General features: G+C 42.6%; 5 protein-coding genes and 1 long non-coding RNA gene across 12 annotated transcripts; 3 read left to right on the top strand and 3 right to left on the bottom strand.

Moving 5' to 3' along the window:
• Nucleotides 1-27,489: 27,489 nt before the first annotated feature.
• TAF4 (TATA-box binding protein associated factor 4) lies at nt 27,490-68,058 on the bottom strand. Its single transcript, XM_030010062.2, has 16 exons — nt 67,704-68,058; nt 64,656-65,744; nt 46,309-46,475; nt 45,667-45,786; nt 43,777-43,896; nt 42,906-43,028; nt 41,767-41,856; nt 40,429-40,680; nt 38,804-38,948; nt 38,321-38,435; nt 37,530-37,699; nt 36,233-36,363; nt 35,464-35,589; nt 33,158-33,214; nt 32,957-33,076; nt 27,490-29,017 (listed from the first exon to the last, which is right to left on the bottom strand). Exons 1-16 carry the CDS (start codon nt 68,017-68,019, stop codon nt 28,850-28,852), a joined length of 3,309 nt encoding a protein of 1,102 aa, XP_029865922.1. The 5' UTR covers nt 68,020-68,058; the 3' UTR covers nt 27,490-28,849.
• Nucleotides 68,059-71,850: 3,792 nt separating this feature from the next.
• LOC115340003 lies at nt 71,851-84,064 on the bottom strand. Its single transcript, XR_003922887.1, has 3 exons — nt 83,612-84,064; nt 82,356-82,470; nt 71,851-72,154 (listed from the first exon to the last, which is right to left on the bottom strand). It is a non-coding gene; the product is annotated as an uncharacterized LOC115340003 (long non-coding RNA).
• Nucleotides 84,065-84,503: 439 nt separating this feature from the next.
• On the top strand, nt 84,504-97,306 carry LSM14B (LSM family member 14B). 6 transcript variants are annotated; one of them, XM_030009668.2, is made up of 10 exons: nt 84,504-84,819; nt 89,437-89,600; nt 89,958-90,093; nt 90,577-90,693; nt 92,496-92,666; nt 92,791-92,871; nt 93,915-94,076; nt 94,256-94,409; nt 95,418-95,637; nt 95,972-97,306. In XM_030009668.2, exons 1-9 carry the CDS (start codon nt 84,699-84,701, stop codon nt 95,587-95,589), a joined length of 1,278 nt encoding a protein of 425 aa, XP_029865528.1. In that variant the 5' UTR covers nt 84,504-84,698; the 3' UTR covers nt 95,590-95,637; nt 95,972-97,306. The 6 variants fall into 6 exon arrangements, with proteins under 6 accessions (XP_029865528.1, XP_040978478.1, XP_029865529.1 ...); XM_041122544.1 differs by having other exon boundaries at nt 84,505-84,819; nt 89,958-90,021; nt 95,418-95,597; XM_030009669.2 differs by having other exon boundaries at nt 84,506-84,819; nt 92,794-92,871; nt 95,418-95,597.
• A 2,761-nt stretch (nt 97,307-100,067) lies between these two features.
• On the bottom strand, nt 100,068-106,719 carry PSMA7 (proteasome 20S subunit alpha 7). The gene is made up of 7 exons (XM_030009486.2): nt 106,490-106,719; nt 104,808-104,934; nt 103,249-103,373; nt 101,810-101,932; nt 101,289-101,408; nt 100,671-100,733; nt 100,068-100,406 (listed from the first exon to the last, which is right to left on the bottom strand). The coding sequence occupies exons 1-7, from the start codon at nt 106,583-106,585 to the stop codon at nt 100,314-100,316; spliced, it is 747 nt and encodes a 248-aa protein (XP_029865346.1). The 5' UTR covers nt 106,586-106,719; the 3' UTR covers nt 100,068-100,313.
• Nucleotides 106,720-107,128: 409 nt separating this feature from the next.
• Nucleotides 107,129-125,724, top strand: SS18L1 (SS18L1 subunit of BAF chromatin remodeling complex). 2 transcript variants are annotated; one of them, XM_030009483.2, is made up of 11 exons: nt 107,132-107,353; nt 111,080-111,156; nt 112,471-112,555; nt 113,390-113,534; nt 117,234-117,431; nt 118,414-118,578; nt 119,496-119,597; nt 120,016-120,108; nt 121,422-121,541; nt 123,079-123,206; nt 123,410-125,724. In XM_030009483.2, the coding sequence occupies exons 1-11, from the start codon at nt 107,285-107,287 to the stop codon at nt 123,434-123,436; spliced, it is 1,209 nt and encodes a 402-aa protein (XP_029865343.1). In that variant the 5' UTR covers nt 107,132-107,284; the 3' UTR covers nt 123,437-125,724. The 2 variants fall into 2 exon arrangements, with proteins under 2 accessions (XP_029865344.1, XP_029865343.1); XM_030009484.2 differs by lacking the exon at nt 117,234-117,431 and having other exon boundaries at nt 107,129-107,353.
• An 867-nt stretch (nt 125,725-126,591) lies between these two features.
• Nucleotides 126,592-134,122, top strand: MTG2 (mitochondrial ribosome associated GTPase 2). The gene is made up of 6 exons (XM_030010171.2): nt 126,592-126,878; nt 128,577-128,724; nt 129,357-129,472; nt 130,112-130,330; nt 131,824-131,962; nt 132,380-134,122. Exons 1-6 carry the CDS (start codon nt 126,639-126,641, stop codon nt 132,772-132,774), a joined length of 1,257 nt encoding a protein of 418 aa, XP_029866031.1. The 5' UTR covers nt 126,592-126,638; the 3' UTR covers nt 132,775-134,122.
• The last annotated feature ends 2,499 nt before the right edge of the window (nt 134,123-136,621 follow it).

The following is a 136,621-nucleotide window of genomic DNA, read 5'->3' as shown; positions in this document are numbered from 1 at the left end:
ACAAACACATATTAACAGACCCCAGACAGGGCTTGCTTCTCAAGTTGGGATTTAAAGTCCGCACGGAGACGGCAAGTCGGAAGCAGTCCTTCCCCAGGAATGTGCTGCAGACCTCGAAATAGTCATTGCCGCCTGTGTCTTTTTTTTGTCGTGGGTTTATATAGCTCTTCTCAGAGTGAGTTCTGGCCTAGGCAGGGTGATGCCGAGGCACCCGAGGAACACACTCGGTGGCCGATAATGTAATCTCGCTGCCCAAGAAATGCAGTTTCTTGGTGAAGACAAAGCAGCCAGCGCGGGCTGGGTAATCCTGCACAGACAGCACGCGGCTGCCCGCTCCCAGGATGGCCTAATGCTGCTACTTGCAGACAGAAGGTATTTCGGACTGATTGCATTATAATTTAATCCATCCTTCAGCAATTTTAGCTCTCAAGATTGTTGTTATTTTACACCTCAGCAGAAGTTCATGAGGAACAAAATGAGGTTGCAATCCTCTAGGGGAAGTTGGCAAGAGTCACAAATCCATCTTTGTGGAAACAGATTTAAGCTTAGGTCCAAATAATTAGTTCTTTACCCAGGCCTTAAGCGAAGGAGACAGTGAGTTCATCTGCAGAGGCTGCAGAATAACTTCCTGGAAAGCTGCGTTACGCTCACATTTCTTTTGCACACTCATTTATAAAGCGGAGGTTCGGAGCGGGGCTGGACTCGGCTCATGGGCAGGAGCCACAGCACGGTGCGGGCAGGATGACCCAGCGCTCCTGCCTGCATTGCCAGAAGAAGCTTTCGCATGGGGACCGGAGAGACCTCCTGGCTCTACATTGAAGCTCATTTGGATAAAAAGCTTTTTTTCCTCACCTTCTGCCTTCTCTGGGCAGCCTCGTGCTGCCGTAGCACGGCGGGATGCGTGGTGCCATGGGCTCATCGGAAAAAAGTCCAGCAGGGTGGGAAGAGGGAGGCTGCATGCACAGGGAGCTGGGGAGGTCCGACTGCTTTCCCGGCAGCAGATCTCTACCTGTGGAAACTCAGTGATGAACTGACAACATCTTCGGCACCTCTCATCGGAGACACAGCTAAGACAATTCTTGTCGGTGCAAACAGCATGAAAGCCTTGGGAGATGGAAAGTGGAGTGATCCCTGTCCTCCCAGGAGTTGTTCCCTGCTTGCCCCCGGTGTCTGGATAACCTCTTTGTGGAGGAGTCCACAATGCAGAGTTGCTGTGGACCAGTGAAATTTGGAGCTTTAACTGGGCTTTAGCTTATTGCCACAGCATCCTCGTTCCAGACGTAGCCAAAGCAAAGGCAGGGCTGAAGGATCCTCCATGCATCAGCCTTAGTAACGGGTATGTGCTCAGAAAACATCATTTTTCATCATTGTTCTCCTCCACCACAACAGTGACCGAAGCGCTTCGGGGCAGGAGAGTGCAGTGAAATGGTACCAGGGAAGGAAAAGATGAAGGAAACCATCTCCTGAAGGCACACAAAAGGGAGGAAATCAGCCCGAAGAACAGAAAGTTAGCTACATAAATTTCTCAAGCTCATGAGGCAGGATAAAGCTCAAACCTCCCCTAGGCAAAGAGTAAAAGGATAAAAACAGTCCCATTACACTGAGCCACTTAAAGCCATTTGAAAGATAACGGCGGTTCCTACCCATCAGAGGGCTGCCGCACGGGTGGGAATTCCCCTTTGCATTTACTGAACCTTATTCCAGGAGCACGTGCTGCAGGATTGCAGCTCGTGGGGTTTTTACCCCTGACCCTACACATATTTTTCCCTCTGCCCAAGAGTCTCCCTCGGCCTCACGGGCAGTTCCTGCGCAAGAGGAAGAGCTGGACCTGTGCAAAACTCCTGCCGTGCTGCACACACCTCGGAGAGCCCCTCGCGTTGGCTCGGCTTTAAGAGCAGCCCTTTGGTCTCGAGCATCAAGCCCTGCATCATTGTGGAGGAGACGTGGGCTGAATTTGTCTCTCCCCACCCCGAATCCCAGGGAAGACCCCAGCCCCCCTATAACTGGGGAGCTGCTGACCCCCCCCCCGGGCATCACTGGGACAGGGGGTTGTTAGCACCCATGGGGACACTGGCCAAGTGGACCGGGCCACCCGACAGCCTCCGATATCCCTTTTGCAGAGCTCTGCAGCCTTCCCGGCCCCCAGCTGAGCCCTTCCCCTCCATCAACACAGCAGAAAAATCATGAGACTCCAGAAGTCCCTGCTGGCTTCCCACCTTTCCTCAAATCCAAGCGGGACACGTCCCACCTGCACCCATCATGCTGCTCCCCCCCCCAGACCTCCTCTCAGAGGCTTTCCGAAAGGGTGGAAGTTAAATCCTTCAACCCTCACACAAGCTTTAATTTCCCCCTTGCGAACATAAAACCACCGTGCTCACCACGTGGGCTGCCGTGCTGGTCAGGGAGTCTGCGGTGAGACGCAGAGACCTGGCAAACTCAGCTCATTCATCGTCCCTCCTGCTCCCCATCCGACGGCCCAAACCCATCGGGAGGCATTAGGAAACGCCAAGCCTCCGCTCTTCCAGCCAGGAGGAAGGGGAGCAGCGGCCACGTGTTTCGGAGGCCGCGGGGACACCACGGGGACGTATTTCTCACGCTGCCGCTGCCGAAACTGCGCTCGGGAGGAGTGATGGCTCTGTCAGCTTCCCTCTGCCTGCAACCGGCTGTGCTTTCTCTTATTTATTCCCCGCTTTGAGCTGCGGCATGTGGCTGCAGAAGCATTTGGAAGTTTGTGTAAAGGTTTTATTGCTTCATTTTTAACCTCTGCACAAACGTCTACATCATTAGCTTGGGTGGTTTTTTTTTTTTTTTCCCCTGTATCACCCTCCCCTCTGCACTTTTCTCCTCCTGGCCATCTTTGTGTTCCTGCCACCTGTCAGTGGAGCGGGATGGGGAGCTGGCGGGGGGAGATTTATTACAGCTGAGGCTGTTTTGCTGAAGGAGGGAGTTAGTCCAGATTTTTTCAGTGCCACATGCAAAGATGTGCATGCACAAGGTCTGGTTGTCCACCGCTCGATTCACTCCCACGTCTTGACCCCTCGATTGCAAACAAAGCCACCCTCTCCCACAGCCATCGCATGCACACCAGTCCCCAAAACCTGCCCGTGGAGTGATACCTGGCCCACACAGCCCCATTTCACCACGAAAGCCCCAAAGCCTGCCCTGGAAAACCAAAGCTGGAGGCCAAGGGCATGCGATTGTCCTCAACCCACCGGGACATGAGCTGGAGAGCAAACTTGTGATGGACCATAATTAAGTCCCAGAGCTAGCGAATTTACTCATACAGTGCATTACCACTTAATTACGATGCCCTGCTTTAAACTCCCACCAATGTGAGGCTGGCCACCCCATGCCACTTGGCTAATGACCATGATAATCCCTACGGAGAGGTGAGCCTACCCTGGAGCGGGACTGTCCCACCATCAAGGTGTCAAGAGCAGCACTGGGGTCCTCACCCTGAGGAGGAGCTGTGGGAGATGCAGCCCTATCTTGGCAGCGAGGACCACTGCATCGCCTTCATGCATTTCGCATCTAACCCCATCGCAGCAAAGCGTGCAATCACACCTAGGGCAACCAAGGGGTTAAGAAAACGCAGGTGCTGCAAAATTTATCATGGCCTGGCATTCCCATCTGATCTCTGTGCTTGCCCACAGGCGAGAAAGAGGCAGCACAGATTTTCTTTTTGAAGATGCTCTTCTGCAGCCCTGGGTACACACACTTGTTATTTCACCCTCATCCCAACCAGGCTTGGCCCCCACTTTTCTGTAATGAAAATGTCCCATGTCCTTGTCAGCAGGTCTAAGCCCGCAGCTGGGCACACAGCACGTAAGGACGCGACAGCTCACCCAAACCTCAGCACAGAAAGGTCCCGTCCCCTCGCACGCCAGCACTGGCTTGGCATTCCAATAAGCTCTTGACACCTTGGACTTCAGAGGCCGGTTTGCTGCCATCGATGGCAAAACTCACCTCCCAGGAACAGCATGTTCAGTGTTTCAGATAATCTCAAACCATATTTTCAAGGTGGAGGGTGAGATATGCAGAGCAAAAGTCTTCCAAAATAAGAATCCTGCCTCTGCAAATATTAATGATTCAGGCATCGTATAGGGGATTATCCACCGTCATGGCGTGTAGAGGGAAGATGGATTTCAAGATGATAATAGGAATGACACACGTTGCTTTTTCTCCCTTTCTGCTGACACACAATTTAGCAGTCACTGCAGAATTTTCTTCCCATTTAAAATTTCCATTTAATAGCCAAGAAGCTCATGTTAATTCAGATGATCTTTTCCGCAGCGCGGTAAGGAAGGGTGCTTCTTTTCCATAAGTTTTTTTTGAGTCTCTGTGGTTGCGTCTAATCAAAAAAAGCCCTCCCGTGGCTTTGCAAAGACCATGGAGTACACGTCCTTTACCACACTATCAAATGCCACTTGACGCAAGGTTGGGCAGACTCAACGGTGTTTAAAAATGAGACTCTCCTAGAAGCATCTCCTCCCAAGAGGTGTCCACAAAGCTTTCTCAATCCATTTGCGGGACCGAAGGGGTTTTTAAGTGAGCGTCCGCCTGCCTGCCATCCCGTACCTGCGGCAGGGACCCCGTGGAGATGGCACGGCCGGGACGCTGGGACACAGGGCTGCGGGGCTGGAGCACCAAGGGGTGCCCCCAGCTCAGGGTGGATGTGGTCCCCCAGCCTCCGCTGCAAACTTCTCCCTCGGTGGATTGGGCAATGCAGTGTATATTTTAGATGCGCTTCTTGGTTTTATTCCAATTTTTACGTTTGCCCTTACCCCTGACTGTGCCTCAACCCAAAGCCGTGCAGACCATTGGACGTGGGCTAACCCTGGCCACGCAGCGGCTGGCCCTACCAAGGGGAGACGAGAGTAGCACTACGTCCTCCCCAATAACCCACATCTCCCCCACGCGCCGGTGAAAGCGCCGTCTTGGCAGCTCGTGCCAGCTGGGAAATTGCAGCTTGCTTTATTTATATATTTTTCCAACGAAGTGTAGCTTGCGGTAAGGCTAACCCACCGAGTTAACTTCCTCCTCAGTTAAACAAACAGCAAAATCATTACAAAATTATCTCCTGTGCATTGGAGTTGCATATATTCACTTATCCTATAGAGCAGAAACACGGGGCATTGCTTAATTAAAGATGTGGGTGTAGAGGCTCCAGGAGCATAGATTTAGCATGCAAATCTCTGGGCTGTAAGCATACAGCCAGGATACATACAGAGCATATTAATGTTTTGTGCGTCGAGCCCCGCTGTTTAAAAAGCAGTGGCTAGACCTAGTCTGAAGGAAAGAGCACTGGCGCTGATTAATCCTGGGCTCTCTGCTCTTGCTGAACTTTATTTATTTACCTAAAAGCATCCTGTGGACAGAGCTAAAGAAGCGAGGGCATCTTCACACCGACCTTGGTGAACGCTAACCCCCCATCAGAAACCTCCTCCCTCATTCCTCCCCCCCGCCCCGAAATAACTATATAAACCCAGCGTTTTCAACTTCTTTTTTTGTACAACATAATTCAGGTTATTGCCAAGAACTGCAAATTGTTTACCAGCCTCGTGCAAACAAAGACTCCCGATCAGCCACAGAAGCACAGCCCTGGGGCTTTCCAGCAAGCCTGAATTCTTTAATTACTTAACAAAAGCTCAGTCTTACCTTTTTTTTTTTTCCCTTTCCTTCGGCTGTTACCTTGGAAAACCACAATCCTGGATGCCTTCCATACCGCACGCTGCTAAAAACCTCGTTTAGCGATGATTTTGCCAAAGTACTTCCCAAGCTGAGGTGGAAGCGGGACCGAAGCCGTGCTGCAGCGGAGAGAGCTGCATGGCACGAGTAAACCGATGTCGGCATAAACTTGCCTGCTGGTAAAAGCTTCTCCCGAACACACGCGTGTGCTCGTGCACACACGTGCCTGAGAATGAGCATCTCCTACAGCTGCAGACCCAGCCTGGCAGCTGCCCCGTGAGCTGCCCGGGGCATTTCTCTCTATTTTTATACCTTGATCTTTGCTCTTATCTGGTTTTGACCACCAGGACCCCGAAAAAGTGTTTCAGAGGAAAGCAGACAAGTGATTTTTCACCAGTGTAAGTGGAAAGGAGAGCGGGCACTGGGCATGCACGGGGCAGCTCTCGCAGGCAGGATGAGCAGTCCTGCAAAAATCCAGCTCTCCTTCAACAGCGAAAGGAGTGAGAAAGGCATCTCCATCCTTCAGTTCCCACCTAACATCTACACTCCACTGCCACTGTAGTTAGGGAAAAGCAAGGCAGTTGGAAGGTACAGTTTACTAAAATTTTTAAAGATGGCTTGTTTTTTCCATTTCGGAAAAGCCTCTAGCCCCTTTCATTGAAAAAAAATAATCTGCGTGTTTTTAAAAAATCATTTTTTAATAAAGAGGCAAAATTTGCATTGCATTAACTGAGTAGCAGTTCAAGGTGCAGAATAATTCACTGTCAATCTTGGGAAGGCATCTGTGGAGGGTAAATAAGCCTCGTGCACAGCCGGTTCGGTGTAAGCTGTCATTGCAGCCAATGCATCAGTCAGGAGAAAAACATAACGTTGGCGGATCTCTGAATACATAAATAAAACATGCTTACCACTTGCCATCAGCAAAAAAATTTTAAAAAACATAAAAAGGCTGCCTTTCTATCTCCCCCCTCACCCCCCCTTATCTATACCACTTTGCTTTGTAGCATAAATTCTGTTTTCAACATCTCTGTTTTCAGACATCCAAATGGGCTCTAAGGAAAGGGCGGGGGGGGGACGGAAAACAAACCCAAAAGTTTGGCAAAGCTGAGAAAATGCCAACTCAGCGCAGAGAGACTGCTCCAGCCTCATCCCGCCCCAGCCCTTCTAGCGATACCCAGGGTTTGGAAAAAGCAGGAGAGGCACGGCGGGCTGAGACCTCGGCACGCCGCGAGGGTCGCGGTTTTCCAGCCTGGACCCCGGACGGCCGTAACGCCGACGGCAGCGGCATCTCCCAGCCCTCCGGCAAATAACCCTGTCAATTCTCAATCAAATCCCTGGCAGTGCGGATGTCGCAGTCAAATGCAGTAAATTGATTTGCCGTAAGTCATAGTTACTGTCTCGGCCATAAATGTGCCAATCTTTTTAACTGTAAATAATGCCACAAATTCCCTTTTTTTTAGAAGTGTCCACTACAAAACCTGCAGCAGAGAACTGGAAGTGCTGTATTAAAGTGTGGGGGGTCTCAAGGTTACATTTACAAAAAAGAACTGATCCAGGCGCATTTTGCTTCATCCTCCGGGATGCACCGCAGACAGGGAAGCCAAGAGGGAGTTGGGACTGTGGTGGCTGCGGGATAACTCTGGGCTTCGCATTGGAGGAAGACGTAGGTGCGACCCCCGTGCAGAGCTCTCCCCTGCAAAGAGAGGAAGGTCAAAAGGGAGAGCTGATATTAATTATTCTGCATTGGGTTTATTTATCCTTCAGCTCCCAAGGGATTTGCACACCCAGCGACCTTCAACTCAACAACCATGAGCCTGTGGTCACCTGGTGCTTCATTTGGGGAGGATTCAATAAAAGCACAGGGCAACTGGCTCTGAGACGGGCTGGCAGCAGGCAGGCTGCCAGCACCTGCCTGCTCTGTCCCCACATTGCCAGTCGTGAATTCCAGAGCTCCTTGTGGCTCCATGGATCTCTGCTCCATGAACAGAGATTCGGGCAGCTCATCCCTCACTGAGGCTATTGCTTTCAGCTCGTTGAGCCTCTTAGTTCCCACTTAAACACCCGGAGCACCACCAAACCCAACACACTGCCTAATATTCTGCTCTACATCACGTCTGCGAGTCAAACACATCTGTCTCTGAAACGCACTCCACGGGCTGCTGCGAAACCAGGGAGAGACAGGGCTACAGTAATTGATGTCAAACTGCCCTTTCTGCCAGCGTTTCGGGGGCTGATCTGACAGTACCAATGGAAATTGCAGCTTATGTTTAAGAGAAAGCTCTCCCCAAGAAGGAGACCGAGCTCCTGTCCTCCCCCTGCCTATCTGAGCAGCGGTGGGAGACATCTCCCCCGGCACCCATCACCTCCTCCCAGTCTGCCGGGAGCATCTCGACGGTGGTTCTCACCTCCCCGCTCCCTTCCTCGCACTCCCTTTCTCTTTCCATCACTCTCGCATCTCCTCTGACAGGATCAAAGCTCTTCACCAAACCCCATTCAGTTAATCACAGACGATCATCCCCATTTCCATGGAATTAAACAAGAAAATCAGGGTATGCGGCCGCAGGAGCAGGGCTTCCCTCTGGCTCGTGGGAAAGGCCACCAGTCCCTTCCTCCAGCCCTTCCCAGCCTCTCGCTGTCCCACCACGGGCATCACCAACCGAAGCAGCGCGACCAAATCCATCCCGTCGAATGGGACGCATGGCTGGAGGTGGCGGGTTGGTAACGAAGGTGGGTTACACCACCTTCTCCTCCAGCTCTCTGCAGCAGCAAGCTCAGCCCTGAGCTGAGGAGCCCTCTACCTCCATCACAGGGCTTTCCCTCCAAGGTTACTGGCTGATCCCACTTCATCGGCTCTGCATTGCCCTTGGAGCCCACCGAGGCATCCGTCTGGAGTCCTGTCCCAGCCACGACCCACGGCCATCGCCGCTGGCTGTCGCGCCGGGCTGTCCCACCGAGGCTCTTGTTCTCACTGACAAAGGCCACCTCAGGACAGGGTGACCTGACGCTTGCTTCCACCTGGCCCAAGCTGAATTTCCTTGGGCATAAGGCACATTCTCGCAGGATTCCGGTTTCTCCTGCTGTTACATAAATGCTGAAGCAAAGCCAAGCCTCCGCTGTAAGCGCAGGAGATGCTGATGCCACCGCACAGGCAGCGTTTGTGCTGGAGCGAAGGGTTGCTGTAGACATCAGCATTTCGGTGCCTGCCCGACCCTCCCGCCTGCCCCGGTATTTGCTAATACATCCTTGGGGAAGAGCTGGTGGATCTGGGTGATACGGTGGTGGGATTGCTGCGTACAGCAAGCGGGTGGACTCACCAGGTGAACCGTAGCTTTTTGTGTGCAGATTTCTGAGCACCATCCCAACGCGCTTTACCATGAACAGCAGCCCCAGTGCAATGCCCACTTGCCCCAAAAATCTGCTTTAACACCCCCACCGTGGTTTCACAGCTGAACCATCATCCATCCTGCAGCCTCCCCGCCCGGCTCTGGGTTCCCCCACGTTATTAAATTGCAGGAGCTGCAGATGGGAAAAGTTCACATTGGAAATCAGGAATAAGGGCATCGCTTCGTGAACTTCCAGCTCACTGGTGCTTTCTCTGATCATTAAAAGCCTGCATTCTTTCAAGCCGAGCACAAACCTCCCACTAGCCATGCTCGAAACCAGAAGGCGCACAATGGAGACAGCAATTAGGAGCAATTGCTGCATAGACAGAAAAATAATTGATCGGTACTTCTTCGGATGACGCCAGTGGTGGGAAAGCAATCGAGCTGAGGTGGAACGGGCTCTCTGGCCATCCCTGTGATTTGGATATTTTTCACAGTTTCATACTGAGATAGAATCAAATAAAAAAAGATCTGTGTTGGGTATTGTTTGCTAAATATTGAAAGGTGGTAAGCAACAGAAAGCCTTGGGAAAGGGCACTCACTCCAGGTAGGAAGGACGCGATTACTCTGCGCTGAGCAAAGGGAGTAAGGACAGTTTCACTGGGTACCTACCTCTATAAATGCCACCTCCAAGCAACCGAAATGCTGCTCCAGTGGGGCAAGCCAGGGCCTGAAGCATCATTTATTTATTTTTGTAGCAGGTTTTCCGATTTGTGTCACGGTCAGCATCTCCTGGGGCTTTGGCTGGGAGCCGTTAGCGGCGCAGCAGACCTGGGGGTCTGGCCCTCCTCGTGGGCGCCCGTCAGCGTGGGATGTCCCTCACCCAGAGCAGGCTGGCTGCACAAATTACATGTTGCACGTGCAACAGCACCAGTTTGTCTCCTGATCTCTAATTTACTCAGGGTGTCTACAGGATCCTAAATGGTCTTTGAGATTTTTAATAAATGGACCATTAATATTCCCTCGGTTTTCCATGTTCAGCAGTGTCAACGCGTTTCTAGTGCAAACCCTTTAGCAGAGCTTCCCGATGAGCCAGGTCCAGGACTCCCCTCCTCGAATCAATGCGATGCCATATCTCAAATTAAGCTTCCAGCTTTCCTCTACTGCATCAGACTAAAGCCAGGCTGGCATAGGAGTGGTTATGAAACCCCCCAAAAGCTTAGATCTTCACAACAGCAAAGCCTTTCTTTAAACCAAATAAAGAAGACAGCCCCTTCCTTCCACCCGCCAGCAAAGTTTAAACTACAAGGATAATGTCTGTCACCAATTAAAAAGAAAAATGTCCTACACTAAACGATGCGGAGGGTAGATGGTGGTGGTGGATGTAACAGAGCGGTGAGGGAAGAGCGTGCTCGGACGCTTGATTCAATTTGGACTGAGAATTACATGCTTATCTATACTTTTTCCAGGCTAATTGGAAATTTCATAGCTTTTCACGAGTGGCTCACGGATGATTACCGAGGTACCTGCTTCCAGCTGACCCCGACAGCACCGTGGGCAGAGCGGTAGCTGGGCAAAGCTTGGGCTTGCTCAATTCCCAGCTCAGCATGGACTCACGGATGCGGCGTGGTTCGAGCCGCCACAAAGCCAGAGGGCAAGGACAAGGTCGGGCGGTCGTCCTGTCTTGATGGCATCTCCCGAGAGGAAGAGGAGGAGAGCAGCCGTCCCTCCTTCCTCCCCTGCCACTCTTGTGCCTGGAATTAGCCGTACGGCTGAGAAACAGCCTAATGCAAACACTAATTACCCTAATTCTGATACAGTCTCAACTTCCTACGCTTGGCTTTGTAACGGTAGCGGTTCTTTGCCATCATCCGGTTGGGCGTGATTATATTTAGGAGAGAGTGAGCACAAGAAAACATAGCTGAGCTGTGCTAGAGCCACTGCATGTGTAAAGGAGTTAATGCATTAGAGGCTGCTTTCCTATTATCTTGCACCTTAGTCACTATATAATCAGACATAAATCCAATATGTAAAAGAGGCACTACATAAAAAAGCACTTGAAAGTTGCTTATAGTTTTGTTCTATACAGACAGCATTGATCTCCGAAAACATGGGCATTTCAAGGTGCAAATGAGCCTTTCCTGCCTCTTACAGGCTTTTCTAGCGCTTTGACTTCATGTAAGCGAGGTTAAAGAAGGTGTGATAGGCATTTAATTACAAACACACCGAATTCCTTTGACAAGTTCAAATGAGAGTTTGCCTAAGCAAGAATCATTTCAATCCCAGCGCAGAGCTACCACACGCTCTGAACCATGCACGAGGAGGTGAAGGCAAAATAATTTAAATAAGAGTCAGGGAAACAAATCCTTTGACTGCAAAGTTCAGCACGGAGAGTTGCTGTTTTTATACAAAGCTGCTGATCTTTGGGGGGGGGGGGGGGAAGAGTTTGCAGATTCAGTGAGGGAGAAATGCAGAAAATTTGCTCAGAAGTCCGAAACACAGACTCAAATTAATAGAGTGCGGGAGCTAACGCTTGGGTGGGTGAGTGCTGCAGGAAATAGCCACTGAATTTTGAGCCTGAATTTTTAAATGAACTCACCTCATTTAGGCTTGTGCCTCTCTTCACATTCACTTCCCATGAATATTCAAGCAGAGCGGAGAATTCGCTGGCAGGAATATTAGCAAAAGCGGTGCCAATGTCAGAGCATATATTAGCCGGTACTGGAACGTATTCACAGGAAAGTACATTTCAGAGCCGTAATTGCACTCGACGGTGCCCGTTCTGCAGGGCCTGGCAGTGCCCTGCCCGCGTTGGAGCTGCTGCCGGGTACGGAGCCAGGCAGCCCCCGCGGCTGAGCACCGGGGTCCAGCACCTCCGTGGAACACCGAGCATCCCCGAAGATGGTGGCTGCGTCACCCGTGGGGCTGGCAGCCCCTCTCGGGGGTAGTTACAGCCAAAGGGTGTAAAAAGCAAGGCGGGGGAAAAGGAGGCTGTAAAATAGAACTGGGGAGGGAGTCATCCCGAGGTGGGGACACTGGGAGAAGAGCAGAGACGCGGTCCCCACCGTGAGGATGGGGACCTGATGGCCCCCATTGGGAGGCTGCTAATATTAATGAAGATGAAACCTGGCAGGTCTTTAGCAGATCCCATTCTCCTCAGATGGGAAGGGAACACGTTCGTCCCCCCGTGGCAGCAAAAATTTCTTAAAGCCCGTGATGCCTTTTGCCCGACACACTCCAATTTCTTTATCCAGATGAGTGTTCCGTGGAAATGCAAACTGAAAACCATGAAAAATAGCAAGTGGGACAGGGCTATACCGAGGGCATTGGGTATTAGCTAGGATGGGCACAGCAGGACTCAAAAACTCAAAAACCTGGGGGTACCAGCAAACGTGGCAGGAGCAGGGCAGCGGGCAGAGGCACCCGCTGGCCCCGGTGGGGTGGCAAAACCACCTCTGCAGCGCGACCGTAAAGCTCCGAGTGGCAAGAGATGCAGAAAGCTGCGGAGTTTTCCTACGAGAGGGAGGACCACCAGCACCAGCCGAAGGGTTGTCCTTGCAGCATTCACGGAACGGAGCCCGCAGAGCAAAATTTAGGGGACTCGCTCGTGCGTGGCATTTAGTGGTTGCCCATGGAGCCCGCTCCCACTCCACCTTCTCCTCAGCCAGCTGAAAATGCGTTTCTTGCTGCAGCGGGAGGAGGGCTCATCCACCGCTCCCTTTCTTGGCAATGTCCATATATCTCAGGAAGCCTATAGCCGATGAAATACATGACACGCCGAGGGAAGTGGCACTGAACATATGGCTCTGCAGTGTAATATATTCAGAGAAGTTTGATTTAAACTTAGCGGAGAGGTAGGTGGAGGTCCTACAATCTGTTTAGGGGGAGCCATGCCCTTCAAAGGATTTTGAGGTTATTTGAGATGAAATCACATGTGACACCGAGCCAAGCTTAATGACACCGGTGCTGAGAGCGTGGGGACGAAATCAAAGAAAACTGCGGGAGATGTACCACTGGTCGGGGGTTTCTGGACCACCGGGCTCAGATGGGACTCTCCCACCACTCAGAGGTCACTCCACAGCAAGGTGCCCTGTTACCACTCATACTAAAACTCTGGGTCAATGCCAAGCAGCTCCCAGGGCTTTTTCTGAGCTCCCAAATCTTAAAACAAAGAAAAGCATCCCAAGAGACCACGTGCAATGTCCCCCACGTGTGCTGGCTCCTGCCCTGGAGCAGGAGGGAGCCGATGCCGAGCCTCCAGCCTGCAGCAGGGACATGCTGGTCTGACACAGGCTACTCCATGCAAGGTTTAAAAAATATAATTAGGTAGAGTAGTTTAAAACAAACACAGCAGCATTCTGCCGGTCGGATGACCTTAATTAGACTGTAAAGTGGGGAAAACATTAATAGGAAACAGTGCCTGCCTGGAGGTAATGAATAAAATGCATTGATCTCTAAGTACCAAGTTGGCAACCCTTTGTTTGGAGGAAAACATGCAATTAAAAGTAGTCCACCAGTAAATATAGCACAGCCCCTCATTTGTCTGCTGTGGTACAGGTTGGTCAAACACGCCTCTACGTTCAGTGCAGGACCAGCTGCATGGAGCTGCGGGTCAGTTTTATGTAGAAGCTTGTGATATAATTGTCCTTCCCGACCTCAAAGCTTGGGTCTGTGCAGTCATCGATGTCCTGCTATTGAGGCAGAGTGAGATTTCCTTGGAAAATCCCACTTGAACTCACAGATGCCAAAATAGGGAGGTCTTAGCTCACCTGCCTGCATCACGTACATATCGCACTTTGTATTATGAGCAATCTCTGAAAACCTCATGCGATTCCTCACCAGCAGAAATGCAGCCACTGTTTTCTCAGTCCTTTTATTCAAGCAGTCTCGAAGCCTGGAAAGCAATGTGCCAACACGCTTCGAGGGCACCTGGGGCTAGGTGGAGCCAGGTATTTAATACTTGCTCATTGCTAGCCTGGCTATAAACTGAGTCTCCGCAGATCCAGTCGTTCATTACTGGAGCTGTTCGCTACAAATGCGTTTTCTAGGGCATGTCTGTGAGAACGAAGGTGAATCTCTGCAAAAGTAGGAGAAAGAGGGTTTCAGCTCTGATGTATCCACGGGGCTCTGCAGGTGTCTTCCCCAGCAAGGGATGCTTGCAGCGAGGCACGTGTGTCGTCTCCTTCACCCTGCACAGCTCGGGAAGGGATTTCTCCCTGCAAAGCCCCTTTCTCCCTCTTAACAGACATCCTGCAACGCTCCCCAGTTTTGTTCCATTTGCACTTAATGGTGTCGCGATGGCTGGCAGCATCCGCACGCCGCTGCCCCTCGCTTGCTGGCGGAGGATGAGTGGCCCAGGGGAGCGTGCATTGGCAGGGAGGAGGGGGAAAGCAAGCAGGGAATTTATTCTGTTGTTTTTGCCATTTAGGGTAAAGCCATTTTCTCCTCTGCACAGCTGAGGAAGTCAGAAACTCGTGGCAAAGGAGCCAACAGCAAGCAGGATTTCTTTCACTGTTCAATATTTATGCCTTTCCCCATTGCCCATATTCACAGAGTGTTTTGCTGGCCCCTTCCCATCTCGTTTCTCAGCCTCCAGTGTCCCTTTGCCTCTCCCTTCCACTCCTGTATCTCCTGCAAAGCTAGAGAAAACCTGAAATCAACCTGCACCCCTGTACCCCAGGGTACACGCTAACTGCCGAGAGATCGGCAAACACGGCATCGACATCCAAATTGCAGGCTACAGGCAAGGAACCTTGGACCAGTGTTTGCATGCGAGTGTACTTTCAATCGCTCACGTCCCTGCTTTTCATCCAGAAGTGTTTTCTTTGCCCGAACCGCAGTATTGTTTTTACACGATGCGTGCTCGTTTTCGGATGTCTTTTAAGGAAATTCTCTGCAGAACTATATATTCAATTTCTTTCCAATTCATGCTCATTTTGGTATCAGAAGTATGTTATCATACACCAGATGGAGCTAAATAAAAATACCACGAGTGCTACAGTATACCGATGTGATAGATATATAATAATTAGGATGTTCTGTAAAGCTATTAAGGCTGCAAATCTGAATTATGTATTATATTTTCTCTATTTCTATTTCTACAACATTTCTCATAGCACGGCGACAACTAGCAATGTTAGCAACCAAATACATCTTTTTAAGGCATACACAGACTGTCATATCTGCAGTATTTATCCTGGTCTGACTCAGTCTATCTGATAATAACAGAATTAAAGCAAAGCCCTCGCCCTGCACAGGAGACAGCAGCGGTGCTCAGGTCCAGATACGCCGGACCTGGACCAATTCCTCCCGGTCAGTGGGTGCGGAAGCAGCAGAGCATCCCCGCTGTAAGGATGGGCAGGGAGAGAGGGACAGCGGCCGGAGCATCCAGGGACAACCTTTCTGACCGTGGAAATGTCACCAGCCAAAGGTTTGCAGAGAAACCAGCGTGGGGACACTGCTCCCTGCTTGCAGGCAGCAGGAAAACAAGCTCCACGCTGCTGCCTTGCTTGGGATGCCAGCAGCTTGCTCACGGCTTCCTCGGGGTTGTCCGGCCCCGGTGCACCGGCACGGGGAGGGTCGGTGGGAAGAGAGCGGAGATGAGGAGGAAAGAGCGTGTCTGAGTCAGCACGAGGGAATGAGCTACCTGTCTCTGGCAGGTCCTCTAGAAAGACATCCCTGAAACATCGCACCTCTCTGGCGTTTTTCCCCTCCAGTATCCCTTAAATTAAGGGACCAGCACCCCCGAGCTTGCTCCCAATGGCTAGAGCAGCAACAGCAGCAGGGTGCTCAGGGGGACAAGCTGCCAAAATATTTACCCGACTTCTCTGGAGAGACAGCAGCTGGCAGGGAATGCCGCAGCCCAGGCGTTCTCTCCAGAACGTCCATACGACGTGCTTCGGTGGAAACCCACCCACCGCTCGTGGGTCTCCTCCGCTCCCGTTCTGCTCGGGGCAGCTCGCCCCGCGGGCCCTGGTGGTGCTGAGGAGGTGAAAGGCACGGCCACAGCCGCGTCCCGCACACCCGGCCTGTGCGGCCGAAAGCACCTGGACTCGTACATCCACGTGCCAGACACGCCATCGCCCGCTTCGCTTCCCTGTCCCTGTTCCCTGGCAGGAGGAAGAGATTTCGCAGCCCAGGTTGGTGCCGGGCACCAGCCCCAGCACAGCCGCCCGCTCTTTACCCATCGGTTTTTCCAACTGCCTGGGGGTTGTTGTGTTGGCATTTCTCTCCTGAAAGACTGGATTTTATAACTACCTCGTCATCTACCGTGAGTTGGGTCTATTTTTAATTTCTCTTTATGTTATTCAAATAAAAATATGCCATGTCAAAAAAAAAAAAAACCAAACCAAAACAAAACAGAATGAAAAAAACCACAGCAAGCCACCTTAGGAGCACTGTGCCAGCACCACGCAGCACAGCAGCCGGTGTATTCACCCTGAGCAATATGCAGCGGACACGCAGGTGATGCCCAGGGCGCCTGTGCCCCCACCACCCGGAGAACCTCCCCGGAACTTTAGCAAATGCCATTTTGCAGATGTTTTGACCAGTTCACCCAGTCCTTCCCACTTTCCTGAACTGTTTTTCTCCAGCTGCACAGGCGGAAAAGCCACAGCCAAACCCCTGCAGCCACGGCGGCTGCGCAGGAGGCTGTGTTGATGCCCGAGAGCCGCTGGGCTTTGGGCTGCGATCGCCAGCGCGGTCCGTCCCCCTCCGCAATCGCTGCAATCCCACCGAGGCTGCAGCCGGCTCCGTGGGATCCCATCCCCACCTTTCCCAGGCGAACGGATCCACATCCAAGCCCTGGGATGGCCAACGCGCAGGGACGGGCGACAGAAGCGCACACGAGCTGCAGTCACACTTTTCCGACTGCGATGGGAAACAACCGACCACCAACGCAGCAGCTCCAGCCGCTTCGGTGACCTGGCACGTAGTGGGACCAGACTCAGCCCGAGGGACAGATGCTGACCCCCCCCCAGTCCCCTGCTCTCTACCCACTGGGGTCGATGGAAAGCGGGACGAGCGGGTGGCTGCCGTAGGGGATGGGCACGCAGAAAGGCGGCGCAGACGGAGCTGGGGTTGCAGGGCTGCAGACATCGTTTCTCCACAGCTTTCATGCCACGCGAATAGCTTACGAGCACGCAGGCTTTCCTGGACGCGAAGCAGAATATCCATGTTACGTAGCCCAGTGATTCCCCTTTCCCCCTGCACTGCCCTCCTGTATTTGAGATAGAACTAAAGCATAAGGGTTTCCTTTGATTTTTTTAATTTTCTAATAATTTGAAGTGCAGCAATGAATGGTGGCTCCCCCAAGACTGGGCTTCACCCTGCGAGGTACATACAGGGAGAGACAGCCCTTCCCAAACAAGACCACAGCACGATTCAGGTAGGAAGACAAAGGTAAAAACAAGCAAGCAAAAATCATTATTTTCTAGTGTGTCCCATCGGCTGCTTTTTGCTAGTCCTTCAGGGCTGCAGCAGGAATGGGGTGACTGTTTTCAAAGCCTACCTAAAGCCACCTCACATAAATGACTGGCCATAATTACCTTGCAAACAGCCCCGGCTCTAACTCACATGCTTGACCTCCTCATGCACAGCAGTCTCCAACTATTTCTTTATTCCCCAAGATAGTTTATTTAACTCCCCAGTTCAGCCCCACCATTACCGCATTAACATCAGTGAGCCAAGACCTCCCCGTTTCTGCTGGCCTGCTGCTCTGAGCTGCTAATTAACCATTTTTAGCAAAGTAAAGCAATATGACACAATTCAATTAAAATGACAAAAGGAGGGTAGAAATGACATGTGTTCCCCGTGGTGATTTTTTTTCCTTTGGTCTAGGCAAGGGATGAGCCCGTTCCTCTACAGCATCAGCGCTAGGGATGCAGCAAAGCCTTCGCGTGAGCAGGGCTGGCAGTGACGCTCGCTTTCCCCAGGGAAAAGCTCTTTCAGCCCTCTGCTCCGCACCCCCAAATCCCTCCTGGGTCTTAGTGGGGGTCCCCCAGCCCCACTGGAAATTGCCTGGGGCCTCTTCCAGCAGGTGGGGGATAACACGCTGGGGAAGGAGTGCTGATGTCGCCTGCTCTGGCAGTGGCGGATCGAGGGGTTTTTCCTACCTGTTTAATTAAACATGTTAAGAAGCTGCAAGGGGGAGTTTATTGGATTTTTTTTTTCCCCCGTTTCAATGCACTGGAGCTCATTAAAAAATAAAGGGGAGGGGGGTGTTTGCTGCAAACACAGCTTTCAAATAAGTCTTAATTTAAATAATTAAACAGGCAGCATTTATTTTTCGTGTCATTTTTATTTTCCTACCAGCCTCCTTGTCAGTTTAGCTCAGATTTAAGGTGCTTTGCAGTGCCAGGGTGGGTGCATGCCTGTGCGATGCCCTGGGCTCTGGACCCCAAAAGATGCTCCGGGAGTTCGGCACGTCTGGCCAAGACCCGTCGGGATGGTCCCAGCCCACCTCACAGATGATGTTTCTGCCCTGGTAGGACACGATGTTCCCCCTCGCTGCCAGTCTGCAGGGGCTGTGTTGAACCAACCAGCTGTCCCTTTCCTCTGCAACTGCAGCCAAATCTCCAGAGTCTGCATTTTCGGTTGTTAAAGAGCTTTGGGATACATTAGGCAGGATAAAAATTTTATAAGGGAAACATCATACGCTTTTATACACGTAACCCTCATGTTTCAGGATAAAAGGCACCTTCTAACTGCCTGGGATAAGTGGGAAACTCCTCCACTGGGTGCATTAGAGCCTAATTGTTTGTTATGGATGTTATGTGCTGCCCTGTAAGTTTTTGCTAAAACCTCCAAACTTTCTTGAATACACACACAAATAAAAAGTCTGACTTTTCATACTTCTGATTCCTGCCTCAGCTGGGGGAGCCCAGGGGACACAGCTCTGAAAACGCACCTCCCGACAGCTTCATCCCCGTACTCACCCCTACAGCCGCACGTCCCCAAACTGCCGGGGCTGGCGCGGTCCCCGCTCGCCTTCGTCATTTATCCCTCATCAGCCTCCATCACCGGCGCTGGCAGGTCGTGCCTGTGCAGCTCTGATGGCCCAGGCATATCCTAACCCGCTCCAAGAGCCCTAGAAGCAGCAAACAAGCAATTCTCAGAAAACCCTAGTTATTTTAGCAACACCTCCTTATTAAGAGCATCCAATGGATGAGAAATGTGTGGCTGGTGGCCATCCCAGGCACTGGGCTGGGACAGAGAGTCCTCAAAGCCTCACTGACCACGGACGTCTCCCCTCCCGCGGTGCTTCTGCTGAGCCAGGCTGACGTTTGGCAGCTACACGGGAAGGTGCCGACGAGCTGCTCCCGCAGCAAATGGCACAGCCTCGGGATTTTGGGAGCGTTCTCCCAGCAGGTCTTTGGAGGAGAGATCTCGGCTCCCCCAGAGACCTCCAGGGAGGGACCTGAAGCCAACGGGCTGCTCCTGGACCCTCACCTGCAGGCACAAGCCCTGCTCGCTGCCTGCCTGCGGCCAGGGGGAAAGCCGCCAACATCTCCCTCTCCGGCGCCTTTTAGAGCCAACGGGGCTTTCCCTTCGGACCATTTCCACTTCCAAAAGCGTTTCCTCCTCACCGACACACAAGCAGCCTTTCCTTCAGAGAGGCGATCCCTTTAAACCTCGTCCTCTGGCGTGGGTGACCCTGCCGCAGCAGCTGCCCTCGGTGCCAGGGCTGGTCCTGCCTCTCCTCCTCCTCCTCCTCCCCGGCCACGTAGCCTGATCCAGTTCTGTTCGGCGTGGGGTGACCCTGATGAGGACACTGCAACGCTCCTGGTTCACGATGTTTGGTGTTGACCCAAGTCAAGGGGTTCTCCCAGCATCGGTGTGAAGCAAAGCAAGTAGCAAAAGCAGAAGACAGGCTGAAGGCGAGACGCCGTCACTTGTCTTTCCCTGATGGAAAAGCACTGGTTGGGGTTTTATAACAAATTGTTGAACTCCTATGGAAAAATAAACTCTTTTAACATCACCTTTGTGAAATGAATCTCTCTCTCGGGACAGGAGGCATGTGCTTGGCTCAGGGCGGTCGTCACCACCTGCCCATAAGCCCAGGACAGGGCCAGGAGACGCCCTTGGCGATGGTGGGATGGGGAGCCAAGGAGGAGCTCAGACAGGGTAGCTCATCCCCGACACCCTGAGCTCCCCAAATAAACCCCTCTGCCAGCCCCGCTAAAACATAGCATGTTTTTCCTATTAGCAAAAGCAGTCAACTAACGTGTTTACGTTTGAGTTGTGAACGGTGTCACATCCCCTAAGTGTCTTAAAGTAATACTTGATGATATTCTCTCCTTCAGTAAACATATTGATTAGATTACAAATAAGATTACCACTAAACACGGCCCTTTGCAGAGAGTGAGGCAGCACCTCTGCTTCCTCCTGTCAAGTAGGTTCGAGTTCAATTTCTTACAGAAGCTCTTGATTATTGCGATTTAACGCGACTCTGCTCTTCCTCCTCCCCCGGGGACACCGAACAATTAGTGGCTGCATTTTGGGGTGATTATAACACACCTTGGGGGTGTTCAGGAGGCAAAGAATTACAGAGCAAGGGACTTAACGAACTAGAAAACGCAGCAATTCCGTGACACGGCGTTGCCTGTGGGGTGGTTTGACCTGGAATCGATGCAGCAGTCGGGGCTGGGAGACGACGGCGCTGGCAGCTGGGGCCAAGCCAGCCCTCGAGCCACGGGTGATATTAGAGAGTGGATTTGGGAGCATCTCGGAGGTCTGAGGTGACCCGGGCACCCAGGGAGACAGGAGAAGGGGCTTGCTGCCGGTGGCACAGATGAATGGGATGGAAGCGGGGTCCCCACGCTGCCATCCCCTGCGCCCACCTCTCTGCATCGCTGCATCCCCCCAGCGATGGATGAGGGGGGAAAAATCCCACTGCTGCTCAGCTCAGCACAGATTAATGGGGATTTAGGGCCAAGAGCCACAGGGAACGCGGCTGAAACCCGGGCAGCAGTGAAGCTAATTGCAACAAGAACCAGGACAGACCCTGCTCCTCAGCCCCCACTGAGAGCCCTCCCAAAGCACATTCCTGAGATATTTGGGATTTTCTGCTTCCAGCAGCCACAGCTCCTGGCATCAGCTTACCTCGACCCTCTTCAAACGCATCTCGTATCAAGCCTTACAGGTTTGTAACTTGTAGGAATCACAGCACTTGAAAGAAGGGGGGGAATTAAGAGGCGGTGGTTAAAATGTTGATTCTGTGTGTACCATGCTTTTTGACACCGATTTTCTTACATCTTGCCATCGCCAGAAGTTCCCTTTGAACATCTGTGTCCTGTTTTGTAAACGTTTCTAATCAGCAGCTCGCTTTCTTCTATGCCTCGACTAATTCCCTGGGCTTGTACCTGCCTTTGCACTTGTAAGCTCAGAGACATCTGCTACCCTCAGCGCCTGTGCCCTCCAAAAAGACTTAAATACATAAATAAATAGTCTGGGGCACCCGTTCTGATCAAAGTCTGCTGAAGCACACAGTGCTATCCTTGTTTCTTTTTTTTTAATTTATTTTTTTAATTGGAGGGTGGGTTTTTTTTCCTAGCACATCGACTAAACTACATCCCCCTTTCTCCCCTTCCCACTTTCTATTATTTAGCACTCAGCAAATGAATAATTTATACTTTGCATTAAGCAGAAAAGCATTCCCCCCCACTGAGGCCTGTGATTTCAGCAGGACTGTGTTTCACCGAGGAGGGATGAAGGAGGGATGGAGGATTCGGTCGCGGCGTAGCCAGGCTCAGAGCACCATCTGCCGCCCGCCCAGACGAGCTGGCCGCCCGGGTGCAGGGGAGAGATGGATATGGCACCTTATTAATGAAATAACAGCAATTACAGAGCATTTCCCAGGTGAGGGTTTCTGTGTGCTTCCTCAGCAGGAATTCACCTGAGGCAGGAATGGGGTGCAGCGTTAATTCCTTCTGATGGGTGAAGGCACAGGACAGTGAGGACCGGCTGCCTCCATCACCCTCCCCTCCTTTTTTACTTTTTTTTTTTTTTTTCTTTTCCCCCAGAAATCAGTATTTGCTCCTCCCTCAGCCACGGGACACCGAAACCCCAGCACTGACCTCTTTACTTTCTCCCATCCGACTCCACACTGACCCCATTAAACTCATGCTGAGGGCTGAACTACTTTGTCAACGCTTTGATTTTATTTTCCCCCCCCCCCCCCCAGCTTCTCCCACTTCCCCCCCCCCCCCCCTTTCCAAATCCAGCCACAAAATACTCTACAACAGAAATGTTCACTGGATACAGGGGGGGGGAACAAAATAAAACAAACCAAAAGTAGCTTTCCTTGAAGTAGCATCCCCATCCTCAGAGTGAACATCCCACTGCACATCTTTCACATGCAGGATGAAACGCGAGAGGTTCCTTGCTGCACAATTGCAAAACGATTCCCTCTTACACCTCTAAGCAGCTTTGAGTGACAACTTATACTCCCCGATTCTGCAAAATCAGCTTTAGACAGGACCAGAGATACAAGAGACCTGCTGGGTCACACAGCTGGCCCTGCTGCGGGGAGAGGGGAGCTTCCCTGCAGAGAAGACTTCTATACGTATAAAGGAGACATTTTTATTTTTATATATATATATATGTATGTGTGTGTATGCATGTATTTATACATAAATATATATTAAATATATACACACACATATATGAAGTGTATGTATGTATATATGTAAATAAATAAAGCAGGCTGGGAGTAGGGGCAGCTGCAAGCCCGGCTGCGGGCAGCGGCTCAGTGCAGCCCGTGCCATAAGGAGCTTGGCAAAGCAACTTCCCAACCTCACAGAAGAATCCATCCAAAATCCCCAAGACAGCAGTTCACATCTCAGGGATGTGACGCTGGCACCGGGGCGGGGGCCAGCCATCTCCTCGCCCACCCGTGTCCAGCCCCGCTCACCCACAGCACGCAGCCCTCCCCACGCTCCCCGCCTGCTTCTGTTGCCAAGGAGACGGGGGATGCTCGCACAGCCCTGCTTTGTGTTGTGTGGGTACCAGGTACCTGGTTTAGCTATTTTAAAATTTTTTTTTCTTTTTTTTCTTTTTTTTTTTTTTTAATTTACAAGCAGCCTCAGGCACGTTCCCGTGGGGTGAAGCTGCTCAGAAGTTCCAGTTTACCCATCCCCGCGCGGTGCCTCAGCTCTCGGCTGGCCAGTCTGCTGAAGAGGGTACAAGGCTGGGGAGAGGGGAAGGTCTTTCGTTCCCTCCTCCCCAACCACCAGCTCCTGCTCTCGCCCCTACCCACATGAGCTCTTGGGCATTTTGCATTGAGGGAACTGAGGGGTTTTGGGGAGTTTTGCTGCGTTCAAGCCGCTGCCCAGCTGGCCTTGCAGGGACAGATCTCTGCTGGGGGGCTTGGGGGGAGAGCGGCTGGATGGGAACAGCACTCACCTCCCCCAGCACTCTCAGCTCGGCCAACACAACTGTTTTAGGGCTGTGCTCAAAAGAGGGACCCTGAAATATCTGCATCAAGAATAAGCATACACCCACAAAACATTCTCCCACCATTCAAGAAGAAAATGAAGGAGGGAAAAAAGCTACTATACGAAGGAAAAAACCCACATCAAATCACACATCTCTGCTGTGCATCAGTATGAAAAGAGTGAGAACATCTAATTTTTTTTTTTTTTTTTTTTTTTTTTTTTTTTTTTTTTAGGTACTTAACAACTCTTATTTCTCAAATAGAAATGATCAATCCCACCAACTCCACCTCTGGGTGAAGGGCCTTACCCATAACTTACCTGGATTTTTCCCTTGACCCTCTCAAAGTGGAGTAAAGGACCCTGGGTGCTAAACAGTGAGATGCCTGAGATGACATTGGGATTTTCATTTTCTCTTAAAGACGCTGTATCTAAACATCACCACATTGGTCTCCTGGGAAATTAGATATATTGTTCTTCAAAGCCCAATCTGCAATAATTGGGCGACGTTCCAATGTGTTTGCTTGAAATTAGAGCACCAAATGCATCACAGTAAACTAGAAAGCACTTGCAACTTTTTTTTTTGGCAACTTAATTCTGTTATTGGATTGAAAAGTACGTAAGTGCTCAAGTAAAACCATATAGTACTTTTACAGTGCAGTAAAAGCAAGATTTGTTATGCATTTATTCAGTACTTTTACAGAAGCGTGGTACATATCACAGACCAAATGTTGCTTGTGTTGTTTGTACAAGTTGTCTATTGACTTCAGAACAGGGAAACTCCCAGGAGGAAACGAAACAGGGTGCAACCCAGCTCCTTACAGAAAATAACAGTAAATAAGCCAAGCAGGAAAACAAAGGGAAAATATACCGTGTTTCACGAGGAAAGCTATTTCTGAAGTAGCAGAAAAAAAGTAACATCAGGTAGCGGCTCTGAAATGCGAAGCCTCCCCCCAGCGCGCCCAGAGCTCCCGCTCGCATTCCCACGGCCGCAGCAGCGCGGAGCAGGTTTCTCTCAGGAGCCGCAGGAATACAAGGGCCGTGACTGAATTCCTAAAAGCAAGTTTTAAAGAACTTACTCCCTTTCTCACAGCTCGGTATGTCATCGGGCAATAATAACACCACACAAAATAACGGAGTCCTGGCTTGCCCCTCTGGGGAATGTTGAGAGAGCAGGTTTTGGCCATAGCAGCTTTGCAGGGGGAGGACAGATCTGTGCTATTAAAATGCAATTTCAAGTACAGTCCCAACTGGCAGCCTGCGGGATATTCTAACTGGGAGGACTTGGACACTCGCCTACAGAGGCGGCACGTGTTGGGCAAATTAAAGGCAGGTCAGCAAGGCAGAGCAGGCGTTAATGTGCTGCCCTCCCTATTTACCCCTTCAACAAACAAGTATCTCTCTGGCAACTTTCACAAACAGGAAAACATCACTTGCTAAAAAATATCCCCAAATACTGAGAAGCCAGTCTTTTACCCAGTGCTGCTCGCATGACATTTCCCAAAATCTAAAAATTAGGATCGACCCATAGTACCTAAACCTTATTTTAGTACAGTAGGTTGACCTGCACTAGCCTGAAGCCCTGATGTGTAAAAATCCTTGCACAAACACTGGAAGTCTTTAAAGAAGGGAACCCTCCCAAACTGAACTTGCAAGCGTAAGGGTTTGCACGCTTACCTGGACACATGGGTCTACACACACACTCCAGAGAAACATCACTGCTAAAATTGTCATTACAACTGGGTACCCAACCAAGCTGCCGTCCTACCTGACTTACCCCCAAAAGTTAAGACTCTTCTCTGCAGGTGGACAAATAACTGTAAACATAGGGATATGGTTAAAATTATCATTGCATTAGACTTCTCATACCGTTATTTGTAATTTAAACAATCTCAGAAACATGGGGAAACTTCTCAGATCACACAAAAATCTCCAATAAAATCTTAATTACCGTGAATTTGATAGCATTTATCAGAGCGTTCATGCATGCATCTCTCACTATATATTTCAATAGTTCCCTGAAAGCATATATGATTATATACGTGTGAAATACAAAAAACGGGCTGAATTCAGAGTGCCTTATTATATCCTATTTTTTCTAGCACAAAAATTCAACAGAACAAGAACTGTATCAATAGTTCAGGAACATTGCAGCTATTACAGACATCAAGACTTCTGTAAAACAGGGTAGAGAGCCCACCTCTAGGTCACACACACAAATGCTGGTAAACTTACAGGCAAGAGAGAAGCAACCCCTCCCTGACACAGAGCTGAAAGTGTGATTAAAAAAGGTATAGTAAAACACCACGGAGAGAGCCTCCCAGCTGCGGCAATCTTCAATGCATGCACCTCCAGTTTTGAGGGTGCCACAAAGAAGTTGCATCACTCTTTGGACTAAGGAAATGAACAGTAAGTTCCCTTGGACGTTAACCCTTGCTCTTTGGTGGAGCTGTGCAAGCTTAGGGGCCAGAAAAGAATCACAGTTTCCCTCTTTACAGGTCACTAACACACAGGAGAATTGCTGTTGTACATATGTATTGCCCTGTAAATGCCACCCCTCCTCAGCTGTGACTTTGCTCTGAAATGTAAAGCTTCTGAGCACCTTCGAAAATAGTTACTATGAGAACACCTCCTCAGAAGTATGCCCATGGCCACACGAGGCAGTGTTCACTCCAGCATCAACAATAAAAGTTAAGTGCCAACATCCCAGTCAAAAATTACATGAATTTGAACTACTGGAGGGAGATGGACGCTACCAGCTTTTCAGACTAAAAGAACAAGAACTTTAAAAGCTGAGAAAAATCATATGGAGTGAAGGGCTGACTGCACACTATAGAACCACGTTACTTAAAACAAACCCAAGAGCTATGGTCTTACAGATCTCTCCCTCCTCCAAAATCCCTTGGCCTCTCCAGCGTATCGCTAAGCTACCACCTCTACTGAAGAGGGAGCGCAAAAGTACAGCACACCATGTAATAACTTTAATTTTTCATACATGCCTTACCCCCAACTTGCTCTTGGAAGCAGCACCTGAAGGTCAGTTTCTTCCCAACTTACCTGCCACAGCTTTGCAGATACCAGTAGCTCAGTCGCTGGACAGCCAGTGGTGATTAACACTTACAACCAACACTTGTTACAATTAAAGGAAGGCTATGACAATGTTTTGGCCAAAAGTCAAAGTTGTTTCTTTCCACTTAATAACATTACACAATTTGAAAGACAGTTTGGAGTTTACAAACAAATAAAATCTTCAAGTAAGTGTCATACACGGTGACAGGTGAGTACATCTCTTTAGGAGCTAATCCATTTTTTTCAGGGAGACAACTGGTCTCCTCACGTGGACCAAGTCAGTGCCGGGCCGAGTGCCAGTTCAATAGTAGTGTGCTTGGTGCAGTCGCCTGTAGATAAGATTTGTCTATATGCAAGAAATAATTATCAAATTAACATGATTTTTCTATTAATCTAATAGCAGGATTAGGCCCTCACGATTTGGAATTATTTTTTTTTTTTAAGTTGCCCATGAGAGGAGGAATTAAAAAAACAAAGCAAAAGCTAAACATTTGTAACAGAACATCAGAAATACACCTTCGCCGATTTTCACATTAATAATCAAAAGTGTGTCCCTGATTATATTCTTTAATAGTCGTACTCCAAATTCTGTGTTTTATGTCACACCTTCTTCTGAAAACCATCGTAGTTAATTGTGGTTGAGGGATTAGGTTGCCTTCAAGGAGAGGGTGTTTTATTAAATGTTCACTAGACAAAACCAAAATACTTTTTAAGAGCTCTTCAGAAACTTTCCCTGCTGAAAAAACAAAACAGAACAAACCCACTATCCATTGATCTTAGTCCAAGACCCCTAAGACAACAACGACATTTCAAGATTCATTACATACCTTCAAAACACTGACAAAACAAAACAATATAAAAAACCCAAAGTGCATCTTTAGGAAACAGCATCCCCTCAGGTAGACTAATCTTTTACTGTACCAAGAAAAATAAATCCAAGCGGAGAAAAGATTTAGAGAGAAAAATACATTAGCAAATACAGATAAATTTGTTTTTAATAAAGGAGTTAATTTTCTTTCAATCCTATATAAAACAATAGCAATTAAAAACTTCATTTTTGAAAGTAAAATATTTACATATGAACAAGTAACTGTGCAAAATTTACATGAAAAAAAAAATGGAAAGACAGGATTTCCTAAAAGACAAAATAAAAGGGGTGTAACAGTTGTCAGGTGTTGATAAAAATACTGATCAGCATTCAGTTTACACGCAAGAGTTAAATTCTACCATGAGAGTTCACACAAAGAAAGCCAAAGTATTTACAGTCATAAAAGTACTATCAATAGACAATTTAATACAATAACCTCTGAAAATATAAAGAACCAATTAGTATATTTGTAATAAAAAAATAGGTACAAAGAAGGGACTTTGCTCTGGACATCTTTAAAGTAGGCCCACAGCTTGCATACAGTCTTTTAGCAAAATAATTATAGTTTACATAGCCATTTTTATGTTATGTGCCAAAAATTATGTACAATTACTGACAAAATACACCAACCATTTTTCAACACTTGATTCACACTGAGAAACAGTCTTTTGATGATTCCTCTCAACTTTGATTTTATTTAATCTAAGCTTTCACTTTAGCTAAAAAACACAGTGCAAGTAAAATATATTTATGCTGAAAAGGTTTCTCTTTTTTTCCTTTTTTTCCTTTTTTAACTTTACAGCTTTACAAACTATAGCAAATAAAATGCATTTTTACAGATGCTGCTAAAACATTCAGAAGTAACCCTCCTTTATGGGATTTCAGGGCCTCTAATAAGCAATAATGTGATTAAAATTGAGGTTATGTTTAAAATTAACTGTATATCCCTCTAGATTTTGAACATTTGGGGGAAAGATAAATATTCCTAAAAAATCAGTTTGCTTTGCTAACTGACTGTTTAAAAAAAAGCTAAATGAAATGAGGTCATCTGCTGTAGACATATGCCTATATAATTGATTTAGTTGAATAAAACTGAACTAAAATGCACAATTAATGTCGAAACTGCTACAGGGCTGACAAAGGGTAGCTAGTTATTTGCTAAACGATTCCATCAGTCTTTATATATGGCTTGTTTGGCAAGAAGGCCACTCAATCAAGAGATGAGTTAAAATTTAATTGTCCTTTTATAGTATCCACAGGCCTTGTAAGTATCCTCACTGTTACAGAAATGTATTTCTCTTATACTGAAGAGTTTATTTATAAACAGGAATATAAAACTGTTCCATGTAAAGAGGTGGTTGTTTTTTAAACAATATCCCATTTGCTTGTTACAAAAAGGCGTAATTTGCAAATATATAAAAAATGTCCTCAGGCGTCTCTCCGTCAAAAATACCTTGATCTTTTCCATTTTACTTAAGGAATGCTTTATATAGCAATAGTGAATGGCTTGTCTCTCGCTCATTTTCTAAACAAAATATGAGGTCCCTGAGGTTCACCCGCGTTATCCTTTGTCGCGTAAACTGTCTGGTTGTTCCAACTCCAGAGCTGCCTGGGACTGCTGCACTTGAACCGGATCCCTGCAAATGAGAAGAACAGATAAATCAGAACATGTCAGTGCTCCCAGGTATTCCAAAACTTTTCAGAGAAAACATGCAAGGTAAGAACTAAGTGACTATGTGCAGGAAACTATCAAACAGTATGCTGTATGCTACCAGATCAGAGGTTTCTTTTTAATTCTTATTTATAAACAATAGTTGAACAATTAGAACTTTCAGTGACATTTAATATAGACAAAAACAAGCCCAAAGCACTGCTCTTATCTTTAGGAAGGCACTAAGGACAGGCAATCCCAGCAACCAACACAAACGGAAGAGACAGTATTCTTCACAATGTCAGCATACAGATCCCAAGGGAAGCCCTGGAGTTCTGGACGAACTGGGGAGCAGTCCTATCCCCTGGACCGTGAGGTCTTGAATAATGTCCTAGAGATCCCCCCTGATCTTCATGGTAGGGTGCCATGAGCTCTCCTTTTGGTGACAACAGCTGTAACCAAGCTCAGGATTATGTTAAGAAGTAGCTATCCTAGACACAGGCATTCTCCAAGGATCTCTGAATTCTTCTCCATCATTCAGCAACACTTATCCCTCTGGTACACACTGGTAATTTTCCACACAAACTGGCAAGATAAACAAGTAGTATATTATTATATTTGTCACTTCAAAAAAAAAAAAAGTCCAGGAGAAAAAAAATCATTTGATATCTTTAGAGATACCCACATTGTTCAGCTGTTTAGATGTACACTGCCTGGTAAGTGAGTTATAAAGCAAGTCTTCTGGGGCTAACTCCAATGCATTTTCACTTGCAGAAAACACAGTTCTAATAGGATACACACGATTAATGCAACTCTTCTATGACTACTGTGCTTTCCTTTATACAAGCAAGGAAATCCTGGAGTGCTTTAAAGTCACCAGCCATCAGGAACACTATCCAGCAACAAGGTGCCTCTGCCAGTAAATACTGGGATTTGATCCCATCCTGTGCACATGCACCAGAAACGCTTTTTCAGCAGTAAGAGCAGTGTGGTCTGGCTTGAGGCTGGCAGAAGGGCACGGTCCAGCAAGGACAGCTAAAGAGTGGCATGGCTTAGAGCAGCAGCGACCAGAACCACTCTGAAGCAGCCTCCCTGCTCCTCCTCGCCTGTGGCAGCAGTAAGGCACAGTCACCAGTAGATGGCACGCAGAGACCGAAAAGCCAACTTTCACCTCAAATTTTAAAGTCGGGAATCTTTTTGGCAGTTCCCTGTTGCTGATACCTTGTATCTTTGTGTGTTTATGTGAATAATGTTCCGAGTGACTGGAAACAGGTTATATTTCTGTGGCTTATCTATGGATTCTTTTTTACCTCCAATTTAATTTACTAGGATAATGTTTTGTTTTCTTTTTTAATGGAACTTTGATACTTAATGACACAAGAAGGTCCAAATGCACTCCACTAGTGAATAAAGATTTATCTGCCCGAGAGTTTGGAGAATTTTGAAAGACTGTTCTAAGTAAGAACACCCTAGTCCTGAGAAAAGCCAGAATTTAGAGTAGTGCAAAAGCCATGTGAATAAGCTGCTGAGGCTCACACTAATACAGTCCTCTCGATATGTGAAAGTAGTGTATTTATGATCAGTGTACATTATTGATTAAGAAACCAATGTAAACTTGCTCTGGAAATTACCATCTCTGGGTTAGTAGTATACTGTATTCAGTGCAGGTGTTCCTGCTTCACCACACTGCTAACGGTGAAGTCAGACTTTTGTTTCTCAAGCAAGTTACCTGTTGAACTAGCAAGCATCAAATCATTGAAATCCTGTAGTTAGAATGGTTTAAAGGCTGGATTTTCAAAGAGATATTTTAAGGCACTTGCACAACTTAGGCTGCCTAATTTCCATCAATTTCAATGGAAATTAGAAGACGCAGGAGACCATTGGATGCTAACTAGATTTTGTCAAATATATACATATGATTACTAACAAGACAATCGAAAGAATCGTTGGAAGGGTTTTTGGTTTTTAAATGTTTTAGTAGAAGCTGAAGCCTGATTTTATTATGTAGACTATAATACTTTAAATGAAAGGTAAAATTTCAGGAGTCTTTAAAGACACAGAACTATGCTACTCCTGCACGCATGGAATAAGTTAGGAAGCTTTTTGGTAACTTTCAGTAAAATCACATGGACGTAAAACTCTAAAACTGACAGCAACCTGTTCTGTTGAGTTTTGAAACAAAACAGTATGATTACTACTTAGAAGTGATTTTACATGTAATTAAGATTCAGCATTCCTAGACATCAAAAGCTTACATTTACAAATCTGTGTCTAAGTAATGACAAACCTTATTTTCCACACTTCTTGTAATATGCCTTAACTACAAACTGCATACAAATGGTGACAAGTGGAGCTCAATTTAAAAATGTCAAGTGACACAGCAGCAAAAGCACAGCTGTGAGTCTATCAGATCAAAAGCAGCTGGTTCTTAATTAAACAGACAAAAAGATTAGATTTCCAGGGAACCTGTAGTTAATTGGTTAACCAGTAAGTGATTAATCTAGGATAACTAAATTAGTCAGATTTAGATGAAATACAAACAAGTGTTCACAGTAGATGTAAAATACATTCCATAACCTAAGTGACATTAACAGACTATTAACGTTGCACAGTTGAGCATGCATAAGTAAGCAATGCCAACATTAACGCTGCATGAGATACTTCAGCGTATTCCTCAGAGACATAAACTTCATTTATATACACATCTTTGTAAAAGTGCCACATTCTGCAATTTTTATAATTTGAAACCACATTTATAAACCTTTAATACAGTAATTTGTTAACTTATATTAAAAAAAGTCTTATTATCAGTAACAGGCATTTTAGTAAATTTCAAAACTGAAAATTACTTTAAAAGATGCTCAAGAGGCTTGATTTTTTTCTAAATAGAAATAACATTTACTAGTATTCAGATTTTTTTCTCTAACATTTTATATCTAGCATGTGTAAATTATGGCTTCTAGCAATTCAGTATAAAACACGGTGAATTATTTTGAAACAAGAGGCTTTTCTACAGTATAAATGCTTTAGCACTGAAAATTTGGAATGCTCAGGGAGTAATAAACAGAATTAGTAAATTATTACTACCCTGTCACTTGCTATCAGACACAGAACTCTCAGGGAAAAATCCTCAAATTATGAAGAGAGCTTTTGGCCCTGCCAATGACAAGTTTCAAGAAGATTTTGTTCTTTTTAAACACTAGAGAAATCCCAACATCGAATGTCTTCCATGCAGAAAGCAATTTTGTACCATTTCATGTCTATTAACTTGTTTTGAAATACAGCAGATAAATCTACCAATCTACCTGAATTTAAATTAACATTAAACTGATCAGATACTGAGCATACTGATACTTAGTCTGCAGAGAAACTTTTAAAAGGCCAGATTAAACAGTAGAATATATAAAGGATATGCATCATCATCATCCTAATCAGATGGAATTGGTCAAACTGATCTGCTGTAGAGATACTAAAACTAAGGCCAACCAACTGCTGAAGAAAGAAATCAGGCAAGTTCCTATAACCTGAAGCTCCTGCTGTCAAATTTAGCAGTGATTCAATTCTACCACTGCACCCACCTCAGCAGCATTACTCTGCACTCTTATTTAGTTAGATTGGTACAACCACAACAGCCTTTTCCCAAAACTGTGGGGGTCCAAAAAAGCAGAGATTTGAGAGAACAGAGATGGCTTTTCTAACATTCCTCCAGTTCCACAAATCAGGGAATGACAACTCAAATTTTATTCCCTATGCCACTACACAGATACTAAAAATTGATCCTGATCTTGGAGCAAGCAAATTATCTGAATACAAAATACACTTCTGCCACTCAGAGAGCTTCCACAAACTAGGGAAAAAAGCTCTGAATAGAAAGGTTTTTACAGAGACTGATGCAGCAAAACCAAACATTACAATTACACTGTACCTCTGTCCCTGATCCAGATCCCGGTGAATCTATTTTCCTTTTCTTTCTGGGACCGATTGCAGCTAGTGCAGTCAAGTTGGCATCCCTCTGTCTCATCTGTGCTAGCTCTTGTTGCTGCATCTGCATTTGCCAGAACAAGTACAGTTAATTATTGTTCTTTCGATTTCCAAAATAAAAGTTCATGTTAAGGTGAACACTTACCTCCTTGGCCTTCTGTTTCAACCTAAGCTGTTCTGGATCTTCTTGTCGAGATCGAGACTATGTTGATAAAGGATGAACATGGCATGGTTGGAGAAAAAGAAAGAAAAATTAATTTGGTTACAAAAGCAGTTAAAGATCACAAGTTTCACACAGCATCTGAAAGTTCTTCTTAAACTTCAGCAGGAAGTGGAGAATACCTATCACTCCCAGAGAAGGCAACAGGGGAAAATAATTTTTAGAAATTAAAAGCAGTTTTCTATTTCTTAGTTTCAGGTATCTATTTTTGAAAAAGCATCCCCTTTTTCAGTTTTGTTAAAAATAGCCAAGGAATAGCTAAGCATTTATGCCTTAAACAAAAGCATTACAAGACACAAATTACACAGATCTGTGAATTGAAATACAGACACTTTGCATATGAAAAAAGGAATCAGACCTGTACTTTTTGGAAAATTTCCTCCCCTTGCTGTGTAACTACGCACTTACTAAGAACATATCTTTCCGCTACACTTACACATACAAGTCAGACTCCCGTTTGAACAAACTGCAGCTAACTGACCAACAGACCATTTACATTAGCAATTGCCCATTTCACTTAGGCACCTACCATTACTTGTACGTATCATACTTTTAGAATCATAGAATCATTCAGGTTGGAAAAGACCTTTAAGATCATTGAGTCCAACTGTTAACCTAACTGCCAAGTCCACCACTGAACTGTGTCCCTAAGCATCACATCTACATGTCTTTTAAGTACCTCCAGGGATGGTGACTCAACCACTTCCCTGGGCAGCCTGTTCCAATGCTTGACAACCCTTTCGGTGAAGAAATTTTTCCTAATATCCAATCTAAACCTCCCCTAGCACAACTTGAGGCTGTTCCCTCTCGTCCTGCCGCTTGTTACTTGGTTAAAGAGACTGACCCCCACCTCGCTACAACCTCCTTTCAGGTAGTTGTGGAGAGCAATAAGGTCTCCCCTCAGCCTCCTTTTCTCCAGACTGAACAACCCCAGTTCCCTCAGCCGCTCCTCATAAGACTTGTTCTCTAGACCCTTCACCAACTTCGCTACTCTTCTTTGGACGTGCTCCAGCACCTCAATGTCTTTCTTGTAGTGAGGGGCCCAAAACTGAACACAGTATTCGAGGTGTAGCCTCACCAGAACAGAAGTAACAGAATGTATAATTTAGCAAACTTTGTTATCTAATACACATCTGCCAATTCATTTTTTGTGCTACATATATGAATTCTCTTAGTTTCCCTGGTTTTTCTAAAAAGTCAACAAACAGAAAACAGGAAGAACTTCAAGACAGTCTTTCATCCATAATCTCACATAAGGCAAGATTAACTATCTTCAAACAAATCCTGACTGTTGTTAATCCCACACATTCTTTAGACCAACAACAAAATAAATTATTTTAATTCAATGCTCAAGTACCCTTAAAATATTAAGCTTCTCCTAATGATTAACCTATGCCTTCCCTGCTGCACTTTAGGTGCAGCAAACACAGGGAATTATAAGAATATGCAAAACACAGTCTTGAAGACCTATGCCTCACCCCAGTCTTTTCCCTTCCTGAAGTAAATGGATTTACTCTCTAACCTTACTTCATAGGTCACATTTTCTAGACCTTTAAATTGCTTTCCTTCTGAAGTCTACTTGGCATAGGGTCAAAAAACTTGATAGAGTATTCCAGCTCAGGTCTAACAGGAATCAACCGAAATGGAAGTGTTAGTTGACAACCTACGTGCAAACATTGCACTACAAAAGTTGGATTTTGACATTATCAACTCATACCAGATCACAAACCCAACAGAAACCTTAGGTTGTTTTGTGAATTATTTCGAGGCTGCTCCTGCCTAGTTAGTCATATTCATCCTATATTCAGGTCCCTGAGGAAAACCACAAAGTCTACTGCTTAGACTTGTGCTTACATCAACTGCTTCCTATTTATTGTATTTCTCTAACTTGTAAGAATCTTTCTGAATTTTATTTCTAGTCTCTAAAATACCTGTAACCTCTCTATTCCGTTGAAGAGTACCACCAGGCTATTAAATTCATCTTTTTCACAATGCAAAGTGCAAAAACTAAGTTTTAAGACCCACTTTAATCTGGGAACATGCAATGAGGCTGGCAAAGAAGCTCTCTCACATGCTTTACCATGAAAAGCAGAACAGAGCTCTAGCTAAAGAACATATTCATCAAGCTCCATCTTTGAAGATTAGTCTTCCCCTTCATTGCAAGTGCTTTAGAACGAAAAGAAACTCTGCAAATGACACTTAGCAAACGTGAGTGAAATCCAAGCACTTGCCTTTGCTGCACGCATTAAAATTTCCCTTTCTTGTTCATCTTTACGCTGCTTTTCTATTTGATCAAGTTGTTCAAAGAACTTGAGCTGTGCCCGAACGTCACTTGCTTGTTCGTATCTTTCATCATCCTGAAAACACAGCAAATATGTTTCTCATTACATTTCTTAAAAACAAAGCTGTTAGCTTGTACTGTACTGTAGAACATATACATTTAAAGCTCAAATGTTCACTTTGTCCTTTTCAAACAAATAGCAAGTGTATATTTACACCAGTCAAACCAGCTAGAATTCTTAAAAGCATTTTGTTCTATTCCGTGAATCATCAGATTTTGACTTCTAAAATAATATCGTCACAGCTTTAACCTCACAAACATATTTCACAGAGCTGCGTGGTTTTTCTAAATGCTGTTTAGGCAATTGCCTCTATTAAGAGCACACATCTGTCAGATAGCAGTCTCTTGAGAATTCAAAGCAGTGCTTTTATCTGCCTATCTGACTGTACAATCACTCATCGACTCTAAACACTTGACATAATAAATAAAGGGGAGGACACAGCTTCTCTGCATTTGTTTTAAAAACATTTTGTATATGCAAGCTGAAGAGTTCTAGTCATCCATGTGTATTAATATCTTAATGTAAGATGAATCAGTCAAAGAGAACAACCCAACTTCACAGAATGAAGAACACCTGAACTCATGCATTGAAGCCAACATGATAGCCTGCTGAATTTGTGCTATTTTGCCATTTTATTTGTGCAATTAAATACAGTTACCTTGTAAGAAATATTCCTTTGTTGAGCAGTCTCTGATAATTTTTCCACGAGGTTTTGTAGTCTTTGTTGTGTCGCATGTGATACATAGCTAACTACGTCAGGATGGATTTCTGTTATTCCATGTTTTTTGCCTATGACCAGGACAGAAGTCACGTGTTAAAAATGATTTTACAATACAGCTAAACATGTGGCTAATCTCAGTCATGGAAATTTAAATGCTGTTTGAAAAATACGGCGTTCAGGTATTTCTCAGACAAGCATTAAACAGGAAATGGTACACATAGGAAAATTTACATTAGCTTAATGTCATGGTTTAACCCCAGCCGGCAACTAAGCACCACACAGCCACTTGCTCATTTCCCCCACCCAGTGGGATGGGGGAGAGAATCGGAAAAAAAAAAAAAAAAAAAAAAACCAAAAAAACAAACAAAAAAAAAACACACAAAAAAAAACCCACAAACCCTAAAACTTGTGGCTTGAGATAAAGACAGTTTTATAGGACAAAGGAAGAGAGTAATAATGATAATAATAATAAAATGACAATAATAAAAACAAAAGAATTGGAATATACAAAACAAGTGACACACAATGCAATTGCTCACCACTCGCCAACTGATACCCAGTTAGTTCCCAAGCAGCGATCCACCCTGCCCTGGCCAACACCCCCCAGTTTATATACTGGGCATGACATCACACGGTATGGTATATTCCTTTCGCCTGTTTGGGTTAGCTGTCACGGCTGTGTCCCCTCCCAGCTTCTTGTACCCCTCCAGCCTTCTTGCTGGCTGAGCATGAGAAGCTGAAAAATCCCTGACCTAGCATAAACACCACCCAGCAACAACTGAAAACATTTTATCAGTGTCTTACAAACATTATTTCCACACCAAATCCAAAACATAACACTATACCAGCTACTAGAAAGAAAATTAACTCTATCTCAGCCCGAAACCAGGACACTTAAAATTTATTAATAAATGCTGTATACTACAGTATAAGAAATTATTGAAGAATGCTTTTTGTTCCACCATCAATTCTAAACTAGTAAGTAAATACGATAAAAGTGTTTCTGGATTTATTTTTTAAAAAACAAATGTAATTATTTTTGTTACGCCTTATCAGTCCCTTAACACTATTCTACTTTCATAAGCTGAATGCTTGCTGACAAGCATCAGAATATACAAAAGGTAACAACTCTGGCAACTTTACACTATTCAAAACAATTTCTATGGAAAATGTCTTCAATTAAACCCAAGACTGGTGAAATTTGTTTATTAAAGTTCAAGAAAAGTCAACATACCTATTTCTAATATCCTTCTTTGTAAAGGTGCCGGGAAAAGGAAGGTTTCATCTTTACAGGACCTTGTTAATGTGCCCACTAGCTCAGAGTTTGTTGCCAATATCCGAGCACTTTCTTCTGACAGGTTGACTCCAGCCATTGATGCAACATCATTAATGTCATCATCATCCCTTAAGAAAGGAAAAGTCATTATAAACATAACATTTAGTGCTTATCTGCACACACTGCTACAATACCACAGCTGCATATAACGAATTCCACAGTAAACCTGAATACTTTATTTCATTTTTGCGTTTTATTTGCTTTTATTATATGATAAAATGAAACTAACATAATTTGATTCCAAAGAGCACTAAAAGTATTTTCGCAGTTTTGTACTTCCTAACCATTTTCCCAAGATCCTTTCTTATGCAATGTTTCAACGCCTTGAGAAACAAGAGACCAGACACAGCACTACCACAAAACAATAATAAACTGCACTCATCACTGTAAGATAGGCTGTACATCTGAATAACCTGAACAGAGTTGAGAAGAATGAAGGAATGAGTTCTGTTTGTTTGTGAGGTTTGATATTTACCCTTAGTGCCAGCTAAATGCTAAAACCAGTCTGGCACAACTAGGTCCACAGCTGTTTGTTAGTCTTTAATAAAGTAGCAAACCTGCCCCCAGAAAATCCACCTCTAGTTCTTGCAAGTTCACCCAGCTTGATTCAGCACCACTGCAGTACGTAGACAGATTCCCACTGAGTTCAGCAGGCTGCCCAGGCAGCAAATAAGCATACAGGTCCTCACCTAAAAGAGCCTCCCCCAGGTTCCTTCAGTTTATTCTTCTGAGCAGCAGCTACTTGTGTCGAAACAGTGGCAATAGCTTTGTTTCCGGGTAATACTGCTGGTTTTACCACAGGTACTGCAAGACGACAGACAAGATTTGTACTCCATCAAATTTGTATCACAGTTCAGATTTACAAGGCAGTCGTGGGTAGTAATGGCAACAGGTCTGGTGCAAAAACTTTACTTCAATAGTTTCTGTCAGCATTTCACCCATCTAAAACAGGACCCTTCCACACAATTCCAGTACCCAAACAGTTTCTCTGACTGTAAATGCTGACCTGACATATGTGTATCCCCAGCCACTATGGCACCATGCACTGAAGATTTTAGCAATAGTACAACAGCCATCATACAGCTACAGGGCGCTTAAGAACTGACATTCATAAACCAGACTCCAGTTAACGCTATCAAATGTGGCATATACCAAGTATCTTGACCTCTTACCTGTCTGAAGTTGATTCAGTTGAATTTGAGGAGTAGTGAGCATAATACGACTATGTGGTTGCCGCAATGCTACCATTGGTGTCTGTGTCAACGTTACCTGTGGAGGCCTTATCAATGCCCCTGCTTTTTGAGACTGTTGGATAACCTGAAAATAATAACAAAAAAACCAACTGTAAACAATCTGAGAAATAACTAAGCCTAAGAATCAGGTGGGGAGAACAAACCCTAACAATCAACTTGTAAGTTGTGATCATAACACATCTGTTCATTGATCTAGAATCAGCACATGTTAAGGTATTTAAAAGTTTCTTTAGATAGATTATACCTTACAGGAAAACTAATATTCCACTTCCTGTGATACAGAAAAGAAATCAGTAACCTATTTCTATTAAAAAAGAAAAAAAACCCACCAAACAAACAAAAAAAACCCAACAAACATCTATAATCACAAAGGGCCAGTTAAAACTTTCTACGTAAGGCTTCTACATTAGAGATACAGAGGCAAACTGGATCTGCCTGAACAAACTCTAGAACTAAAAATAGTAGAGACATGATAAAGATAATCCAGCTGATTCTACATATGCTCTTTTCATCCAGAATCAGCATAAAGCTACAGCCTTGCAGCTTTGTACTATTGGATTGTTAGGTTAGACTGAGTCTCGGGCAACTGTAGCTATACTGCTTCTGAACATTAACTCATAAAAGTAGGGTTACATGGCAATGCTACCAAAGCCATTTATGCAAACTCGTCTTCTGGCCTCAACTAGTTTTCAGAAATTTACTTTCAAACTAGTGTAAAGAAATCTACCAACTCTACCTGTTTTGCAAGCTCCATTTCTGTAACTCCACAAGTCTTTCTTTTGCTCCTCTTACCACTATTTTATATACTTATTTTAGTTACAGGCCAAGCTACTTTCTTGTAAATCCAGCACTATTTAGTCAATGTTCAGTTTTTATTCCTTCCCTAGGTTCCTAACCTCTTTCTGTAATACCTAGGTTATAAAGGCAGTAAGACCAATATAATCACTAATTTTTCTCTCAAGGTAAATGAAAAATATCTGTGGATTGACAGAAGAGATCTCTCCATTTTATATGAAAATTTATGGACAGAGCAGCTTAGATGAACGATGAACATTCTACAGGGAATGCTGAAGTACTAAGTAGCAAAAAACCCCTAGTAATTTAATAATATATTTTAATTAATACACATCCTAGAAAAAGCTTGCACTCAGACACTGCTTTGCTATGAGAAGAGGAAAAAAAGGTGCTGCACATTATACTGTTCCTTCTTTGGTTTATGTCCAAGGCCTGAGAAAGTTAGTCTTTCTCCTCTTTTGGGGTAATCTGTTGTTAGACTTATGAAACGAAAGATCCTCCAAGAACACTGCACTCTCATGGATATGCAGTGATTGAGACAATCTGCCAATATTTCATGCTGAAAGAGTAAATAATATGGTACTTTAAGCAAAAATGGATTTTAAATTAGACTTATTTTTCTTAGTAGCTAGTTTCTCTAAAGAGGTCAAAGATCTCCGATTGAGCTTAACCACCAGTTTAAGAAGAAAAGTCACTATTATCAAAAAAACCCCTGTGCAATAACAGATGATGCACTTCAGCTTACGTACCAGTGGTGTAGACTGCCCTTGTTTACTAACACCAACTTGTGTAGGCTGAGTTAGGCTGATTACAGGTTGTTGGAGAGTACTCGTTACAGTTGCAGTCGCCTTCCCTGCTGTGCGCTGAACGGAGGAGCTTAGAAGCACCGCTGCAGATGGAATCGTTGCTATCGTTGCTTGTGTTGTTGGCTGCTGCTGTTGACTTTGTTGAATGAAAGCTGCTGAATCTGGTGTTAACTGTCTCAAGGCAGGTAAACTCCTCTGAAAAGAGGAGAGAAAAGAATTTGCTTGAGTATTTTAATCCTAGATCACACAAGAAAACATTAATTGTAAAAAGCAATGCATTTCATTTCAGTCCATTGTATCAGTCTTGACTGCACCTGAAAAAACATGATAGCCATGCTCACAGGAATACCATGCTACTTCATATTTAAAGCTAGACAGAGTGACAGTACCTTTAGGTGTGGAAGCTTGGTATCATGGGCATCTAGATTATGCAAGCCTATCTGAAACCCCTGGTATGTATTTAACAATCCAAACCCATGCTGCCTTCCTCAGTTGTGTTCCTACATATATACCAAGCTATAACATGTGATGGCTTAAAAGACCTACTGGAACACCAGTGAAGATTTCAGAATAGCTCAGAGACCACAGTTTTTTACCAGATTCTTACATTAGTTGTTTTCTTATGGTAACAATTTTTGTCCTCATGAACAGCTCAAGGTTGAACATCCCTTATTCATATATCAGTCAAGGAGAGTTATACTCTTACCATACAGTGCTGTTGTATTTTCTTCGATTTTCAGATGGTAAATGTTTTGGAATAAACATTATTTTGAGATCCGTCTAATTACTATAAAATTTATGACAAATGGGATTTATTATTGAGAGGTGACAAATTTTCTGTTTATCCACACAAACAGGTATACAGCACAGGCAAAAGAGTATGAGTTTGTCCAGGAGGTACAGTTTTCTCTATCATTCAATCCCTTGTTTTCTTTCCAAGACTAAAAAGAGGATAATAAATCAATTCATAGGTTTGGTGCTATGGAAAGAAACTGCTTTTAAGTCATAGAAATAAAACTTTTCAGATTTCTCAAAAGAGCTATGATGTGACACTATGGTAGAAATTACATTATTGACTGTGACAATGATTCATACCAGCAAACTCTTGGAACCAAGAGGCAGAAATATTTTTTAAGGGAGCAAAAGTCCAACCAGGCACCATTTGAAATTTCCATTTACACCATTTTGGAATTCCATCTATACTGGTAAGAGATGTCCTTGTTTTCGTTGCTGCTGATATATAAGCACAGAAATATGTAAGGACTAGCGAACACAAGTTACCTTCAGGAAAGGCACAAGGTAAGGTTGAGGTGAAGAATTAAGTTCTCTGTACAGCCTACTGGTAAAGTCTTCTGCTTCGATTTTTCCATCCTTCAAAACAGAAAATCCAAATGAATGAACTTGTAGAAATTAACTTTTACACATATTCAACACAAAAAAAAAAAATTTAAGACTTAACAATGTATTGAAAATAAGTGGGTTTATCATCCATCACTGTTTAGTTGTCAATAGCTTTATGGTAGTATCTAATTTTACTGCAAATTTCAACTACTAAGACCTACAGTGCCATCTTCCCTTTTCTTCACCCTGTCTTTCAGTCAATTTTAAGAAACGTCTTCAGTTGTTCTCACCATTACAGGAATGTCCTATCTATAGATTAAAGGGCCAGGTGGAACCTACAGGAATACTTCATGTGACCTGCAATCAGCCAACTATCAATTGCTCAGAACAGCCAGGCAGCCCCATCTCTGGTGTTCTCTTTTCCAAAGGTACTATAGTTCCTCCATTTCAAATAAGTAAAGTTGTACCCACCATATGCTCAAAAGGCAGATGTCTCTCACAAAACTAAATGTTTATCCCTCATGGGAAGATACACTTTGAATTTTGGTCTTGTGACAGCCACTGGTTATCACGTGATAACAACTGGAATACACAGCTCTACCTTAACTTAAAGGTTGCTAACAACTAGGCTAAGCAATACTAGTACTCATTCTATAAATACTAAGTATGTCAAGCTTTTACATTAGCTTCAGATAATATTACTTACTTTTTTTTGCAAAAAATTATGATTTCCTACACTCAGCTATTGCACTAGCTGTAGTGTCTTCCCTCAAGTACATAATTCATATTTTTATTCACTGTTTTATCAATAAAAAATGTAGAATTTGAAGAGTCACCATTTACATTACTCTCACTTCAATTTAACTCACGTTCTCATGCATGAATATGAGCAGTAATGTCTCATTTACAAGCTTAAAGGAAAATTTATGCATGTATTTTAATTCATAAGAAGCAAAGTTTCAATTTGATTTATCTCAGATTTTATAATCTCCTTCCTCTCAACCCTCCCCAAACCCTCAGTTTTGAGTCTAAATTTGCCCAGATACTGTTTCTTAAAGCTTTTAATGAACTTTTCTTACCAGCAGGTTCTGTACCAATTCTTTCACGTTAGCTGCAGTCTCTGAAGACTGTTTTCCAGATGATGCCAGTTTTATTAATGTGGACAGAAAGTTTTTGCATTTCTTCACATTTTCCATAGTTTCCTGTTACAGCAGGAGGAAGGGTAGAAAGGAAACAGAAAAGGGAAGATAAACTCTTTTTAATACATGATCTGAGCGTATACTCTGAAAAATAAAGTCCTTCTCTAGTTCATCACTACGTAACATTATTCATAGATTCATGTCCCTCACTGCTTTTAAGACACAATCAGACTGAAATTATTATTTTGCTTCATATATACACATGTATTGTACATTTTTGTTATCAAAATTTAATAAATTACGATTCTTAATGAAGTTAGAAAACACCAAGTATTTTAAGAATGGCACATTGCTATGGGAAAATATGCATTTTAGCAGGACAACAAATAGCAAAGCTCCTCCTTCCCAGTACATAGCATAGGGCACACATTCTCCCTGTTTTGCAGTCCTGGAAACATGCATCTTGAATGAGTCAGTGCCAGCTTTTTATCCCTTCTCATACTGATCCTACTCTGCAGTGCTGAACAATTCACTTTTCTATAAGATACAGCTAGTATGCTTTAAAAAAAGGAGTGCTTTAAAACTGTTACAGAAATCAAAGTTAATATGTCAACAGCCGTCAAAATTCAAGTGAACTGTGTTCACACTTTATAAATTATATGGTTCTATTAAAAGTTTACCTATAATTCACAGAACTGCATCTTTACTACTCTCCACTCCGATTCATGTTTATGTGTGTGTATGTATGTACATGCACACATGTATATGTGACTGAACAAAAAAAAGGTTCTAAATGCACTCAGTATCTTACTGTGGCAGCAGTGGAGGTTGCCGTTGTTCCTTGCACTGTTCTCTGAGGAGTTCCAGTTTGTACAGCTGTTGCTGTCCCCAACGTAGTTGTTTGTGCAGTACCACCCAGAACAATCTGAGGCTGCAGAGAATACAAACATAAGATTATTTTACTTGGAATGTACCAAAACCTGTTTTCCTGAACCATCAAACAAACTGAGCCACAGGACAGTACAACACCTTTCACAGCTACTATAAAAAGAAGTTACTAATCTGCCATCTGTTGCAGTGGAAAGAGCGAGCCACCAGATGGCACAAAACACTACACATTCAAAACTGAAATCCTAAAAGTTGATTAAGAATTGCACGCTTTTGGGTTACCGAATAAAATGGCAAAATAATACCATAAACATAACCTCATACACTGTGGTTTCAAAACACAATTAAAATGAGTACTAAATTTCTGTGAATGCAATAGCTTTTTTTTGCCTGTTCCCTTAAATGCCACTTTCAGAGGGAAGAATTTCTAAAAAGGCACAACAGACACAAAAGCTCAGGTCTTATCTAGGTCTTTTTGATAAACAATGGGATAAAACATTTATCTAGTTTTGTAGACAAGTTGGTAATTTAAAGTAGGAATACCACCTTTAAAGAATCAACATTGTAAACAAGAACTTTTCACATACACAGTTCATGCATGGACTTCCAACAGTCTAATTACTAACGACAACCAATCAGAGAGACAGTAATTCTTACCAAGCTAAAGCTAGCTCTCAGAATTTTAACAAATCATTTGTAAACTTTCTCTTTATATAAAGATGCACAAGAAAAGAGACTCCAGTGCTGCCAAAGCTAACTTTCATTGGTATTTTGGGAGACAGAAAAGGAGACAAGGATTCAATTTGTCTCTTTTTTTTTTTTTGAAATCAGGATAAATGAAGTCTATGGTATGCTCATTACAGCAAAAAATATGCAGATCGAATGATTTTTCTTGTTCAGTATAACAGCAGTGCAAATTAAGGAGACTCAGTTAGGTAAATTAATTCTTAGATCTGGAAAGATCACTGGCATAGGCAAAGGCTCTCTGAGGGGAAAAAGGTTAACTGGATGCATAGCAAAACCTGCATGTTTTAAATTAAAACTCTCTAATCCTGTCTACTCAAAGGATGAAGAAAGCACAATGAAACAGATTAGGCGACAGCAATCATATTGTATCACTGTTGCCTGGAAGCCATGTGGAGAATTTCACACTTTTGCACTGTGTTTTAAACTCACACCACCACCCCTCAAAAAAAAAAAAAAAAAAAAAAAAAATCTACAAGAAAGCCTATCATTAATACAGGCCAGGCTATTAGAAGAGAGCCCACATACTAAGACACCACTATTTATCCTTGAGTTATCAGAATCTCCCTAAGTATATAGACCAAAGCAGAGCCTTGTGAAAGAGGGAGAAAGAAGGCTTGTGGAAGAGAAAGCTACCAGGGCAGTCTTTTTTGTAACTGTAAATTTTGCTGCAGAATTCAGAGGACTACAGATCCATCACAGGAATAACATCACAGTTCCAAATCCGAAGGGAATTGGTGTCACTTTCTTGAGGCAGAAAGCATAAAGGTATTTTATTTTAGTCAGTTCTGAGATTATAAAAATTAATAACAGGATATGTTTAAATATACATGCATATAGGTATAATATGAAGTAATAATAATATACATATTAAAATTTATACATATACATCCAAAATATAGAGTAAATTGAGATCTACAAATATTTTAGAAAGGATAATCCAGAAGATATTTCTTCCAGGCACACTTAGCAATCATATTTCCTGTATTTCTGACAGTCTCAAGCAGGTTTTCAGCTAATCTTAGCAACTGGTATATCTCATGTATACATTTCTTTTCTACAAACTCACTTGCACAACAGGAGGACGCTGTAGCGTTGTTGTGGGTTGCACTGTTGTTTGAGCCTGAGACACTTGCTTGATAATAGTAGTTGGTGTCACCTGTCGTGCAATAATAGGCGTTCCTGGAGCCTGGGGAAGAGGAAAAAAAACCAAACACATTAGTTCCTATATTTAAATATAATCTACATTATCCAGTATTTTGTCTCTGCATAGTTGCCATTATTACAGATACAAAGGAATGCATCTGGACCACTATAAAACTGTGAGAAGGATTTTTAGTCTTAACTTAATGCAACTGTGATGATCTCAGTATACATATCCACTTTTTTCTTTTAGTTTTATAAAGAATAATGATTCTTTGGGGAAAAGAGTTCTCATGTTAACCATATATGGTCTTGAATGGTCTTCTTTATATCAAACAGTTTTAAACTTAATGCCATTCAGCTAGGTAAAAATATTTTTGATGAGCAACAGCCAAACCGTAACAGAATTAGGAACAAAACGCAATGCCTACGCCATGTGGAAAAGCCTGTATAGCACCAGTTTGATCAATGGTTTCTTCAAATCACTAACATCATACCTTACTTCCCACTGTATTCTTCACAGGCAAAAAAGCTTACAGTTTTTAACACTACAAATTACTGAACTAACCTGCACTGTTGATATCTGCACTGGAGGAGCACTGGTAGGTGTAGCAGGACGAGGAGTCATAGTATTTTGAGGCTGAGACTGGGCATGTGCCTGTGCTTGCATCTGTGCCAAGGCTTGTTGAGGGATCATCAGCAACTGCCCATTCTCACTACGCACAAGGACCATGCCTGTTAAAAAAGAAATTAGTCAAGAAACATACATCCTTTTCAAATATGAAAGAACATATTTTTTCAGTTTTTTTATCCAAGTTGGATACATACAGAATTAATGTACTGTTGAAGGACTACAGAGCTAACAAAAGTGGTTTACAATAAAGCAAAATACCCAGCTACATTATCATATTTTGTATATATTAGCTTGATTACAGAAATACTCTTTCTCTACCAAAATGCTCGGTATGGAGTGCATCAGAACAAACAATGAGTTGTATTCGCCCTAACCAAAAAATTTTGTGTGACTAGAGGTTAAAATTAGCAATCATGTAAAAATCCTACCTGCTCTTTACTAAGAAATTTGTTTTATGAAACACTGCAAATAAAATAAAATCTTGCCATTAGACAAGATTCCTGTTAGTTTTTCTTTAAAGGGGGGGGCATGGGGGGGGAAATAATCAAACATAGGCTTCACCATCAACAGGAACACAATTGTCTAAGTTCTAAATTAATTTCCCATAACAAATTTAGTAATGAAAGTGGCTATAAAATCATAATCTTTCTCATGTGCATCCGCAACAGACTGCATTGTGCCATGTTACACCCCAAAAGAAAAATAAAATGGAGAGGGAAATGAGGCAGTCATTCCCTGCTCAGTCACTCAGATCAATAGACTTAACCCCACTGGGTAGCTATAGGGAACCAGATTTTAACAGGCAGATTTTCAGATTATTGTCTCTCTTGAAGGCACAAACAGGATCTGGACAACATGAACTCTTTTCCAAGAGCTCATTCATTCAGCATGCCTCAGTCTACGAGAGCCTCAGGACCTCATCAGCTCTGAAAAAGCCACCTAAGGAAACATACTGGGCACTTAAAATTAGTTAGCCTTTCTGAGCAACAAACTACAGGAGGAAACTTCACCATGAAAATCAAGAGGCACTACTGAAATAAGAAAGTTTTTCTTAAGTGTTGTTCTATGAATAAAAAGTCTATACATGTTCCCCAACAATATCTGGAGATCTGGTCTATGCCATCTCAGAGCATGACTACTTAAAAAGAATCAAGCTTTTGTTTGCTTTTCTATTCAGATGAAGTGCTGAAATGTTTATAGACAACGCCTTAAACAGTTTTCTTGGACTGTTTGAAAATTAGTGTTAAACTGCAAAAAATCCATATACTGATTTCTACAAAAATTAGTTCAAAAGAAAAAACAGATTATATTAGTTGATTTGCCCCTAATTTTATCCTTACATTCTCTACATTAACTCTCTTTTAATGAAGCAGAGTCACACAGAGACATTAAACTAGTTTACATCAAAAAGGTGACTTTCCACTGCGACTTATTTAGAAGTGTTAAGGTGGGACCGCAACGTGCTATGGACAAAAGTTGCACCTAGAAACAAATATTCTCAAACTGCTTTTCTGTAGGAAAGGAGGGGGGTGGGGGGAACTTATTTATAATCTTGCAGACTGTAGAAATAAATACTCTTAGTTTAGCTGTCAAGTCCAAAAAAACATTTTCCAAGCCATCCCAAAAAGTAAGGTCTTTTCTCCTGTAACTTATGTAGGGAGAAGCATTTTCATTACAACAGCAAAGCCATACACCACCACCACAGCTTACAAGAAATTTAAAAACCTCAATAGTGAATATAGAGCTTGATCCTGTCAGCTGCTCATTAGAACCATCACTTCTACTTTCTCACCATTAGCCTCGTGCTACAGGGAGGGGGCTACTAACAAAAAAACAGAGAAATTCAATATTTTAAAAACTAGAGAGTGACCTGCTACTACATCAAGCTAATTCCTGCACAAACAGAACTTGGCACCCTCTTCCAATGTGCAAACATAAAATCTTGGGAAATGAACTCGTGTTGCCCATTTTTGTCATCTCTCATAATAATTAGCTGAAGAAGCTAAACACTGAATCAGTGGAAATCTTCAATATTATTATAACTGAAAACATCAGTACAGTGGAAGTGTGATTAGAGGAGCTATTTTCAAGTCAATGTCAAATATTAAGGCTTGTTGATTACCATTTAGTCTCTAGCAACTGAAAAGGCCCAATGCAACTATACATGCCTGTGCTTTCAGAAGCCCTTAAATGTCACAGAATTATACTGACATCCCATAAGAAACTTTTTTCTTAAAATTCACCATTTGGGGGGTTCCCATGGATATTCTAGGGCTACCATACCATCCAAATTCTTTAAAGAGTTACATATTTTTTCCTTCCAGAAGCAACATAAGAGATACTAACTCTAGTTCGAAGTTTGGGATGGGGGGTAGTGTTTTTTAAACTTCTCTCTCAGTCCAAAAGTGACTAAGGTTATTTGAAAGTGCCAACCCAAAGCAGCTCACCTGCATATGAGAACCTTTATAGCATCAGGTACCAGCACGCAGCTCTAAGCTACCTGTTCCAGCCTCCAGCTCAATACACACGTCAGGCTCAAGAACAGGTCTATGCTACGCATCAGTGTCCTGCAACAGCACAGCCACCCCTCAGGACACCACTACTGTCAACTCATTGGTTTGCTCCCCAAAACATGAATGAGAGAAGAGAGAAAAGAAGGGAAATAACCACAAAATGAAGGTTGACTACCCCTGAAGAGCAAGCACAATGTCTGAACAACGAAATAGTCTCCCTGAGCTACATGCAAAATTAGAACATGCCTACACATTAACATAGCACAACTGCTGAAATAGACAGTTGAAAAGCGTATTAATGTGAGCTTTAGAAAACATATCAAGAAAGTTCAATTTTTGGCAGCAGACAGACAAAACAATCATTTGGAATTCAAACCCTGACTCTAAGCACTTTCCTGCTAGATTTCTAACTATGGAAGTCTGAACCTTCCCTTAAGTATTTAAGTCATAATAAAAAAATAAATTCATACAAAGCTACATTCATATCGGTCCCTATTTAAATAGTTCTTTTACACTGCACTCATATTTGATACACAGTTATTTTCAATTTATACAGTTTCTAACATGTCTTTAAGTTAGGGTCTACCATTAATAGATAAATTGCTGTGCATACTTAATGGACTATATAAAAACATAAAGACAATCAAACATTACAAACATCAGACTAGTCTTGCATAAACTTTAATCATGGTATGATGATATAAGACATTTTACCTGCTTGAAATTATATCTTGTTAGTATATGGGTGATTTCAGAGAAGGTGTAAAAATTCAGATAGTAATGAACTTTGTTATTGAAATTTCCGTGCAGAAATTCACTAGTAATACAGTGTGCAGGCAAGTAATTTTTGACTGAACACTTAACACCTCTCCAGCCTTGCTAAGAGGTCTTTAAAAAGGGAGATGGAGCTGCGCTCTCAGCTTCTCTCCCCCCAGCCCAACTACAGACTCTTTTCCAACCCAATTAGCTAAAAAAGAAACTCACTAACCCAAAACTATACCCAAGCTGGCATTAAGTGGATTTTCAGTGAATTTCAGAAAGCTCATTGGAGCTAACTTGATTAAGAATTAAAAAGAAAGTACCATTTATTTCCTGCTTCTAAACAAAGTCAATGTAGGACTGTAACACCCCCCTCTCTCCCTAGATACATTAACCATCTCTCAGCTGGGGAAAAAAAAAAAAAAAAAACAACCAAACATTTCTTTCTCTTACATTCCAAAACTTATATTTTAAGTATTTAAATACAGATAAATATCATAACCTCAAACTGTAATGCATAAGGGTGCCAATGCTGTATGAACCAGATCAGAAATGACTACCAGGTACTAGAAGACAGCTAGAATTGTACCAAGGTATCTCACTTCTCTAATTAAATTCAGCAACATATTTAAAGTACGGATGAAAAATATCTTTCCATTTCAAGTCTACCATCCAGTTTTTTGTCCCGCAAATGGATGAATTGCTATTTGAGACCAAGCAGCTAATAAAGATCATTGGAAATGTTCAATTCAGAAAAGGTGTCAATAAAACTTGACCACTTTAAATATCTCTGCCTTCTTTTTCCTAGAAAGTCTGATCACATGTACTCTAAAATCACATTCACTATTAAAAATGCAAACATTCAAGCATTCTTTCCAAGTCTCTCATTAAAAAACTAATTAAAATTAAAATTAATTACCATTTTTGTTAGAAGTTAGAGGCTTAAGAGAATCCTGAAAGAGGCTCATATTTTAGTTTGAATTAAACAATTAATCACGGCTCCAAATGAAGGATTAACAAAATTGAGTTGGATTGCTCCTTACACCAAAAAGACTTGTGCTCCTGACTAGTACAATGGTCATCTCATGTATTCTTGTTGTGGAGACCTTTCCAGATCTCTCCTGTTTTCAAGAGCGTTTGGATGGAAAAGTTCATTATTATATGAAGCAGCTGCATGATTCTACACTGTGTCGTCTTTGCGTCTTGCTATTTGTATTTCCATTTGCTAATGGCATTTCCATATACTAAGTGTTCTACTTAAGGGTTTTTTTGTTTGTTTGTTGGTTGGGGTTTTTTAAATAATAAAATTTGTAAAATCTTGCACTGGAATAAAAAGTGAAGAGCTCCAGACATATGACAAGTCAGAAAAACACAAACCAGGCTTTTTTCTAACATCTTCCTCTACCTTCTTTCTTTGAAACATGGCTTGCCTTAGCAAAGACTACAGAAAAATAATTATCAGAATAATAAAGGAAGAAGAATAAGAAAATATTTTGTAGCCTTTGCAGACCACTCTGATTATTTGTGTAACTCCTGAGACACACAGCTTTCTTGCCAGAGAACTTCTACATCCAAAAAACCCAAACCAAAACAGTTTCCTGTTTTGTCACCAGTTTTTGCTGGTAAACCTAGTTTAGTAATATTTATAGGAGCTGGACTTCTCAATGACAGAGTTAAAACTTTCTGCAGATACAGCAGGCATCTTCAGATTACTGTTCTGAGGAAATACACAGTCCAGCAAATTGTCACCTCTGACAACCATACCTAGCAGGTAGCCACTCCAACAGCAACATATCTAGGTGTCACCCTCTCTCAGAATAAATGATCCATTTCTCAGGGACTCAGATTCATACACCAGGTGACATACTAAAAGACTTCATCTACAGTTAGCGAGCACCTAACAGGAGGATCATGCTCATCACTGGGCATACCAGCTTGCAAGAATGAAACTCTTGTGCATCAGTGAAATATAAAACCTAGAAAGTATCCTATCAGATCACAAGTGACAACATCTCTCTTTCTGATGCAGATACTGAACAGAAGAACAGAAGGTTCAAGCTAACCGATTCTGCTCATTACCCACAATGTAGTTCATTGTCTAATTCAGATCAATTCAGAACCATTACTAAGAAACCTAGACTTTCAATAAGTTTATGACAGAAGAATTAATGTATGTATGATCTTGAAATTGCATGGAGAATACCCTTTTCCAGTCTCCTGAGAAAATTCTCTCCTTAAAGTAAAAAGGTAACTGAACTTTATTTCCAGAGAAAACACAGTTAGGGTCAGGGAGAACTGTTAGGCAGCAAAGAATCACCTTCAATACACACACATGCTGATGTTCAGAAAGAATGTCCAAGCCTAAAAGAATAACTAGAGGATTAATTCTTCTGGTGTAGGAAATCAAAGTCCTTACAAACATCCCTAGAAACGAGGGTTATTGATCATAAAGTCCACCAACATCTGACAAATCTTCAAATCCTAACTAGATTTGCAAGGAAAGTTCACTAAGAGGTTATCTTAACATCAAAGCAGTTTGTGCCTTAAGCTCTCAAGCACATACTCATTTGTGGCAAGATGCTGCAAACATTTGACATGGCAAAAAAATCTGACAGTAATCATAAGCAGGCTGTGCCATATTAGCAGAAGAAAGCTTTCTAATAGTATCCCTTCTGTATTGTCAGAAGAGATTCTGTTGCAACAAAAAGGAAAGCAAGTGTGTGTAAGGTTATGCAAGTTGATATCATACCCACCACAAAAACCATATAAAGCAAAGGGGATGAGTCAATGATCTGTAGATGATTGGACCGGGCTATACGGAGTCCTGGAATGACAATACCTTCATAAAGGACAAAGTTTCTAAGACTTTCCCAACACAAAAAAGCTATAATAATACCGGACAGACAGCTGGAGAACAGGTTAGCTGCCTATACAAACTACAGGAAGAACTTTCAGCAGAAGTGATATACGATAGGGTCCCTTACTGCAGAAAAGGAAATGATAACCTGGTACCAACATCAATGCTGTCCAACAATCCACCATTCCTCCTCTTATGATAACTGACCCACCTGGAAAAGTTCTCACTCTATAGGAATGAAGTGCCAGGAAAAGAGGGGAGAACCTATCGAAGTCTACTAGTCCACTGCAACTCCATGAAAATCTGGGTAATTAAGGGAATCTTCCCTAACACAGGACAACTTTTAGCAGATTTAGAATTATTTACATATGTCAAAGATAAGCATCTGTAATAAACCAGCAGACGTGTAGCAGGTCATGAAGGACAATCTCTATACCAAGTCATGAGAAACAGTGATTACAAATCAAGATGAATAGCACAGAACTTTAAATGGCAACACAGCTGTGGATTAGATGTTATTGAAGACACACTACTTTGTACCTGATGAGAGATGTGCACCACCACACTAGATGCGCTTAGTTTAGGTGCTTAGAACCTCAGGTGATCTGCACTGCACAACAAATCCAGAAAAAAACTTTTACTTGAACTTTCTTGCCAAAGTCTTTGACACCGTCAGCGATCCAGGCTCTTGAGTTTCACGAACAAATGTGGTTGCTTTGTGACTTCTATAAAGGCATCTTAGCTCCACAAGGATAACCATAGTGCTTACGGAGAAGTCTACATAGTACAGGTACAAAACCAGCTTGCTGAAAATGAACCCGTGACTATCTGTGGCTTCACCTGCTCTAGAAATGCTTGCACTGCACTGGCATGGATGAAGTCAGCCTGTACAAACATGAGTTAGTAGTAGAAAGGTTCCCTGCTGAGTTGCAGGTCTACAGGCCATAAAACTGCCAGGCAGTAATAGAGCTGTCCAGCACACTGGAGCAACCTGAGATACTGTACCAGATTCCCTCACATCTCGTTTCAGAGTAATGGGTACCCTAAAGCAATGAATGCTGAGGTTTTGCACACAATTGTATTGAGAGCACACAGTGTACACTATGCCGAACACATCTTAAAGGTGCCTGTTAAACGTTCAGCACCTGTTGTGCTTAAGGTGAGCTACAACTTGGCATGAAAAAACATGACTGTCAGGTGTTGCTTCAGAGCATCTCTAAGACAAAACACTTGCAGTGTCTCCTGACAGGCACTAAACATTACACCATAGTGAAGACTGGCATGGCACAGAGTTTTGGGGAAGAACTTTCTACAGAGCTACATCAAAAGCACATCACTCCTTTCACTTTTCAACTCCTGTCACTCTGGAATAAAGTCAAATTTTACCCAGATAAAACGTCTGTAAGTTCTGGTACAGCATTAGCTACTACAGCACTCCATTTGCCTATCATCACTCTCCCCACATGCCTAATCTGCACACACAGATCCCAGATCATAACTAACCGTTATGCTCTGTGAAATACTAATTCTTGAACAGCTGATTTATGATTATTGCCAACATAGATGAAAGGTACATTCTGAAAAATCATCAAGAATCCTGACTGCAGTGCAGAGAAAATGTATTTTGTACAGACCAAGTACACAAGTTCACATTATGAAAAATTGTTTTTGTTTTTTCTTACTAAAGAGTCAAAAGACAAAAGAAACTCAACTTCATAGTAAAAGCTTTTGCTTACTCTTACTATGCAAGAATTCAGTTTCAAACTACAGAGCTCAACTGTACTGTCTAAAAAGTAGAGAAGCAGAGAAGAAGAGAAGCTTCAAAAGAAGAAGAGAAGCATTTGTAAACTACTGATTCACAAGTCTTAAGAATATAGTTAAAGAAATAATGTCATGCTGGAGTGCCAAAAAGCCACTGTATTTACAGTGATCCCATATGGAAAAAAATCCTACCTGCTCATTTGAAAAGGTGCGCAAGAAGTGTTCTGGGAAATATGTCATTTTATATAGCAACAATTTACAAACACTTCAACAACAATGTGATTTGAACTATTTTGACTTTTCTGGAAAGCTATATTCCTTGAAAGCGTGTTAACGTTCCTTTCTAGTCAAGCATACAAAGCCAAAACACCAGAGTGCTCTGTCAAACTGCAACCCAATCATCACCCATATCTGTCCTTAGTTTGATGCAAAAAGAACTAAGAAAAACACTATCAAGAGCTAAACAAATTACTTTAATTATTGGTCACAAAGTGATTCAGATTTAGCTCTGCCACTAATTTCAATATACTTACATCAAACAACAATGCAGTTTGAGAAAGAAAGACACAAAACAAAATGTCACCAATTCTTCCAGTCTTCATTTCTGGCAAACAGTTTGTCTATACCAAGGCATATCAACATTAGTGCTGTTCAAGCACCTGACGAAATGGGAATGGGCAAGCTACTTTGCATTTACCACAGCCTGCACACAAATACTTAATGAGGTGCAATGCATTAAATCCACATTATCTTCCTTGAAAAAGCAACACCCTAAAACAACTAAGTACATGAAACCCCATAAAAAACACATTTCTTTAACTTCTCCCCACTGTGAATGCCCTACTCTAGCTATACAGCCTTTGTAATTTCAGCAGTGACAACACCCTTTGCTGATGCCACCTTTTCACCTGGAGCCGCGGAGACCCGACGTTAGACAATTCCACCGACTGACAGCTACCCAGGGCAGCCTCAGTGGAAACGTTCCCTTCAAATCCTCCTCTGCAGAAACAGCCTGCGACTTTATGACTCTCTCTCTGCCAATACAGAAGTTATTCTGCTTTGAGAATATGCCAAACACTATACCTGTGAGTTCAAACACAAACTATCAACGTGGACATGATATTACATGTCATTTGGCTGATAGCAACATTTATTAAATAGCACTGCTTTTTCAGTTAGTCTGAACACAGAAATAAAAGTATTTTCACACCTGTAAGCTTGAATTCACAAAGCTTTTAAACAAAATCAAGTCTCGTTTTGATTTTTACTAACCATCAAATGCACAGTCCTGAGTAATGACTAAGCTTAATGACTGGGTATGACTAACACTTATAAATAATTAGTGCCTTCTCTCCCCCTCCCCCATGGAGGAGAGGGAGGAAGAAAAGAAAACCAAATGATACACTGGAAAAAAGGAAGAATGAAAGGAAACAAGAGGTTGAAGTTCATGGCATCAACACTTGTCTCTTCTTCCAATCTACCCTTAACACTACTGCAAACATGACCGCACGTATGTTTATTAAAAACTACGAGCTCCTCATGCTTTTCTATAAAATTCTGCAGTTTAGCCACTCTCAGCCTTCCTGCTCCAGATCTCTTCTTCCAACCTCCTCCACTGATCAGCAAACACTTTTCTGGTCACCTACATTGACTCTTTTGCCACAGGTGCTGCAATTCCTCAGTGCTACTCCTTGGAGTTGGTACTTCTGACTCATGTGAGTACAACTGGTCCCACTTGCCACACCACCACTTACATTGAATGCACCTGATGTTACTACATTCTGAGAGAAGCATTAAATCTAACCCTCCCTTACAGAAATATTTGGTTAATAAACTGAAGGAAGGTGTGAAGACAGCTTACTACAGCCTTGCTGCCCCCTCAAACCATTTAAGAAAGACTAGAGTATGGCACCACACCTCACTGCTTAGTTTTTGTTTATACTCCGGTATCTAGAGCACACATTTTTCAACTGAATCTATACTGGTTGTATGTACAGAGTCTATCCAGTATGTGCTTTATTCTGTACAAAAGTACTGTGATGGCCTTTAACAATTCAGCTACTCTTGGAAGCATATATTAATCAAGTTATAATGATACATTAGACCATTTTTACTAGAGAGACTTATTTGATTCAATACAAATCTTACAATAGTCATGCTAGCCATGCAAAATAATATAACATACTGATGCAAGTTTTATGTTACTAGTTGTCTGGTTACCACACATCACTGAAAAAAGTATTTTAGTAATGCATTTTAAGGAAAAAAGCATCAAAATTAAAAGATACATGGTGTTCATAATTTACAGTTCAAATTTATAAACAGAGTTCTACACTGACAAGAAGTTAATTTTTATCAATATACTCTTCCAAATCCCACAAAAAGACCTTGGCAACTGAGTCAAACCTTGCACTAAATCCTGTACAAATACACAGTAAAAGGACTGTCCCTGGGTAAAAGGATTTATAACCTATTTATGCACTTTGCTGAGAATCGGCCTTTTATGCTCAAAGTGTAACTTTCTGATCACTGGTAATTCAAGTACAGAAACTCATCTTTTTAAATTGTTATTTCTAGCCTGACAACAGAGCCAAAGATTATCTACATTTGTACAATGCCTTAAGACAGCTCTACTGAGGTGCTGAACTCTGCCTATACAGATCTCACTGCAGAAACGCAGTTGTATCAATTCCTTATGACTGTCACCTCTTTCTTGATTATTGATAATCTATACCATTATATAGTGATGATAATCAAGGTTTTGTTCTCACCAAAAAGTACTCTATATTTAAAAAACCCTTAGTTAAAGGCATAACTAAGGCCTCAAGGACAATTATTTCAGTTTATATTAAATATTATGCTAAAGACACCTGAAGAAAATTACTCCAAGACAGGAGGCTCTGTGGTAAAAACTTGGCTTTCAGTTCCTTGAGACACCTGTACCTCCAGAAGACAACCAGCATTTCTGGAAGGAAATTACCACAGAATAGAATCAGGGTAAAATTTTCCAGATTAAGCTGAGGTAAAACTGTCCTAAAAGGTTAAAAAAAAAAAATTTTGCTCTATTCATGTGTTCATCGTCTCAATCAAAATAAGCCTCATCTAATATGAAATATGAGTGATCACACAGTCTTTACACCTGTTTAATTACAGCCTGGTCTGCATACAGTTTTTATGCTCTCTCAACATTTGAGCTGGAAATGGCACCATTTTGCCATGATGATTTAGTGGTACAATCTCCAGTGTGGACACAACCATAGCATTGTAAGAGGTGCTTATTGTATAAGCTATTTTCCTGCTCTTATGAGGAAGCAGTATGCAAGACAGCTGACACAGCAAAAACTGTATCCAAACAAGAAAGGTTTTACAACTTTCAAGAAACATGTATCAGTATAAATACACTACAATTCCTTGCATTTAGGCAAGACCTTAATTAGTTTAAAAACAAATTCAAGTTAATGCATTAACAACTTACAACAACACAAGAACAAAGCCTGAATATCCCTGCAGCCACTGTCTCTGTAAAACAACTGTGTGCAACCTGTCAAAGGGATAGAGACATACTGAGGCTTTGGTCCCAGAAGTGCACCATGGAAACTTCGGCAATGTTCACAGCTCACACAACTATTTGTACACAGGAACATCCCTGTGGCCGTGCACAGAAAAAGCCCTTTTAACTTGTGAGCACCACATACTCTTCTCTCGAGTTTGGCCTTCACATACAGCTTTACATACAGTTCATAATACAACTGAAATAACTGTCTACTAAGTACAATTAAAAATTCCTTTCTATCATTGTCTTCAGTTGGGACAAATACTATTTTCAAAATTCTTTTTTCATGCCACTACCTCTTCAAATCTTCTTTCATGAGAGCTAATATGCCTAACATAAAAAAGTTAAACTTGCTAATAGTGTCTTCCAAGTGGCAAAAGCCTTCTTTTTAACATCAAGCAATGGCATCAAATTCAAGGAGCAGATTCAGACAGATAAATGGAGTTATAAACATTCATAAAGTTTCAACACAGACAACAATCCTGACAAGAGTAGTTACTTTCAGGTAAAAATGCTGATTTCGAGTATTTATGACAAAAACTGCATATAATAACAAAAAAATGTTTAACATGTTGTGTTCTTAAGTGACTTGTATGTCCAGTTCCTACTAAGCGGATTCTTAGTATTTGATCACACAGTTTTTATGAGAACAGAAAGCCAGAAAGCAAGCTTTCCACAAGCCAATATCTTCTCTTTGCTAAAAGCCAGTTAGGCTAATATCAGTATTTTCAACTGCGTTCCTGAACTACTTCATAAATTTTTTTAGGATTCTATTTACATATCAATTACAAAACAGAGAAGACAAACAATAGTAAGAGGTTTTCATACACCAAAACATTTCATTTGAAGTGAGTTTGTGATACCTACTAATTTGTGTCTTATCAGTACCCAAAACTGTTGCAGTTTCACCTCAGATTGCTAACTTTGCTGCAGCATCCTGTGTCAGTAAGTGATTCAAGTCCTGGGCAGCATCCAAATTTGTGGTCCTCAAACCAAGACACCGCATTTTACAAGTAATCCACATATATTTCCAGAGATGGAAAACTCTTTCAGCTCACTGAACATATGTAACTTCTAGAGTAGCAGAATGCAAAACTGCTCAAAAGAAATCAATCACTCACTTCTGGTCATTGACCAACAACCTTGATCATAAGCCTAGTGATACCCAAAAAACCCAGAAAGACCACAATTTGAAGTGTAGAGAGGCATGTGAAACAAATCCATACATGTTCTTCCAAAGGCTGTTGGGAACAATAGTGTTTTCCAAAAAAGAACCGAGGAATATGTAGTCAAAGTTAATAGCTTTTGTAGCTCAATGGAATCACAATTATATTCTCATTAGATCCCATCACTTAAAAGAGACACCCTTATCAGATGTGCAAAACATCTCATGACACTCATTTTAATAAAAACAACAAAAAAAATCCTATTGCACAGCTCTCTGAGTCTTAAGTTCTTTGGGGTACAAAGCTAAGCATGCAGGATTCCTCAGTTATGAAAGTTGCAGTAAGAACAAACACAACTTTCAGTCTGGTGACATATGGCAGATCTGATGTAGCAGATTTCAAATAAAGCAAAATGTTCCTTTTGCTGATGCATGATTTGAACATAAAATCCACCCCTCACCCAGAAGAGTTCTGCAGAAGAGATCCACAGTTATCTTTCAGAAAGAGATACCACTTTATGCGCCAAGTATAGGACTCCCAGGCTCTAATCTTGGCAAAATATCGATTCCCTCATGGCCTTCGGCAAGTCAGAACTTTTCTAACTTGCTCTTTCCCCCAGCTCTAAAGCAGAGTGCATACTACTTTATTTACCAACCACACAGGCATGTTTCAAGGATTAAGTTTTGTAAAATGCTTTGAAAGTAAAACATACTATAAGTACTCTAAGAAGCTCCTATTATCGTTGTGCATTACAGACATTATTTTTAACAAAACAGAGCCATGCCAACACAGTTAACAGGCATAATATTGGCAGCACATGCAACGTACAGGGAAACTATAATCAGGATATGTTTGAACTCGCTTGCTAGTCAGTGAGAAATAGAAACAACTACATTCCACTACTTCATAGTATTTCTTCTCTTCCTTCCTATATTTCTTATATTACGAAAGTCTGTGGATTTCCCATTTATATTCCCAGTTACTTTAGGCACTTCGGGGGTACATGTTTCAAGTACAAAGTAATCCAAGGAATGCCACATTCAGTACGAAAAAGTAACACAAATTGTTTTACAATTAAAAGATTCTCTGATTCTTCTCAGCCTGCCGCCTTTCTCCTTTTTCTATCCACTCTCTTTTGCCTGACAGCCTAGCACCCAACTCCTTACTGAAGGAAACCAAACTACTCCTGCGGAAGTTATTTCTCAGTGACTCCAGCTCCAAAGAGTATGACAGCTCAAGTCAAAAGGACCTGAACCCATGCTTTAAATTAAGTATGTGTTCAGGCAGTTTTCCCATCCTAAAGCCACTATAATCAAGGCCTAAGTTAGAACCCTTCTCAGATAGCTAACACAAGCTAAAAATCATCGATTTCTACAAAACTCAAGCTTCTATTTAACACCGAGTGAAGTTTCCAGCCTCTAAGGCCATGAAGAAAATCTCGAACGTGCAAATAGATGTAGTCCATCGTCTAGGGTCTCCAAATGTGTAGCACCAATGTTCTTCCAGGTACCCTTTACTTCTAGAAAGCACCAACAGTGAGTTTAAACCAACTGTAGAGGTCATTTGCATTAGTACTGTTCAGAACTGTGGAACATTCAATTTTTAAAGGAGCCCCATCAGTTTCAGCCAGGAAACTGCCCATCCTGTAGTCACCACAGAAATGGCACATGAGATGCCCTCCAGAAAGAAAGTAATGAAGAAGTTTACTCTCATCCCCTATCATCAGCTACTGGCAGATCCAAATGAGTTTTGTGAAAGTAATAAAGAAGTTTTATTATTAGATACAAAGAAAACAAATCTGTGATAGCAGTTGTACTACAGCTGCACAACTGCATTACTGGTAATGAGAATACTGGTCATGGTCGCAGAAGCAAAAAAATTACGTAAACTATTAAGACAACCTATCCTATTTGCTATCTTCACACAAGACTGAGTGTCACAATCTTGTTTATTCAGGAAAAAAGAAAGTTAGTCTTTAGGATCAAGCTAGCAAATTTTCATAAGTATTAACATTCACTTGGCAGGTAAAAGAAAAGAGGGGAACAGGGGGAAGTGAAGGTTTCTAGATTTCAGTTTCACCTAAGCTAGTGGAGAAAACTGTCCAGACCTACCAGCTCTATATTGTTCTTATTGTATACCTACAGTACTCTCTCCAATCTGCTCTCTTCTTTAAGCAGGCACCTTAAAAGCTTATTATGAGATGCTTATACATAAAAATAAAGCAGAAGAGAGTAACAACATAAAGCATCTGCAAGAACAGAAACCAAATCGTTGAACCCCCAAGTTGACAATACTGCTAAAGTAAGCATGAGCTCATAGACATTGGTTTTGAAATTGAATTATAGCATTGCTGGAAAAGATAGTATTTTGAAAAATGGTTTTAAAGTACGCAAGTGTTGTCATTTTACAAGATGATTCTACCATGTGTCAGCGATGACCTCTAAACATTTTACGAACTCTTACATTGCAAAAGATTAATCTTAGGGCATAATCTCAGTTACACTTTTCTGCAGACTTTTCTGAGCATCTGTAACAGCAGAACACTGACTTAAGGCTTTAAACTCGCCAATTTTCCTACCTTTTACCATATTATTGTACACAACACATTTCACATTATTGCTTGAAGTACTCGGAAACAAAGAACTTCATACAATGTATTTTCAGTCACAGTTTCAAAAGATGTTGTATCTTTAAAGCAGCATTGTATAAAGAGAAACCCGTGTTCCTGCCCCCTAGAAAATCATCTGACAATATTTTCATGTCTTTGCTAAGAAGCTATAAATAAAGTTATTTTTGGACCTTCATTACCCTGATCTGTCCAATTGGACCACAAATTTCCAAACACAGGCTCCTGAAGAAAAGACTAAGCGCCATAGTCCTCTTCCTCAAAGATGTCAGTAGTGGAAAACCATTATTAATGCACAGATCCTCCGAACAGTCTGGTTTGTTTGAGAAACAATATACCAGAATCAAGTAAGGTCACAACAACTATGGCCCATTAGCTCTTCAAACATCTCTAATTTGGTCAGTCGATGTTTGTTGCACAATTGCCTTGATGGAATATAAAGGATTATTCTAAAAGTAATATATTTTAAAGAGCGTTGATTGAGCTTATTTTCCATATGCTCTTTTTAAGAGAACATTTGAAACCTTTCAAGGTTTCTAGTTTTCAAGTCCCAGGTTAATAACACCTACTGACATTTTATATTCTGCTTTCCCTACATGTGAAACTGTAACTGTATTTTGGAGAGCTAGAAACGGTAACTCGCAGTAAGGAAATAACTATAAAACATGTGCTGCTTACTCGTCAAACCTTCCGTAAGAATTTTCTTCCTAAATGTTTGTAAATCTTGGTGTAAAAAGTGACATGTGCAGTGTATGATCTCAAGCTATTTCTAGCACCAAGTCTTACAAACTCTTATTAGCACACACTACTAACTTTCAAAAACATGAACTTGTGAATGCAAATTTGATGCATACACTAGATGCCCAAGCACTGCAGTTGCAGCTTCATTCTACCAAAAGTGCCTTTAAAAATCTGGCCTATGATGCTGTAATTTGAAATACAATTTCAAAAGCATAGTCATCTATTCTCCTTTCACTATGAACGTATATGCACTCTACTAAAGGTTAAAACAGTTGCATGTGGCTAGACTTTCAGAGGTACTTCTTAGCCCTTGCACCTGTGAGGCATTTGTAAAAGCTCAACATCCATCAGTTCTTAAGTGTTCTGTAAGAAATGCTTTATGCAAAACATTTTCAAAGTTGGCTACTTTCGCAAAGTATAAAAATGTAAACCGAAGCAAAAATTTAAAAAAAAATAATCTGTTCCACTAAAAAAAAAAAAAAATCCTTTCCAATATTAAGTCTGTCTTATCATGCACGAACCCAATTTCCAATTTCTATGTATTCAGTCATGTATATTTGCTTATTTTAAGAGTCATGCTATTCTTTTGAAGTTATAAATATTTTTTTAAAGTGTAGGACAGACAAGAAAAGTGCTTAATAAAAAACCTCAAGTGTTTAGAACCTATATTGTTTTACTTTGATCTATCGAGACCTCCAAAGGAGCAATTTATGGTCCAATTATGCTTAAGGACTGGCAACGCTGCTTCTGAGGGTAACACATTTCAGTATGCTATGGCAGTTTGAAAACATCAGCTACCTGGAAAAAGGGTCCCACTGGACTCAACAGTAGTATTTTTCCCATAATCAGGTTTATAATGCAGTATTAGTGAAAATGTAGGTATGCATGGCAATAGACTGTAAACCTGAAAAATCCTTTGATACACTGTGGCAATAAATAAATAAATAAGGCTTTTCCAGCCTATCAATTTACAAGCTTCAAATTAAGCATTGGGATTTCAAGGGCTGAGTTTTACTGCTATTTTTTAAATTAGCAACATGTGTCATTCAAATTACTCATATAGGGAATAATTTTCTATACAAAAAAAAAAGAGGAATAATTATGCCAGTTAGAACTCAGACACACAGAATGTTTGACAGGCTTCATCAAACTACACAGCATCATATACCATAGATAGTATATTACACAAAAAGATGGTGTGTAGTAACACAGTACAGTTTCTGATCTACCTTATGGGACAGGTGCGTTGCTTTAAGGTCAGTTAGGAGCTTCAACAGATGTATTTTTACTAAGACCAATTGAAACAGATGATACACAACCACTACTGATTTCATCCAGTACTAGTAGCAAAATTTAACTAGTTGTTCTTTGCACACTGCCCCCAAAACAGTGAATAGTTAAGAATACAGCTATTGCTATATATTATTAAAAAGACAGGAAACTATGTGTAGGTTCACACAAGTATTTTCAGTTAAAAATGAAACTGGATACAAGTACAAGCCTGGTTCAAAATAATAGCAAATATATAACCTTAAATCTCCAAATCTAGGATATTTAAGGAGGGACAGAACAATTCTCAGAAAAGAAATGCTTCTCATCTTGCTTTTTACTCACCCACTGAGTTCAGGACTAGATTCCTTGTCCAGAGATGCTCAGCGCTAAGCATGAGACTAGCTACTACAAAAGCTGCAACCCTAGACACAACAGGGTGAGGTAAGGACATAGGAAGACTGCCTTTTGTATCAGAACTCCAGTGACTAAAAAGATGATCATAAGCTTCAAATTTGTGAGTTTTTAAGTCAGACTTCGAAGGTATTTAAAGCAAAAGAAGGTATTTGTCTTGTGTTGCATCTGCTGCTTCTCTATTCATGAGTGCTCTGTGGTACTGGGGGCATGCAGGGACAGAGAGGGAACTGAACAGCACACGAAGGTTATACGAACTACTGACAAACCGCCTTAAAAGTCAAAATGCCTTACATGAAACTGAAATAGCAACATTTCATTTGATAATATTCCATTGTCATGCTTTGCAGTTTGTAGCTTCCTCTACACTCACATTGTAACAAAGATACCAGGCAGAATTATTTTCAAATTATTACTGCTGAAAAGACTTTTTGGTCACCCGAAATCATATCCCAAGGAGTGGAGTGCTACTATGCTACTACTCAAAACCAGACGATTCTCATTGTTAAATGTAATGCCTTTTGCACAATTCACAATTAAACAGCAAGAAATCTTATTTGGAACCCTTCCTCCCTGCAAGAAATACACTTCCAAAACACAACCCCTCAATCCTCTTACTTACCTGGTGGTAACTGAAAATTCTGAATGTTAGTTGGATTCTGAGGTGGCTGAGGCAAACGAGGTGCTAAAACTGTAGGAGTCAAAGTTGCTCTGATTCCACTCGTAGTTGCTGTTGGAGTCCTTGGCAGACTTTGTGCCACCGTATTGGCAGTGCCTTTAGCCATTCCTGTGGGGGTGCCAGGAGCTGCAGGAGGTATCCCACCAGGATTGGGAGCAACATTGGAGAGCCCAGCTTGCATAGTTTGCCCAATAATCATGTTACCCCCTGTAGTACTGGGCTGGCCACCAGTAGCCAGCGTCTGCTGTTGGGATACTGCCTGGACTATAGTTTTAGGAGACTCGGATTTGATGACCTGTGTGGCGGGAGCTGCTGGCACAGTGGAACCAGACTGGCTGTTCACAAGCGACGTCTGCAGGGAAACTCCAGATCCCACAGTGGCTGTAGCAACAGCAGGAAAACTCCCCACACTGATGGTTGAATTGATCACAGTATTGCTCCCATTTTGAGTGGCTGCACCAGCTGCAGCTACTGTGGGTCCTGCTGTGTGTATCGGTGGCCTCACAAGCGTTACCGTGGACGCCCCAGTTCCGATGCTTGGTGGTGGCTGCGAGGAGATAACTGTGGGAGAGGACGAAGATGCAGAGGACACAGCAGTATTAAGGAAAGAAGTCTGGATGACAGTGTTGGAAGCTGACGGCAAAACAGCATTAACAGTATTTCCTTTCCCCACAGATCCAGGTCCGTTGTTAACGAGAGGGGCCACAGCAGGTGCAGAAGTGGGGTTAGCTGTCACAGGAGTCCCAGAGAAAGCAGCACTTCCTGTATGATGAGAGTTCATCACCACGTTACTCCCATTCAAAGTTTGCACTGTTGTGGTCCCAATCTTGCCATTCCTGGTGGACAAGGCAGTTGCCATGGTGCTGATAACCACCGATTTGCCCTGACTGAGGGTCCCTGGAGCAGCAGTGACTTCAGATCCTCCTGCTGCTGCAGTGGTGGTGCTGGTGCTCGTTGTGGTGGCTCCATCCAGAGCTGAAGTCTGGGACCTGGTGTTATGATTAATAACGCCCCCTTGCACTCCTCCTGCTCCTGCAAAACAACAACAAGGTTAAACAGAGAGAATGGGCAAGAAGAGAAGTCTAGCGAAGACAGAATGTTCTCCCTCATCGCCAACTCTTCTCCATCTCCGAGGCTGCCTGCCTGGAGCCCAGAAAACGGGACAGAGTACAAACCGAAGGTGGCTTTGAAGACTTTATCTTGAAGCCCCTGATTTCCCACCAAAGACTGGCAGATTCAATATTAATTGTAACACCCCTACTTTCAACACTACGGTAAGACAAAATAGGGAAAACAGATTTTATATGAACCAAGGGAAGGGAGGAGGAAGATCATCTTAGACCTCTTCCCCATTCTAGAGCCTGACATCACATTTAGCAACAGGACTGCAACCGCAAGGAGGGAAAAAAGGCAATGGAAGACACATTAATAAGACATATTCCCTATGCCCAGCACACGTTACCCTCTAATCCTTTCATCTCCTACAGAGTAAGTCAGTTAGATCAGGAGGCTCAACAACAGCAAAATATGAAAAAGTGAAAGGAAAGGAAAGAAAAACATCGGCCTGGCAAGATAAGAAGTACTGCAAGGCCTGGAGTAGGTTACCAGAAGACCCCTCCACTTTATTACAGAATTTGTTCTTCTGGATCTGAAGTTCCCACAGCCAGAGATAGTCAAAAATAAATAAATAAAAAGCAAAGCTGGTTTTGAGAAGGGACAAGATGATGTAGCTTCTTGTCCTGAATAATCCTCGTGCCCCTTGACGAGGCCTGGCGTTATCACAAGTACAATCACTCAGAGTCCAGGTCCTGGCCCTAAGGAGACAGAAATGGGAAAAGAATAGTGACAGACAGACACCGAGATGCATGTTATAAGGGTTAAGGAGATCCTCCTAGAAGAGCTTCATTAATCATAACAGAAGGTCTGCAATATCTTCTTACACTTCAGCAACAAGAAAGAAAGAAAAAAAAAATTGGGGGAGGGGAGGAATTGCAGAGAGATTCTGGGGAGACATTTTTTTTAATTCCCCTGAATAACAGCTTCCCTCCATTCTCATATAGTGAGCCCTTAGTCCCAGCCTTCACACTATCCCCCTACAATCTTCACAACACGAAGAGGGGGAATATTCCCAGGTATCTACGGGGGGTGGGCGGGTGGGAGAAGACATTGTACAAGGTGGGGTGTTGTGGCCTGAATTCCCCCCCTTCCTGGGACCTGGTGTTGTGACAACACCCCCTTGAGGGCAGAGGAGGAATGAGAGGTGTTGAATGCCCCCTCCAAGCCCCTGGAACAAGGGAGGGGGTGGGGGAGGAATATCCAGGCAGGCAGATATGGGGGGGAAGCATTTTGAGGGACTTCCTCCCCTTGAAATCCCCCCTCGCTTCCTCCTCTACAGGAAATAGGTGTCATGATTAATAACACCCCCTTGCACTTCAGCAACAGAGAAGGGGGAGGGGAAGGAGCATTTACACAGACAGCTAAGGCGGCATTATCAAGAGGGAATCCCCCCCATAACCTCCACCCCTGGAAAGGGAAGGGGAGCAGTCACAGACGGCACGGGAGCCACAGCCATTACCAAGGGGGTGGGCTCTGCCTCCCTCACCCCCCGAGATTAAGAGACCCCTTTTACACTCCAGCAACAAGGGCAGGAAAAGAAGAGGGGACCGGCAGAGTCACGGACGGGCACTGCCGGCTTATTCTGCGGGGAGGCTGCCCCCACACATGATAAAACACCCTCTCGTAAGCAGAAGCGAGGAGGGAAAATAAAGGGGAGGGAGCAGAGGCGCGGATACACACCGAGGGGGCATGATGAGGGGAGGCTCTCCCCCATATGATCGATACCACCCTTTGCACTCCCGCTCCTGCCACAGCGAGAAGGAGGAGAGAGGGAAAAGGGGGGAAAGCAGTGAGGGAAGGAGGCAGCCGGAGCTGGGGAGTGGGGGGAGGGGAGGGCCCCTCTCCCTCAGAGCCCCCCACCCCTGCCCATGTTACCTGCTTTTGTGATCTCTGGGGCACTCAGTCCCATCTTGCTGCTGCTGCTGCTCTCTGTTTGGGCATTAGCATTGCCTCCTACTACTACTCCTCCAGGGCTAGGGCTAGGGCTGCTGCTGCTACTGCTGCTGCTCACAACATGGTTCCCCAGCAGCCCCCCAGCGGCCCTCAGGGGCTCCTGCGCCTTGTGGTGCTGGTGGTGGTGGCCGGAGGCCGCCAGCTGGGACTCCAGGGAGCCCACCAGGTCGCTCACCACCTTCTCATCCACCTCCGTGTTCAGGAAAACCTCATCCAGCAGATCCGAGCCCGCCGCCATCTTTTTTTTGGAGGGTTCCTGTGAGCTGCTCCCTCCTCCCCCCCCTCCCCTTTCACTCCTCCCTCCCTCCCCCCACCCCACACACACACTCGGCTCCCCCCCCCCGACTGCGCAGGCGCGGGCGCCCAGCTTCACATCACCGGCCGGAGAGGGATTCCGCCCGCCGCTGATTGGCCGAGCGCCGTTTATAAAAGGCAGGGCAAATGGCTGCGAGCGCTTAGTTGGGAGTCGGGCGGCAGCGGCTCCGCAGCGGAGCGGTGGCGGGGAGGGGGGAGCGGGCGAAGGGGGCGGGCGGCGCGGGGCGGCGGGCCGCGGCTGTAGGTGCGGGCGAAGCCGGGCGGCCGGCCGGCGGAGCGGTGGCGGGGAGGCCGGGGGGCGGCCGCCGGCCGGCCGGCCGCGGCTCTTTGTCTGCCTCGGCCCAAAATGGCTGCATGTTTCCCTGCTGCTCCCTGCGTCCGGGTCTCCCCCGCCGGCGCGAGTCTGAAGGGCGCCCCACACCTGTGCCAGCTGCGTGTAACTGATCCACCGGGGGCGGGCGGGCGGGCTGGCGGCCGGGCCCCACGCCCAGCCCAGCCCCGGGCGGGGGCAGCGGGCGAGGCGGAGCGCCCCGGCCTCCGCGCCTCCCTCCGCCGCTGACAGAGGCGGGCTGCCCCGGCGTGCTGCCCGCCCGGGGGGCGGGGGGGGGGGCTGCAGCCCCTCGGTGCGGCGGGTAGCGGCCCTTCGGTGCGGCCGGCGGGGGCGGGAGCCGCCGCCGTGTGCCAGGCGCCGTCTCCGCAGGCTTCCCTCCGCGGCCTGAGCAGCCTGACTCAGCACGGCGGGGACCGGGGCGAGCCCCGGGCAAGCGCGCCCGAGGAGGGAGGGCGGCTGCGATTTCGGCGCTGGGAAGGGAAGAGGAAGAGGAGAGGGGAGGGGGGGAAAAGGAGGAAAAAAAAAAAAAAAAAAAAAGAGAGGGAGATCGCAATTTTAAACGGCCCACTCGCAGCTCCGAGCCCGGCACCGCGAGGCGGGGGGGGCCCTGCCGCGGCGGGGACGATCCCCGCGTGTGTGTCAGCCTGCGTTACACCCCCGCTGCCGCTTAACCCTTGGGGGGGAGAGCCGTGCGTCTGCGAAACGGCGGGGAGCCGGGGCAGCCTGCGCCTGCCGGGGAGGGCTGCCGCCAGCCGCCGCCGGGTCCCCGTGGCGCCGGGCTTCGGCTCGGAGCCCCGGCCGTGTCGGGAGGGGTGCGGCGGTGCTCGGCCCGGCGCTGGCTGCAGGTGGATGCGTTTTGCTGAGCGCCGGCCTTATAGTAGGGAGCTGCACTTCGACCTTGTTGTGCAACCATCGTAAAGGAAGTAAATATAGTTAAAGTAAGAATACGACCTGCCTTTTAATCAATGCTCTCTTTTGGCAGGCGCTGTTTCGCCGGAAAACTGAACTGTTGGGGCGATATTAACGGAAAGCTAAATCGTAGCCTGTGTTAAGGGGTAGCGAGCTTAAAATAGCACCTCTTATTTCACTATTATAAAATAAGCTTTGCTCTTACGTATTGGGAATGGGTGGAATTAGAGGCTGGAACTGCGTTGCAGTGGGATTGACTCAGCACCTGCTAATGTCCCAGCCGACGATGCCCGGCGTTGACTGGGCTGATGAGAGCTGACTGAAGGCTGCGAAGGTGGAGGCTTGGAAGAATAAGAGCTATGAGTTATCTATGAGAAAGGGTTGCTTTAAATAGGTCAGAGACAAAGTAATTCTCTGCTTAGGGTTGCCCAAACATGGGTGTTGACGCTTCCTGCGTTACGTATTTGTGGCGATCACTTAACTTGTAGTACTGTAACATGAATTAAATTGCTCTCCTCGCTAGTTGGCCTCATGAGCGATGGGAACAGTGCTGAAGTACTGTCCCTTGCCTTACCCTGCCCCCAAATATGCAAATGTGTCTACAAGGGAGAAGGTGTTTGCCAAAAGCTCGCAGGGGAAATATTAATACTGATAGGCATTTGTTCTTAACATACAGGCCTTGAATAATAGGGTGAGTAAATACCTTTAAATCAATAATCTTAGAAATTCACAGTTTATGGCAAGGGATATTACTGTTCTAGTTTCTCATGTCCTCCTGTTACCTGCAGTAGACTTTGGCTGCTGAGTAAAAATGACAAAGCTGAGCCTTTCCTAAGGCTCTGATCACTTCACCAGGTGGCATCGCTAGAAGGGACTGCCTCGCTCCTCTGAAAAGTTTAATATTAATCTTTTAGTCTTGTTCTCAAATGTTTTGTACTCTGCAGCTTTTTTCAGTCATCGTTCGGAACTCAAGGGAAAGAAAGAAAACACCCTGTCCTTCTCTGTGACTTTAACTTCCATTTTATCAGGTTTTGCCAAATTACAATGCTGCAAAGTGACTGCGATTTTACAGACATCATTGTAGGTCATGTTGCCCATTTCTTACAAGGCAGGAACGCTGCTTCAAGCAGGGTAGTCCCGACCAGTTTGCTGCTGCCACAGTCAAGCACATCGCTAGTTTTAGCTATGGTGAAATTCTATAAGCAACATACCAAAGAACTATCCAGAATAGAAGTCTGGTCACGTTCCCAAAACAGTGGTAGAGTTCATCTACATCAGCTGCTCAAATGATTTATTAAGGGTAAAAACCTAGACTTAAGCTAAAACAGCCCGAAGGTTCAGAGTGGCTGTGAGTCTTTCTTTCATGGCATCTAACCAGGAGTACAGCCCAATGCTGGGCTGTGATGCCCAAGGAGTGATGGAGGAGGAAGGAGTGATATGAGAGATGGATGAAATTATCAAGTGGCAGCAGCAGTCAGCATGAAGGGTCAGAGCAGCCTATATTCTTCTCCTGCTCGCATTCTAGGACAGCTTGAATGTAGTTTACAGTTGCATACAGAACTAGAAATAAAAACCTAGAAATCTTCATGTCCTTGTTCTAACACTCTCCTTAGTGTACCATATGGCATATCTACTGTATTAGGTAAACAACAATCTCAAAGCAACTGAGATTCATTACAACTTGTGCATTATAAGTGTGTAGGATTCATTACTGAATAATTTATCTTTTCATACTCTCTACCTCTTGTTTGACATTGGAAGTAACTTTCCAGACTGCATTCTTCAGGACTGGGATTCCAGCTCTGCTGTGCCGTACTGCTCACCTTCTGTTTTAAATGGTATGAAAGAGCAACTTGCATAAGATTTCTAGTAATGGATTACTGGTAATTATCAGTGTTGGTGTCGAAATAGTCAGACTGAATATACAGTGAATGCTACATATTTCACCCATCGGCAATTACATCAAAAGATATCAAACACTACAGGCGCATATGAATTCTCTAGTGTCAGAGAGTAGAAGCAAGCAGGAGCTATACAGGAAAAGTGGAGGACTGTCAGTCCCTTTAATCTGCTCTTTTTAGTATATTATTATTTAAAATACTTATTTTTTTTCTCCTAGAAGTAGCCTATGTAGATCATGGCACAGGGACTCTGCCTCAAGATACAAGTGGTAATCCAATTCTCTTTGTTTTCTAAAAATGCAGTTAGCCTAGAACATCTGACAGAGCAACATGGATTATGGTGATAAGGGATGTATCGGAGAAGCCTACAGATGGTTTGCGAGAAGGAGAGTCACTTTTGGTTGTCTGTACACAGCTCCTATGAGTCTTAACTGACCAGTCAGAATATTAAAGTCCCATCAGTAAGTAGATGAAAAACAGATAGCGATAGTTTTGACTGGTGATTTTTTACTCTCCGCTCCTTACCCAGCCACTGATCATTTAAAATGCTGAAAGTTGGGTTTTTACCAGTAGTACCTTGATTCCACAAGTTCAGTCAAACAAGATGACAGAATCCACACAAGTTTTGGTTTTATTCAGAAAGCTTCACTGTCCTTGTAGCTGGTATCCCACCCTACCTTTCTGCCTTGTACCCCATTTCCAATTTTTTTTGAGTACAAGAGTTAAGTACAGTGTGCCAGGAGGAGACAAAGGAATGGAGCCCTGGTTGAAGATGATGCAGTCCTATGCAGAAGCTCCCAGGTGATAACCTTGAAAGTCTATGTGCTGATTCTTCTCCAAACAGGTGTCAGTCTGCACTAACGTGTGCAGCAAAACCACCAAGACTTCATGTGCACCTGGATACAAATGTTGACAATCTGTAGGAAAAATATTCCTGTTTTAAGTATTTTACTTTGAATTTAGGGGCAAATGCAGTCTTACCACAGACATGCACGTGGCGATAAATAAAACAACTTCAGTGCCTCTTTGCAGTCTATGCACTTTACTGTCTTCTCCGTGGAATCTCAAAATACTGTTAAAGTCTTGGTCGTAAAATCATCCCATGTACTTCAGCTGTCCTTAGGTGAATCCCTGAAGAAGTCTAGTTCTCCTAATAGAAAGGGATTAATATTCAAAATTAAGTATGGTATGCTCCAGGAAAATGCCTTAATCCTTGCATTGTAAAATAAAGAGATGAACAGTAGATTTGGAAAGCAGCTGTACAGTTCCTCTTTATTTTACAACAATCATACCTACCTACATTCCCATTTCCACTTAAGGACAGTGTCTATCCTGATATGTACTAGACTGTTTCTGCTAGCTACAAAGCACCAACCCTTTGACTGCATGCAATTCAGTGTTCCGGACAGAACACGTAGCACAATGCTGCAATGGAAGAGGTATGGGAAAACCACCTGCTTATTTAAGTGTTCATATCTGCATAACAGTTACTGGAACTCCAGAAGTGGAGCAGAAAAACAAACTCTTCTTTTCATAAAATATATTTAACTATAGTGAGATATGATTGAATAAATATATTATGTGACAGCTTAAGGGATATCTTCTTTTTAAAACCAAGGTATTTAACAATACCTAGTTGTTAATTGGGAAATACATAGAAAATACCTATTAGACTACTTATGAGCTGGATTTTCAAAAAGAAAAGTTAGCTGAGCACACAACTGCCTTGGCAATCTTCTCTAGTTTTTGAGACAGTTATAAGACTGTGTCACTAATACATGTTACATGCCGTTCACATGGGAGTTATTTAAGTACGGCTGTACTGAGGCGTACCAAAGTCCATGCAACTCAACATCCTGTGCCCAAAAGAAGATGCCCAAAGAATACACTGTGGGGTAAAGGATTATTGTTTAAAGGCTTTCAAGGCTTTACAGTATAAAAGAGTTGTGGAATACTGTTTTTCTTTCCCAACTGCTCTTAATCTAACTCATCATGCTTGTTACTGCCTGCCAAGATAGGAAGTATCAATATCCAGACTCATCTGTCAGGGAAGAGCTAGGGAACTTTACTAAGAAAAAGGAGCACTTGTGTAAGAAGATGGAAGTTTCCAACTACACACCCCTGCAGCTAGCAGGTATTTTTTTTAAGCATATCTTCTGAATGGAGATTACTAGCAAATGTCCAGAATTATGTCTGTGGAAGAGACAAGAAGGAGGCATGTCAACAAAGATTTGTGTTTTATCTGTTCTGAAAAATTTCTTGTGCAAGTCTACATGATTCATGGGAAAAAAAAATATTATTAAAAGATTAGTGGTCCTTCTGGTCACTACAACTAGCTTCAATAATTTCAAATATTTTGAATTTAGCAAATTATTAGAACTGACTGGGCAAAATGAAAATGCTTTCCTCTCTGAGCAAATTAAAGTAACTTTTGAAAAATTGAATCACTATTTTCAAGTGATACTCTGACAGAATATGTCGAGAAAATGTGCCTACTGATGGGTCTCATTACTGGAAATCCAATTTGCACATTTTACAGTCAGGATTTGTTAAAATATGTTTGAAATATTTCTTTTTAGTGAGAGGTGACTTTCGCAGTTTCTGCTTCAATTCTTCTGGGATTCTTTGTGAGCAAGGTATTACCCTGCCAGGGATGTTTTATCAACAGTATACCCTCCGGCAACCTAAACGATATACTAATACAACGGATATTCCAGTTCTGGACTCTTTTGCGCCCTCTTGATTCAGAGCTGTTCTAGTTCTTCCCTGCGCTTTCCAGCATCATTCAATATCTAACATTCTCTCCACCAGTCCTCACTGTTTACTTTTTGAGCAGTGTAGATCACTGGTCCTCTTCTTCCTTTACTCCTCTTTTAGATTCCAGTTCTCCACCTCCTAGCAATTTAAAAAACAATGGTCAAATCAGTCTGTTGCCTCCAGACACAAGCTTGGTAGCTTGCTATGGTCAAAAGGTAGCTCCTGTTCTGCTTACAGCTCTGTCCAGCTTCATACATGTCATACAGCAATGGTCACTTGGCTCACTCTTAAGAGGTATAGTTAGGATGACTTAACTTGAGATGTAAAGGCCACAGAAAATTTCCTTGTCTATGTCAATATACTAACTGTTCTTTTGTCACTGATTATGCTCTATGTGCTGCTGTGCACTGCTTCCTCATCTCTCTAATACTCTTCTGTATATCAGTTGAAGCCAAGAGCCAGAGGTGATGGGAACCTAGATGGTGTGATGCTATTACACTCTCCATTCTGTGCATCAAGAGCAGAGCAGCATGCACTCTTAAAACTGGAACTCCTTAAAGAACTGAAGACTGCTTGATTTTTTTCCAGTCAATACCATGATATGGCATCTTAGATCATTGCCTTTTTGCCTCATCTCATCAAAAAGAGTTTTTACTGGGCACTTTTTTAACAATTGACCACTTACGGCAATCAGTGTTATCCGCTTTCTTTATATGCTTCCCTCCACTCACTCACCTTCAAAAATACATAAATAAAAATAAATTAAAGAACTGAAGATAAATCTTCATCTTGTTTGTTCTTGGTCAGTGCTAAGAACAGGTACAGTTAGTGCCACGTCAGTCATGAAACAGCAGTTGCTGTAGATGAAAACATTTGTCCTATGGAATTTGATAGGCATTTGTTTTATCACAATGCCTAGAGACCGTAAGTTATAGGAACAGAGCTGGACACATTCTTTGTCCCTATGCCCCTATCTAAATCATTCAATAGCCCCATGGCACCCCTCTTTTAAAATAGAGGAGTTATTTAAAAAGAGGATTGTGTGTGTGCCTGAATATAGACTTTTTAGCTCAACAACAAGAAATGTCAAATGAAATTAACAGGCCGAAAAGTTGATAAAACTTTCAGCGTACGTACAATACGTAGGTCAAAATCCAGATTCTTGTAGATTTGAACTAGAATAATAATTACCTGTGCAAACATTTCTGAAAGTCATCTTCAGATGACAAAAATGGCTAAATCATTTTCCTTACTCCATCTCTAGTTCATAGTCTGCCAAATGCTCTTACCAAGCCTTATGGGACGATAGGATTCCTCAGAGCAACCTGACTAATCTTAGTGACATTATAAAGAAAACAGACACAAAAGATACTGAACTGGAAAGCCAGTGTAGACAGAAGAGGTATGAAAACATCATCATTTAAAGAAAAAAATGAAAGAAATCTAGTAAAGGAGGTTTGTTTTGGTTGTAATGAAATGAGATTGTATCTAAACGTTTTGTGGATTTGGAATGCTAAAAGTATGTAAGCAAGATTTTGCCAAGTTTTTTTTCTAATGACTTCTCTGTAATAACTGATTAAAATAAATCATGCTGTAGCTTCTTTATTGAGCTGCCTCAGACTTAATGAAAACACAGCACGAAAGGCTATTATATAAGGAGTTTTTCTGAATTCTCCAGCAGTCGAAAATAGTTAGGGATATGATTCCAGACTATAGGTTACTTTCTTACACTACCTAAAATATATTCTCACTATAAGAGACAGAGTTCAAGGACTTTCCCCTATTCCTTTAATGAGCTTTTGCTCATTTTTGAAACTCCAAACAAATCCAATAACTCAATTAAATATGGGATGCATTCCCACAGTTGACAGAAGAAACTGGTATAAGTTTTGAAGCAAGTCAGACAAATATTTTCTCTCTCAAATACGAGATGGGGAAAACTTCCAACCCAAAGGAAATGACACACCCAGATGGAGGGCCAAGTTTTTTATGTTAAGTTGTTCCCTATTGTCAATTTTGTCTGTATGGGGTTACTTGCAATAATACTCTTCTATTACCATGGGAGTATAACAACATTGCCATCACTATTACTTAGTTTTCTACCTAGGACAGTAAACCCATCCATCTGTGTAAACTAACCATTTATTAATGACCAGACAAAATGGCAGGCAACAAATAAAACATCTTGTTTAGGAAAGGTGGTTAGTTAGGAAACCAATAGACAAATTGTATGTTCTTGTGTAAAAAAATCAAATTGTTTTTATGAAACTATGAAACTTGTTTCTCCTAATTATTTTCAGCAGACCAAAAGAGGGAGCTAGTTTTGCTGCTCTGTACAGTTTAGTGGGCCAGTAAGTTTACTCATTCATTACTATTCCTTGACATGAAACCATTTAAGTAGAATTGTACAACTTGGCAGCCTGAAGCCATCCCTGCTGCACCCTCATCCCCAGCAAGAGCCCATCAACCATAACATCCTTGCAACTTTAAAAGCTCTGTGAAGTTGCATACTAGTACATGTGTTGGTATGATCGTACAACATGCTAGCTCTTACCCCTGTACTATTGCCAGCATTTCCACTGACTTAGAGAGAAAAAAAAAAGTCTGTGCAGGACTAAGTTGCCCCCTTCCTAAAGCTTTCCTATCATGAAAAGAGGTTCACAGGAAACAGAAGCCTTAAATCTTCTCTTGCAGTTTGACGGCTTTCAGGTATTCTAAATTCAAACTTTTTAATTCAGAAGGATCATCTCCTACAGGAGCCACACCGTCCTCTTTTATACCTGGGTGGAGCAGTGAGCCACCTGCATCACACAAAGACTGAATCACTAATTCTTGCCCTGTAAAGACCAGAGTGCATGATTATCCTATTACAGCTCAGATAGTTATTTGAAAAGTTATTCAGTACTATGTCACTTTGGGCTTCCAGTTCATTCTCTTGCAGATGCAAATATCAGATTTCTTTCAGTTTAGAATAAAAGAAGATATGTTTCTTTCTAACTCACAACCTCACCCTCAACGCTACTTGGGGTTCTTTCTGCTTCACCAAAAACAATTAAGATTTTTCAGACCAGTTTATGTTCTGAATTATAATTGCACAAACCTTTTGCCTTCAGAACGTCTTACTAACAACTGTATGTCCAAGAAAGCCTTTAGAAGTTTGTCATAGGTAATGTCATGGGCAGAGTAAATGCTGAGGATGCTGCTGAGTAAAATGCAGACTCCAAGATGAAGCTGTAAGGCTCTCTGGAAAAAGTTAAGCGTGTTAATATAAATTACGTGAGAAAATTGAAATGCCCAATCTCAAATGTTATTAGGGTTACTTTACAGAACAAAAATGTGCTTTAAAAGTGCACTAACTAATAAAACCCTTGTCATACATCAAGTGATAGAGAAATGAGGCATGAAGTACAAATAACACGAAGGCTTTGGAACAGTGAATGTCAGAATTTTCAGGTGTATGTGGAAAGTGTGTACACAAATACCACAACAGTAAGGAGAAGTGCAAATTAGAACTGACCAGCCAGAGAGACACTGCTGTCTTATGTGAAGATTAATTTACAGTTAGCTTCTAAAATGTGAAGGAGATTAAATGCCAGTTTATTGTCATACAAAAATAAATTACTATCCTATTGCTATGAATTACCTTACAATTCTTGGTATCTTTAACCTAAACCTGAATTAAAACCTATAAACTTTAAACTCCAAAGCCTGTTTAGTCTTATTTTAAAAAGTAAAATAACAAACATAAATGAAGAAGAACACCCTAGCGGATAAAACAATGACTAAAAATTGACATCCTCAAAGACATTTCTGAAACATGCCTTTTAAAACAAGCCCAAGAACAATTCAAGCTATGAAAACTTCAGCAGATGTTATGCAGGGAAAGAACAGCATACTGCCGAGTCTAGGTAAAATGATATGTTATCTAGCTGAACAGAAAGAAGCAGAATCTACTAGTCGTTTGTAAAGCAGGTAAGGAGAGAGAGATTCATTTCTTTGGCTCAAGAACAGAGTCCACTATAGAGAATTAATGCAAATGAGGTCTCTGATCTAAAATATCTAATAAAGGAGCTCTTTCCTTTATGTTCTCAGCCCAATTATGTATGTTGTCCTAAGATTTGATTTGCACTAGCAAGAACTGGGCAGCAGGGTCTTGGTTCAACGCCATTCAAGCCTCAGTGACAATGAAATAGCGCTCAGTACGGATAGCCTGAATGTGTTCAATAATTTGTAGACAGAGAAAGAAGTACAGAGAGAGAAGGAGGAGCTCTTAAAGAAACACTGCTATCAAGCCTTCTGGAATTTTAGCCAAACCCAATTAGTAAAGATAGATTTCTGTACAGGGCATGATGAAATTTGCTAGTCTGCAACATCCAGGAGTCTGAAGTATGCAGTGAATGCAACTTGTATTCTCCAAAACATATGATTTTGTTCTGAAAAGACTGTCCACAGAGTGATGTATCAGGCTGTACTCCCATCTGCTCCTTAGTCTCTCCACTGAGACTGCTGTCAAGTGTACCAAGTAGGTCAGTTGTCATAGTCTAGTTGTAACTTGGACTCTTTTCAGCCTAGAAGTGGGTTTAGATCATTGGTTATCACTGCAGCTCTTGAACCTCTTGGAAGGTTGGACATGAAGCTGAATACACGGATTCTTATTCTCCCATTTAATGCATAAACCTGAAGCCCTACAAAATCTTTATTTGCAGACTAATCCTCTGCAGCATTTCATCCCTCAAAGCCAAGTTTTTGCCTCCTTTCTCCATTTATTATCTCCTATTCGCCTTTCAGCATGCTCTTCACTCTACCTTTTTGCTGATTTGATGCCTGAAAAAAATTTATGAAATCTGACTTTCATCCCATCCCCTTGCATCAGTGCATCTGTGAGAAGGATACACAGAGGCTTGCAGTTCACTTCAGCGCACATTACCCAAGAAAAAGCAGCCTATGCAGAAAAAACAAACAAACAAACAAACAAACAAACAAACAAACCAACCAGTCAGAGATTTTTCCTAATGGAACTTTGTATTTTAGGCTATGTTCAGTGCTCCCCACTGTCCTAGATAGACAACTATCTCTCTTTATGCCCTAATTATTTCTAAACTTAGGTCTGAATCCTCTTACTCATTTGAATAGGAGATCGATGCCTAAACACATTTTTTAGAATCTAGGACTGGCTTGTAAGACTTCATCCTTCAATTTTTGTGACCTAACTGCAAATTTCAGCTTCATCAACCTTTTTTGTATCACATACATTATCCATTTACCTGTCTTCATGAAAGAATATCTTAAAATTACCTCCAGCTTCCACATCCATGAATAAATCACCACCTAGTTAGCCAGGATAACTTCATCTTGCCATTTGTGATTCAGAAAGCCTCAGTAAAAAAGGTATTTGCACTTCTCTAACTGCTCCGTGCCCGTATGCTTCAACGATGAAATGAGTCGCAACAGCAGACAGGATTTTGGGTTGTGTTCTTGGTCTTATGTCTAGTACTGAGTGTGGTTTTTTAGTCTCATTTTCACAGCTTGTAAAGTAGATACTGTAGTGTAGTGATGTGAGTGTGAAAAAGGTGTGGAATAGCAGTTTGTGTTCATTCTAATAAAAGATGTTATGCTCGTCCAAGATATTTCAGTTATAAAAATTAAGTAAATGTATGTTCCCTCCTTACTCTGTTCCATCAAAAGTGTCCCGATGACTTCTAACCTCTTTAGGTTCAGGTAATCAAACACAACTTTTATAGGTAGCCCCTGTAGATTTATGAGGTACAAACAGCAAAGACAGGGCAGGTCAGAATGGCACTGTTGGCTTATCCCATAAATTTAAGTGGATATATTGAACCTATCTTAAAAAACTGAATAGTTTAGAAGTCAGACTGGTAATTTGAATCCCCACATGGTAATATGAATCTTCCACATGGAAGTGCTACACAAACAGAAAAATTCTCTAGCATGTTTTTGTAATTTTACCACTGGATTTTCACAGATGCAAAAAGAAATCGTCATTTTGCGTTATAGCAGAGAACTGTCTTTTCCTATAGAAAATTATTGCTGTAGCAGGGAAAAGAGTAAACCAACTGCAGCATGAAAAGTGGTATTGAAAGCATACATGGAACAAGAAACTAAAGATATACTATTTTAATGTGAGTGTATTTATAATAAAGCTGCTTAAAAAGTATAGATTAAGAGCCCCTTAAATCTAGTAGGTAATTCAAAATGCTACTTCTTTAATCTCTACTGTATAAAGACTGTGTATCTGTATGAAATAATAAGTTTGTTTTCAGCCAAATCATGCAAAAATTTCCTCCTCTTATATTTGTATTTCATAGAGTTAGAGCATTGAAATAAACAGCAATGCCCAAATTGTGGTCTGGCTTTGACACTCACAAACTTTGTGGGTCTGGATGAGAAGTTTAAGCTCTCTGCCATCACATCCTTATTGGTAAAATATGTTTTGTCTTGACTGTGCAACGCACTTGGACTGCTGAGAAATGCAATGCAATAATGCAGATTTATGCCAGTTCCACCAAGTACACAGTTGAGGTACTAATTAGGAGAGCCAATCCCACACAAGCCTAAAACTATGACATTTTATAAAATATTTCACTTAAATCCAGGAGTTAAACTGACTTTAAATTTGATATGTGGGGGTGGAATGAAAGATGTCAAAATTGAAATGTCTGAGGAACAGACTCAAAATTGAGGAAAAGAGAAAGAGAGAAAGGGGAGAGAGGACAGAACAGCATTACATGTATTACAATCTCTGTATTTATTTCTTGAATAAAAAAGAAAACAACACCTATTGTTTTGATGGAATTTTTTTTCAGAAGAGGTACCCCTTTTCCTGAGATGCAAGACAAACTAATGTAATGAAGCACTATTTCCTACATACATCATTGTATCTCTTTTTCTTAGACTGTGGGAAATGGAGAAACCAATTATATGAAGCACACATTATCTAAATAAAAGTTACCAAGTTTTCAATTTTTTCCCACTTATTCATGTTTCTATTTTTTCTTCTCATTTCCTTATTCCATTCTCCTTCCCTCACTCTTCCCTTTATTCTGGTTTCCTTCAGTTGACTTTACATGTTTTTTTCTTTATTCTACTTTCTCTGCTTTTCTTTATTTAGAATAAAAACACTTACATAGATGGATCTTTTTTTTTCCTTCTCATCTTTCCTGATCTTTTCAGTTTCTCCATCTTTTTCTAGTCCCTCCTTCATTCCTGGACTCTCTTCTACTACGCGTTCCCTGCACCACTACAGAATCATGTTCTGTACTTGGTGATTTAACCTCCTCCCCTGCAGCTACCACTTTGTTCTTTGAAACTACCAGCGTGTTTCTAACTTTTCTTCCTCTAGGGCTCACATGTTTCTCCCTTCCTTTGTATCATTTGCTTTGTTTGCCACACCCAAATTCAAATCTCTGTTCCACTTTCACCTCCTCCGTTTTCCATGCTAGTCTCTTTTCTCTCCTCCTCTTTGCCACCAACTGCAAACATATCCCACTGTCCCCAGGTGCAAGAGGTGATGCTTCAGCAGCCAGTGCCTGGCTCACTTCTTCCAGCAGTTGGAGCTTGTTACAGATGTCTTTCCAAACAGCTGCCATCTGTCATTAACTCTGCCAGATGTCAGTTCAGCTCACATTGCCATGGACATGGCCATGAACCACCACGTAAGCGCTCTCTCACCATCATACACCCCACAAATTTTCATCATTGCTGTAAGTCACAGGTTTCTCTTTTAACTGCTATGAAATGTCATTACATATATCGGTGGTGACCATCCCAAATGCCACTAGTTGCATTCCAACTGCCATGGGAATCTCCTTAGTTCTGGGAGCATAGGTTTTCCTGTAAATGAACTAGCTACATACTTACATTATCTGACTGTACCCTACCTCCAGTCTCCAAAGACCACAGTTGCCAGTGGTCCAAAATGCTGTTCTGTGAAAGCTGCGTCTGCTGCTGTCACAAGGTGCAACTCTGCTAGGTTTCTTCCTAGTACCACGATGAACTGCAATCGGCTTCTTCATATGAAGCCAAATATTCCCGCTTCATATGAGGGATGCCCAGGATCGCACACTTGTCATGAATTTACACAGAGAAAGATGCTCTTTCGTTCCCCCTTTCAACACTTAATGGATGAAGAACTGTATTTTTTAGCAGAATAAATAACACTAACAGGGCATTTAAAATGCCAGGTGTCATATTTCTTCTTGCTGATCACTTGTTATCTCTGACTGCTGTCAAACAAAAGATACTGAGGAAATTCATTACAATAAAGAGTATCTTCCAGAGGCAGGTCGATTTACGGCCATGACGATTATAACTAAAACTCTATTTTTGCATATCTCTCCTTACCAGTATATAGTTCATGCCACTTTGGTGTATTCTTCTTTTTCCACATCGCTTTAATTAGTCTTCCTGCAGGATCCACATGGCTGTATTGGTACATGTGATTGTCCCTTTCTCTTTCCTGGTTTTTAAAAAAAGTGAAAGGATAAAACAATCATAATACTTTTGCTGAATACAGAACAAAATACTGGAACTAAAGGTGCTTATGAATCAGTGGCATTTTGGTGTGCATAGAGAAAAAAACAAGTTGAACTGAAAAACCTGGAGGGCCATTTACCATTTCTAAAAAATATTTTAAGAGTGGAAATAAGGAACATCAAATTAAATATATGGTGGAGCTGAAGAATATAAACCAAAAGAGGGAGTACTGCTTCTCTACCTTTGGTTGCATTGCCTATACTGACATCATTTTTCCCATTCAAAATAATTATTTGTGACTGCCCCAAACTGAGCATTTTATTATTTCTTGCCCTATTTTTTTCTCCATTTGAACTTTTCCACGTGCTTAAACTAGACACTCCTCATACAGGGGAGCTAGATGAGTTTTTTCATCAGGGAAGTCTCTAACCAGTAATTTGCCTGCTAAAGGGCACTGTTTACTGCAGTAAAAATGGAATCTTTTCTTGCTCTGCATAGGTTATACTTAAGGCTGAGCTAAAAATCTAAGATTGACTTTAAGGGCTGACTTTCTTATTCAAAAATTGTTTGCCCAATTAATATATATGAAATCACTGGCTTTTTTTTTTTTTTTTTTAGCAACTCTCTCCATGCTAGAACGATGAAAATTTAACAAGTGAAGGACTGCGCATGTGTGTCCGTAAGAGAGAGAAGGAAAGCATCTTCCCTGTTCAGACTGGGAGATCTGCTCTCCAGGCTGTATAAACAGCATGAAGAGTAGCACCATAAAATACTTAAGGTCACAGGGCGGACAGCTTGGGGCATTTGGAAAACAGCTCTCTGAGCCACGGTGCGCAAGGAAGCACGTCGTCGTGACATGAGGATAAACCTGTGGACTGCATACTACTGTGTCGCTGTTGTATCACTGATGGAAGACATGTAACCAAGGCATGGGCTCATGCAGCTCCAGCAAACCTCTTTACGCTTAGACAATGGCTCCCGCTGTATTGTCTCCAGCTGCTGGTTTTGAATCTTATTCATTTGCGTCACACAAATTAGTGAGATTTGTGCACTCTGACCTGCTGCCCCAAACGTAACTGCCCTGCCTGATCCCCATCCACCCTCACGTTGGTTAGCGACTTCACCTCCTGTGACTATGTCTGCCAGATGCTACCGGTTGTCTCTCATTGACCCGCAGATGGCTGGGGAGCCAGAGAAATCCCGGGAGACACCGCACTGAAAGATTCATTCTCCAGCTGCGGCCTGGTATTGTGGTCTCTCTGCCACGATGTGAGCACTTGGGTACGTCCCGTCTCGCCTGCTGAACAAAAGCACGGTGTACGCCTCACAGGGCAAGCCCCCGGCACGCACCAAGGGCTCTTCCAGCACAAAACCAGGCTCTTCAACCACCACGGCACCGCAGGGAGGAAAAGGGGCTCGGGGAAGGAGGCAGCCATTCCTGTTCTCCTTAGAGCACTGCTGCGCCTTGAGGCAGCAGGCGTCGGCGAGAAGCCTCGGAGCAGCCTCTCTGCTGCAGAACCCCAAGGGGGGGCCTGGTGGGGAGCGGGCTGAGGTGAGGCGGCCCTCAGGGCGGGAAAAGCTCCCCTCAGAGCGCGACTCGGCGGGGAGTGCGGGCGGGGGGGGGGGGTTAGGCGATCCCTCCCCCGCATTATGTGACAAAATCTCTGCCACACGGGTGAGCGGGTGGTGACACACGGCTCGCTTGTGTCAGTAACGCGGCCCGGCCCCGCCGTTACCCGCCGCCGGGCGGGGCCCGCCACCCGCTCTCCTCACCCCCTCAACGCGGCGGCGGTGCAGCGCGGGAAGCCGCGCCCCGCCCCGCCCCGCCTTGGCTCCGCCCCGCCCGCAGCGCACGTGGCACCCTCGCCTGGGCTGGTCACGTGACGCAGGCTCCGGGCTTTTCCCCCCTCCCCTCCCTCCCTCCCTTCCTTTCCCTCCGCGTCTGACCCCGTCTCCCGTCTGGTCAATAGCAGGCAGCGGCGGCGCATGCGCGGCGGGCTCGCAGCACGCCCCCGCCCTGCACACCCCCCCCCACCCCTCAGCCCGTCTCCCTCCGCCCTATAAAAGGCGGGCGCGGCGGGGCTCCCGTCTCCGCAGTGTGCGTGGGCGGGCGCGGCGGCTCCGCGCGGCGGTGCGGCGACTCGCGCGGCCTCCTCCTTCCCTCCCTCCCTCCTTTCCCTCAGCCCGGCCCGGAGCGGCCCATCCGCCGCCATGAGTTCGGGAACCCCCTATATCGGTAGCAAGATCAGCCTGATCTCCAAGGCGCAGATCCGCTATGAGGGCATCCTCTACACCATCGACACCGAGAACTCCACCGTGGCGCTGGCCAAGGGTGAGGCGGAGCGGCGGGGCCCTCCCGGGGCGGTGCGGGGGGGGGGGTGGCGGACGGGCCTAGGTTGGCTCTGCCGCCGCGGCCCGGCGCTGGCTGAGGGGACGCGGGGAGCCCGCCTCGCCCGCCGCCTCCGTCCCTTGAACAATGAGCCCGGCCTGGGCGAGCCGGCGGCCGGAGCCCGCCCGCCCGCCCTGAGGGGCCGCGGCGGGGCCCGCGGTTCGCCCGCGCTGGCGGCCGGGGCGGGTTGCGGGGAGCCGGGGGGCGGCGGGGTTGGAGCCCCGTGCCTTCGGCGCTGCTGCCTTTCCGTGAGTCAGCATTTGGGAGGCCGCTCCGCGCCGCGGGGACGGGCACGGGCCGTGGCGGGGGCTTGCCGTGCCTCCCCGGAGGGCGCTTCCAGCCGGCGGGGCGGGCAGGGCCCGGCGTGCTGCGGGGCCCTTGGTTTTCACGGGAAGTTAGCAGAGCCCTGGAGAGGAAGAAGAGCTGCCAGCAGCGCTGGCTCCTCTTACTATTGTCAGAGCCGGGAAGGCGATGATGGTCTGCGTCGCAGTTGGCGGTTTGGTTCCTCTCTCCTGTCTGTACGGGGATGCCCGGCGGTATCTCGGTGCTTGGCTTGAGCAGGGCCCCAGGCCAGCGCTGGGGAAAACGGAGTTGCTGTTGATGTGTCTTTGTTCCTTTCGTGATCGATAACTGGACTCTGCTCAGGTGAGGAGGGTGAGAGCTGGTGTAGAGAGCCCTGTGGGGTATCTGCATGTGGGTCTGGCTCTTCCTACCTTGCAGGCTGCTCATTAAGGCTCTGGGTCTTGATTCCCTGTAGAAATAGTGATCTTTATCATCTACTTAAATGGTGTCATTTGGATTCAGTTGTCACTTGTGCTGGGAACTCCCGTATTTACTCTCAGAAAAACCTGCCCTGTCTTGTTTAGTCTCTCAAACAAGATCTTATTTCTGTACTGCTTTTAATGTTCAGCTTGGGTACTTGAGCTAATGTGCATCAGCTTCTTCTTTGCCTCAGTTTTGTCCTTCCCTGTTCTGGGAAGCTCACACCTTCTTGGTTGCCTTCAGCAACCCATCGGGATTGCCCACAAACCAACCATCTTTTGTTTTGAAAGACTATCTGCTGGCACGAGACACTGACTTTGCCTGATACTCAACTATTCTTAAGGCAGCCTGTGCCACAGTATTTATTCAGTATAACGATGTTTATGTGATGCTGGACATGAGTATTTGACACCTACTAGTGTGTATTCTGAAGTTAAAAATGCAAGTTTTCCCAAATTCACTTTTGTTCTAGGGATGTAGCTGTTTATTTAAATGTACAAATGGAGCTATTTATTTTAGTGTTTCACTTGGAGTAACTGAGAGGTTGCAGGAAGGTCTTCACCTTTACCCGGCAGCAGTAGAAATGGTTTCTCGCATAGTTCTGGCTTCCACATAGTACTTGCTGCTTCAGAGCTTAAGTGGTGTGTTTCAAAGGCATATGTGATTAAAGTGCTTTATGGTGTGAGAAAGTACATGCTCTGCGTAAGATTTCTGGCAGTTCTTGTATTTATTGGTCTCTTAGTGTTCGGTTTTGATGAACTGGAATGCCTAAGAAGTAGTTGTTACAATAGACGGAGAATACATTTTTCCCCACTTAAAGTGCTGCTCTATAAACTTTACAGTACAAACCCTGCTTTTCATTTTAGCTCAGAGGGTTTTCTAAATTTAGAGACTTTATATCAAAATTAGTGTCAGAATTATGAACATAGCAACAATGTTAAAGTCGGTGACAGCAATATCAACCCTGTGCTTGAGGGGGGACAGCGGTTTGAAACGCTTGATCTCTGAAGGGTCAGAAGAACCATGAATTACTGACATGCAGTTGAAGTTGTCCAGATAGCTAGTAAATTATTATTAAGTCCTAGATGCCAGTGTTTAAGGCTCAGACAACTTCAGTATGTAATGTAAGTGCTATTCTCTTGACTTCTATCATCTGAGTGATACAAAATAAAATGTAGGTTGAAAGATACCTCAGGAAGGAATCTGGTTCCGCTTCTTACTTGAAGCAGGGCTAACTTAAATCGATTTTTATTTGGTTCCTGTTAAATCTCAACACATGCACAATATCTTAACATTGGATAAGGAGATTCCATGTGCTTAATTAAGCACTGCAGGGAAGTTGTCTTGTTGGTTGCTAAACTTAAATTGCAAACAAAGGATGTTTAAGCCCATTACTGTCCTGTTGGCAGTGAACGCCAGAAACTTACTCCCCCTTCTGTAGAAGTCTGAAGAAACTAGAGTTTTTGAGCAAGAAATAATCTGTTTAAGCTCTCCTTTCCAGACATCCAGTCACTCTTGTTATGCTTCCTGACCCTTCAGAGGTCTAGCTCAACAGACCCCTACGCATGAGTACAAACTATATTGTAAAACACTAGCTGCAGCATGGTGTGGGATTGATTTCCTGTTCATCTGTAAACGATAGTCACTGTAACTCTTCACGGGAGACAGCCCTTCAGACCTCCGCAAAAACTTAAAGCTGTGCTTTGTGGTGTGCCAGAAGCTGTTAAACTTCAAATGCAGGGACAGGCGCGCTCAACTCCTTGAGCCCTCTCAAATGCACTCATTGCTGTTTTGCCTACAACAAGGACATAGTTTTCCACCTTTTTAGTTGGAAACCTTGGGACCAGCCAACTGAGAGGCTGCCTGGACAGCTTTGGGCTTTGCAGGTCATGTGTTTCTCCATGTGGAAGCTGACAGGCTGATCCTTGCGCTCAGAGAAGATGTGGTGCTTTCTATGCTAGCTGTGAGATTCTGCAGTAGTCCCTGGATAGCTTTAGTATGTCTTGCCATGAGCTGTGTGCTGTAATAATCTAATCTTGAGCAGGGATATCAGTGGTACGGTTCATGTCTAAAAGGCCACAAGCATTGCTTTCAGTTTATAATCTGCTTCTAGTTGACTAGGTTACAGCTGTAATATGATCAAACAGCAGCTGGAGAGCTAAAATAACTCAGAGAGGTTATATACCCTAGGAACCAATGGAAGACAGTTTTTCAAAGGAAGTGACTGACAGCTTGTCCTTGCATCAGTTACGATTCCCTTCCAGTTAGGTGTAAGCTGAGGTGCTAAACAGCGTTAGTGTGATAGGGACAAAATTTGGCATTGGCTTGCTGCTCCTTGTGAGCTCCCATACATGTGGAACAGAGGTGAATACTGCTTGCAGCACTAACTGCTGCTTGGTGGGAGGAACCACCTGGCTAAAACTTTTCACCTCTGCAAACAGGACTCTTGATGAGTAGCCCTGTCTACAACCATCAATGCTTGTAATAGGATAGTGTACCAGGGATGCTCAGCACTGGGGTTGAGTGGATCCACTTTTTCTGCCCTCTTTCTGGGGAAGCTGTGGTGCCTCCCCGTCCCCTATCATCCATGTGACAGGACTGTCTGTGCTTATATCTTTCTAGCTGTGCAGTGGGAGTGGCAGCTGGCTGGCACATCACCACAGATTGTGACATGGCAGGTGCTTGTGAAAGGTCTGTTAAGGATGTAATTTGTAAAGGTACTGCAGGAATCACGGTGTGTCCTGGCAGAGATGTTGAGTACTTCTGTGCTAACCTGTTAGAAGCACTTGATGCAGCTCCAGTACAGAATTCTTCTATTGCCAGAAAACATGCATCAAACCAGTATGTGCAGGTGCTTATCTGAACTGGCAAAGCTTCAAGGAGATGGAAAACAACTAGACTAGTAAACTCAGTGAGCTTCTGTAACTCGTGGCTGAAAAAAATCTCTGTGCATGTAGACCATGCTCATTCTCTAGCCCATTTTAAGCTTTCAGTGTCTGATGTAACTATGCTACCTGTTTTCCTGCACTAACAACCCAGTAAGTCTGAGTCTGATCTGTTCCTGTTTAATGGCTCAAATTAATTTTTGCTTCTACCTGGTAGCTGCCACGCAGTCAGTTGCAGCCTTTTTTTCCACTCTAATGTGTAAAGTCACTGGTTAGTACCTGCTCAGGTGTTCCGATAGCTGGGACTCAGTAAAGCCTCGGTAGGCACTGAGGTTTTAGATTTTTCAGTAAAAGCTTGCTTTGTAGTCAGCGGAATATTAATCATAAAGCCAGTGGCATGGAGTAGAGAGAGAATTTTAATAGGAAGTTCTTGTCATTGATAAAACTTTACCTCTATCTGTGTAATAAATATATGAAACCAAAGGCGCAAATCTGCGCTCTAAAGCCTTCCAAGATTGTTACCCTGCTGCTTCAGGGGTCTCTCCTGTGGTCTGTTGCAGTGGCAGTTGTCTCAAGCTGAATGCCTATGTGGGACAGGTGCTGAGGAGAGAAGGGGAATATGGTAATATAGCACTGTGGGGAAGTCCTTGGTTTTGGAATAGATTCTTCACTCCAGCTGGTCTATGGTCTTTACCTTCACAGCTTGATGTAAACAAAACTGTTTATGCAGGCTGCTCAAAAAGTTGACATTTGAGGGAAGAGATGTGTTTGATAGGAGATTCAGGGTTCCGGAGGTAACCTTTTTTTTGTTACTTTTGGCAAGTATTACAACAGTACTTTTTAATTGCATAAATAACTTGCGCAATGCTGCAGTGGTAACACTGGACTAACAGTAATCTTTCTAATGCTAAAGTGCGATCCTTTGGTACTGAAGACCGGCCCACAGACAGACCTGCTCCTCCGAGAGAAGAAATCTATGAATACATTATTTTTCGAGGAAGTGACATCAAAGACATCACTGTCTGTGAACCTCCAAAAGCTCAACATACTCTGCCACAAGATCCTGCCATTGTTCAAGTAAGTTAGCATGAAGTGTTGATAGAAAGCTATGATAGAACATTGGTGATGAAAGACTTGATTTTGGTATAAACTTACTAACATGAAGGCCAGTAAGTGTCTCCAGGAATCTTCAGATTGAAGCATCCTGAATTTTGTTGTAATGTTTAAAATAGCAGCAGCAGCATTAACGACTTCAGTCAACAAAGGCCAGAGCTAGTTTACCTAGCTGAGAATGCAGGAAAATCATAGAGGTTAACTAACTCTTCTCAGTATTTACTTAAGCTTTAGTAATGCTGTATGTGAAGTAGAGAATCACTGCCAAAGCAAGTTGATGTCTGGACACTGTAAATGGAAATGTACTTTGTCTTGTTACAGTCTTCACTGGGCTCTGCCTCTACATCATCCTTTCAGCCACATGTGCCTTACAGCCCGTTTAGAGGTATGCCACCTTACAGCCAGCTTGCTGCCAGCTCTTTACTTAGCCAGCAGTATGCAGCTTCGTTAGGTTTAGGTAAGTAAAAACTTCACTTGCTAGAATCAAGGTACGGTCCTTGTATGCAGCTACTGTGAAACCAAATAACAATAACTAATACTGAATTCCTTGCCAAGTGTCAGGCTGCAACAAGCAGTGAATAAGTAGTTAACAACTTTGTGCAATGATCTTACTGGAAGGAGGCCTGCGTTTCACTTACACACACGCGCAGACACACACACACACATGCACATGAAAGAAAGAAACAAACTAAATAGCTGAAATTTCTTTCTGAAAGTAATGTGAATACCTAACAGTTGAGGCCAGTTCATTTCTAATCTAACATACCTTACATACACATCACATGTAAGAAGAACTTTTATTCCCAGAGAGGAGTGTAAATAAGCTGCTCTAATGCTGTTCTAGAGATTCTTGTATCTCTTTCCAAGTCCTTCAGATGTTTCACTACCTTGTATCTTATCCATATATCTTTGCTTTCTCTTCTTCCCTCTATCTCTTTAGAGAAATTGGTAAGCCCTCCAGCATCAGCAGCTGCTTCCAGCCCTAGTTCTTCTCCGTCTCCACAACCTGTTTCAGAGCCTGACATGTCTTCAGAGCCCCATCAGCTCTCTTCCAAGGGTAACAGCAGTTTGAGGACTCCAAATATTTGGAAGAACTGCATGGCACTTGCAAACACTCTTGTTCTTGTTAACCCCTCCTAGAAGGATAGTACTTATATGGGTAATGCTAGTAGAACTAGTTTGTTCTCAGCTATTTTTGCCTTACATTACATGAAGTATTCCTCCTGTCCTAGAAGTATCAATTAGAGAGACAGGAGAATGAAAAAGTACAGGACAGCGGATCCTCTTGTGTAAGTATCAGGAGAGGGCTGAGGTTTAGGGATGTTGAAGTGCTGCATCCTATCCAGGAACATGTGTCACCTTAGAGACTGGGCAAGGAATGAATTAGTCTTTCCTGGAAAGACAAGCACACTGCTTAAATTGTGGGTGGCCTTGCTGTTAGAGACATAGGTTAATAGAATACTCAGGAGTATTGCTGTAATTGAGGAAATGTCAGGATAGATTTCATGCATGGAGGGGCATAGTACCTTGTCAGGACTCCTAAGTAGTAAAGCATGACTAACAGTAAGCAATTTGAGTTGTGGTAAGCTGAGATAATGTAGTTCTGGGTGCTTGCTTCTATGTGCAAAAACTTTTAAAGGAGGTAGAGATACTAGACTGACCATCCTCAGAGCAGAGAGACCAGGTGCAGCCTGCATTTAAACATGGTAATTAGTTTCATCTGTTTTAACTTAAGCATGTATGCTTGTTTTGGCATGAAACTGTTTTTACTTACTCTCTGGTTTTGGCCATCTATCTGTATGTACTTTCTCAATATTCTGGCTAAGCTTTGAAACTTTCTCATGTTAAACTTGCACAGCAGCTTTGTCCTACTGAATAATCCTTAGGATATGTCTGTTTGTCTTGGAAGTTTTCCAGGTGTACATTAACTGGGAACCTGCATGGTGTTACCTACTGGGTATATCTCATGTGGACTTGGGTGACCCAGAAGTGTTAGTGGCTTGGTTTTTGTGTACTCTTCAGCTTTTCACTTTTCTTGCTCTTTAAGTATATTCAGTTAAAGTTTGCTTCCAAGCAGTTCTTATGCATAACTACATAAACCTGTAGTACTCCAAAACTTCTAATTAAACCTAGAATGCAGTGTTTCTTCTGAGTACTGAAGACTGTCACTTTTTAATATAATTGGTGTAAGGTATACCAAACCATGAAAAGTATTTACATGTTTTGTAGTGTGAATAAATAAGCCTGGATGGAAGAGCAACAGAAGTCTTGGTAACACTTTGGCCTTGACCAAGAAGGAATTTAAAAGGGTAACTTTGAGATCCTGGTCTGGTTTCAGGTTTTCTTTGTCTGAAAGCTAACAATAAGCAATGAGGTTGAAGGACTTCTAAAAGCGGCTTACAAAATGGGATGTAGTAGAGGTGGTTAAGCTTTTGCTGCAAAACTTTTTTGACAAAGTGGGGAAGCTTTCTTCAGCAGTTTCAAAATGGTGGATTTTTGCTTCAGATTTAAAGTTTTATGTAAAGTAAAATCCTGCATAACCAAGGATACACCTAGAAATTAGATTTTGGTATAAACTGTCTAAGAGACTGACCTGGCTTGCTTATCTAATGTGTGTCTAACTTGGTTTAAGAAACAAATGGGTAGATTTCCTGATTTTAAGGCTCTGGATTTGAGAGCCACCACTTGTATGGCAGTAGTGCCTTACCTAGTGTATATGCCATTTAAAGAGAGCATGTAATGATAAACACTCAAGGCTTTGAGTAATTCTTGACAAAACGGTTTCTCCATAGAAGTGGGTAGGGTTTGAATAGCATTGGCACATTTTCTGAGGCACTTAGTCATTGGGATTTTTTCCAGGTGCTGGCTTTCCTTCTGTTCACCCAGTCCGCAAAAGCCCCATGGTAGAGCAGGCTGTTCAGACTGGCCCAGTTGACAACATGAATTCACAAAAGCCACCCCCGGTGAAAGTAACTCCAGGGGTTCAACGCAATGGACGGCAGGTTCCACAGGGCAACAGTAAGACAAATGGTATGTATGTACCACGTCACCTTTAAAGTGCTGTTCTGAAGCATCCTTCAAAGGTGCATAGCAAGACTAAACTGTTTTGGTTTTGTTCTTGTGCTCCTTTATTAAGTTTATCCTTCTTGTTCAGTAGATACTGTTCAGGCTGCACCTGTGCAAACCCAAGGACAGGTGAATGATGAAAACAGAAGACCTCAAAGGAGAAGATCAGGTAGGTTAACCTGACACTAAACAGTCGCATTAGCCTAGAAAGTCAAATACTGTTAACTTCAGGGAAGGATTATTGGACAGAAGACTGAGAGCAAAATAAAGTTTGATAAAGCTTTGGGCATCTAGAGACACTTCCCTGACAAAATAGGTTCTGGAGTCACAGAAGTTCAGAACACTCCAGGGACAGAATTCTACTGTCTTTTCTAGAAAACTTGAAGGTATGTTATAAAAATTGATGCTATGAGTTGGCAGCAGCAACTAGATTTCTCTGAAACCTGAAGTATTTTTACTGGGAAGGGCAGCCTGTTTAAGAATTTTCAGAGCTCCTATAACTGAGAGGAACTATGGAGCCCTTGCTCCCAAAGAGCAGACTTCTTATCTCAAGACTGCAGTTCAAGTACAGGTCAAAAGAAAGTGAAATGAAATTCAAACAGGTATTTCTGCTGAAGCAAATTGTGAAAAGTCAGGAAACAAAACTTCAGCCTCTCAGGTCTTCAAATTAATGTGCCTGAGGGCAGCACTGTAGAAGGGGTTCTAGCTTTTCCAAAAAGGGCTTGATAGCATCTCAGTTGGAAACCAGAAACTATACAAAGTACAAGCTCCCTTTGTGGGTAGGTGAGTCTTGGGTGGATTTTCTGAAACCAGTGACCTGCTTCTCTTTGCCATCATGACAGGTTTGTAGACTAATTACAGTACCATGCCTGCAGATGAACAGCAGACAGGAAAGATAGTTTTCCCTGCTTCCCTCAGCTTTTCTTGGTGTACTACTTGTTCTGATTTCTTCTCCTCACACTGGAAAGAAAGTTGGGTATACTCTTGTCTTAATGGTAAGACTGACATCCAGGAATGCTTTTCAGAAAATTAAACTGTTGCTGTAATATGTCTTCTACAGCCAAGTTCAGAAGTTACTTTCAAAGAGGTGTGGCCTAACCACAGGACTGGAAGCTAGAAACTCCTGAGTTCTAACCCTGGTTTCCTCTGGTTTTGAGCAAGTCATTTAACCTCCCTGTGTGTTACCAAGTTTTTAAACTCTCCTGCTTTCAGGAAACAGGAGAACCAGAAACCGTTCTAGAGGACAAAACAGACCAGCTACTGTGAAGGAAAATACAATAAAGTTTGAAGGTGACTTTGACTTTGAAAGTGCAAATGCACAATTCAACAGAGAGGAACTTGATAAAGAATTCAAGAAGAAACTAAATTTTAAAGGTTTGTGACTTCATTAAATATGAATTGCTGAGCTAGTAGTAAACACTGCATAGACAAACTCGTTCTGAGAAACTGCATGATTACATGTGGCAGCATCTCAAATCTTTTTTGAGGGAGCAAGAGAACAGATGGCTCTTCAGTATGCATCAAGGAAGTGTAATACGTTTTATTATCTTCAGATGACAAAGCAGAGACGGGGGAAGAAAAAGGGGACCCTGGAGTGGCAACTCAAAACAATGACGGTAATGCAGAGGAGGACCTTCTGGGACCCAACTGCTATTATGATAAATCCAAGTCTTTCTTTGACAACATTTCTTCAGAACTGAAATCTAGGTGAGCACTTTCTAAAAGCTTGCTTTTTTTAATGCAACTTTAGGCATAGAATTCTAGCCATAATTGTGTCACACGGTTTAATTCTTTAAAAATCTTAGAATGCAAGAAAGTCAGCACAACAGTCTTTAGAAGGGAGTATTGGCATGCATTTGATGGCTCACGAGTGATACTAACCAAGCTTCACACAGGGGGATCAAACAAAAAGCAAGGACTTCAACTGATATGCTTGCCTAAACTATGATACAGAAATTTCCCGTTCTGTTTCCTAGTACCAACTTTGAACCCATTGATTTTAAACAAATTTCTTATCTTGTTTGTGGGAGGAGGCGTCAGGGTCATGCTGTGCTGAAGATGGTGCAACTTGCAGACAGGAGCAAGCTAAGCCTGGAGTTTGGGCAGAGAGGTCAGGTCTGTCTGTGGAAATGCATTAAGTTAAATGTTGGGAATATTAAAAGAAAGCTTCATCTTTTGCTGCTGACACTGATGTTATCAACTGCTTGGTGAGGTCAGACATCCCCTTAATGCCAGTATGTGGTAATGTTTCTGCTTCTCTTTAGCAAAGCTTTCTTCCAAGTGCTCACTGTAAAGTGTTCAGGGCTAGGCAGGCTCTGCTGAGGAAGAAACACACTGGTTGTGGAGCTACTTCAATAGCAGTCTGCTGAACCTCAGTTGTGACAGGGCTTCCTGTGTTTCTGGAGATGCTTCACTGGAGTGAAGAGTTTGTAGTTTTCAAGAAAAAAAGATAGGGTTTGAGATGCTAGTAAGACCATGTTCAACCCTTTTCTAGGCCCATCTTTAGTTTTCTGGTATGAAAGTAGCTTACAAAAGCCAATAGCTGTCACTTTCAAATCCCTGCTTAGCAGAGGACTTGTGTTAGTGAGCATGTATATGCTGCAGTTGGTTCTTGTTGCAATTTAGTTCAACGAAAGAGGGTGCTTGAAGCTTCCTAGCTAAATGAGTTGGTGGCTATTTAATGTTTATATTAAATCTGAATGCAGTCTTGTTCAGTTCTAGGCGTACCACGTGGGCTGAAGAAAGGAAGCTCAATACAGAGACATTTGGAGTGTCTGGACGGTTCCTTCGTGGCCGCAGCTTTCGTGGTGGATTTCGAGGTGGAAGGGGTAGCGGAGCAGCGAGGCGAAACCAAACCACTCACAGAGCTGGTACTGGCAGAGTGTAACTTCAGAGGCAAGTTTTTTAGCAAGAACAAATACTGTCTCTGAGCCAGGTTTGTCTCTTCTTCCTTGCCTGAACTGTCTGTGCAGCCTTTCTTGCTCTCCAGTCTCATGGATATATCAAGAATTGTTCCTTATTGTATCTGATCTATCCTTCTTGGTGGTAGAAGGAAATGTGAGTGGTTTTAACATGTTCTTTAACGTGTTGCTTGTTCTGTTCATTTCTTGGGCTAGCCTTTTGTCTGAGAAAGCAGGAGCTGCTTGTTTGAGCTGAGGCTCTAGCTAAGCATTTCAGTTGATACATAGGTGTAAACTTTGCTGCTTTTCTTTTTCTTGGGAGAAGATCCCCATGACATCAAATCTAATTCTACCTTTTCTCCTGAATAGGTTCTAACATCTCTCCTGAGAGGATGAAACTGTATATAGAAAGAAAACAACCAACTGCTGCACTAATGTGGGAAAATGGTTCATATTGTTTACTGTCTCAGCTCAAGTGACAGAACTTCATGTACTACTGCTTATATTCTGGACTTATTTTGGACCAGCAACTGTCAGCTGGAATATTCTTTGTAAGAGGGAATGTGTTCAGGGGTACCTTCTTCAGGGTGTCTTTTTTGTTTGTGTTTTTTTAAGTGCAGACTAACTTACATTGTTCTTCTTTCTGGGTCTCTCAAAGGCTGCTATAGTCTAAGCTTAAAGTCAGACTCCTTTTCTGAACCCTGAAGAAGATAAATCATGCTATTTTAACATGGAACCAAAGCTCACTTGAAATAAACCAGCTATAATTTGTTTGTTCTGAGTAACCAAATGGATTCTTTGGTGCTGCTGGTCTCACTGTTCTTGGCAGCAGGTGTGAAGTAGCACTTGGTATCTGGAAGAATGGATTCCTGGTGCTGAGGAGTTATGTATATTGTCACTTGGGAATACTGGATTGTTGATCATGTAGTAGTGTAAATGACTGTACAACTGTTTGTCAGCTGGTACTAATGTGGAGGTACTGCAGGTTTACACAGAACTGTGACTCTCCCTCGAGCTGAAGGGTGCTGGGTGTTCCTCAGAGGCTCAGAGCTCCTTACTGGGTGTGGGCAGTGTGGGGGCACAGTGAGCTGTGTCCTCAGCAGGACAGGGGCGGCAAGTGTCTCCGCTCGTGTGCTCGGAATAAAGAGTTTTTGGCAGTAGTTGGCTGTCTGGGAAGGAGACCTGAAGCTCTGACTTCTTGCCTCAGTTTGTACCTTGCTCATAGGTAGTACCAAACACAAACAGTTCTCTGTACACTAGTAGACTGTGGTGGAACACTATGGAATGTTTTCATTAAACTAGGGATGGGAGTCCATATAATGAAGCTTAACAGATGGGCATGTTTAATTTGTTTCCTCTATACCCCCCCATACTGTAAATAGTTTAGTTGTTTTTCTTTTTAAAAATCTGTATGTGGGGAGAGGGGCTGGGAGGGAGGGGTTACATTTGTTTGCATGAATAAGTGGGTTAAATTGCTGTAGGCATGTGTCCCTTTTTTGGTTGGTAGGGAATTTTGTTGAAAAAGCACCTTGATGACTGAACCCCTTACATAGCTAGAATTTTTTAGTTATGCATTGACCTAGGTTACTGTAAAAGCTTGGATTTATTTTTGTAGGACTTCATTGCTAAGAATTAGAACATAGCAGTGGGGCTGCTCTTTGGAGTAATGTAAATTGTAATTATAATAAACATGTAAATGTTTAATGTTTCCCTCCTACTTTGTTCTGTACGTAGCTCAGTAACATCAGTTCGTACAACTTGTCAGGTGCCTGTCCTAGCAGGGCTCAGATCTAAGTCAGAGAACACTGTGTTGCCGGTCTGCAAAGTTTTACACAGTATTTGAAAAGGGCTTAAAACTCTAATGCAGGCACTGACCCCCCTTGTTGCTGTTCCCCTGTGTTCTGGGTCTGGTTCTCTTGTTGAGGAATCAGCCTCTGAGTGTTACTGTTGCCTAAAACTGCCCTGAGTGGTGGGGCTTGACTAGAGTTTGTTTTGGGTGGCAGTGCTGCTGGTTCAGTAGCCACAAATGCCTTCAGTATCTGGGCTCACACCAGCAAAACAGGGTGTGTGCTGAAACAGCTTACTGGGAAGCTGCTGCAAGCCTCTAATTTCTTTGCTGGCAAAACAGTCAGTGTGACATCAAGTGTAAAGATGGAATTGCACTGCCAGAGTCAACTGACTTGTCAGAGGTGGCTGTGGCAAAACAAGAAATAATCATTAATGTCTGTGTAATGCCTTTTTATTAGTTTTTAAGGCAGTAATTCCCCTTGTTTCTACAGTAAAGCCTCTGATCTAATACTTAAGACACAATCATTGTTACTGACACTGCTGAAGTTCCTGTAGCAGGGACATGTCCCAGCCTCTCCTGAGTTGAGCCCTGTACCTGGCTCATTCTGCTGTGTGAGGGCACTGATGGCTGTGGCTCAGCGCCTGCGCTTGTTAATGGGGAGCCCTTCTCCACTGGGAATGCTCATTCCTGTTGGGTCTGGGGAAGGCAGTGGTCCCTGGGGCTCTGCTGCAGCCCTGTCAGCTGCCAGGTGGAAGATTCAGAACATGAGGGAGTGATTGTGGTGACTTGTGCAGGGAACCAAACACAGCTCTTGTAACTTCAACATTCCAGCCCAAGGACTGATAAACGAAACAACACTGTATTCCAGCAACTCACTTTCTCAAGCTGATGTAGTCTGGTGCTTTCCTGAGCAGAAGCAGCACTGCAGCTTTCCTGTCCTTGATTCCTGTGTGATACTCTGCCCACACTTTTGCTGTGTTGCATTCAGCTGTAAACAGCTTAGTTGTGGTGCAAGATGCCCGGGAGTATGTGAGAGTTACTGCAGGTTTGTGTCTGCTGCCTGCAGCAGTCCAGGCCATGTCTGAGCAGCCTTGGGACCCTCGGGGGGTGTGAGGTGTCCTGGGGCAGGGCTTTCTCTAGCTGAGCTGCCTCTTGCAGGGCACTGGGACTCCTTCAGTCCTTGCTGTGCCTGCTGCCAGCGGAGTCTTGCTTTATACCTGTAAAACCATGTGTTGGTTGTCAGTAGCAGCCTGAAGAGCTGCCTTCGAGGACTGTTTCAGTTCCACGCCCTTGCTGGAGATAAATAGGGAAACTTGTATAATAAAAGGGCCCCTGTTTCTACTGCAAGCAGGTACTGAGCCTTGTGGGCAAGAGCTCAGGTGTGGGAGAGGCCTGAGGCTTCTCGTGCTTAGGGTTGGCTTTTCCCATTGCAAACTAGTGAAGTGACTGGCTTCTCTCTTCCCTGAAAGCTGGGACTAGAGAGATGCCCTTGGGAGTCCAGACCAGGTGGACAAAGCCTTTTATTGTGCCCCACTCCAGGCCAGCAGGGCTGTGTCCCCCAGTGCCTGCAAGAGCTGGGCCTTGGCCACAGCAGGAGTCCAGCCCCTGCTCCTGCCTGTTTCCACCTCCTCTGTGTCACAGAGGGCCCTGGAGCATGGGCTGGACTCACCGGAGGACTGTCCCGATAGGCCTTCTCACAGCAGGGAGATGGCAACAGCAGCGGGATCAGCTGGAAAGAGCTTCTCAATGGCCAGAACTGGACAGTGGAGATGCCATAATGCAAATACCTCTCTGAAAAAGAATTCCCTATTCCCATTCACATCTCCTTTGGGCTAGTTTTAAAGCATTTGAGTAAACAGTTGTCACCTGACACCTTCAAATGTATGTATTTCTAAGTTTATTACATTATACATGTTAATGTCTGCAGTGAGTAGATGGCACAGAGCAGAACGTGCCTCTCAAGAGCAATGTGACTGTGGAGCACAGCGCACGTCTCCGCATCCCTTGTGGGATGTCGGCAATCTCCCTCTGCTGAAGGGAAGAGAGAACTGGCTCACTGCATCTGCTGGGACTGGGAACAGTGAACAGGCTGGACCAGAAATCGAGTTAAACCCAACTCCTGTGGGTAAGATGTACAGAGGAAGCAGTGTGAGGGTAAACACAAAAGGAGGAAAGCTTTGTGGTTTAACTACATTGTATGTTAACATTCACTGTAGTTAGTTCTAGCATTAGGAAGCTATTGGTCTGTAACTCCCCCAGTGGGCAATCACAACAGCAATGCTTTATTCTGAACCAGATGAATCATGCAGTGTCTATGTAAGCACTAAGTCATGCACCTCTACTGTGATGACATGCCTGCAACAGCCAGTTCTCATGCTGACCTCCCAAAACACGACCACCCACCATCTCTGTACAGTCCTTTGGGGGTAAAACTAACAGCCCCTGTCACAGCTGGCACGAGGCTAATGCCCAGACCCTAGCCATTTAGCTTTGAAGATGCTAGTGAGGGAAGAAAAAGTGTAATTCCACAGTAGTTATGTTCTGTTGAGGCTGTAACACAACCCTTGAGACAGCTACTTATAAAAAAAAAAAGGGGGGGGGGGGGGAAGAAGCTAACAATGGAGACAGTGTAGAAAAGAATCATTAAACAAAGTGAAGGGTCTGAGGAAAAAAATGCAAAGTCTTCGTCCTTTAATGGGTCACTACTGCTGTTTTGTAGCCAACCAAACAATCCTAGGTAATTAAAATCCAAGGAACAGACAGATTTTTTTAAAATAACAGCTTTAAAAAAAAAATCAGTAGATTTATTGTAGGTCTCAAGAGGGGCACAGAATGAATAAGTGGAATGCCTACATGTTGTCTATACAGAATAACCCATCACTTGAATTAAAAAGAAGCAGCTAAGCAGTTGAATTTCATTCATCATGATGTTTTCTTCTGTTTTTTCTTTTCATTTTCTTCCTTTTCTTTTTCAATTTCAGCAACATACTTCTCAATTTCTTCAGGGTTTAGGATCTAAAACAGAAACACAGGTAACCCTCAAGATACTAATACAACTTAGAGGCTTTTATTTAACTTTCTTTCCATGTCAGAACTAAATTGCTTAACTGGTATTTATCCAGACATGGGTACATTGTGCAGACACAATAACATTCCTTGGCCACTAATAATAAACAGAAATATTTGCCAGGGCAGAATGTGAGATTAAGGGCTGGAAGTTAATGCAGATCAGCAAGGACAGTATCAGAGAAAGGGAGAAAACCAAAACAAAGACCTTACCTTCAGCGGCTGTTCTCGCCTCATAACTGCCAGCTCAATGTTCTTCCCACCAGACTGCACAACCTTAACAAGAGTTAGATGTAGGTATTAGGAGCATGTCCATTAATTAATTCTAACAAACTCCTTTCAAGTCTTCCTAGGAGGAGAACAGATACAGATGGGGAGCGTTTTGCTTGTTAGCTCCAAGCTCTCAATTCCAGTAGCAGTGTAACTCTCAAAAACTACAGGTCTTCATTCTGGCATCAATGCACCCAGTGGCTGGTGAAGAACAGTGCATTTCCACCATCTGACTTTTGAAATTTTCTGTATCTTAAACTTCAATACAAAAGTAAAATATTCTGCATATGGTTTAGCACATCTTTGGTGCATTTGTTTTAATGCCCAGAACTGAAGTCTGTTTTCCTCCCCAGAGGAGTGCTAGTTAAGTTCTTGTAAACTACAGAAATTGTTACCTGAAATATTCTGAACCTTTAATTTAATCCCACACCCATGGCCTACAATGAACAGTTTTCACAGATCCTTTTACAGGACTTTCCTGTGACATGCACAAAGATTTTCATGTGCTCACCTTTAAGGAGTTAATCCAGGCACACAGTGAGGGATCTGAAGCAGACTCACCTCAAGAAGAGCCTTGATGACCAGTTTAATAGTTAGATCATCTGTTTCAATGGCTTCATCAGTATAGTTTTTCTCTAGGAATTCACGCACAGACTTGGCTCCTCTGCCAATGGCGTTAGCCTGGAAACATTGAGGTGAAAAAAGATAATGAACAGAAGTTTAGAAAAGCAAGAAACAGGAGTTCTGCAATTACATAATCTGAAACCATTTTGTGATCACCATGTATTTTTCAGGAGACTGAACATGTTACTTCCCACATGTCACACAAAAAGACAGTTGTCAGGCACAACTGGTGTGGGTTTGGTCTTGTGGGGGTTTTTTTGGAAAACAGGACAAGATTTCCCAAGTAAAGCTGAACTGCAGACTACCATTCTCAGTAAATTTGATCATTAAGGATTTTTGCAGCTGTGAGCCAGCACCACCTGCCAGTGAGATTTCCTTTCTACACCAGTCTCTCTTTAAAGGAGACATTAACTCACAAATACTGCATTACTTCTCCACAAGAGGCAAAATCAACTCACCTTCCAAGCATGGTATGTACCAGAGGGATCGGTCTGGTACAGCCGGGGGGTTCCATCAAAGTCAAATCCCACGATAAGAGCAGAGATACCAAAAGGTCTGCGACCATTGCTTTGTGTGTATCTCTGATCAGAAAGAAGAGACACTTACTTCAGAAGCAGTTCTAGAAACATTTTTAGAGTGGAAAGCAGACACTGTAGAAGCTACAACTACAAAAGGCATATTTTTAGCAGGCTCTCTTACCAACCTACCTGTTAAAGTTAGGATTCCGTATCTTACGGAAGACCTCAAACAAGACAAGGAAGAGGTGGTTATTGTTCAACCTCTGTTCCTAACACCCACTGAAGTTTGCTGCGTGATTATAGCTATTGGGAAGAATCTCCCTCGGCTGCTGGGTGGTGCTGAGAGGCAGACAGAGCTAAGCCTGCAAGCCCAGGTGTAACACCGTGCTTTGACAAGCACACTTAAGAAGCCAAAAAAAGAGGATGATGACACCTGAACACAAAGTCATGTTTTCACCAATGATTTGCAACAATTCTGTCAGAAAGCAAGGCACCCTCTGCAGCAAGAAGCAGGCTACAGCAAACCCCGTGTTACATACAGCCCTCCTGCTGACACTGAGTTAGCAAAGTCGTTGCCATGTCGCACACCAGAAGTGCCCACGAACACCAGCAGCGTTATCGCAGCGGGAATACTGTGCCAGATTTATGGTTTGTAACAGTTTTATAGAAATCGTGAATGTGCCAGAATGAAAGACACAAATGTGAGATTACTGTAAAGGAACAAAGTGAAACTTCAGAAAGTGGTATTCTGCTCTGGCAGGCTAGTGATTATTACAAGAACTACGCTATTATCATCATCGCTATACTAACACATGTCTGTGCCTAAGTCAATTAGACTTTTTCTAATCCCCACTAGTTGCTGAAAATCAGTTTAATACAGTGGCAAATAAATAATTTTATCACAGAATGCAGTTGAGCATATTTTGACCCTGTAATTCATTTTAAATTCATGAATATCAAACATAAAAGATACTAAGCACTGCACTGATTTGCTCCCCCCTTACCCCTCCCTGCAATGGCTCAGCAGGAGGAAAAACAAACAGGAGCCACAAAGACATTTTGACAATAACACAGCACCATTGTTATGAGAGCGAGTTAGAGCTGTAGATTAGCAGTGTTCCTGATGATACCGCAAATGCAGTTATGCAGTCCTTACAAGTACTAATTAATTTCTTAATCTTGGGAAAAAAAGCCAAACAGTAATTAATCATCCTCTTCTATTACTACATCCCTATTTCCAATAAACAGCTGCAATGTGTTTTGTTATGCTGATTTTCACCAGCTAAGTAGAACAAGGCCAGCACAGACATTTTACATTCTTAGTCTGAAGCGCTGTTCATCAGGACATTTTTAAGCATCTCTGTGCTTAAACCACATACCTGTTTCAGACTAGCAATGTAACGCGTGATGTACTCCACGGTGACAGGATCCTCCACTGTAAGTCTGTGGCTTTGACACTCCACACGAGCTCTATTTATAACTATTCTGGCATCAGCCGTCAGCCCTGAAATGACAGTGTATTCTCAGATCCATGCTTCATACCTTATGCACGAATAAAAACAACTGGTCTTGCCCCAAAAGGCTCACAAGGTCAGTATCAACAGCAATGAAAAAAGCAAATGAGAGATCACGCTTTCTCAGGTTTGCTGAGCAAGAATAGCATTTTTAAGGCAACAGAAAGAAGCTAATGTACCAAAATAAGTGGGGGATTTAGTTTACAGCTTTCATGTCTGTGAGTTAGGTAACACATGCAATTCTGAACCAAGTCATCAGAATACTACTGACAGACTGACAGCATTCCATCTAACAGCAAATGAGCAAAGCAATCTCAATTCTCACACCCATTGGTTTTATTTCTTATGCAGTCACCCTAACTATGAGCCGGGTTTATCCACCCAGAAAATCTCGTCTAGTTGACAAGGCTACAGCAGCATGATGTTAGTTGACAAAAATGAGTATGACCCTTTGAAAAAGAATGTAACAGGAAATTTATTTCTTAATTTACTTTTTAGCTAATGATGTTATTTTCAATTTACAGCCTTGTTTCTGTAGAGAATTCTTCCTCAAGCCTGCGAATCCACCTGCACATATCACAACCCTTGGCTAAGGGAGCAAGGCAGCAGCAGTAGCTGAGCCTATCATTCCTGCACACTAAATCTAAAACCCAGTATTCTTGCTGGTTAAATCAGATCTCCCCTTAAAGCATTACTAACACTGACACAAAGATTTTAAACTACTTGAAAAGAGGAGAAACCTTCTGAAATACATTTTCTCTCCATTTACGTTGGTTTTTTTAACTTTCATACCCCCTGTTTAAACTTTGAACAATGGAAATTAAGGCATTTGGAACAGGAAGAATGTGGAACTAAAATATCTATGCTTCAAATCCGGAGCAGTTCATTCAGGAGGAGTCTTCTGAACTAGAGCAGAGGAGATTTTTCTTTGCTTTATGCAAGACTGCAAAATTTAGCTTTTTTGGCTTGATGCATATGGGAAAAGGTCCCTGTAACTGACAAATGTCTCTTACAGCTCCTGTGATATGTATTAATAATATGTATTTTATATACAATATGTAAATTTTAAAATATTTCATTTTAAATATAGAAAATATGCATATAAATTTAAATATATATATTTAAAGAGGATATATCTGTATCTGTGCCAATGACACATCAGCTCTCAGTCTTCATCCTCACATTAAACCCAGAGGACCTTAGTAACTTTAACACATACTTCCTATCATTAGATCATTAGCTTGCTCTATATATTTATCCATACAGTAGGCTACTCTTATTTAAAAAAGAATAAGCAACCGTGGAAATATACTCCTTCCCCACAGTCCTCAGCCAGTTACGCTAAGTATTTTATGTTCTCAGAATCCATAAACATACCCAAAGGTGCTCCAATAACTGCCAAAAACCCTGAAGGGATCATATACCTGCAAAAGCCATGCAGACATTGTCATCGAGAGCACAGATCTTCCGTACAGTTCTCTCATCCTGAAGTTTTGCCACAGACTTCTTTTCCACACCAAGAACAACAATATCCTTCCCTCTTACTCCAACCTTCAACACATTAAAAGAAGAAGGAAAAGAAAAGTTAAGCTAGGCCCCAAAAAACCTAGTAGTTGTAGACTTTACTGAAACAAGTAGAAAAAAGCAAACACACAGAAAAACCCCACACTGTAAACATTATTTCAGCTTGAAGTCAGTATTTCATTTCCTATTGCCACAACCTGGAGAAGGGACTGATGTAACAAAAATTGCATTAGATTCCAGGGTACAGTTTCATAATCAGCTTATAACACTTCAAATCTGTGTGGTTCCCAAGAGATATATTCCCACTCCTGTTACCAACTGTGTTTTCCCCAACTCTCCCCAATACCACCATTAGCGTTTCTGTAGCCACAGAACAAACAGGATCAACAACAAAACTACCACTACAACTGGTCCACTGGTATTGCTCTAGTCAGAACCCAAAACACTGAAGATTAGGCCAAGTAAAACCTACAAGCAGCCTGTCAGAAGCTTGCTGCCTTAGTGTCCTAATTCATACTTTGAATATACCTTTTTGAACATCAGGGAGGGGAAAAAAAAAAGTTGACCTTTCAGACTCATTCCCACTGCTTCTCATAGGGTGATGGGAATCATTTTTTCTTACGGGGTGGCCCTGCTGTTAGTGTGTTACAGATGTTTAAAAAAACCCAATTAAACTCAACCAACTACTCAAGGAGAGACAAGACAGAAGTAGATTATATTGCCTTTTTACAGTGTTTTTCATTTCTGAAAAAAAGAAGAGCCTATTTGGCACAAAGTCTTGTTACATTTATTCCAATCCCAAAGGCAGTAAATTTTCTCATGAGTATTTTGTTATTTGGAAATCGGGGGGGGGGGGTCCTCCCCCAAATGAAAAAACCCTTCATTGAGCAAAAGCTTGGGACAACTGGAAGCTAGGAGCCAGAAAGTTACTTCTACACGCCTTTACTGACACGTTCCCCAATCCACTGGGAATATGTGTCGTGCCCAAGCATAAAATACTACCATTTTCACCAGACGCAGAATAATGAAATAGAGGATCACTATTCCGCTGCAGGTCGGCAGCAGCTTGCCTCCCTGAGGAGGCGGCTCTGCTAACCCGGCCTTCCAGGCTCTGCAGGCTGACGAGCAGCCACTGCCATGGCTGTCAAGGCTGAGGGACACCCACCTGTGCTGGGCCTCGCGTTCGACGGCTCAAGGCATAAAAACTCCAACACCCCCCCCCCAAAAAAAAAAAACCAAAACACCACAGTAACGGCCCGAAACGGAGCCAGCGCTTTACGGACAGCAGGGCATCGTCTCCTCTGAGGAAAACGGAGATTTTTCAAGGCAGCTCCGAACCCAGCCCTGAGCCCCAACGCGGCTGCTGCGGCCTGCGGCCATCTCCCCCTGGAAGGGGGTCCCGCTTCCAGCGGCCCGCACCGCGACGGACCACCCTTCCCCGCAAGCCCGGCCCCACTCGTGCCGTGGGCCCGGCGGCGGGGCCAAGAGGCCGGGGAGCGCGGCGAAGGGGTCAGGCCCGGCTCCGGGCCTTCCTCCCTCAGCGAGCCGGCCCGGCGCACCCCGCCTCCCCGCGCTCACTCACCGCGGTGGAGCCCTTCTTCACCGCCTCCTGGGCGTACTCCACCTGGAAGAGGTGCCCGTCCGGGGAGAAGACGGTGATGGCCCGGTCGTAGCTCATGGCTGCCGCCCGCTCGTCCCCGCGGGGCCGGAACCAGCCGCCTCCCTCAAAACAGCACACTCATCCCCCCGCCCCGCGCCCGCCGCTTCCGGAGCCGCGCGCCATTCCGGCGGCACGCCGACGGCGCCCCCTGCGCCAACTCCGTACGCTGCAGCCGCAAGCCCGGCGCGGAGGGGCGGGAGGAGGCGGGTCCGGCGTCCCCGCTCCGTCTGCGCTCTCGGCGTACGGAGCCCGCGTTACGCACCCGGCGTAGGCGGCCGGCTCGCCGCCTCTCCCCGCGCTGGCGCACTTGGCGTAGCCGGGCGGCCGTCCTACGCAGTTGGCGCAGCTGGCGGCTGCCGGCGGAGGCAGGGAGCCGCCGCTCGGCTGCGACAGGAAGCCCGGCAGCAGGGACGCACCATGTGCGGCGGGGCGGGGAGGCGGCGGCGGGGCGACGGCGGCCGCCTCCCGCCCCCTCCCCAAATCCCCGCCGCCGCCTCCCCGCCCCGAGCCGGCGGGGCGGGCGGCGGGGCGAGGGCGGTGCGTGCCGGCTGGTGGTGCGGTGCCCATGGCTCATTGCGGGGCGCAGATCGTACCATCTGCGCCGGCTCCCCTCCCCATGCACTGCGGAGAATCTTTGCACGGCAATAGCGGCCAGATAATAACAATATTATTAGAGCCCGGAACCGATATATTATAGGCACATAAAAAAACCCCACCATGTCGGTTGCCTTTGCTTCTGCTCGCCCAAGAGGCAAAGGGGAGGTCACCCAGCAAACTATCCAGAAGGTAAAAAAGCATGCTTTTATACAGACAATTTTAGACATTTATTCCGACCATGCTCCTGTAGCCGAGGAAGGAGGCTTATTTCTAGGGCGATCAGGAGAAGTAGTGAATTTGCGAGGGCTTGCGGAGACGGACAGCTGGAGAGAGAGGTGGGGGAAGGAGGAGGAGGAGGAGGTGGAACAAAGCAAAGGTGTTCAGATCACTGCAAGGAGAGGGAGAGGAGGACGCGGGGAATAAAATTGGGACGGCACGTTATCTCTGCCGCTCGCAACGGGGAAAAAAGCTGCCAGTGATACAGTGGGAAATTGCAGTAAAATCTGCAAATACGTGATTGATTTCTGATGGTGTGTCAGCTTCTGCCCCCCCCCCCCCAATCCAACCTCAAAAATGAATAAAAATAACATACTGAATTTGCAAGGGTTTTCTTTTGTATTTGGATGCAGAATTTTAACCTCTCAGAAGATAGAGGGAGCACCAAGCACTGGTATTTTTCATATACGATTATCATTATTTGTGATGCGTTTATTGATGTTCAATGACAAACAAAGGTTTTGAAAGATTTTCTCTGGGGAGGAGATCTCCAGGCAGGTCTCTCGTGGAGGCCAAAGCAGAGGCTTCCTAGTTGGGAAGTTATTGTTTCCCATTTCGCAGGATTGGCAGCAGGGACTGTGCACACACACGCGCCCGACACCCCTTCCTCCTGCAGAAGGTAACGATCAGTAAGGAAGAGGCTGGAAATGTCAATAAAGAACATGCATGTTTTCACTTTGACCGCTATTTGTCATTTGTACTTCTACCGTATTTTTTGCATCTTCCCCACCGCAGAGGTGCTCTGTTCATGCGGAGGCGTGTAGTGGCGGTGGAAGTGAGCTGTGTATGTTCTATGTGGTCCACTCGTAAGTAGTGACCAGTGAAGAAGTGCCGTTGCTAATACAGCAGTTTAACCGATCACCAGTGGGTTTTGCAGCCAAACCGTTATCTGGTGCCGGTTTATGTCTTCTACGGAAAAAAACCTCAGTGGAAGACTGTGACAGAACAGAGATCAAGGCAGGACAAACTGCCACAAGGGAGATTGAAGAGATGACTTGAATCTCAGGAGGCAATTTGGAAACTAATCCCATTTCGTGGAGCTCTTGCAGCACATGTGGTATTGTGAACCGGTTAATTTTAAAAGACTGAAATATTTCAGACTCGGTGGATGAGTTTTTCTCTAAGCTCCAGATTGGTTGGGGTTAGGACAGAATTTCGTAATTCAGATAGTTTGTACTTAAAACCATGACTGTATCCACAGACAAAGGGCAGCCGAGGTATCTTCAGTTTGATTTTCAAGCCCTTGCCTTTTTGCGTAGTGGTAAACTTCACGGAAGCATAAAAATGTTATTTCTTTACAAATAACACGTAAAAACATTTCCCATCTGAGGTACATTTGCTGGCATGTTACTTCAGGACTGTTCATCAGGGTTGGGCTGTCGGCAGTGATTTTCCTTCTGACAGGTGGTGTGCCGAGGAAGAGACTTGCAGGCGCAGAAACTGGATGGGCTTTATAGTCAAGTATGGAAACGGGCAGTGAGAGAAGGAGCAGGTGCTGGGCTAGGAACTCCAAAAATCCTCATTAAAGTGAGCTTTTTAGAACAGACACCAACTTCATTGAAAAAGAAGATTAATATCATAATAAATAAGCATTCGTAATACATAAGCTGCATTCGTAATATATAAGCAGCTCATTTTTATTTATGAACTCAATTTTGATAGTCTTTCAAAGCTTTTATTACTCCAGTACCAACTATTCCTAAAACAGATTTCGCATGGAGGAAGTTAGAGCTTTTGGCAATAGAGCAGTGATGGTGGTGCTTTAAACTAGTTCATCAAACAGCGTTTGCAGGGCAGTAAACTTCAGTTTCTTCTGTGTAATGGAGATCAGAATTCGGTTCTTTTTTCCTAGTAAGTTAGGAGAAGAGCTATTCCCGATTCCTTGTTCAGTAAACAAAATGTTCTTCAGCTAATTGTAGAAACATAGCCCTTTTCTGAGGAAGATACCTGTAATATTGCTTGGACTCTTGCTGTTGAATATGTATCTTAACTGAATGTGAAAATATCGTCAGTGATACCTGTTGTGGAAACTGAAAAGGACGAGTTTATATTCTTTGCTAATTCTATATACAGAATTTCCACTGACACAGGTGAAAATTCTGTACAACAGTGAGTACAGAGCACGAAACAAAGAGCTGCACTGTGAATCAGGCAGGAGTATTTTCTCTTAAAATTATATGCTGCGCCCGGGTCGCCATGTGAGCATCGGCACGCATGCAGGAGGAACATGGATTCTTGACTGACACAGTTCTGACGTTCCCTGTCAGCATTCGAGAGAGCAGCCTGCCGACCCGCCGAGGCAGGCCACAGCGACGCCTCTGTTCCTCAGACCCTCGCTGACTTCAGCCACAGGGGATCACTGCAAGTTCCAGCAGTCAGAGCCTGTGATGGACAAGGGTGTCCAGCAAAGTTAAGACCAACTTGCAAATCACAAGCAAGAAGCAGGACAAGCTGAGTTCTCCAAGGGAGTGACGAGCTAGACTGCAAGCGCATCAGAAAGACTCTTCTGCTCATCTTCCTATAATCTAGCCTCATCTTTGCATCTGAATGGGTCAAGAATTTGTTCTGATCAGGACACATACCTACATGGATTAATTCACATTTAACTTGCGTGAAAACATGTTATTCTCTCCTCAAGAGTTCTTCTATCCTGATGACACAGTGGTTCAAAGGCCCAGTCTTGCAAGCACTTAATAGCAGTGGTACCTACAAACTGCGTTATGGAGTGAGTTTTTGCCAGTGGTGAATCTAAATTTGTAAATACTGTTGTTATTTTTCCATTCATTCACCTGAAGAAAGCTTGCAGCATTCACAAGAAAGCTGGGGGAAAGAGACAAACTATTATATTTGAAATTTTAAACATATCAAAGGATATTTTAAGCTTTTAATTGTATTATAAATTCATTAAATTATTAATTAAATAAAGGTCAGTTGTCATTTTGTCTACCAGCCCCGATTTTCTTGGTACAAGTCAGTCAGAATTTACTGAATGAAGCTAAGCTAGCAGCCACTGATGCACATAAATTAACAGGTATATAATTAGTCTGTCTTTTCATTTTAAGTCCTCCCTGTATTAGAACTGAACTACCCCAAAGGACATATTGGGTTGTATTTCTCTTAAATGTGGTTTCAGTAGATCCAGTAATGCAAATTTTATACTTCATCGAGTTCAGTAGTCTGCACATGCTAGTCCTGTGTAGGAAAACTAGTAGGTTTAAATTGTTTGAAAGTATGTTTCTTATTTGAAAGTAGGCATGTTAGTAAAATCTGAAGTTTTGGAAAAGGCTGGGTGATATTTTAGAATGAGGCAGAGGTATTTCATAGTGAAAGCGCTTTCCTTCTTCAGCATAAAAATCTATCTGCCATTTAAGGAGCAAAAAAGGTAAGTCCATTAATTCTTCCATGTCAGGTATTTCAAGTAACTCCTTTAAAGATAACCATTCATAAATGAGTGATTTGAAAAGCACAATCCTGTGGCTCAATAAAGTCACGTGTAGGTACTTTGTAATATCCCATGGCAACAAAACTGCACAAAACACCATCCACTGCCGAAACGGGTGAATGTGGAGTATCACAAAACCACAGAACTTTAATATGGTTCTCGTAGTAACATGTTTTGATCGTATTTCTTTTATGCAGATGCTAGATGAAAATCACCATCTAATACAATGTATTATGGATTATCAGAGCAAGGGGAAAACTGCAGAATGTACTCAGTGAGTATTATGAGTTTTGGAGTATGTTAGAAATTTTTGGTGTACTTTTTCTCAAGAACAGTACTATGAACCGTTCTGTTCACTGATCACTAAGAAAACAGTTGGACTATTTTTTTAGATTCATTTGTATTAAGATATGTATATTGTTCTTGGAACAGAGGTTTTTTTCTGAACTATTTGAGTATTTAGTATTTACAGTGTTTTAAACAGATCATTTATTAAAATAATTATAAACAATTATGGTTATTGGACCACTTGCTCTATGCAGATTGGTTAAATACAAGTAGAATCAGGTACAAAGTTAGTAACACCTTTTCATCAGAAAGTACTTAAATGATAAGGATCAGCCATGTGGTTATCTATGGCTAGAACAATATGCATGTAGACATACCAGTTTGTATCACTGCTTACTATTCCTAATCTTGAAAGCAAAATGCTTTTATAAACTTCAGGTGTTCAGTCTCAGTCAGGAAGAACAGCCAATCTGCCCCATGAAAGGTCAAGTTATGGGGCCAAACCTAGAAAGCGGTACGTTCAAAGAAATTGTCTAAAAAATATACCTGTGCTAAAGAAGTCATGTCACCATTCTGGCTTCATTTTTGCCACTCTTCCCACTTCCCAGCCATTTTCCCCTTATCAGAAGAAAATCCATGCCAAAAAAGCATTTTCTCTTGCCTTCTTGGAACCCTCCCTGTTTCCAAAAGTTTGACTCTTCACTTTGCTGAGTGGCACAGCTGGTGGTTTGCTTTTGGATGCCCTTTTTTATGAGCTTCTCCAGTTCATCGAGAACTGTGAAGAAGCATAAATGGTTCTGGTGGTGCTTACTTGAGTAAACACTCCAGTTAGAGCACTCTTGAAAAAAATCTTGTTGTTCTCAGCTTGCTGGCAGGGAAACAGGTTTTGGGTTTTGGAGTTCTGGAATTTCATTACTACTAGGACCCTTGTTAAACAGAGGAAGAAAAAAGTGGCTAATTGTTAGAGCAGCTGTCTGGGTGTCAGTACTCAAAGACTGAGGTCCCAGCTTCACAGTTCACTCAAAGTGCTTTCAAAGGCGAGTGTATTTTACCTCTCCCTTCCCCCAGGTTTAACCATTTGTAAAAGAGGTGTTGAACACACTGGTCCTTGATGAAAAGCATGACGGCACAGATATAGGTCATTATTATTGCTATTTATTGTGACAGATGAAAAGTGGGCTAATGTAATTTAACTAATCATCTGTAAATAGCAAAAAAAAAAAAAAAAAAAAAAAAAGAGGGAGGTTTGGAATTTTCTGTGTTAACCCTTTCCAAATAAGCTTTACTCCTTATTCTGTAGATACCAACAAATCTTGCACAGAAACCTGGTTTACTTGGCAACAATAGCAGATTCGAACCAGAATATGCAGTCCTTGCTTCCTGCTGTAAGTACCACTGCTACCATCAGATACAGTTACTGTGCCAGAGGGAAATGTTCTTTGATTCTGTTACTGATCACTGTCAATAAACCATTTTTTAGTATTTTTCCAGCTAAAAGTTTTGAGGTGGTCAAGTAGACCACTAAACAAATCTAAAGTTACTTTTACTGTGTTTAAAACACATTCTTTGGGACATTTGTGTTAATCTCCATCTCCCTAGCTCAACTTCTATATACTATAAATGGTGCTGTGGTACAGATCTGAACAGCCTCCATTTGTTCCAGATTCATTATTCTTTACCTATTCTTACTGCATTCTTTACTCAGGAAAAAAATGCCATTATTTTATGTCAAAAATCTAATTCAGCATTTGGACATTGGTTTGTCTTTAAACATTGTGTTATTCTTGCTAAATGGATTGATTTTGGAGGTATCACACATAACACAAAATACAGCATAGCTTTATGCTGGACAAAGGTCAATTTGTCAACACATTTCTGTGTGGTCTTTGCTAATGCATATCCCCTCAGCAGTTATGTTCTGACCAGCACAAAATGAAATTCATGTAACTATGGAAGAATGGGCACAGAAGCCAGACTCTATTATAAGCACAGTTTCAAGATCTTCACTGTGCTGCGTGCCGGCTTCTCTGTATCATGCTGAGTGTCATTCACACATAGTAGTCAAATGAAGAAAGGTTTACGCAACCAAGCCCAAAAAGTGAAGGAAGCACATATTTAATTGAGGCAGTTTTTAGTCATAGTCAGGCTAATTTGGGGGGTATTATTTTTCTAATTAAAAACCTAACCAAAAATTTGCTTCTCCTCCTTGTTATTTGCAGCCACCAACGCAAAACATAAACTTGGGCCCAGGAGGAATGACTCAGAGCGCATCCAACCAATCTCTCCATTCACAGAGCAATCTCAGCGATGCAATTGGGACGGGCCTTCCTCCTTCCTCCCTCATGCAGAGTCAGATTAGCAATGGTGAGCTTCGGTCCCCTTTGTGCTGCTTTGCTGTTGCTTGGCAACAAAATCATTAATGCAGAATATACTTACAGAGCTGTAAAAGACCTCTCCTAACTCACCTTTCAGGCATATGGGGATTTCAGGCACATGCTGAAATCATCACAAAATGGCTACAGTCAGTAACGATGTTGGCTTCTGCAAGGACTCCAGTCTGCTTAGTATTTCTATAGGGGAAATTAAAAACATTTTTTTAAAAATGCGTAATGAAAATCACTAAGTAAAGATGCATCCAAGTTTTTTTATATATTGCGGTATTTTTCTCTTGAAAGTGGTGGGGTTGGCCAGGGTAAAATGGAATTGCTTGCATGACTAACCACACAGGCAAGCCTTTAGATTCCAAAGACCTTCCAGGATACATGCCTTCTTAAAAATGATTTGGTGTTGCATCAGTCTTTGTCCTCTACAGAAGCTTGCAGAGATTGTACTACATAGCCAAAGAGTTTGCACAGACATTTCATATGAATAAGATAATATACTTTGTCTATTTGGTTTTGTTCGTGCAACTAAAAGAAACTACTTGAAAGACAAAAAAATTTTTTTTTTACTCTGCATTTTATAGTATGAATAATCTGTTTATTTATTTTGTAGTTCACAGTTATTTAGTCAGTTCTTGTTTCTGTGGGTCTTTCCCAGAGTGACAGAGGGAAAAAACAGTTTCTATAAATGGAAATATCTGATTGTAAAATCACAGGCCTTGGCAGGGGGACTCAAGAGCAGATGCAAGCCATGGAATTACTTCTGACTTTTTAAAAATCCATTTGTGGTCAAGCTGATCATACCTTTTAAACTAATGGATGAGGTACCTACTTTAAACAGTTACAGCTAGTAAAGTGAACTTACTAAATTTATCTGGGCCTTCTTTTTAAAAGATTTATTACCTAGTATAAGTATTATAAAAGTCAGTCAAAACATTGTTGGGTGTTACAAAGAATCTACATTTTCAGTGTTACTGTTGCTGTTTTTTCTTATTCGCCCTCCCCCCCCCCTCCCCTCCCTCCAGTTCTTTATAGTAATTTAGTGCTGATTGAAAGAACCAGAGTGGCAGTCCTAAAGACTTGAGTCATCTGCAGAACAGAAGCAGCCCGGGCAGTTTACCTCATGTTGCAAGTTTACCTCATGTTGCCCCAACCCAGTACTAAAATCCAGCCTGAGTTGTGGGGGTCTCAGGGTAGTTCACTCTCTGCCCAGTCACTGAGACTCTGTCACCTGGGTAGTGCCAGGTATTTTATCAGGAATATATTAGTCCACTGGGAACCGGACTGAGGACATAGCTACACTCCAAAACAAAGGTGTGACTGAGAATGCAGTTGGTAGCTTGCCTCTTCCGAGTAGCCTAAGTAACAGCAGCAGTGATGGCATCTGCTCTGCTGCTAGAGCCCGCTGTGAGACTAGGACCCTCACACCCTTGGGCTTGGGGACACTCCGCTTGGTTGCCAGCCTCTACTGCTGCTGTCTCTGCCAGCTAGAATCAAGTTAGCACAGTGGTGCTGTATGACACAGCATTCTTGAGGTGTAGGTAGACTTTGAGACTGAGAAACTATTTCACATCGGTCAACAATTGTTGGACAGCTTTTTTTGGAAATTAGGAATAAATATGCACAAACAATTCAAATACATGTACTTGTGAAAATTTTTCATCTAATGGCAATAGAGATGAAAGTCTGTAGTGTACAGGTACAGCATTGTAAGAGAGGGAAGAAAAGGGAAGAAGCCATAGCAGCTACTACGTTTTATTCTTTATTGTCCTCAATCAGGACTTTACAGGAATCACCTCTGCAGGACAGTAACTAGGTAATTCCCTACATACATGGTAACTCTGTGTAGTGCAGCTAGGTCAATTGTAATGATAATTCTATTGATGGGGACAAGCTAAAAAACAGTCCACCGAGATTTCAAGTAATCCACCATCCACAAGTCAGTGATGCTTCATGCCACAGCCCTGCAGGCAAACCCATTAGATTCAATAAACCAACCAGTGAAACTCAGCTGCCTCTGGACAGAATTGGGCCCAACTGAGAATTCTAACTGTTCAGAAATCATGAATGAGGCCTTTCAAAGAAAAACCCAACTGCCTTAGATTCATGAAAGTATGAAAAAGGTTCAATGCCTTGTATTTATCTTATTGTTTTAGTGGTTTTATTTAAACACTTTTGGTCATGCTTTCATATTTTCCCTTACAATCACAAATTAGCCAAACCTTTTTTTTTTTTTGCTTTAAAGAAGGCCAACATTCTCTAACTTTTCCCATGCAAATAGGGCAAGGTTTACCAACACTGGCTTCACTCCATCTCTCACTCAAAGCAACTGCTAGCTCCATTCAAACACCATGTGGTCTTGTGTTGCACAAGTAGAAGTATCAGCTTTACAAGACATAAAAAAACTGAAGCAAAACACAGGGCTAGGTCTCTGTAGCGGTATATTGACCTGGCTCCACTGATTTCAGTAGAGCTGGCTCTCTTTATCTCTTGTTGAAAATGCTGCTTGCATCCCTCAATCAGAGGAAAATATAATAATCTACAGCATCTTTTCTCATTTTGATGTCTATAAATACCGTTAAGAGTAATTAATGAGGTTTGTACTAAGAGAATTAGACACATTTTTCAGAGGCTGTAGATAATAACCGTGAATTAAAATATCATTATCTAAACATTACAACATAATTCTGTCTCTTCTAGGGATTCTACATGTCTTCCATTCTACCTAAATTAATTTAGATTGACAACAATACAGCTGAATTTAGATAGACAACAATACACACTATCACAATTTAGATCATAACAATACACAATGAAAACAACTTCCCAAAACTCATTCATAAAAATATTTACAGCAACAAACAACAAAAAATAAGGACCAGATTCTCCCCAGTTTTAATCACCCAACAGCAATAGAATTTTAAAAAATAAGCATGCTGCCAGGTAAGCAGGATGATACTCTGAAACGCAGGATATAATTGGAGCAGTCTGATGATTACATACAGTGATGTTGGAAAGGGAGTACCATAACAAAAGGGATTATGATGGTGACTTGGAAAATTTATCTTCCGAAAGCCTTGAAGTACTTTTAGTCAAACTTCAGGACAGGGAGAGACAGGCTTGTCTTCTGAGGAGAGGGTCCCACGGTACTTCCTAAGCCCCAGCTAAGAAGGTTAGTTGGTTATAGAGGAACCGAATGGATGCAGCAATGTGCAAAGTGTTTCTCAGCCACTCCTGTGCCTTCCCATTGTCACCATCTGTGTGAAAGGGGAAGAGTAGTCAACGGCAGGACAGGAGGAAAGAAAGCACAAATCTTAGAAGGCTGGGATGTTTCCAGAGTCCATATATTTTGTGAAGTATCTGAAATTGCTGGCATTTGTTAATTCTGCTGCCTGCTGCCTGTGAGGAACTGCTTGTAGGGCATTGCTGCTGGTTTTGTTCTTCCTGTCTGCAATTCTGTACAGCCTGGATTTGGCTGCCAGGAAGAGGAGGATCACTCTAACTGTGTAGCAGGCAGTTTCAATTTGTTTGTAGATAACAGGGAATTTTAATAATGAGGATTTTTTTTGGTTTGTTTTGCCTTATCGTAAGGTATTTTAGAAAGGTCGCAAGGGCTTTAATGCTCACTGTACGTTGCCAATAATAGCACAGATTTTCTTGTTGCTCTCTTTAATTTTTCTAGGTCCTAATCACGTGTCTATGCAGCAGTCAGGCCAGAACACTATGCCCACGACCTCTCTGAGTATGACTGTCAGCAGTCATGGAACTGGGCCTGGTTATAGCCATACAGTGCCTGCATCTCAGAATGTGCCAATGCAAGGCCAGGGGTCAATAGGCAATTATGTCTCTCGAACAAACATCAACATGCAGTCTAATCCAGGTAAACTCCCTCTTCCTCCTTCTGGGCCAACTTGACTTTTCAGTGACCTCAGAGGTTTACCACACATGAATTTGTTCTGTAAACATTTTCTGTAGACAGTGACAAACATACAAGAGGAAAAGACAGCTTTAAGACATCTCTGAATTTCAAGGTGTCAGGCACCAGTGTAAGTCAGAACAGTTTCAGACTTGCTTTAACTTACACCTACTTGCTATGGTTAGCAATGAGTTGTGGAAAAGAGGGTTAGCTAAAAGTGCAGCAGCACTATCTGATAGCCCCTGGCAGCAAATCCCACAACCATGGGAGGGATCTGAGAAGCACCTTTATCCTAGCTGAAAGAGCCTGCCAAAGGGTATTACACATTACCTGTTTGTATGTTACTACCCCATTTTTGTTATTTTATTGATACTTCACACTGCTTGCATGGCATAGAGAGTTAAGCAGACAACTCGGAATTAATCTCTTAATTTGTAAAAATGTTTGCTATGGAGTATTGAATGGGATGTCCAATGCTTAAGAATTCCTTCCGACGATATGAAATTTAGCGATCAAATAAATCCTAGAATGTCAGTTTATTTATACTGTATAATCAGCAGGTATATAAGATGGAAGTAGAAGAAAGAGTTGATTAGGAAAGAAATGCAGCAATGAATTAGTCAGGGGGTAGAGAGGAACAAGCATCAGTTCTTATTTCTTTCTTTAATCTTACTGTAATAATGATAAAGTAATAATAATCGAGGCTAGATATATTTTTAAGTATCTGACTGAAGCAAATGGCAAGAACTGACCATGTAATAACATCCTTTCTGGATTACAGTGCAGAAGAGTTAAATACATGCAGTAGGAAAACATCTCCCCCTGTGGAAAATTCACAGAATTATCAGGATGCATGTTAGTTGAAGGTTTTAACTTGCTTCCAAAGAGAATAGGGAGAGAACTGTCACATCCTTCTAGAAAACAGTATTTTCCATGTACATTGTAGTCTCCATGATGCACCAGCAAGCAGCAACGTCACATTACAACTCAGCGCAAGGAGGGAGCCAGCATTACCAGGGGCAGTCCTCCATTGCCATGATGAGTCAGAGCAACCAAGGCAACAGCATGATGGGTCAGCGACCAATGGGCCCTTACAGAGCGTCACAGCAAGGTAAAATCTATTATTAGATTATTGATGTAGTTATTATTAGATTGATGATATACAGTCCATCCTGTGGGGTAGGTAAGTCAACAAAATTTCCAAGTCACATTTATGAACAGGGAATCCCATCTGGGAACACAGGAAATCTCGAATGGTGGAAGTATCATGACAATCAGATGAACTTTAATCTGTTTTCAAGATTTATCTGTTTAGTTATTTCATGTGTTTAGAAAAAGAATTCTGTCTAAAAGGGATCATATATCTCTTAAGAAAAGATGAACAATTTGATATACAGCTCACTCAAGCCAAAGGGAATCTTTTCAGTTCTTTCAAATGGTATTGGATCAGTCGTACCATGGCAAAGTTAACAAGGAACACAGTTCTGCAAAGAAGACATAGTTTGCCAGCAATTAGTACAAAAAATTAGGCCAGGGAAAGGAAAAACCAGAGGATAACTAGCATGCTCCACGACCTCTTTGGAAAAAGTTCCAAGAGGTAATAAAGCTGCTAGACAGATTCTAACATAAACTGAATTTTGGTAAGAAACAAATTGATACGTTAATTAAAATATATTTAATTCTGAATGTGTTCTTGAGCATGGAATACATTCCCGTGCTTTCTAATAACTCAAATTAGTAGTAATGTAGTCATTACTTTAGGTATTGCCACAGAAGTGAGTGGGTTTAGGACATGCTACTGACTGTTGCGTAATTTCAATTTCAGCCAGCTTTTTCTGAGAATACAAATTTATTTCCTTTTTCTAGTGAGCAAAGCATCTTTGAAACAGCTCTCAACATACATAGCTTGTTTACTTATCCAGATGTAAAGAATGTTGTCTTAAAAAAAAACAAAAAAACTAGATAAGAAAAAAACATCTCTTAGGAGTCCACAGGCTCAGTTTGCTGTCTCTTGTCTTTGCCTTGCAGGTTCCTCGCAGCAGTACATGGGTCAGGAAGAATATTACAGTGAACAGTACAGTCATGGGCAAGGCTCATCAGAACCTATGAATCAGCAATACTATCCAGATGGTAATTCCTCTGAGCTGTAGTCACTGTAATACTGATAAAGTGTAGACCACCATGACCGCCACATCCAAGGACATGGCAAACCCCATTTTTGGGTTTTGCCAATTCCAAATTCCAATTTAAATGCTAGAAAATTCTAATCCCAGGGCATGGGAGCCTGGTACACAAACATATGCATCAGTGCATCCTGCTATCCAGACTGCTTCAAAAAGAGCACAAAGCCAAGCTTGAGTTGGTGAATGCAAGAGGTTTATCCATAGGTGTGACTTTCCTTGCCATGTATTCAACCTCCTACCTAAGGGGTCTGTATTTCCTCTTAGCCTCATCTTTGTGCATAAGCAGCTTCATAATATATGTATTCAACAATATATCTCTAGTTATATTAACAATGTATCTGATAAATCTTTGCAATTCCTTGTAGGACATGGTGATTATGCCTATCAGCAGTCATCCTATACTGAGCAGAGCTATGACAGGTCATTTGACGACTCTACACAGCACTATTATGAAGGAGGTAGGAAAATATATTGGCAATCTTTGTAAACCAAAGCTCCAATCCCCTAAAATACTAATGAAATGCTTATGAAAATGTAAAATATGCCTTGCAATTTCTGCATCACTAACTGCTACTTAGACACTACTGGAGTATCCAGGAAATAGAATTTAGCTATGTATAGCATTTCTTATACCGAGACCGTATCACACTGTATACACGGTATCATGTCAGTAACTGTATTGTGAGGCAGTCATGCCGTGCAGCCTCGTGGGATTGCTAACAACTTGTGCATAGCCTCATATTCATTAGAAAAATGATCCTTGGTCGTAGCTGAGCCAGGTGGAATCATAGCTATGGATATTGAACTTTTTTTGCAGTATGAGAAAAGACTTCCAGGATATCAGTATCCTCCACTCTTAAAAAACTCTTTAACAAACATTTTATATAATGCAAATAAAAATGGCTGTATTAAAGTAAAAGGTTATGCTGACAAAAGTTAACTAACATGCTGCAGTTAGAAATGGGGTTCAGAGCTGGAAAAAAATGGCAGCCATAAATGGAAATTTCTCTGAACTAAGAAAGCCTACTGGTTAATTCCAGGACCAACTTTTTTTAATCTTACTTAATTCACCTTACAAATTGTGAAAAACAATGGGATAAATGAAACTAACCTTTGAAAATCACCAATACTATGAGTTTGCAATTCTACCACTAAAAAACTCTCAACAGTAGTATGTCAGTAAATTCAGTGATACTATTAAGATATCTGAACTCTAAATTATTAACTTAATTATGATACAGTGAGGTGGCATTTAGGAAAAGCAATGTCATCTGTATAGTCTCCATTCATTTTGTTGTTTCAGGATACTGCAAATGGAATTCCATCATAGGTATTTAAAAAAATACCAGTAACAACTAGATAAGTGGTCTTTCTGGGATATTTGAATAAACATCATTATATAGAAGAAAATACAGTGGGAGGGCTTCTCGAGAAACTGGCTGTTTACCCTGGCACCCTTATCTTTGTGACTCTTTTTCTTCTGAAACAATTCTGGGGTAAAAAAAAATCCTTTGGGGAACAGGTTGCTTGTTTCTTTGTTTGTTTAGTGATGTGTGTAAATAAACAACTCTCTCCTGTTCAAAAGAACTAAAAATCACTGAAGAAATAAACATCCTGACTGGCAAAATGCAATCATCTGCTTCTGAAAAGAGTACTTGTCTATGAGTTCCAGACCAAGGCTCCTTACGCCTTTGTTTTCCTCGTGATCCACATGTACAGTGAAATACCTGCCTCATCTATAACCAAACTATTTCAATTTTTCCCTCTTTAGGAAATTCTCAGTACAGCCAGCAGCAGGCAGGATACCAACAGGGAGCTGCACAACAGCAAACATATTCCCAGCAGCAATACCCAAATCAACAAAGTTACCCAGGACAACAGCAAGGATATGGTAAGAAAACTGTCACTGACCAGTCAAGTGTTGGCAATACTTCATCCTGATGCCTCCATTTCTAAGCTAAAATATCCTGTAAACTATTTCCTTGATTAACCTTGGACATCCACATACCAAAACTAGCCAAAGAGCATGGCATGTAAAGAGATTCTGGGCAGTAACATACATTAGTATAGCACTGCATTCCATGCTGTTATGTCAGCATCCTGAATCCCCTTCTCTTTTGAAAGAAGGTTAGAAAGTTAGAAAATACACTTTTGCCTCATGTTGACCTCCTGGTAAGTGTCGGCAGGAGGTCACTGCCTGGACTCTCAGGCCTTCTACACATCTAATAGTTCTGCAACTGACATGAAAAAGTAACATCAACAGTCCAGAGATTCACTGCTCCCTTGCTTAGACTTCTTGCAGCATCATAGGGATTTTATTCCTTGGTGAGGGGCTGAGGCGAAAGCAAAGAAGTGGAAGTGCTTTGAACATGCAGCTAACACTGGTGCGGGGCTTTTGAACCCTTCAGGTCTCAGGTAGATCTCCCCGCTGCCATCAAAAGAATCTGAGTTTGATGGCTGTCTTTGAGTTTCCTGACAGATTGGAGGCATCCTGTATCTATCCTCAGCCTTTGGGAGAAAGAAACCATTTCAGGTTATTTAGTACAAAAACAGGGCCAGGGAGATTGAAATAATCTGAATACTAGCTTCAAGGCAAGGGATTTCTGGTGCATATCCCAAATGTGATGGTACTTGATCTTGAACGGGCAATGTTAACCAAACTTGATAAACTGATGTTGATATAAACAACAAATCCATTTTAGAAATGTAAGATCTCATGAAATAGAACTGACAGGCCTAAAATGTTAATTAAATTATTAACACCTGACTCTGCAGTGCCAGTAGATAGTTTGGACTACTCAAACCAGACATATTCTGTGAAATTAAACCCAAAAGTCAGTTTATGATGTTAAAATATGGCCTCCTCTTTTTAAAGGTTCTCCTTCATAAAAATCCACCAGTAATGCTAAAAAGTAAGTGGACATAGCAGTCTATACACAGAATATACAGTCCCAAATAAAAGGAAATCAATACCCCTGTGCGGCCGTGTGTCTGATTTACATGTTTTTTAAAAGTATCTATGTGCAAGAGATTTCTTAGGTTCCTGGTCAGCAGTGCTTATGGTGGCACAGACAGATTAAATAGGAAGTTAAACATGCATTTGTTACTAGAATAAAGGCCACGTAGCTTGCATACAGGTAATAATTGACCTGTGCCAATACAGATTTCAGAGAGGCAAATCACTTAAAACTATATCAGATTTTCCAAGCAAAGTTTAAAACCTGAACTGAAGTTTACACTGCTACAACTAGATCATTAGTAGTATTAACGCTTCCTAGTGTAGAGCTAGAGGGGAGGTCTAGGCAAAATTTACGCACAGTTCACACTCGCAGAGCTTACTTTGTTACCATCATGTTTTACATTAAGTTAACCATAAGAACTCCCCCTAGCAAATCTAGCCTTAGTAACAGATTTCACTGTCTTCTCAGGTCCTGCACAAGGAGCCTCTTCACAGTATTCCAGCTACCAACAGGGACAAGGGCAGCAATATGGAAGTTACAGAGCTTCTCAGACAGGCCCATCCGCTCAGCAACAGAGGCCTTACGGCTATGAGCAGGTAAATTGTCTAAATCACTGCTGTGAAAAAGCAGATTTGGCTGTTAGCTCCGCATATCAATCTAGCTGATAATTTGGTGCAGGCATATTGGTGATACTTCAGTGGGTCTTTCAAAATTCATAGACCAAAAGAAATTGTCTAACTCACTGTTTGTAAACTTCTGATCTATTATTTTCCAACATTTTTATTTCTCTTTTTTACAGGGACAATATGGAAATTACCAGCAATAAAAGAATGTGATCCTGTGTCAGATTCATTTCAATAGTATCTCCATCTTTTGAACTGGATGTACAGGCAGTTTTGATTAATTGTAATATGTTGGTTACCCCTTAGCACAAAGCAGCGTCTGTATGTGAACAGTGTTCATTTCATGCTGGATATGAAGCAGTGCACTACTGGTAACAAGACAATGCTTTAATGGTTTGATATTTGGTGCTGTGTATAGTACTGTATGTTGATACAATGCAGAAGTTTTCCATTTACCCCTCCTTGCCCCATTCTTGATGTTTCTAAATAGCTTTAGGATCATTTGATCACAATTGTGCCCCATTCTGAAAAACAGCCAGGTTATTCTGCAGTCTGGCTCAATACAAAGCCATTGAGTCATATCTCAGTCCAGGGAAGTATCCTGTGGTAGGTTACTGATCTTTTTTGAACGCATTGAAGATTACCTGCCAGCCCCATGGCTCTTAACTTTACTTCTTAAGAGTAAGGGGATGGATACGTTCCTTATGTGAAGACACTTCTGTGCTCTATGATGAAAATAAAATTAACTGCAACTTCTGTAATACCTACTTACCTATGTCTTATAATTCAGTAATCTGCATAAGTCCACAGTTCTGTTGTAAAAGGTACAGAAAGAAGATCAATACCTATATTCAAGGAAATATTAATCACTAGAGGCGCCTTTTATATATCCATGTAAACTAAGGTATTTCTATCATGGAAAGAAAAACAGAAGGGAGCTCTGAGATCTGCAGTCTCAGCCTACTAGACATCAATATTGCTTCATATTTTGCTTAGCTGAGAAAAACATCTGGCAAAACTCCAGTCTTAAATATGCTACTCCAAATTTTATAACTCGCATATACATTTTCATGCCAAATTTCACAAGCAGGTGGCTGGCATCCTTTTTTATTTCTGATTCTTCCATTGCCCTTGCTAAGATTTTCCAGCAAGCATTATAACCATAAATATTGTCAATTCCTTTGGTCAACTGTTCTTACAGCTCATCATCACTTTTATTTTTCTCTTGTAGCTTGACAGAAATAGTTCAGAAGTAAAAGAAAATAAATCCATCTTTAAAGATAAGCTTATCTTGCAGATAAGCAACTAAATTCAGCTTTAATTTTTAAACAATATTATGCATATAGAGAGTGGAACTATTAATGGGGTCAACCAGTGAGAGAATACCTATAGAGGGAGAATTTAGAAGTAAAAACTAGTGGTATGTAAAAGCCAGTATGAACACCGTAAGTCACTTCTATTCAGCTTTATATGTTCTTACAAAGTGTTGGAAAAAAGCACTTATAAAGTGCTTATATAAGTGCTGAAGAAAACACCATGTCCAAACTTCTCTGGGGCAAAAGGCTAGGATGACTATACTCCATGAGCATTTTTTAATATGAGAATAATTGCAAATTTACAGTATAAATACAGCCTCTGTAGGATATTCTCCTTTTCTTTGTCTGAACTGGTGTATTTATGGAATTTCGAGTTCTAGTACTTTATATTTTGAAAAACCAAGGCCACAAGGAAAATAAAAGATCTCTCCTTTTTTTTTTTTGTCCTGTAGAGGAAAGTCTTTAACTGGACAACGAAAGAGTTTGCTATTAAATGTTGTCCAAGTACTGCCCTTGCTACATTAATAATTTTAATTACTGATAAAACAGAAGACATTTTTTTAGTCAGTCCTCATTTCTCCCATCTTTCCTGCTGGTGTTTTCATACATACAAATAAGTACTCTCAAATAGCAAGGAACAGAAAGGAAGTATGATTGTTTTCTTTACAATATATTAATATTACAGGTAGTCAGAAGAATGCAATATTGCTCTTTGCCAGCTTGGAAGTATGCCTTTTATGTGGTTTTTGAAAGTGCTGAAATACTTTTGAGAGAATATGAACAACACTTAAAATGAAACAGCAACATTACATCAATCTGAAATGTCTTACATTAAGAACTTCTTGAATGTTGTGTATATAATGTATTTGAAAGAGCACTTTGGAAATAGTTTGTACATTTATTTCCTAATTTATACATGATTTTTGGTGTTAATATTTCTAATTGTTAATAACAAAATGTTTATTTAATGTGTTGTCCATTTTTATGTATTAATGTGGAAACAAAGTGATGCCAGCATTTTGACTTCTTCCATTAATTGTATCATTTTCTGTTTTGTAATACAGAATGCTTGACAATTGTTTAGGTTAAATATTATCTGAAAATGAAGTTGGTGGTACTTTCCTTATGACACAGACTTTTGAACGGAAACAACAGATAAAGGGAGATTCTTTTGAGTTGCACCTTCTCCGATACACTTCATAGATAATTATACAAGACAAAAGCTTGTCCCAGCTTTCAAATTATTTGATACGCAAAGATCAGACGTTCTGTGTGTGCAGGGTGGATGTGCGTAATTAACAGCTCACCTCACAGGTAGGGTGGAGTAGGGGACATGTGGCACGCTGACTGATGGCGCAGGACTCCTCAAGGGGCCGAGACACCCGCCAGTCAGACAGTCAGCCTGTCAGTCAGTCAGTCAGACAGTCAGTCAGCCTGTCACTCAGTCAGACAGTCAGCCTGTCAGTCAGTCAGTCAGTCAGCCTGTCACTCAGTCAGCCTGTCACTCAGTCAGACAGTCAGCCCGGCGGCCGGCAGCTGCACACGCGGAACTTTAACTGCCGCAGCCCGCCCCAGGCTCGCTGCGGGGACAGCGACTTCTAGCGCCGGTAAGACCGAAGCGGCCAGGACACTCGGCGCGCCCCTGAAGGGAAGGGACCCCAAACCCGGGTCTCCCGGGCTTCTCGCCGCCTTGCCGCACCGCTCAGCCCCGGGATGCGCAGGACCGCTGTCACGGGCTAACTTAACCCTCACGGGAGCGAGCTGCGTCCGGGGGGATTCTCGGCTGGCACACAACAAGTACCACGGGCTTTTGTGCGTAGCCCGGTGCCCAGACTCGGCGCTCTCCCTGCAGCGGCCGCTGTGAGGCACGGCTGGCCGGGGGTCGGTGTGTGAGGGGAAGCCGCGGGCTGAGGGGAGGCAAGAAAGAAACTGCCGGGGGCCGCGGAACGCACCTTCCCGCGCTTTCTCCACAGCGGCGCCGCTGCGCGTGCGCGCGGCGGGGAGCGGCCGTTGGGCGGGGCGGGCTCCCAGCGGCGGGGCGGGTCGCGGCTGCGGCCCGGCCGGGGTTGTCCCGGCGGCTCCCGCCGCCATGCTGCCGCCGCGCTGGGCCGTGCTGGGCGGCCGGGCTGTCCCGGCGGCTGTCAGCGCTATGCTGTCGCCGTGTTGGGCCGTGCTGGGCGGCCGGCCACCTTGGAGGCCGGCCTTCCTCCTCCTCAGCCCGGTGCTGCTGCCGGCGGGGGGCCGGCAGCTGCCTTTCTCCACAACCTGCGCGAGGTGCTCAAAGAACAGGCGGCTGAGGCAAAAAAGAGTCATTTCGGAAAGGAAGCTGGTAAGTCCTGAGGTAAATCAGCTGTTAGTGTGCAGTGCAGTTACCTTGCTGGGCGGTCACCTCCCGGGCACTCGTCAGAAAACAGAGCTTACCTCCTCCTTGCCGTTTCCTCCTCACAGTGATCAAATAGATGCTTTTGATGTGAGGAAGTATTTTTCTAAAATCTGGTAAGCTTTCTGGCTGGTGGGGAAATAAGTCTGCCACATGATATTATCGGTGCTCAGAGGGGTTGTGGTAGCGGTAAGTGTGCCTTTAAAGCATGCCTAGGTCGAGAAAGCAAAAAGTCTTACGTAGCTTTAAAGCTAAAATACCGTTTTGTTTCTCACTGGTTTTATAGTCTTGTACAGCAGTCAGCTGACAAACAGACAGCGTTTTATGTCAGAGAAACTGCAGGGTCCTAGAACTGTTTCTTCATACTCTTTCCAATTACACGTCTATGGAAAATCTTGTTTTCTAATGATCAATAAACTGTTTCCCATTTAAAGCAATAGTTTCCCGTCTCGCCGTGTGGTGGTGCCAAATACTTTTCTGAAAGAGGCTTTTTAAGAATTCACTGGTCATAATACAACTTTTGATAATTAAAGTTAGGGGGTTTTTTTCAGTTGCTTATCTTGGTGTCATAATACTGATAAGATTTTTTTCTCCCTCGCATACTATTTGGACTATTTAATTAAAAGTGACCCTTACTGCTCATTGTCATTATGAAGTCCCTTAGTAATTGACAGAATTTTAATGTTACCACAGTCAAGGTCATGCTTTCTCTTTTCATCCCGATATGTAAACAATTTCACCTGCCTATATGACTGTACTTCTCTAATATTTTCCCTTGGGGTTTTCAGCTTACTTTCTGGAGATAGGTAAATGCCATCAAACCTGTTTTGCTGACAGAAAAGCTGAAACATAGTGCACTATAGTTCGCCAGAAGTCAAATATTAAGTTAACGTCAGAAATAGAGTCAAGACCTAGAATTCTCTTTACACTATATTTTTTTTAGCTCCTGAGCAACTGGTTGTGGCATGTATTAAGATTTCCTCTGCTTATTATGTTTACAAATACTTTCTGTTCGTCATCTTTAATACATTTCTTAATTGTTAGAAGATTGAAGTTTGCCTTAATTTCATCACCTGGTATAGAAAGCATGAATCAGTATGAGAATATCCCTCCCACATGTGTGTTATGTCTTTTTTGCAAATTTCAGTTTGATTTAAAGAAGTAAAAAGTTCAGGTATATAATTTTTTTTTTAATTTTTTTTTCATGAGTATGAACACAGTTACTGAGTGATTTTTGGCTTATAGCGTGGTAGCTTTCTTGAGCTACCTGTCAGCATTATATAACTGTATTAAAAGGATACTTTTCATGTTACTAGTTCCATTAACGTGAATTTTTCACTTTTGGTATCTGAGCTGCTGCATTAGGTTACATCAACATAGTGTACTTTTAAGGGGATTCTTAAAAAATACTTGAAAAATTAGATTTATTTTTCTTTAACATTATATTTAGTACGCTGTATTTAGTTGATATGTGACTAGCAGCACAGTTCTGATTTTTTAAATTTTTTTTTTTAACCATTGAATGGAACTCATCACGACTGAAAATAGCAGGTCTGCATATTACTAAGTTTTGCAGAACAATCAACTTCTTGGAAGATGACTCTGATAAACTGTACTTAAAGGGTACAAAACGCATCCTTGTTACAGACACGCTATTTTGTGGATCACCGGAAGGTGCGTGTGGTTGGAGGACAAGGAGGAGGAGGGGGTCATTCTTTTTATAGCGAACCCAGAAAAATATTTGGAGGTCCTGATGGTGGAAATGGAGGTGATGGGGGTCATGTCATTTTGAAAGGTAAAACTCACTAAATCTGTTCTGTTTCATGTTGTCTTATTGCTTAACACCCCACCCCCCAGCAAAAAAAACCCTACATGTACGGTAGGAGATGGCAGTTGTAAATGTCAAAAATGTTAAAGTGGTTATTTCTGTATAAGATGTCTGCTTTTTAAGCTTTGTCCTGAGCTGTAGTAACAGGGATGTAAATGACACTGACAGCCTTAGAAAGCATTTTGAAAATCAAGCTATTTTGCAGACATTGTAGTGGCTGGTGTCTGACTGTGTTATGATAAGGCTGGGTTCTGATCAAATTCTACTCTTTAGATGGATAAAGCTGCTTCTGCCACCCCCCTGCTGCAATATCTGCTCATCTAGCAAATGAATTTTCCAGATTATTTTGTAATGGTTGATTTTGGAACGACCACTTAGTAAAGTGCAGAGTTAATAAACTTAAGCAGATAAGTAAAAGTAGTTAAACTTCATCACAACTTACATTAATATTAGTCTTCCCTGATAGGTTATTGTTGAGACAGTAAGTAGGATATGCATTCATGCAATATTCAAAAAGGGAAAGAACAGTCAAGAGGTTGCTCTTCTTTGCCTCTTCTACTAAAACAATGTGTTTAAAATACGTGTATTTTGCTTTACAGCTGACCAGCAAATGAAATCACTTGCTTCAGTCCTCCCCTTCTATCAGGGTTTTCGTGGAGAGAGAGGAGGACGCAAAAACTGTTACGGAGCTAATGGTGCATACGTGTATGTTAAAGTGAGTAAATTAGGGTTGCATGCTAGTGTGTCAGCTTTGTATTAGCATTGCTGATTTTCAAGCTGGATGACCTTATTGTGAGAAAATCTCACATGTGTTTTTTCAGGGAGCCTTGTGTGCTGTCTCTGCTGAGACAGGGCTGGACGGCACACAGGCAGATCAAGCTGCTTTATATTGTTTATAAAAATTAGACTTCTGTGGAAGGTACATCTGGCCAAAACAAATACAGTTCTGATTTGCTTTACTTTTAGGGGTCATATGCCTAGAGCAATCACAACACAGAACTTTTTAAATAGGAGCAGACTTTTTTCTTTCCTACTTTTTTTTTCTTCAACATTTCTGTTTTGGTGCACACCTACAATATGTTTCTTGGCTCACTACTATGCTTAGGCTTCTTTGCATAAAAGGCGAGAAAGAGGGTTATAGTACTGTTAACATTTTAATGAACTGTAAATGTCTGACAGTGCTGTTTGGGTCCAGAAAGTGAGCCTCATGTTCTCTTTTTGGATAGCCCAGCTGGAGAATATGGAGGAATGATTTTCAACAACTCTGAAATCAGCTGGTAAAGGATCTGCTGAAGACAGTTCTGCTGCAGACTTTGAGCTTCAGTGTAATGCTTGCATCTCTCTTCACTTTAAGGTCCCTGTAGGTACATTGGTTAAGGAGGATGGGAAAGTTGTGGCTGACCTCACTCAACATGGTGAAGAGTATGTTGCAGCTTATGGAGGAGCCGGAGGGAAAGGTAATCGCTTTTTTCTTTCCAATGAAAACCGAGCTCCGACATTATTTACTCCAGGAGAGCCAGGTCAGGAAAGGGTCCTCCATTTGGAACTCAAGACAACAGCTCATGCAGGATTGGTGAGTGTCACTGTGGTTCTTCAACTTCCTTATCGTTATAGGACGACACTTGACTGACTGAAGAAATAATGTTTGATAACATTTTTGTTAGCCTTTTGGCTTGCTTGTTTAGAGATTCAACTCGATGCTTTCTTGCTGTTACTTGGTAGAAGGGGTGTCCAAAGTGATTTGCAGAGCTGTCACTCTCTTGCTCCTTGATGTCATCCTACTTTTGCTGAAATCAACACTATATATAGAAAAGCAATGTGCAAGATTCATCAGTGATTAACAGACTCACTGATGATGTACAGCAGGCTGTCTGCCAATTCTGCAGACGAACAGTACGGCATGGAGAGTTCTTCTAAATTAGTTTCTGTTTTCTTGGTTTTTTAAAAAAATAAAATTGATAAAGTTCAAATCATCTTCTATTTCATCCCTATATTTCTCTTTTTACAGTTATTAAACATTTGACTTTGTTAGTACCAGATTTAGCATCCTCTGAAATGAAAAATACTATTTAAATATGAATGCTAAGTCAATTTAGGGCTTAAGCTGTTTTCATTTTTAAGTATGGAAATGTTTTAACACCAGCTGGTAAAGCTGTTAAAATTATGCTTTGCTGCAAAGTGTTGTTGCTGTAGTTCAACAACTGCAGAATAACTGTCTAGTCTAGTAGAATTTTGTGAATTTATTTAGAGACTAAGAAAAGAGTTGGCATTGGTGGATCAATATACTTAATTCTCTGCCCAGCTGGACACTGGTCCATTTCTCACATTTTTGGCACTAATTTGGAAATCTGAGATTAATCTGTTCTGTACTTTACTTACTCTGAGAGGAATTCAGAGTGTCTGACATCAGCAAATAGGAGAATTTAGGATATGATCTACTTTCCTCTGGGGATTATTGACCATCTATGTAGCTATCATATGTTAACTGTAGGATATCCCAGAGTAACTTCATTTCTGGGATAGGTTTGCTTACATTCTTGCCTTCTCTCCAGAAGACCAAGTTTCAATTTAATTCTTGGATGTCGAGTCTATGAAGAGCTGTAAAATCCCAAACTTGTAGGCATTCTGGTTACTTAAAGGCCAAACTATATTACTGAATCAGGGACAATGCCAATTCTGAATTATTTTGGAAAATAATAAATCAGAGTTAGAAAACACAGATAAAATGGGAAGTGCGGGACAAAGTGTTATAACATTGTTTCAGGGTAAAAGAGATCTTATGGTATATACCCTTTTGGCTCTGAACAAAGTAAATACTTAAGATGGTACAAAAAAGTTAAGGGGACCCTTCTATGTTTGATCTGTTTAATGTTTATGAGAAAAAATAAATAAAACAGGGTTTAGGAGAGAAAAAGGGAAACCAGGATGCTTTTCAGGAACAAGTATGCAAAATTAATGTTGTTATATTCATGCTGGAAGAACCTTGCCACACCTGCAAAAGCTTAACAGTTTTTTTTTATCGGGATTAACCTGGAACTGTAGCTCTAATAAGTGTTTGTATTCCAGGTGGGCTTTCCCAATGCTGGCAAATCATCGCTTTTGAGAGCAATCTCCAGGGCAAAGCCAGCTGTGGCTGCCTACCCATTCACAACCCTAAATCCCCACGTTGGTATTGTCCACTATCAAGACTATGAACAAATAGCAGGTAAGAGTTGTAGTATGTTGTGTGTACCTTCATAGCACTTTGTCATCTTGTGTTATTCTTTGAAAAGCTGCAGAACTAAGTTTAGTGGTTCTGTAGAATTCTTGCTAGTTCTAAGGAACTTCAAACAAAACAATACTGAAAGCCCATTTCACATTCATTTATATGTGCCCTTAATATCAAACTAGCAATCTGTATTCTGGCTCCACTGGAATAGTCTAAATTTAGGGGGTTTGAAAGATAATAACAGCCAAACTTAACATGAGGTATGCTTTAATATTGATGCATTGAGATGTAATTTTAAAAGCACTTGCACTGGCCAGTAAAAGACTGGGTTTGGTGGGGGTTTTGTGTTTTGTTTTGGTTTGTTTTTTTGTTGTTGCATATGTTGGATTCACTGTGGAATTTCTCTCATTGTAGTTGCTGACATTCCTGGCCTAATAAAAGGTGCTCATCAAAACAGGGGCCTCGGGATGGCCTTCCTAAGGCATATTGAACGCTGCCACTTTCTCTTATATGTGGTGGATCTCTCTGTGTCTCAGCCATGGATTCAGCTGCAAGACTTAAAATATGAACTGGAACAATATAAAAAAGGATTGTCTGAGAGGCCTTGTGTTGTCATCGGGAATAAGATTGACCTTGCTCAGTCCAGGATCAATCTGCCACTCCTTAAAGAACAGATAGATGACCGGGTCATTGCACTGTCTGCATTGACAGGAGACAACCTAGAGGAACTGTTGTTGCATTTGAGAGAACTGTATGACACTTATGTGAAGACAGAACAATCACGAGGGCAAAGCCCGGTCAAGTGGTAGGAACTAGAACTACTGTGAACTGTACTGGAAAGAGGAAAAAAAAAAAATCATAATTTGATTAGGTTGCATCTGTGTGGTTTGGGGGTTTTTTACAAGTTGTTTATTTTTAAATGCAAGGGGCACAGCATGGATTTGTTCTGGACTGCTGCATTGCAAAGATTTTTTTGTTTGTTCACCTTTGAGGTGTCTTCGGTGTTTTACAACAAAATTTGAAAATTGTAATCATGATGGGTGTTCAGTTGGAAACCTGGATCTTGTTTGGTATTAGATAGTTAATTATGGTAAGAGAACGCTATCTAGTAGAAATGACTGAAATTCAGGATCTGCAGGAGATGCTGGCTTGCTTTCTGAATCGGAGTGAAGTAACTTCTCACTTTTCACTTTACCAAAATTCTAAAATAAAAATAAGGTGGTCCCATGATTATCTGTTTTTATACCATAGCCACTTTCAGTCATCTCTTAAAATTTTCTCCTGTTTTGTTTGGTTTTTTTCTCAGAGGAGGCACAGCTGCTCAGTATTTTTAGGGAGGGGGAGCATGAAACAGCTGCAATTAATGATTGAAATGATTTCCTCATTAGTATAAATAATTAACTATATTTCAATGCTGGCTGGCAGCAGTTAAGTAGCTGTATAAACCAGCCAGGGAACAGTCATTTGAGACTCACTTCTGAGTTCTTCTCCAGTTTCCTTGAGGAATCTCAAGCAATGTTCTGAGAAATCCTAGGCTTAGATATTCCAAATAAAAGAAGAATACAGTTCTTTGCCTTTTCTTTTTACTATGTCACTTTGTGGATATTGTTCTTAAATTTTGTTCTCTAGGAATTCAGAAATCTTCCTTTAGAACAGTGGGACTTTGCCCTCTCCTTATACTGAAAGAAATGCTGCTTCTGTATGCTCTGGTTATATTCTGTCTAAAAGATTATTATCTTGATAGTGAAAAGTCAAAATTTATCAAAGCATATTATTAAACTTTTTCATAAGGGACCGTAACAGACTTGTGGAATGCTGAGACACAAATAGTTAAGAAGTCAAGAGAAACAATTGTTCTTGAGCCTTTACTTACGTTTCTTGATTTTTAAAGCAGATTAACTTTGCTTTCCAAACCAGCAGTCTGGAATTACAGACCTTGCACATACTTTGTCACATCAGTGAAATACAATGTAAACTCATTAGCACCATCATAAAATAGAAAGATGCGATGTTTGTAAACTTGGCTTTGTTTTTCAGGAAATACAGCAGCTAAGTTTTAAGGACAGTTTGGTGTGTTATAAAACATGCAGCTATCACTTTTCTTTGGTTAAGCTTTGTTAGCTTACAAATAAAGATTTCATTATGTTTAAACTAAAATTGGCTATTTTCTACTGTATCAGCAGTAGTGGGAATTGCTCAGCTGTAGCCTCTACTTCTATACACTACAGCAAATGTGGTAATTTTCTGTGCTTCTATCACTTTGCACATTTTGTTTGATTTCATCTCTTGTACTCTAATGCTTCTGAATGCTGCATCTTTAAAAGACTGGCTTTCTGAGATTCCATGAACGATGGACTTTTTTCTCTGACTGCCTATGGCTGGAAAGGCGCGGTCTTGTTTGATCTCTAAATTAAAGCTCAACTCACACCGACCTGCTGTATCAGTGTTGGGATCAGCTCTGTGATTATGAATCAGAACTAACTTTGCCTGTATAAGAGAGAAGTTGCATACCCCTTCTCATGAGCAGCAGGGTTTTTTTTTCCTGAAGAAGTGCAAGGTCAACTCAAATGCCTGAATTTATTTAATAAAAATATGCGCAAAACAGGTAATTACCTCTCCTAAATTCACATTCTGAGTATTTCTGTCTGTGAGCAGGTGTGGAAAGTAATCTATGCATTATAAGCAGTGATATTAGTGTAAATATGAATAGGAAAAAATGAAAACAAATCCCAAAGTTGCTCTCATGTTTTGTTTCATATGTGCTTCATCCCTGGGATTTACCAAACTGAGTTAGGTAAAAGTTAATATTCAGTTCTGTCCTTCTGTTTGGTTTTGTGCAGCATTTTTAGGCTTTGCTGTTGTTTTTCCTTCTATTGCTACATGTTTTTCAGCCACATTTAATAAAACTGGGAAAAGATTGCCTGAACAAAAAAGCCAGTGCAACTTCTTTGCAGAACGTTCGATACCTACAAATACTTTGTGTTCTCTGACTGTGTTGTAGCGTTTGGCAGTCTTTGAGAATGACAGAGGCTGTTTTAAAAGCCTCTGTACTCACAGGAGCTTTCATCCTTAGTTCCTAGTGCTCATGGAACATCAGCTCTTAGAGTGGAGAGTTTTTTGTGTACTGATGTGCAAAAAGCACAGCAGGGTGCTAGATAGCTTAACAGAATGTCCTATTGATCATATAATTGGTTTCTTCCTTCTCAACATTTCAGCCGCCTATTCTGAGGTGACAGTACCAGGTTCCTAACCACATGTGTACGGGGTTCAAAGAGGCTTTACAGGAAGGAGCACATACTCCATCTATCGATGAAAAGTGTCGAATAGCCCCAGCTTTAGTGTTGGAACAACTGTTTGTAGGAGCTTGAATTCACTGTCCTCAATATACATCTATACCAAATGAAGTAACCCCATGTTAGAGGTTACTGTGCTAATGCCAAACAAGAGGAGTGGCTGTGTGCTGCTCAGCACAACACAGAGTTAATAGCTTGGGTCACATTTCTCTGGAGTGCTTCTTCAGTATCTAGTTATTATCCACTTGCATCCCATTCTAATTATGAGGTACAGAACTGAGGAGTAACCTCTGGTTCTGCTGAAAATAGGGTATTTACAAAGGAAACTTGTTTTGTGTCTAGGAACAGAGAAGGAAAAATGACCAGGTTAAGAGAGAGAATGATGAATTGTTTCAGAGAAGAATGATGTGCTATAGGACTTCTTCCCACTTGTTTTTTTGGCCAAGGTTGAGGTGGGCGGGCTTGTTTTGGTTTAGGTTTTGGAAAGGTTTTGGTGGCTTGCTTCTGCATGACTTTCCTTAACTAGCTTTTGCTTTCCTCTGCTGAAACCTTTGATGTTGTCCTTGCTTTTCAAGTTGACAAGAGGGAAGAAATGGGGGATTTTCTTTGTCATCCTGACAATAAGCTCATTTTAATGTGAATTGAAGTCCAGTCTATTTAGTATTTCCTAGAGAAGCTTGAGCCATAATTTTGTTTAGCACTTTACAGTTCTAGTACTCATCTTTTTAATACATTTTTTTAATACATGATTACAACAGTATTTTAGTGCTAATTGTGGTGGTTTTTTTATAGTTATTTGCAATCCTGTCCCCCTTTGTAAGTTCTTGGAAAATGTAGGTGGTATCAATTGAACAGAAAAAGAAAATGAAACGTTAATGTAAAAACAAGCATTAAAAAGGACCACACTTTTAAAACATGGATATTGAAGACTCGTTGCGGTACATTAAGTAAAACCTTGAATCGGTGTGTTTAAGCATAGTATATTTTGCAACCTGCTTTACTTATATGGTTTTGTAAAGCACTTTTTTTGGTATTACATAATATTTTTTAAGGTGAATCGGAATGCGTTTGCAATGAATTGAACTAACAGCAGTAAAACTGAGACCCTCGCTGAACTTGTACTCAGTGGTTCTGCTCTGCTGCAGCACCATTCTGGGAGGAGAGCAAGGCCTGCCTCCACCCTGCTGCCAGTACTGGGGAGGTTGTGAAGACAGCACTGATCAGGGTCTCAGCACGGGGCAGGAGATGCAGGACATGACGCCAGATGCTATGTAAAGTCTGCCTGTATTCATGTTGATAATAAGTATGCTTAGAGCTGTGGTATTAAAGTAGCGGTAGGGCACCAGTTGCTCAAATGCAATGA

The sequence above is a fragment of the Aquila chrysaetos genome, chromosome 3 (genome assembly GCF_900496995.4).
Source record: "Aquila chrysaetos chrysaetos chromosome 3, bAquChr1.4, whole genome shotgun sequence".
Lineage (NCBI taxonomy): Eukaryota > Metazoa > Chordata > Aves > Accipitriformes > Accipitridae > Aquila > Aquila chrysaetos.
This window is presented reverse-complemented; position numbering and strand designations above follow the sequence as displayed.

Excerpts from the sequence above, each read along its gene's own strand:
- TAF4 (XM_030010062.2), bottom strand. The coding sequence starts at position 68,019 with ATGGCGGCGGGCTCGGATCTGCTGGATGAGGTTTTCCTGAACACGGAG. Across the intron at positions 35,590-36,232 it reads AAAGGAATATTTCTTACAAG|GATGATGAAAGATACGAACA; the intron begins GTAACTGTATTT and ends CTGTGTTTTCAG. Across the intron at positions 33,215-35,463 it reads TTTTAATGCGTGCAGCAAAG|TCTCGATCTCGACAAGAAGA; the intron begins GCAAGTGCTTGG and ends TTATCAACATAG.
- PSMA7 (XM_030009486.2), bottom strand. The coding sequence starts at position 106,585 with ATGAGCTACGACCGGGCCATCACCGTCTTCTCCCCGGACGGGCACCTC. Across the intron at positions 103,374-104,807 it reads TGTCTGCATGGCTTTTGCAG|GGCTGACGGCTGATGCCAGA; the intron begins GTATATGATCCC and ends CTGTCATTTCAG. Across the intron at positions 101,933-103,248 it reads ACATTGCTAGTCTGAAACAG|AGATACACACAAAGCAATGG; the intron begins GTATGTGGTTTA and ends CTTTCTGATCAG.
- LSM14B (XM_030009668.2), top strand. The coding sequence starts at position 84,699 with ATGAGTTCGGGAACCCCCTATATCGGTAGCAAGATCAGCCTGATCTCC. Across the intron at positions 89,601-89,957 it reads AAGATCCTGCCATTGTTCAA|TCTTCACTGGGCTCTGCCTC; the intron begins GTAAGTTAGCAT and ends GTCTTGTTACAG. Across the intron at positions 94,077-94,255 it reads GAAGAAACTAAATTTTAAAG|ATGACAAAGCAGAGACGGGG; the intron begins GTTTGTGACTTC and ends TATTATCTTCAG.
- SS18L1 (XM_030009483.2), top strand. The coding sequence starts at position 107,285 with ATGTCGGTTGCCTTTGCTTCTGCTCGCCCAAGAGGCAAAGGGGAGGTC. Across the intron at positions 113,535-117,233 it reads GCAGAGTCAGATTAGCAATG|GTCCTAATCACGTGTCTATG; the intron begins GTGAGCTTCGGT and ends TAATTTTTCTAG. Across the intron at positions 120,109-121,421 it reads ACAGCACTATTATGAAGGAG|GAAATTCTCAGTACAGCCAG; the intron begins GTAGGAAAATAT and ends TTCCCTCTTTAG.
- MTG2 (XM_030010171.2), top strand. The coding sequence starts at position 126,639 with ATGCTGCCGCCGCGCTGGGCCGTGCTGGGCGGCCGGGCTGTCCCGGCG. Across the intron at positions 126,879-128,576 it reads TCATTTCGGAAAGGAAGCTG|ACACGCTATTTTGTGGATCA; the intron begins GTAAGTCCTGAG and ends TCCTTGTTACAG. Across the intron at positions 130,331-131,823 it reads CAACAGCTCATGCAGGATTG|GTGGGCTTTCCCAATGCTGG; the intron begins GTGAGTGTCACT and ends TTTGTATTCCAG.